This window comes from Mytilus californianus, unplaced genomic scaffold (genome assembly GCF_021869535.1).
Source record: "Mytilus californianus isolate M0D057914Y unplaced genomic scaffold, xbMytCali1.0.p SCAF_35, whole genome shotgun sequence".
NCBI lineage: Eukaryota > Metazoa > Mollusca > Bivalvia > Mytilida > Mytilidae > Mytilus > Mytilus californianus.
Genome location: NW_026262685.1, coordinates 2,178,348 through 2,322,526, shown reverse-complemented (window position 1 = coordinate 2,322,526; position 144,179 = coordinate 2,178,348). Strand labels below are relative to the sequence as shown.

The following is a 144,179-nucleotide window of genomic DNA, read 5'->3' as shown; positions in this document are numbered from 1 at the left end:
AATTCAATAATCTAGACTCATTTTTTGGATCAAAATTTTTTTATAATAAACAAGAAATAATTGTAACAGGATGCCGTTACGAAGTCTCTCAAACAAAGCCCCATAATTCGTCATTCCCATGGTCTCCTGACATTGGGCAAAGTCCAGTTCATATTGGTTTGGTCTAGTAAAGTGATATGCATATGTGACACCAAGGAGATTGACCCTGTATGTCATTCAAAAACTTATGGTTTAGGTGTGGGTATCTCGACCGTTTACAAGTTCTCAAACAGGAGGGGGTGGGGTGACCCCAGGGACTCCCCCTATATTTCATTTGATTTGTTATATTGTCCCATACATGAATACATATAGTTTAGGGGTGGGGATCTCGACCATTTCCAAGTTCTCAAACAGGAGGGGGTGGGGTGTCGCTAGGGACTCCCCCTATATTTCATTTGATTTGTTTTATTGTCCCATACATGAATGTATATGGTTTAGGGGTGGGGATCTCAACCATTTCCAAGTTCTCAAACAGGAGGGGTTGGGGTGACCCCAGGGACTCCCCATATATTTCATTTGATTTGTTATATTGTCCCATACATGAATATATATGGTTTAGGGGTGGGGATCTCGACCGTTTACAAGTTCTCAAACAGGAGGGGGTGGGGTGACCCCAGGGACTCACTCAATATTTCATTTTTGATTTGTTTTATTGTCCCATACTATAAGTTATATGGTTCGCTACTGACCCCCTACGGATCCATAGAGGGTTAGTAAAATCCATAGGGGGTAAGGCAGAAGGCCGAATCTCCTATGGATTTTATTCACCCTCTATGGTCCGTAGGGGGTCAGTAGTTAACCGTATAACGAATTTATCGCTCGCGAGACTTTTTTCCGCTGTGTTTTGTAGAGAAATAAACAATTAAACACAACAACAGTAATAGATGACGTCACTATTAACAGTAGACGTGACGTCATGAACCCCCTATGAAATTTACGAACCCCCTACGGATCCATAGGGGGTCACCACGTGACGGCGTTAACCCAATCACAACGTGATAATTTACCGGCGGTGCGATAAATGAATATATACACTACCAACAATTTGCCTAACGTTTACATGTACATTAAATGCCGCTATATAAACAGTACTTTTAGGAAACATAACTTATCAGTACATTAAATGCCGTTATATAAACAGTACTTTCAGGAAACATAAATAATCAGGACTTTATATGCCGCTATATAAACAGTACTTTTAGGAAACACCACTAATCAGTACATTAAATGCCGCTATATAAACAGTACTTTTAGGAAACATAACTAATCAGTACATTTCTTACCCATACATTTTCAGTACATTAATTTATATATCATTTTTAGTAATGTTGAGAAAAAGTTGTTTACAGTACTGAAAATTTCAGTCATTTTTCAGTACTGAAAATTTCAGTAATTTTTCAGTACTGAAGAAATCTGTCATTTTTCAGTACTGAAAATTTCAGTCTTTTTTCAGTACTGTAAATTTCAGTCATTTTTCAGTACTGAAAATTTCAGTCATTTTTCAGTACAGAAAATTTCAGTCGTCTGTCAGTACAGAAAATTTCAGTCATTTTTCAGTACTGTAAATTTCAGTCATTTTTCAGTACTGAAAATTTCAGTCATTTTACTGTTCTGAACATTCAGTCATTTTTAAGTACTGAAAGTTGTAGTCATATTCAAGACCTAATTAAAAAAATCTCGGTTATGCTATCACAAATATCATAAGCCCCAAGGGTGAGTAGGGAATAGAAATATGGTCACTTGGTCTTCTTCCGACCGGTAGTAAAACGCTTGCCAAAGTTGGGCGTCCGTTTGGCTGTGCGGGATGTATCAAGTTTGCAGCTACGTCCTGTCCGAATGGTGAGGTAAATCCGATGCCTCGTGTAAAGAGAGTGCCAAGCTCTTTGCACGTTTAGGACCCTTGCAACAACTCTTCGAGGGGTCCGTAGGTAGCCTGTTGCAAGGCAAAATTTCTGTCCCTATCCAATATACTATCATTTTCCAGTGACAGTCGAAATTCTCCCGACCATCATCCCGGTGGGACTCTATAATTACAAGACCTACCTGTTGTATTTATTGTTAACTTGTTCTCATCCTGAACATGCATGAAATATTTGCCACTGGACGTTTAGCAACCAACAATCAATCAATCATCAACAAATATCATAAGTTGGTTTGGGATAAATACAAGTATTTTATTTTAAAACTCCATCGCTATATGTATTCTTTCATTTCAACCCATTAATGCATTGAAGATGTTTTTTTTATGAACTATATGGCCACATTCTTTATGTGCCTGTTTCAAGCCATGACTTCTCATTTTTGATTGTCGTTGTTTGTTGTGTGTCATAAATGATGTTATTCAATGTTTTTGACGTAGATCAGTTCGGGTTTTTTTTTATTCTTACGATTAATTTCGCTAGTTATTAAGTAGACTTTTACAGCTTTCCGTGCACTATGATATTTTCATTGTTGATTTGTGTGAAAGACGGAAAAGGAGCTGTCATAAAGACAGTCAAATTCAATCACATAAGCAACAAATACAAAACCATCAGACAGAGGTCACCAATACAGTTCTTCAATGTTTAGCAGTCTACACCATACATGAAGCTCTGAATGGCTCCGACAAAAAAAAAGATGTTATCTAGCTGTACAGCACAATGTCAGAATATCGTTTATTCAACTAAATGTATAACTACACAAAGACATATCTATGACATGACTTTGTCCGACTTGGGACAGAGGTGCATATAAATGTGGCGGGTTAACCCGATTTTGTCGACGTCTGACGTTGGACATTATGGTTATATATAGTATTCTTGATCTGTTGTTGATAGTTGGCAAGCATACCATATCTCCTTGTTTTTATAATACAAATAAACATGTAGGTTATATAAACTGTCGTCCATATTAAAACTGTTGCTCTTTAAGCAACAATGCATGGTCATAGCTATTTTTGACTAGGTACTTTCTTGGAGCACTTACATTGCAATGAAGTCTTTAATAAAGTTCACGTTTCTCCTATAGATAGAAAACATTCTTCTGATACCATGACAGTTTGTTATCAGTAATAATTTCAAAGTAATTTAAAAGAATATGCACACATTTCAAGATCTTTTTTTATAACATAAACCTTGGACAAAGTCAAGAGCCTGTAGTCTAGTGGTTGTGGTTTCTTCATTTCGGTCATATTTGTTGTTTGTAAATTGTTTTGTTATAAATTAGGCAGTTAGTTTTCTCATATGAATTGTTTCATATTCATATTTTACATGTTTAAACGTTTTATAGCGACTTTACGGTATGGGTTTTCACTCACTTAATCAAGGCCGTACAGTCGACTATAATTGCTTATATCTACTTAATTGAACTTTGGTGAATAGTTATCTCATTGGCAATTATAACCACATTTCCTTATATATTTTTTTATTGTAATAGACCTATTTGGCATGTTTGGGAGTTTCAACGTCTGCAAAAATAATGCTTTAGATTAGTTTGTATTTCAGATAGCTCGCTATCGGTTTAAACCAGAAACCAGCAATACCAACATTGATATTTTCTATTCAACGGCAAGAAATTAGAACCTTAACTTTGCTTCTTTTTGTTCTTTGTGTGGTTTTAATATTGCATAAGAATTTCGACAGCAGTAGATTTTGAATGAAAAGCTGGACTAATGTTTAGGGTAGTAAGGCAGAATCCAATTAAACTACATAATGTAAATATAAAAGGAAATATTAGTTAAATCCCCATGAAACAGTAACCCTTCTACCAAAGATATTTCAGTCTATTACTATATGAAGTCTAATTCGGTTTTCTTCATCTTTAACGTCACAACAGTTGAACGGCAAACGCTTTAATGGCGTCTAAGTTCAAGACATTGGTCACGTGATAAAAGGTCAGAGTTTACCGTTTTCTTGTGAACGTGTACACCTCTTGGTTTTTTACCTCGTATCGTCTAATTGTAACTCGTACATAAATAAAACTTGTAGGGTCCAAATCTTGAGTGAATAAGCTTCATTATTATGTATACTTATTTATGAAAGGTGTTATAAAAGTATTCTAAAACAACGATGGAAGTTGAAATTTTTTTTGGAAAATTTGCGTAGGTCTACGGAAAATCCCAAATCATTTCTTAAATGGGTTTGGTAACGTATGGAGGGGTATAAAATATGAAGTAAAATCATTTTCTGCATCTTATATATTAATTATAGATCATAAATTCCCCGGATAGGCAATTGTGTCAGCTTATTCGTGGCGAAGCGGAGATCAACGGGAGATAACTCCGTACACGCGTCGTAGGAAACTGCAAGTTCACAACAGTAAATTCGAGTAAAATTAATGATTGTAGTTATATTTCGACACTTTCTTGAATAACCATTCAATATTTTATGTTCCTCTACTCTTGTAACATTAAAATAGTCATGGAATGTTTGAATATGGCATTTTTTCAAGTACCCTAAAACAGGTTTTTGAAAACTTCCAAAGAAGAAAATTATAGATAACTGACTTTTCTCTGAAACTTGGACTTATTTGTATATTCTCAAACACCCTTTTGGTAGATGGAATGATACAAGTCTTTGTTTTACTTTCTTTGTATCAATATTCTAAGAAAGGATATGAAAATAAACTCAGTGTTTGTACATGTTGGTTGTTTAGAACAGTTTGTTTAATATATTAAAATTTCACTCTAAAATTAGACTTGAATTTTTATATTAAATAAGTATCTAACATAGAAAGTTGTTAATCTGGTGCACTGAAAATGTTCCATCAGAAATGAGATTTAACAAAGTTATTTAGACTGAAGAACTTGTCACTTTTTATGCTGATCATATGGAGAAAAAAGAGTGATATTATAAATTCTAACACAGCATCAATTGTGAAACAATAGTTCTTTCCTACAGACATTTTATTTTTCAAGATGTGAGGCTTGCCGATCAATTTACATATTTAAGATTTCACTGTTAAGAGTGGAAAAATAACTTATTGACAGAGATTCTGTATGGGAATGTTTCTCTTGATATTTTTAAATACATTTATGTTACCAACTACATTGTATCTTTGTTTTTCTACTATGATCTGCAAAGAGATGGGTTCTTTATGTGTGACCTCAATGATTGTCAAGCATGATTATTGGTAGCCTTTATTCCTGATGTAACAATGGAAAATTCTGAGAAAAGCAAGAACTTTTAAGCAGATCCAGGTCTTTTATAAAGAGAGGGTGGATTATTCCTAATTTCCATATACAGAAAAAACATATTTCATTTCATGCCAAATAATTACATACAAGAGGGGTTTATCAGCCATTTGTCAGCAGAACTTGTGTTACAATATAATTTAACTTTGCATTACATTAAATTACAATATGGAAAAAAAGAAAATGTAGACAATACATGCCCCCTTCCTCTTTGAAAATTTGCTTGATCCACCCCGAGATAAGAAACTATATAAGATGTACAAGTTCCGTTGCTCGCTCTTAATCAAGAGAAAAAATCTGAACATCCAAAAAGCCAGAAAGGGATTTAAAACATTATAATCAACACAAAGAAAACTGAAAAAAAAGCTGTATTGCAATCTGATATCATGCAGTTCTCATAATTCCTATTGCATGTATTACTTCAAGTTTTGATTTTTTTCCCTTATATTTGAATTCATAAGTCCTACAAACAACTGTTGAGTCTTTTAATTAAATTATTGATTGAATAATGAATGATTAGCTAAGCTGGTCTGTAAATAAAGTCTGAAAATGCTTTGTTTGAATAAAAGAGTGTTATTATGTCATAAAATATACTGAATCAACTTCAAATTTAATCCAAATTCACATTTAACTGCTCTAAAATGCATAGTCAATTGAACTACAAAACAAAAACCTGAGACTACTATAACAATTAACATAGAGATTGGTCACTTCCCATGTTATAGTAGTCTCAGACAAAAACAAAGCTGACTTAAATACATGTACAGTATGTTCAGAAATTTTTTGAAGAATGGACAACAATGAGATATTTATTTTTCTGATATCAGAAAAAATCTCATAGTATCAAATCAGAATGAGAGTTCTTTTTATTGAGATAGCCATTTTAATCGCATTATTTACTTTAATAAAAACCTCATGATAATATCTGAATTTACAGTCATGACTTGTCAACCTCTACACTTAAAAATTTAAGGTTCCTAGGCCTAAATGTGGTTGAAATACAGACAATTTTGGTAACTTTTACAAAAAATCTCTTTTTTATGACATACCTTACAATTTCAGAATAAGCTGCATTAAGTTATATATGTATCACATATAAGAATGCTAGTTTGTATTTTAATATCATGATTATCATGATTATTGCAATAAGTTGTTATTATTCAATTAATTAAAAAAATCATCAATTATTTTTGAATTGATAGATCTGGAACTAGTACATACATTTGTTTTTTTAAACATCTATATACTATTCATTAGGGAACTTATTCAAATATATTTTGTACAAGACAGTCATGGCAGTTCACAATTACAGTGGTCATTATAAACATAATGACACAATTTATACAACCAAATCTTATTGTTGATATATGTTAACTGAAATCATTGCAGAATTTTTCTTTCAAATGATTTAATGTTTGTTAGTCACTTACTTTAAATACTTAACCTGTACTAAAATAAAGAGATGTGGTACAAATGTATGATTGCCAATGAGATAACAGTATAGAAACTATCCACCAGAGTCCAAATGTCTGTTAGCAGTTAAATTATAAGTCACTTTACAGACATCAACAATGAATACATTTCATTGTTATCAGGCAGATGAGGAAAAAGAGTAATGATAGCTTTTAGCTTACTACATGTACAAGAGAATATAAGAAATATAATAATATAAATAAGGAAATAATAGAGACAAAAAAGACAGGACTTAGCCACTGGACTATATGTAAAGTGTTCCCTTACTAATCCTTAAAGGAGCTGCTGTATACTTAGAAAAAAGGTTGTTGAGGACTTGGCCACATCAATCAGCATTTTTAGACACTACATTATGGTCGATTGCAATCTGCCCTATTTGCTCCAACCTCTAATGAGTATTAAAATTAATACCTAGGGTGGGAATTAAACCCATGTATGTTCATTTACTCTTTTGTTCTCTATGTACATACATGTACATATATATGAAATATATCAAATGCAAAAAAATGCTGGAATGTAAATATGGTAATTTACATCATGTACATTATTACAGCCTCTTTTTTTAAGGACCTAGTAAAGGAGGTCCATGGACCTAGCTAGACCTATTTCTTAGGCAAGGTGTATTATATAACTCTTGAAAGTAGTTAAATGCAATTGTAAAATTAATTTTATCTGCTGTTAAACAATAATAACACGATAATGGTTATTTCTAAGTATTTAGGAACAACAGCGTGCAATTTAGGTAAACAAACATCAATAATCTACCACGTGTTTGTCTGCTGTGCTTGAATATTCAAAACGACCCATCGGGTTTATTTACACGAATTTTTGCTAAAGCAGACAGTTAAACATGTCTGTTTACCTAGTAAGTTCTATGAAAAATGCATTTGCTGTTATGACTTGTGTATGCATGGAAATATAATGAACATTACATTGATTATTTACCGTAAATATTGAATACACATCATTCCTGAGCTATACACACAAAACACATGGCACTGTTGTAACGATGGCTGGTAACGTATAGCCACTTTATAACAGTAAATCCCATTGGATAAGCTACCCTACACAGTACATAATATGCAAATTAATGATTGGATACGAATTTGTGTCAGCTCTCAAATCGATGGAAAAATGTAAACATTGGAATCCGCCATTTTGACATAGGAAACAAACTAATTTTGAATCTTGGATTAAAGGACATTGCGCACATTGCCAGCGTATCATGCATAACCAGTCATGTGCAAATATATCTTTTAATTAGTTTTATACACTTACTTTTCTATGTTTTAGTTAATTTAATGTTTTAATTTACTACAGAACGGAACATCGTTCTCAAAGACGCCGTAGAAAAAATTATAGGTGGCGCTGTCTGTGGGCGTAAACATTTTACATACGGGTACTTTTTTTGTCGACAAATTGACCTCTATCTGTCAGATTCAGGCGTTTGCCGTTCAACTGCAACTAAAAGAGTGTTCAATTGCAAAAAACGGCAACTTTTTTGTCCTTGACCTAAAGCACTTAAATCCAAAGCGGTTGGTGTAAAAGAATTATTTAAAATACAGACAAATTTTCAACCTATGAAATTAAGGTGAATCGAGCTATCACATGCATTTTTTTTTAATGTGAAATGAACACGAATCGAGCCTTCGCATGAATTTAACAGTAACTGAACATATTTTAGATAATATTAATGCTTATCTAGCATACCTTCTATCTTTTATAATACATAAAATTAGAAAATAGATATCTCTTCTTTTTGGTAGTGAGCATGTGTTCATACTACCATTCTATATTTCTATCTTGTTGTTCATATTTCTTGGTCCTCAACAATAAAAGTCAGTCCTGTAAACTCTAACCAATAATGTCTAAAATATAACATATAAGATGCAACAAGAATGCTCAAGCTGAAATGTCTCGCCTGCTCTTCTATTCATGAATTATTTTATGCTGATAGTCCTAAGGATAAAGTTTTAGTACAAGTGTCACATAAACCTCACATTGTCAAAGATCCATGAAAATGAAATCAAGGTGAGATAAACAAATTTAAGCCAGAAAGACATGTATAGCTGACAATCATTACACACACCTAATATAGTTTTGCTATTGCTTATCTTATACAAGAAACAGACAAAACCATGAAAATTAAATATTGACCAATGAACCATGAAAAAATAAGATCAAGGTGACTCGTCAGATGAACCCTGCCAGACAGACATGCACACCTTAAAATCATTTCATACACTAGATATAGTTGATCTATTGCTTATAGTAATAGACAAAAAACAAAATTTTAACATTGAACTGTGCAAATTAGACAAATAATAGTACACAAGACACAACATAGAAAACTAATGACTAAGCAACACGAACCCCACCAAAAACTGGGTTTGATCTCAGGTGCTCCGGAAGGGTAGGCAGATCCTGCTCCACATGTAGCACCCATCGTGTTGCTCATGTTATTACAAACCCGGTAAATAGTCTAATTCTGTAGGTCACATAATAGGTAAGTGAGAAATTCACATAACAAAAATAGAAACTTTTTTTCGAGCAGTCACTTGACCATGAAAATGAGGTCAAGGCCAACAGATATATGACAGACTTTCGTAATATAAGCCATCTGTACACAAGGTATGAAGCCTCCAGTTCAAGTCAATTACCATCTAAAATATAAAGCACAATACAAATAGTTTACGCCGAAGGATTGTTATCTGTATGTTTCGCATGTCGCAGGAGCGACAATAAAGCAAGAAGACAAGCAAATGCGTCACAGGTGTAGAATTTCATGTACATCGATGATTCGCATCCTGGATTATAGTTGTATTATTGTTGATCAATTTTGAAACAAATTACCTATGGAAAAAAGAGTCTTACTTGCAAAAGACAGAAATGAAAGATGTTAATCCTTTTATGAAAAATTTGTTAATCTACTAATTAACTTAATATTCTAAAAATAGTTTTATTCAAATGCCTGTAGACAGTACCAAGGTAGGAACCTTCCCATTGGTTGTCTCGTGTCAAAAATACATAATAAAAAAATATATGTTTTTTGGAAAATTCTTTGTTGATTTAGTTTTTATTTATTTTATTCACAATGGAGAGCATGCTACATGTATGAAGTATACGAACTGCATGTTTCCCTTTTGATATTTGTTTGGTGTTTTTATCGATGGGTTGCTGTCGGATTCATAGGCGTTTGTTTTGTTTTTTTGGAAGGGGGGGGGGACAGGGACCCAGCCCCCTTTATGGAGCTACATAAATGGTTAATGCATAAACTTTCTACATGTCCCACAACATGGAATGGACTCAAAGTTTGTAAAAATTCTTGTTATTTTAATGTTTTGTACTTATTTCATTTAAAACTAAATTTTCTAATTTGAGACTTTATCTGTAATGTTCATACAATAATTTTAATTTGAATTGTATAATATTCTGAAAGAGCTTGTGGTTGAGAGAAATATACACTCATGACAAGTTATTACAGGTTCTTTTGATCTCTTAAATACACCACTGTATGTCTCTTACATTGAAGCATTCATTTGTATGTTATATCCTTGTAAGATGTTGATTCAATGATAAAATCCTGTTATGCATAAACCGCATTAGACTCTTGGAATTCTTCATACTGTTGCTGCCATCTAAAAATAAAATTCAGGGTACTATTTTTGTAAAATAATCATCAAATACTACCTTACCAATCAGGGTTCTCACTAAGGAATTTTTAAAGATGAGTACACAGATTTCGCATTTTTGAGATGTGCAAGGGTGAGATTAAGAAATTTTATTGACTTATAATTTATCATTGCAGAAGTTTATACCAATTACACACTTAAATTAGATCTATGAATATTTTTTGTTATTGGTATAACATTGATTTTATTATCAATACATTAAAACCATAGTTAAAGGGGCACTAGCTGTCAAATTCATGTTCACCGATTTGACTCAAATTCTCATATTTGATTTATAACAATGTAAAACATTTATCCATATTATAAAAAGTTTAAAATAAACAATATACCGGGCATGGGCTCGATAATATGTAGCTTCGTTTCGTGTGTATTTTAGTCTAATTAACTGTCGAGTTGACCTCCGAACACCTCCGATTGCCATATAAGCGATATAAACATAAATATAGATATAAATAGATATCAGACTCGTGCATTTGGATTTTTCTAGGTCTGTTTAATTTCATATTATAGATAAAAAATATAAGTTAATCATCGTTTTTACCTGTATAAGAATGATTTTTTTTGTGGATCGAATCAGTCAATCAAATGATTTACCCTTGTTTTACTTTCAATGTTGACATTCTTTTCATTTAAATAATTGAACACGCACAAAGCATGCGGTGTCCATCTCTAGCTAAGGGGTTAAATTGAAGTATACACATATATATCAATTTGTTTAGGGGCCAGCTGAAGGACGCCTCCGGGTGCGGGAGTTTCTCGCTGCATTGAAGACCCATTGGTGGCCGTCGGCTGTTGTCTGCTCTATGGTCGGGTTGTTGTCTCTTTGACACATTCCCCATTTCCATTCTCAATTTTACATATATATTTTTTTTAAATTCTGTACTTTAATACTGATAAATATACTCACTTTTTAAGTCAACATCCCACTTTTACACTAACAGCAGCAATTGCAGGTGAGATACAGTGTTCTGTGGATCCCCTTACAAATTTTTCAATCTAGATATCCCAATGATGATTTATTGTTCCCAAGTTTGGTAAAATAATTTGGCTCATTAGTATACCAGAGGAGAACAGTTTTACAATTTTGGATAAGTTAACGGACAATGATAACGGACAAAAACTTATGAATATCTCTTTTAGCCCTTTGGGCCAAGTGGGCTAAAAATATGACAAACATTTCTTTTAAATGGTTTTTTATAAATGTAATACCTTCTTGTATGACAAAGGAATTGTGTCACTAAGGTGGAAATTTGGTCCCAAATTAAGTGCAAGTTTTGAAGTTACCATCTTTGACCTTAAATTTGACCTAACATTGTAACTTACATACATGTGCTCTTTTGGTCGTGTTGTTGTCTCTTTGACATATTCGTCCATTTTCATTCTCAATTTTATGTACATGCAGGTTTAAAGACTGGTGTTCAGGATAAAAGTCAGTTCACATTTGTTGAGTTACAATACCAACAATAACAAAGCATGAAGAAATTGGTATATTTTGTAAAATTTCTTTTATTTCCTTGTTTTGCATCAACTTTGATATGTATGTAAACGTATTTTGAACATTTAATCTGGATTGAAAATTAAAAGTAAAACAACTTTAATTTTATATTTGGTGGAATTCTGTAAAAAGTATAAGTAAAGAATTAGCTTCTCTTATTTGCTGTTATTTGGCTGCAGTCAATGTTATAAAGAAAGTTCTGGATCACGAAAGGAATTCTGCAAAAAGATAGCATTTTTTTCGTTCTTGTGAAATATGTGCATGTATTATCATGTAATTATGACATCATATCATTATATATGAGCTGCATAGGATTAGAAATCGACCTAATGCAAATGCGTGTTTACATGCATGGATATAAGAAGTTATCCCCGGCTTAGTATATTTCTAGGATTCTGATTGGTTAACGCACGTCGTTACAAAGCCCATAGCCCCTGGGTGTTGCTAACCAATATCCCCGGACGTTGCTACCCATTACATCGAGGAATTTCACGCGCGTTTTCCTTAGTTCCATGGTTGTTCCTTATGAAATATCGAATTCTGTAGATTTTCCATGATGTCTGTATAATTAAATATTTAATCCACTAATGATTTTATCTTATTATATCGATTATTTGCACTCATTTTAGTAAATGCATCACTATGCAGCCACATTGTCAATGAATGGTACTACTGACCTAGCTATGCAAATGACCCACGTTGACGTCACACCGTTTATGATGTAACTCTCACAACATTGCGCGCCAAATTCGACCCATTTCAGTTTCTCTGTCTCTAGTTTAAAAACGTCTTATATTTGTCTACCTGTAGGGTTCTACCAAAGGTAGTACCCTACACCCCGTTAAAAATATGTCAAATTCCCAAATTTCAATAAAAGATATTTAAAAAATGAAAAAAACGTTGCTTTCACGTTTAACTTTGTGGTCGAATTTCTCTAAAAATCGCCAGATTTAGACTAAGACCGGGGATAAATTCGTTATCTACGTTCATATCCGTAGCTATGGATATTTTAACACCCTTCAGTACCCTGTACACCCTTCGGCTGCGCCTCAGGGTGTACTTGGATACTTCAGGGTATTGAAATATCCATATCTACGGATATGAACGTAGATAACTTATAATGTGGTATGAGTTCAAATGAGACAACTCTCCATCCGAGTCACAATTTGTAAAAGTAAACCATTATAGGTCAAAGTACATGTGTACATGTATTAGATTTTTGATTGATTTTGGAACCTTTAAATAGGAAATAAAAGATGAATTTTAGTCTGTTTTGTATCAACTCAATATTTAAACAGTTACAGACTTTGCAAAAAAGATTTTTTCAACCCAAAATAGGTTAACAGATGTCAGTGACGAATCCAGAAATTTTCATAAGGGGGGGGGGGGGGGCATTGACAGCCCTAAGAGGGGGCCCATTCCAGTCAAGCTTCAGTGGTTCCCTAAATAATCAACCAAATTTTTCCCAATATTACCTTCATATTAGAAAAAATTTTGAACGTCACACAAAAAAGCAATGTGTGCATGATTGAAGTCTATAAGTAAAATGTAACAAAATCTCAAATAGCGATAAGGGGACGACCATTGATCAAATATTTTGGCACCTATTTAGTTGGAAATAGATAAATATAGATTCTTACATTGATACCAGTGGATTATCGGATTTATCCAATCGAGATAGTTAAATTATCAATTTTAAAGTCCGAGCCTCGGCGAGGACTTTAAAATTTATAATTTAACTATCGAGATTGGATAAATCCGATAATCCACGAGTAACTATGTAAGAATCTGTTTCTCTAATGATTAAAAAATAAATTTTCCTTTTTTGCTAAACTAAAATCCCCTTCGAGTGCCTTCCACTTTCCATAAACTTGTCAATTTCATTAACACCTGTTAGTATATTTTGATTCATCCAGTGAGCTGAGAAAGGTTATGACCCTTAAACTCATCCAGTCATCTTCTGAGATCACTGGCAACCACACGTTGATATACAATGGGTTCGGAAAGGGATAAATTTCCATAGAATTAGAGAAACTTGACTTATCACACTTGAAAATATATATTACATGAATTCTGACCATAAATAATGAAACGTTCAATCTTTTTTCACTCGCTCTGCATGCCAAATGTACAAAGCATGGACATGTATACAATTACATAAATATTGTCTGTTGCAGTTGACCGTAAATAAAAGGGCTTAAAATCAAAAGTCAGATTTTCTTTGCCTATGTTTCTTCATAGCATTTTTCTTTTTACAGCTCTTAACATAACAATTTACATGTTAATTTGGGGGAGACGCATGTAGCCTATGGTGATAGAAAAGAGTTAAAGAATAAAAAAAAAACACAAAAAAAAACTGAGATTTTTTAAAATTAATTTTTCACGTTTGTAAATGCTACATATTTGTAATGTTTATTGTATATTTGTGTTATTTTGTAGCAGTCCAATTGTTTGGATTTTATACTTTTATATATCTTATATCGTATGTAAGACACAGGAACCAACCTCTCTACCTTTTTATGCTATTTTATTTTCATGTATTTATAAATTCACCCATCTGAAATTGTTTTTGTATGAATGAATTACAACGATTATAAATGACATACTTGAACAATCAGGGTTTTTTTTTCTGTGATATAACAACATAAGCATTGTGACATAAGAATTATATGGGGAAGTGTACAAATTCCAAAGTTGTTCATATCTTGGCCTGGTTGGTTCGCAGTGGAATCTCAACCTAAAAAGTTGGGTACAGAGTTGAGACGTCCGGTTGGAGTTTGAATAACACCTCCCGTTCATATATTCTAATGCAATTCTTGTGTATCAATGGCTCTGATACACCTTATCGCTATTTGTCCGCCATTACTGGACATCACACAAGTTCCCGTAAAATTTTGACGTCATAATAGAAAATATCTGACGCCACAATGGAAAAGTGATTGTTGTATGACGTCAAAAGTTCGAGCGGGACTGATTCTCGGGTCAAGCGGGATTAGCGATAAGGTGTATTGGATGACGACAAGCGTAAAATTCTCTATCTCCCTGTCTGTAACTAAGAAAGCCGACATTTTGAATTCCGGAATATATTGACATGTAATTTCTCCAATAATAAGCAAATAAACTCACATTTGGACCTACAAATCTTCTTTTCATCCAATTTCATTACATTTTGAAGCGGACAAGAAGCCAGAAAACGCCCGGTGTTTACGTTTGATGCCGAAAGCACACCTATGACGTCACCTAAGTTTAGGCGCAAAAGAAGATAACATCATTTCGCGGAATTTTCGTTTAATGAAAATTTTACACTGAAATAATGACTAAAATTGAATAATTTGTTTATTTTGCATTAGAATAGAGATAACTGTATTGTATTTGACGCTTTGCGGACGTCCATCGGTAGTTTTACTGTCGCAAATACCCGTTTACATGTCTCCGCTACGCGTCGCCAGGTAAACTAAATTTGCGACAGTAAAACTACCGATGGACGTCCGCAAAGCGTCAAATACAGTTATCTCTAAATTGATTAATGTGAAAGTCCCTACCCATTTACATATATATTGAATAAGAAAATCAAAACCCATTTATACACATGTATATTTCCAAGCTACCTGTTTAAATTAGGTAATCAAATAAGTTTATTTTCCTTTTTTTTAATTAACTTCAATAAAGTCTATTTCGACCCTCTGCTAAATGACATTGATGCTCCCTACACCCTTTTCCGTGGACTAATAAGAGTTGAAAGAAATGATTTTGCCCAACATGCCCAGAGCATGAGGAAAATTAATTCTCTGCAACTCAAAATGCAGGAACTAAATTGTGTACAAAGTAAAAATGTAACTTTGCTGCAGTAAAATATAAGCATGCGTAGCAACAGATCAAAATGAATATATCTATTCGTAAAAAATTCCCCCACCCCCCAAAAAAAACATCAAATAGTTGTCCCCTTAAAACTAAACAACCCTGACCATGGCAACCATAAAGAACCCTTGTAGTAAAGTTACAGAATACATGACAATTGACCCGGAGACAAGTCGGACCGAGTCCAATCGGAAAGTCTAAAAAACAACTCGGACCGTCAATAAGACAACTCGGACCACCAATAAGTAAACTCGGACCATCTATAAAGACAACTCAAAGATTTATTATTCAAAGAGGATTTGAACTATATAAATTATTAAATGATAAATTTTAGATGGCAACATCATTTCCGCATAATATTGAATTCGCAAAACATAATAAAAATAAATATTGTATTACGTGGATACAATTTTTTATTAATTTTTTATTAATTTATTATTGATGCATAAAATAAGTCTAGGGGTTAAATTAGCTTTATCTTATGCCCCCGCCATAGCAGAGGGGGCATTAAGTTTTACCATTGTCCGTCCGTACGTCGTTCCGTACGTCCCAAAGTTGGTTTCCATTCTCTAACTTAAGTTTGCCTCAACCAAATGTTATGAAACGAATACACAATGCTAATTACCACAAAACACAGATCAAGTTTGAATTATGGTGGCGTCACTTTAACTGTTCTAGAGTTATGCCCCTTCACAATTGGAAGAATTGCTGAATTTTTCGTTTTCCTTCTCTTACTTTAGATTGCCTCAACCAAATGTTATGAAACTTACACACAATGCTTTATATCACAAAAACACAGATCAAGTTAGAATTTTGGTGGCGTCACTTTAACCGTTCTAGAGTTATGCTCCTTTACAATTGGAAAAATGGCTAAATTTTTCGATTCCATTTGCCTCAATCAAATGTTATGAAACTTATACACAATGCTTATTAACACAAAACACAGATCAAGATCGAATTTTGGTGGGGTCACCTTAACCGTTCAAGAGTAATGCCCCAAATTTTTTTTTAAAAAGCTGATTTTTTTCGTTTCTGTTCTCTAAGTTTAGTTTGCCTCGACCAAATGTTATGAAACTTATACACAATGCTAAATACAACAAAATACAGATCAAGTTTGAATTTTAGTGGCGTCATTCTACCCATTTTAGAGTTATGCTCCTTTACAAATGAAAAATATGAGAATTTTTTGTTTCCATTCTTTAACTTAAGTTTAAATTGCCTAAACCAAATGGTATGTAACTTATACACAATACTTATTACGACAAAACTCGGATCAAGTACAAACTTAGGTAGTATCACTTTAATTGTTCCTCAGTAATGTCCTTTTATAACTTTATATGATATGCAAGCGGGGGCATCATCAGTGTCGCATGGACACATTACCTATTTATCTAAATTTTTTTCAAGTAACAGATAGAATTTATAGAACAGACAAGGGGTAGTGGCAAATATTTCATGTATATTTTGAACACAGAGAAGATTGCCCCGGCACCCTTTGCCAAAAAAAAAACCCTTCTTTTTCTTCTATGTGCCCGCCTTCAGACTCCATGTTTTGAATTGTAGTTTCACTTTCCATATTCGGTATTTATTCTTATGTAAGCTCCACGTTGCAAAAATCATCACGTGATTCCGGAATTTATTATCTTGGAGTTAGGCTATTTCTTTCTTTTCGGGCGGGGACTCCAAGCAGACAACATGCATGTGTATAACGGCACTGTAGAATTTCTCGATAAATAAAGAAAGTTGCCGGTCCGCCACATGAAAAGATCGGTTAGAAAGCAAGGTTTTAATTTTAATTCGAGGGTTGAAAAAAGAGGGGATGTTTGCATACTTTCAACGGAGGCAATTTCATGACAAAATTGAACTATACTGGCTGCTAAAAGCGAATAATTATTTAACTATTTCACTTTCATTAATGATTGAACAAAAAAAAAATCATATTCTAGATTTTTTATATACCTTGTAGCTAGTGCCCTTTAATTAATCTGTTAATTAAAGTATTCATTTTGTCATAATAATTAAATTGAACAACAATCAGTAATGTAACAAAACAAAAAAAAAAGAGAATCTATCGAAACATTGCAAAAAATATTTTCTCATACAGCTTTCAAACAACAGAAATAACAAGCATCTGTGAGTATTGCATGGCAATATATAGTCCCCTACCGGTTAACAACTTGATCTTTAAACTACATTGAATATAACAAATATCAAGTCAATATCTTCAAGCATAACGAAAAAGGTGAGGAAATTATTTAAGTGAATTTTCTGTCCAAGGGCCATAACTCTGCACAAAATCATCCGACCGGAACAAAATTCAAACTTGATCTGTAACTTGTCATGATAAAACAATACACCAAATGTGAAATTAATATCTTGAAGCATGAAGAAAAAAAGAGTTGAACGCTGATGTGCTGGACTGACAGACAGACAGACAGACAGACAGACAGATCGGCGGAGTGCAAACCTAAAGTCCCAAAAATACTTTGGAACACTAGTATTCAACTGTTGATATAGACGTCTCTTCATGTACGGACCTAGGGCGTGTTTTATTGGTCTCTTCTGTATATCTCCAGAATGTCTTCTAGTGAATAGTTCAAAATAATGAATCAGGACCTATTCAGGAGATATTCTGATGAAGAAGTTACAAAACAACAATACAATTTGCCGTCGAATATAGCACATTTTTTTTTATGTTAGATTACATAAACGAAGTTTGCGATAATTTATTAGAAAATTTAGTTACGCCAGTTCATTTGGTAGACAAGACTTTAATAGTGTTCTCTGTTTTGGCATTGATGTAATTATATAAGTGTAAAGACAAAATCAAAGTACTGAAGTACTGAACATCGGATGACCACAAGTTCTTGAGGATGGTCAAAAGCACTTGTCTCAGAAAAAAACAACATATCTCTTTACCTGAAACTGAGGTTAATGTACAGAGATATATTTTTTTCTGAGACAAGTTCGTGCGTGGATGATGAATAAATGACAGGAAATTCAACTTCACCATAATAACTATTATATTGTAGTGATACAAATCAGTATACATGGTGGACACTTTTCTGTAAAAATTCGATTTTTCTAAGATTGGATACGAGTAGGCATTCATATTTTCCCGCAAAAACAATTACAGAGTTACCGGTCCTCGCAAAAAGTTCTCTGAGATATTCTTCCGCATGCTTTAACACAATTTTTCGGTACGTCTGCATTGATATTATCAATGATTTTTTACTTATATATATATATCGAACTACAAAACATTTTCATATTATTAATTTATGTTGTAAACAAAAATATTTTTATCAGTATTCATTGAAGAGATGTATTTATATCAAACGATAAGGAATGTTATTTTGCATTCGTTTATGTGCGCATATTTATCATGTTTATAGATCGGTTACAAACCCAAAACTAATTTACATAATGGAAATCTGGGCGATAGCAATACATCTGAATGACCCCAAGGTCATCGCGATGTAAAAATGGTTGGAAGAAATCGCTGTGTACGTGATATTGTTTCTTAATGTTTTTCTATGGAACGCCATGACTGTCTTCTGATGTTGATTGTTAACTATGTTCGGTGATTTATGCATTACGTTCAGTAGTATTTATATTTTGTTCAGTAGTTTTCATATTATGTTCAGTAGTTTTGACATTATGTTCAGTAGTTTTGACATTATGTTCAGTAGTTTTGACATTATGTTCGGTGCTTTGGTTATTATGTTCAGTAGTTTCATTATTATATGCAGTGGTATTTAAATTATGTTCGGTACGTCTGACGTTATATTCAGTGCATTTTTCATTATGTTCAGTACTTTCGACATTATGTTCAGTAGATTCAATATTATTTGCAGTACATTATGTATTACCTTCAGTGGTCCCGGTTTCTTTATATTCGGTAGATTATTCATTATGTTCAGTAAAAGCATCAGTATTATACTTGGTTCAGTAGTTGTATCATTATGATGATGCAGTAAAAATTGGGAAATCAATAACGGAAATTTTCAGAAAAAAACGAACGCGGATATTTTCGAGTTGACACGTTGGCAATTTTCACAAGGAAAAAAAATACTCCTGACTTAATTTGTAAGATGTCATGATTGATTGATTGTTTGTTGTTTTCTGAGCGTATAGTGGCAAATATTTCACGCATATCTATGACGGAAAGAAGAATTTTCAAACAAGAAATAAGAAGTTGCATGCGTTGTCGATGATACACCATGACCTTAGAGAGACGACAAAAAGACAAACAGCAAAAAATAAAATATAAAAACATATTCTATAGCTTTTGTATTCCTAGTAGGTAACCCTTTTTGTTGGTTGGTTGTAGCATATTAATCTCATGCACCGACTTTTAAGAGACCACGAAAAATCTCCTTGCAGATACTCCTGTAGTATTCAGCATCCTAACCCGCTAATAGGCGCTTAAATATCAGATATTTATTTGAAATAACCCAAGATAAATGAGGTTGTGGATGAGGTTTACAGAATAGAGAAAGTTGATTCATAAATATGACCATATCAATGATAATTCATGGTAACACGGATTAGCCTCGTACCTGTATCTGGATATTGTCAATATATTCCTCTTCATTCTGGCTATCTTTGGTGGATCAAGAGACTAAATCCAGAAATTTGTTTTAAACGCTCTGTTCAAGAACAGATATTAAGTTATTGTTTTGGGTAGTTTCTAGTCTCTTAATAAACAAAAGGGGTCATGTTTTATGCATTACTTTAAAATAATAAGAACCATAACTGTACAGAAATGGTGAAAATTTGCACATAATTAAAGTTTTACACTTTGTATTTTGATATTCATTACCTGTCTAATAGACAGTCTATTGTAATCATATTTACACCTAGACCTAGTTAGTTTTTGTGTATACAGCTTGAATTTGGAAGATTAAAAATCTTAATAAATGATTTTAAAATGACAATCATACTGATACTCAATGTTCATTTTTTGTAGCACTTTGTACAATTTTTCATTCTATAACCTTGCATACCAGCATGAATTTCAATGTAGCTCTTTGAATGTATGAAATTTATGACTAGTTGTTTTCTAGTTTTTCTGCTATTGTAGAGCTTTTTGCTGTCATTTTTGTCTGAACTCTATCACGAACTGTTTTATCTTTGTTGTAATAATTTTTGACACAATGCAGGAGAAGAATGTAAGATTATCTTTGTCTGCAATAGTGGACGAAATAGTACGTCAAGATTTGTTAACTCGTGCAAGATCGTGATTTTCGAGGAAAATATCGAATGTACACAATTTGCATGGTAACATCAATTAACCAGTTCTGATTACGACCAGTTCAACATTTCATTCCATATCAATAATAAATTCGGTATGCAGAAAAAGTTTAGTTATTCTGTCAATCATTTAATTCTGTAATCACTTTTTTATTTACCTTTTTCCAAAGTTTTAAAATGTTTTTTTAAAGCACCCCTTTATTCTCTTTTCTTTATTTTTTGCCCACGTACCTTCTCTTTTTATGGGGTAGGGGCATTATTCTGTATTCTGTAAACCTCATCCACAACCTCATATATCTTGGGTTATTTCAAATAAATATCTGATATTTAAGCGCCTCTTAGCGGGGTAGGATGCAGAATACAATAAGAATATCCAGAAGGAGATTTTTGGTGGTCTCTTAAAAGTCGGTAAGTCGGTGCATGAGATTAATATGCTACAATCCAACCAACAAAAAGTGTTACCTTCTAGGAATACAAAAGCTGTAGAATATGTTTTTATATAATTTTATTTTTGCTGTTTGTCTTTTTGTCGTCTCTCTATAGTCATGGTGTATCAACGACAATGCATGCAACTTCTTATTTTTTGTTTAAAAACGCTTCTCTCCGTCATAAATATGCGTGAAATATTTGCCACTATACGTTCAGAAAACAACAATCAATTAATCATGCCATCTTACAAATTAAGTCAGGAGTAATTTTTTCCTTGTGAAGATTGCCAACGTGGAAACGTAAAACAAACCAATTTAAAACTGCTTCCATTTCTTCCATTTTCATTCCATTCCGTAATAGTGTCCATGAAGAAAACGTCCGTCAAATATGTCCGCGTTCGTTTTTTTCTTGACCATTTCCGTTATTGATTTCCCAATTTTTACTGCATCATCATAATATCATAATGATACAACTACTGAACATATAGTTCATTGAACCAAGTATAATACTGATGCTTTTACTGAACATAATGAATAATCTACCGAATATAAAAAACCGGGACCACTGAAGGTAATACATAATGTACTGCAAATAATATTGAATCTACTGAACATAATGTCGATGGTACTGAACATAATGAAAAATGCACTGAATATAACGTCAGACGTACCGAACATAATTTAAATACCACTGCATATAATAATGAAACTACTGAATATAATAACCAAAGCACCGAACATAATGTCAAAACTATACTGAACATAATGTCAAAACTACTGAACAGAATATGAAAACTACTGAACCTTATATAAATACTACTGAACATAATGCATAAAGCACCGAACATATTAAACAATCAACACCAGAAGACAGTCATGGCGTTCCATATTTTTCTAACTTAATTAAGATAAACAAATACGGCTTAAAGCTCAGACTATTTATCTTTTTGAAATAATCTGAAACTATACAAAAAATTGTCAATATTTTACTGGTATATATATGACCGAAAAGGACATCTTTCCTTTAGAAATTGTATATAAAAGATATTGCAGAGTTCTCAAAATCGTTATTCCCTGTTGGTCCTTGAAGAAAAATCTACTGGTCAAAACCTTCGGACCACCACTTTTCCAGAACCTTGATCGTACAAATGTATATGTTTTCAAGGTACAAGTATACAAGGTAATGGCGTTTTCCAGACTGTTTATGACTAAATCCGTTTGTTGTGTATGTAATGATTGACAGAGGCGGATTTTGGGGGCGGGGTGCCCAATCCCCTTTTGTGGGAAAAATTTGGTTGATTATATAGGGAATTACTGAAGCATGATTAGAGCGAGTTTCCTCTTGCCCCACCCCTCTTATGAACATTTCTTGATCCGCCACTGATTGATACTTTAGTCTGGAAGATCATGATTTATATGTTGGTTTTAATTGGCTTCTAACAAGTTTTCAGTTACTACAAATACTCTTATTTCGGTGTTTCACGTTTATCATCTTTAGTTAATGTTAATTAGTTGTTGATGTGTCTCGTACCGATCTTTTGGGTTAATCCAATTGCAACTGACTTTTACACGTTGTTTTTATGTTGTACTATTACACCACTGTCTACGTTTAGGGATGGGTTGAGCGCTCACAGACATGTTGAATCCTGCCACATTATCATGAGCCTGTAGTTTAGTGGTTATCCCCCCCCACCCCCCACCCCCCCCCCCCCCCCCCCCATTTCTCAGCCTCATACAAACATTTTATATTTTTCTGACATTGACCTAATATTGTATGTGTAGAAGAACTTAAACTCAGCTTAATTTAAAGATGACAAAAAGTTTAAGTACTGAAAAATGACTGAAATTTTCAGTACTGAAAAATGACTAAAATATTCAGTACTGTGAAATGACTGAAATTTACAGTACTGTAAAATGACTGAAATTTTCAGTACTGAAAAATGACTAAAATTTTCAGTAATGAAAAATGAATGAAATTTTCAGTACTGAAAAGTGACTGAACTTTTCAGTACTGAAAAGTGACTGAAATTTTCAGTACTGAAAAATGACCGAAATTTTCAGTACTGAAAACAATTTTTTCTCAACATTACTAAAAATGATATATAAATAAATGTACTGATTAATGATGTTTCCTAAAAGTACTTTTTATATAGCGACATTTAATGTAATGATTAGCGATGTTTCCTAAAAGTACTGTAAATATAGCGGCATTTAATGTACTGATTATTTATGTTTCCTGAAAGTACTGTTTATATAACGGCATTTAATGTACTGAATAGTTATGATTCCTAAAAGTACTATTTATATAGCGGCATTTAATGTACATGTAAACGTTAGGCAAATTGTTGGTAGTGTATGGTTTAGGGGTGGGGATCTTGACCATTTCCAAGTTCTCAAACAGGAGTGGGTGGGACGACACTGGGGACTCCCCCAAATTATTTTCATTTGATTTCTTTAATTGTCCCATTCAAGTATATATATTGTTTAGGGTTGGGGATCGCGACGGTTTACAAGATAAAAGTACATTTTCAAATTAAAGGGGGTTGGGATGACCCCCCGGGACTCACCCTATATTTTGGTTGATTTTTTGTATTGTCCTGTTCTCATTACTGAAGACTGCATGTGTCTATCACCTACTGTTTTTGAGAAATAGTCATTTGAAAATTTAATAAAATGCTCCGCAGGGCGCAGCTTGATACGACCGCAGAGGTCGAACCCTGAACAGTTGGGGCAAGTATGGACACAACATTCAAGCTGATACAGCTTTGCATTTGGATTGTGATTAAATATTTGACACAGCATAGGTTTCTGACACAGAATGAATGTGGTCTAAGAACTTAAAAATTTTAAATTGGACATTCACCTATTATGGTCTAATATCCAAAATCTAAATACATTGTTAGATTCAGCATATCAAAGAACCCCAAGAATTCAATTTTTGATGAAATCAAACAAACTTTAATTTTGGACCCTTTTGACCTCAATGTGGACAAAGTTGATAACGGGGCCCAAAAATCAAAAATCTAAATACATGGTTAGATTCAGCATATCAAAGAACCCCATATATTCAATTTTTGTTGAAATCAAACAAAGTTTAATTTTGGACCCCGATTTGGACCAACTTGAAAACTGGGCCCATAATCAAAATTCTAAATACATGTTTAGATTCAGCATATCAAAGAACCCTAAGAATTCAATTTTTGTTAAAATCAAACTAAGTTTTATTTTGGACCCTTTGGACCTTAATGTAGACCAATTTGAAAACGGAACCAAAAATTAAGAATCTAAATACACGGTTAGATTCGGCATATCAAAGAACCCAAATAATTCAATTTTTGATGAAATCAAACAAAGTTTAATTTTGGACCCTTTGGACCTCAATGTGGACCAATTTATAAACGGGGCCTAAAATCCAAAAACTAAATACACGGTTAGATTCAGCATATTAAAGAACCCCAAGAATTCAAGAATAAAACCCCATTGAAATTGGTCAAGAAATAAGCAATTTATACGAAGTATCTTCTTTTGCACAATACTGTGCAATTAAATATTTCTTGCTATTGCGCAATACTGTACAATTGACAATTTCTTGCTATTGCGCAATATTGTGCTATTGGATATTTCTTGCTATTGCGCAATACTGTGCAATTGAAGATTTCTTGCTATTGCGCAATACTGTGCAATTGAAGATTTCTTGCTATTGTGCAATACTGTGCAATTGAAAATTTCTTGCTATTGCACAATACTTATTATATAATAATTTACACATCCTGTTTGGTGTGTATCTCCTACCATATCATTATTATTTGCTTTTAAATATAAATCAGAAATAACCAACTTAAAATGGAAAATTTTAAAAGAAAAAAAAAAGGAAAAAAAAAAATCCCCCCCCCCCCCCAAATTTTTTTATGATTCATCACCCCCAAACTTAATCCTCACCTTCCCTTTGTGGTATGGTACCTTGCAGTACAAATTCAGAGAGATCCATACACTTGAACACAAGTTATTGTCTGGAAACTAGAAAAATGTGTTTTTTGGCCCCTTTTTGGCCCCAAATTCCTAAACGTTTAGGGCAATTACCCCCAAAGTCAATTCCAGCTATCTCTTTGTGATATGGAACCTTGTAGTACAATTTCAGAAAGATCCATACACTTACACACAAGTTATTGTCCTGAAACTAGAAATGCTTGTTTTTTGCCCCTTTTTGGCCCCTAATTCCTAAAATATTGAGGCTATTACCCCCATCATCAATCCAAGCCTTTCCTTTCTGGTATGGTACCTTGCAGTACAATTTCAGAGAGATCCATACACTTGAACACAAGTTATTGTCTGGAAACTAGAAAAATGCTTATTTTTGGCCCCCAATTCCTAAACGTTTCGGCAATTACCCCCAAACTCAATTCCAGCTTTCCCTTTGTGATATGGAACCTTGTAGTACAATTTCAGAAAGATCCATACACTTAAACACAAGTTATTGTCATGAAACTAGAAAAATGCTTGTTTTTTGACCCTTTTTTGGCCCCTAATTCCTAAAATTTTGAGGCAATTACCCCCAAAATCAATCCCAGCATTCCTTTTGTGATATGGAACCTTGTGGTACAATGTCAGAGAGATCCATACACTAACACACAAGTTATGTCTGGAAGTTACAAAAATGCTTATTTTTGGCCCCTTTTTGGCCCCTAATTCCTTTACTGTTGGTACCATAACCCCCAAAATCAATCCCAACCTTCCTTTTGTGGTATTGAACCTTGTGGTAAAATTTCATAGAGATCCATTCACTTAAACTAAAGTTAGAGTGCGAAAACCAATGTGTCTTCGGACGACGCCGGACGACGCCAGACGACGACGACGACGACGACGACGCCAACGTCATACCAATATACGACCACAAAAAATTTTTTGCGGTCGTATAAAAAAATAAAATCCCATAGGGTTCTATAGTAAACCCCCCTTCTTCGGGCCCCTCCAAATACCCCTAAATAGACCCCAATGCACAAACAAAAGATAAATGGCTCCGCTAGACATGTTAGTCTAATATTTTAGGAAACCCTAAGTAAATCTGACAAACGGTAAAAGTTGTCTTCTTAGACGGTTTTGAGTGGATTCGGTCCGACTTGTCTCGGGGACGAGTTGTCCACATTACTTAAAACTTCCCATCAACGTCGATTTCCACATCTGTTTTCATGACCTCGTTTCATTCATAAAATAACAACAACCTTATTTGGCAAGATAAGTTAGAAATTACCACCCACTTATATAACTTTATTTCCTCTATCATAGAGATTTGTTGTACATGAACAATATTCCTGCGCATTTTGCCATTTGGGAAATATAAACGACTTGTAATTACCGATTTTCGGCGATGAAATATTTCATACAATTGTTCTTTGACATCGTAGCCAAAAGCACAGGAGATAATAAACTACGTACGGATTTCTATTGAGCACTACTTCCTATGTGCAACTTCAAAAGTTTTGGGTAGTTCGACGATCATTTAAGGTTTTTCTGGTCATATTTTTTGTATTCCAGAAATAAAAGTATTAAAAAAATGTCCAATTAGTTATAAATAACATAATAGCCAGCTAGATAATAACAATGGCACGTATTTCAGCATTTATTGGGTAGAACACAAATCTAGGGTGCTCGCATAAGGCAGCTTAACTGCCTAAAAAACAAGTATGAAAGACCGCAACCAACAGCTGAAATACAGGCTTCTGGCTTAGGACAGACATATTCATATATTTTTCAAAACATCTAAATATAGTCTTATAGAAAATGAATGTGCACTTGTTTAAATTTAAATATTGTATGTTTGTAAATATTGCCATGTTTGTCTCGGTAACAATTCAATATTTGGATTTACACCAATAAAATGATTTGATTTGATTTGATTATTTGTGAGCGCTTAACCCTCACTTTACAAGGCAGAATTGTGTAACAATTTAAGAACAAACTGTAAAAATCAGTTTGAATTAAATTATTTCACTCATTAGATCGACACGAATCATAAATATGTTCTTTTTTGTTTGTCATAAATACACTACATATAGAAAAACTCAACCCAACAACCTAAATGGTCTTTCCGAAAACTATGATTTTATATACTAAACTGTTAACCTGAAAAGACTTTTAAATAAACCAAATCCTCTTATTTTCAAACATTTATATGATTTTATTCTCAGGTCAAACAAATGTCTTATAGTTACAGTAAGTGTAATTGATAGTGACACGGACCATCGTCGGCATTTTCACCATAATCTAAGTTAGCATCACAAAAAAATCTGAAATCTCAATCTTTGCTTCTTTCTTTTCCGTTCTTCACCCTATTTTCATGTCGTATTATATCCAATAAATGAGGTTGTTTTACATGCATTCTTATTGTAATATTATACATAATTATACATAATTATATTGTATTATGGAGAAGACTTCATAAATATGATTTACTCGTCTCATCCACTTAACAAAGATTTTTTCATAAATGAAATATGTTTAAACGAAACAGTGAAGCATGAACTGGTTACCATTTCAGAGCATCTGAGATTGTTTCCTGTTTTTTGTAAGTTTTATGTTTTCCAGTCATTTGCTTTCTATGTGGAGTTTGGTGCCTTTTTTGTCTTTTTGCCGTTTTTCATTTTCCCCCATGGCGTTGTCCATTTCAGGTTCCCTTTAACTTATGAGTGTCTTGTCCCTTTGATATCTTCCGCCTCTTTCTAAAATCTCACTTACAGTAAGGTGATATCAAACGGACGTTGATAATTTGGTACCTATTTGTTTAAACCGATCGATAATTTTTCACATATTTAATGTTGATGATATATAAAAAAAAAAAAAAAAAGTAATAAGGTTAATTTCTATAGATACAGCCTAGTTTCCACCAAAACGTTGTATCTATGAAAAACTTCAGTCAATGTTTCAGATAATTTGTTGCAACAAAGTTTTAATTATTTTGTTCTCCTTTAAATAATCAAAATTATTTTTTAAAAATACTGCATCAATGTACTTTACGGAACTTACTTTAATAAAGTCAAATGTTCACAGCAATAACCGTCCTTTCCTAATTTTAGATATTTCAGATTCACACTTTGAACTCTCCACACACACAAATCGACGTAATGAACGTTTTTCTTTACCTGTTGTTAATTTTATCATTTTAACGGCGATTATGTGAAACCTTCACTTAATTATTTCATAGATACAAATATTTGGTTTGGAAGTTTGGCTGTACGTGTAGAAAACTTAAAGTCAGATCTTATCATATAGTAGTTGTCGTTTGTTGCTGTATATGATATTTGATTTCATTTATCGATTTGTACATAAATCCGGCCGTAGGTTTTCTCGCTTGCATTGTTTTTGTCTTTTCAGGGCATTACATATGTGAGGTAAAAAACGTCCAATTTCAAAAGCTTTATTCATAAACGAATAGTAATAGTCAGAAAGCTTAAGCTCTATTGCGTTTAATGTCATCATAAAATTTGCAAATTTGGAAACCAAAATTGGTTAAACATTTGAGTTTTCATTCATAAACTTTCAGATTGAGTGAAAATAGGGCCACATTATATAATCAAAGCACCAAAGGCGCTATAGGCAGTTAATTAAAAAAATTAAAGGTAAACTTGGCAGAAGTTAAGATGAATATAGCGGAAGAATGGATGAAAATATTTTTCTCTAATTCTTCGTCAATTTATCCCTTTCTGCACCCATTGTATACAAAAAATTTAATCAACGTGTGGTTCGTTTGATCTCAGTTCTTCATTGGTTAAAATCCGATTATGACGTCGAATTTACTTGCTTTCCTCTGAATTTCCTATTGTGACGGCATGAAAAAAGGCGACCATGTCTGATGACGTCACATAGAAAGAACACATCTTTTTACAGATCATTCGAAAAAACGGAATAAGTTTGCCTGAATATTGTTTGAAAATCATTAGAGAAACAGATTCCACCACCAAATCTCGTGTAATACGATATTTATCCACTCTCGACAGTTAAATTTTAAATATTTAAAACGCTCGGCGAGCCTCGCGTTTTAAATTTGAAAATTTAACTGTCATTGACTGTCTCGAGTGGATAAATATCGTATCACACTCGATGCAGTGGTAGAATCTATATATCTCAGCTATTTCTCAAGTATCAAATAATGTTTGTACCGTAATGTTTCTGCTATCCAATCCTACCACTTTCAAAAGTTATTTCCAATTTATTTTTTAAAGATTCAATGTCTGAGATTATGCACATACACTGTCCCATGTTAGGGGAGAGTTTTGTGCCAGCTAACATGTTTAACCCGCCACATTCTGTATGTACCTGTCCATAGTGAGGACCCAGTAATTTGGTGATTGTTGATTGTTGCTGTATATCATATTTATTTTTCATAATTGTTTTGTACATAAATCAGGCTGCTTTAGTTTTATTGTTTTACATTTGTCATTTCGTGGTCGTTTATATCTTACTATAGGTTTTGCTAATTGTTGCAGGCTGCATGGAGGAATATTCTTTTCAGAATAATAATTTCAATTATGGTGTCCAACAGTGGTGTATGGTTTAATTCCACTATGTTCTAGAGTTTGAATATGCCATATTAGCGCTTTTGGTTGGATCAGCTGGTGCCACTATGCACAATTATCAAATCATACCTGAAACTATCTGAAATGGTGTAATTTTCTTGTATACTAGTATTACAAGAAATGCTGATGTTGTTATAATGGCCTAGCAATGATGCAACATATATTTTTGAAGGCTGTACGGTTGCCTGTAATTGCTTACATCCACTTCATTTGAATTTTGGTGGATAGTTGTCTCATTGGCAATCATACCACATCTCCTTATTTTTATAATAATTACACATGTCTAATCTATAATAAGCTATTAACACAACGTAATGTTTTGCCTATTTGTTATTTTGATAATGCAAATGTTACACTTAAAATAGTAATACTTTAACATGTAAGTGATATTCAAAGTCAATGAACCATGACTGAAGGTACAAGGCTAAACAATCTCTATGATGGAAATGAAAGGTGCCAATGCTTGTTCAACTGCAAACCAAATACCATTGACTTTTCATAAGTCGTTCCCTTTAAACAAACCTTAACACAAATTCAATTTCTAAGTCAATGAACCATAATGAGGGGGTGGGGTTATATAATATCCATTGAAATGAAACTTTTGAATACCAATACGTTCGCATAACAAATAGCTTTGACTTAAGATTACTGGTAATTTTAAACTGACATAATCATAATAATCACAAACTCATTCATGTAAACTAAGTAAAAGTTTCAAAGTCAATAGATCATGCATATGACTGAGGGGTGAGGACCAAATATCCTCTATGGAAATGAGACGTACTAATGCTTCTACACCTACATGCCAATTATCATTGACCTACCACTATTGGTTTCCCTAATACTAACCTAATCGAAAACTAATAAATGAAATTTCAAAGTAACATAAGTTTTCAAGTAAAAAGAGCATGATTGAGGGGGCGGGGCCAAATAATCTCAATGGAAATTAGAAATGAAAAAGTTTATACAACTGCACACCAAATATCATTAACCTACCACTAGTGGTTCCCCCTAAACTGACCTAATCACAAACATATACATGTAAACTATGCAAAGTGTCAAAGTCAATAGACCATGACTAAGGGAGTGGGGCCAAATATTCTCTATGGTAATGAGATGTGCCTATGCTAACACAACTACTTACAAAATGTCATTGACCTACCAGAAACCAGACCTTATCACAAAATCACAAACTAATACATTGTTGATTCCGCCAAAAACAGCATGCCTATATATATATATATGTCTCACTTTTTGACTCTGTCAAGGCAAGACAAAAATTGCAACAAAATTAATACAAATATTTTGTCCATCTTTTTTTAATATTCTTCATTTCTTAGATATATCAATGCTGCGTTCACACATAATTCGAATTCGATTCACATTATTAACTGATTTGAATTAGTTTAATACGCATTCGAAACGTTTAATGTCCAAAAGTAAATTCTACTTGGAATTGCAATACACGTCAAAATCGCTTTACTGTGAATGCAGGGGTTAAAATTAACATTTGGTACTGGACAGTCCAGGACCTTTGACACTCCAAACTGAAAGGTCCACAACCTAAATTCCAGGTCCTGCTTTTACTTGAAATAGTTCATAACTCAGTAAGATACTTTAATGTGCTTTTGGTGTTAAGTTAGCTTGTTTCATTGTCAGTGTCACTGTCGTTTAACTTGTTTAATAATAAATGTAATTGTCTTGTATATTAATTTATGAATTCAAATAATCTTTTTTTTTGTATTAGGAAGGCTGAGGGAGGCTGAGGGTATCACTGTGGGTGGATGTGTTGTCTCAACAATTGATTATTTATTACTAATTATACCATTATATTAAACAGTTCAAATTCAAAACTGTTTAAGTGTATCATATCTAGTTGCACTATATATTATATTAGCTAGTTCCTCTGTGAAAATAAAGTAAGAAACTTCCAGATTTTTATAGGCCCTTCAAAATTGAGAAGAAATTACCTCATGGAATTGTAGTAATATGTTTAAACAATAAAAACATCTACATGTAATATCAATATTTATTAATGATAAGGAAAATGCTGTCACATTTTATTGGTTTTTGACATGAAAATTTGTGAACTAAAAGTAATTTTGAGTTTCTGTATAAAATATTTCCTGCTTTTTCTTTCTTTTCAATATATCTTTGGTTTTCAATTCTAGAGTTTATATTTCATCATGATAGATGTATTTTATCTCATGCCTGGAATTATTATATATTGTATTTGATCGGCAAACCCGGATTTTCCCTTATCCTCCCCCGGAATTAGATCCGGTATTATAATTGTCTTCATTTCCGGTTTATGGCATCCATTGTTTTTCGATGTTGTTTTTGTCAGTCAGATACGATTTACTCGGATTTACACATAACATGTTGGCGATTTTCGGTATAAAGCTAGCGGTTGAACAAAATGATTATTATCAGAAATCACCAAATTTAAAACGTCCTTGATTTACGTATTGTCGACGAAGTTAAAATTACCGCCAACTGAGACTTCAACTCCGTGTCATATTAGTCACAGCCGTTATACAATATTCCTGCGCTTTGTGCCATTTGGCAACTGTAAACGACTTGTAATTAGAGATTTTCGGCGATGAAATAATTCATGCAATTGTTCTTTGACATCTTGGCCAAAAGCACAGGGGATAATAAACTACATAAGGATTTCTATTGAGCACTACTTCCTATGTGCAACTTCAAAACTTTTGGGTGGTTCGACGATCATTTAAGGTTTTTCTGGTCATATTTTTTGTATTCCAGAATTAAAAGTATGAAAAAAGTGTTCAATTAGTTATAAATAACATAATAGCCAGCCAGATAATAACAATGGCACATATTTCAGCATTTATTGGGTAGAACACAAATCTAGGGTGCTCGCATAAAGCAGCTTAACTGCTTAAAAATGTCAATAATTGACACCTGAATTTATTTGAGTGTTTTCAAAAAGATATCGCTCTAATTCATTAATTGCATTTACCAAATAGTAATATTGTCTAGTAAATTCGTAGATTATTTTCATGAAACAGAATTATTGTAAGACATCTTCATAGCTCTTTACACAAATGGTAAATATAAACATCAGAATGCCTGCTCTCCTATGTTTTAGTTGATTATTTATATACTTTCATGTATTTATGATGGAAGATGAGTTTATCCCACCAAGCAGCTTGAGGTTTGATTTTTTCTGATTCAGCCTGAATATAAGTTAATTCATCTTTCGCCTGTTTGTAAAATTTTCCGCAAAGTTGTTTGCACTCTACTTCTGAAAGTGATGATTGGAATTCAACCACTCCCACCTTGTCTTCTACTCGATTTCTGATCTTTTCGTCCGTTATCTGTAAAAAGGTCAAATTACATTTATGGACACTTTACAATAAAATTTAATTACTCTACAAGTTTGTCATTAGAAGAGTCGTTTTTCAACGAAGTTTTCATTGTCTTTATTATATAAAGTACACGTATAAACACTGTTTGTTGGAAAATTTTGATGCTGACACTTACCGATGAAATGTATATATACCGAATGTATTCCGTGCCGTTGAGCAGACTGGATTTACATCAACATTTTTTTAAATTCTAGAGATGATGCCTCGTGTGATCGTTAAACAATATAGGGTTACAACTTCATTAAGCATTGCTTTTAAAATACGTGACAATATATGCATTGCCAACATTATTGCCGAAAAAGATATGATTGACTTGTATAATTTTAAGTAAATTTTAAATGTAGCATCAAACTTCATGAAAAATGGTAGTCTAAAGGTTTTGACCATCACAATTTTGCAAAGGACCGAATTAATTTTGGTATTTTGCATAGTAATAATTAGGCCGTTAGTTTTCTGGTTTGAATTTTTATACATTTGACATATAGGGGTCTTTTATAGCTGACTATGCGGTATTGGCTTTGCTCATTGTTGAAGGCCGTACGGTGTCATTTGGTCTCTTGTTGAGAGTTGTCTCATTGGCAATCATACCACATCTTCTTTTTTATAAGAACCAGCAGGATTTCTTCAAAAATCGCCAGCGAAAGAAGATTTCGAGAAAACAAAATCAACAAATTTGAAAATTTGACATTTCTGTATTTTACTAATAATAAGCATGCCTGAATTTATTATCGATATATACCTCTTCGACTGCGTCGAGAATCTTCTGTTGACGTTTATACAAGGAAGTCATATCCAGTGGTCTCAACATTATGGCCTTCATCTTTCCTACCATTTCTTTCTCCGTGTTGCAATAGCGACACACAGTTAGAATAGCATCCTGAAATTCTGTTTTAAACTCTAGATACTTTACATATTTAAGTCTTGCAATATCCGCCTTGTAAAATGACTCATTTCTGCACGTTTCAATTTTATCAACAGCTTGTTGAACATAAGATTGCAATTGGAGACTTGCCAATAGAAGTTTCAGTAGCACAAAGTCAAGTTGACCAATTGTTAAGTCGTGATTGACAGGACTACAACACAACTGTGAAAAGTTTCCATGTCGATGTTCGTTTAGTTTTGTGCCTTTGCTATTAAGTATAATTTCCAAATGCTCCACAGATAGCGGAAAGCCTTTCAATTTTTCTGGTATGTAAAATTGGCAACGACAGCAAGATGTATAGACACAGTGATAAAAATTATGTCGGTTCTCTGCCAGAAAGTCTACAAATTTGACACCGTTTTTGGACAGTTCATGTTTCAACAACATCGCTAATGCTTCTTTACCGAGATCAAGCACAGCTGTAGAGTGGCGATAAAAGTTTTCCCTTTCCTTCTGAATGATTGGACAAAACCTTTCTGTTAAATGAACAAATATACTTTTACTACATAAATTTTATATTGATAGCTGTCTAAATATATTGCTACAACAATAAAGTTTTTTAAGGAAAGAGTATACACAATTTTAATGTAGAGCTATTTGAACCTTCAACATTATCATATATTAAGATGATTGGGAAATTCTTTAAAGTGGTTCCTTTTACAACAAAACATGCTTGTTATATTCCAACTAACAACACGACGACTGTTAGCACGGATTAAGTGGTTAGTATTTCCCTATATATTTCTTACTTTACCACGTCAATCTATCAAAACGATACTGCAGGACACAAGTATTTAGAAACCTAGAATACTAAATCATTATCTGTAAGAAAATGATATGCATGGTCAATGAGCTGGCGGAGTGTGGTTTACTATAGGAATTACGGTTTCAAACTTTGATAACAATCAAAGACAGACACAGTAATACACATGTGTTCATGTAAAGAAATATATTGATTGATTAAAAAGAAAATAGTAAAAAAAAACCGAAATATTTACATATCGACATTGACATGCGACTGAAGGGTAAGTGAGGCTCTATGTGTACCTATGACTTCGAATATAAAAACTATATTTCTCTTCCAAATTGTAGTCACAAAAAGCATTTCATACATTTAAATGATTCCTATAAGGATTTGTATATTGCACATTTTGATTTAAAGTTATCTTAGGTAGACATCACTGGTAAATTATTAAGTCAGGGATTTCGTTACCATAAATTACATAAAACTTTTGCTAAGTTCTTTCATAGATACAAAGATTTGATTAGTAAATTTGGCTGTACCTGTAGAAAACTGATTAAAAACGGTATTTCACATCCTAAATTTTACGGTAATTTTGTACTTAAAGCGCGGAAATCACTATTTGATCCGTGTAAACTCATCGAACCTTTAAACAAACTTATTAGTAAAGGTTATCTTACCAATGTTGTAATTAGATCTTTGAATATAGTTTACATTGGCACTAATATCGATTTTGTCATCAGCAAATTAAAACATAACTAAATTAGTATTCTATTCAAACGGGATGTATAAAGACACACCCACGTTCATTTTGATCTATAAAGAGGTTAAACTCCTAACTATCCTACTGTCTGTCGATACATTTATTTTTGGCATTGCACTAGTCATGTCTTCTTTGACTGTCCATGACGTTTAAATACTAAATCCCTGGGATTTGTTTTAGTTGATTAGAGTCTCTGATGCATGATTTTTTATTATTAACTGTTTTGGCTTTTAACTAGCTGTCAGTAACTGCGAGTACTCTCCGATCGTACTTTCTTGTTTATTTGACCTGTTGATACTAATTGTAATGCTTTTTTGTTATTTAATCTTATTCAGGGTTATATCTGGTCTATATACCAGCTTTGATAAGTGTTTGGTATTACTATAAATTTTCACTTCGTACCATGAACATCAAAATTATTTATTTTGTAAAAATATTTCCTTTCTCTATTGGAACTGTACACGTATACCTAACAACAAAATTATTTTCATTTAACTGTGTTTAAAGTTATTGCAAATGGCTGATATTTTTGTTCGAGCATATTGTTTTTCTTTAATTGTTTAACATTTCATACCGATATAACATGTTACTTTTATTATTATTCTTCCCTTAGTTTATTTATTTTGTATTTGCATTGTATCATAGGTCAAACTTATTTGTTCAGTGTTTGTTCACTGGCGTTAATATGTCCTTTGATTGAGTTAAGCTATTTCAGTTGATATTTTATAGTGTGTCTTTCTATGTTGTGATGTTACACTATTGTTTCAGAAAAAGGGTGAAGGTTTGGTACCACTAAAACGTTTAAACCCGCTGCATTTGTTAGCACCTGTCCTAAGTCAGGAATCTGATTTCAGTAGTTGTCGTTTGTTGGTGTGGTTCATAAGTGTTTCTCGTTTCTCGTTTTTTATATAGATTAGACCGTTGATTTTCCCGTTTGAATGGTTTTACACTAGTTATTTTTGGGCTCTTTATAGCTTACTGTTCGGTGTGAGCCAAGGCTCCGCGTTGAAGACCGTACTGTGACCTATAATGGTTTACTTTTATAAATTTTGACTTGGATGAAGAGTTGTCTCATTAGCACTCATACCACATCTTCTTATATCTATATAAGATATACTTAATATATGTGTTATATTCTGTTATCTAACATATATTCTGTTATCTAACAAGACCTTCTGAAATTTTTATATCCTTGTTCATTGTGTCCATTAGGAACTGTTTATACTCTTGTTGAACCAATATTTTGTCATAGTTTTTTAAGTTGGCTTTATCTCTTTCCAAAAGTTCATTCGCATAGAATTCCTTATATTTCAGGCATTTGGAACAAGTCTCTTCTCCTACTTCCTTTTTTTCCATAGCACAGTCATCTATTTCTAAATAAAAAAGAACTAGAAAGGTCATTAAAGTAAAAAAAAAGTCTTAAAACATTATTCATTTTTTCATAATTTGACCATGAATTACTGTTCAATAATTATAGTCTATAGTTGAGATCGTTGTTTTCTGTATAATTTGTGGTTTGTGTTTTATTTCATACCGAAGAGACAAGTCGGAACCTTTCAAACTAGCTCTTCTATAAAAGCATGCAAAGCAAACCTTTGATCAACTTGCTTGCTATGTTTGCTTAGATGTTTGAAAACAATAGGTAGACGGAGTTTCAGTTTGTTTTTATATATACTGGGATTTGATTGGACATTAAAAATTGACATGAAATGAAGCTAATGTTTATTATCCAATCAAATTCCAGTATATAGTAAACAGACTGAAACAGACTAACTACCTGTTGTGTACAAACATCCAAACAAACATAGCAAGCAAGTTGATCAAAGGTTTGCTTTGCATGCTATTATAGAAGCGCTGTAACAGTTTGTTCTATTGGTTTGTTGGCGTTGTGACACCACTGTCCCGGGTAAGAGTGTGCTCGCAAACATGTTTAACCTCGCAACATTTTTGATGTAGATGTGCCATTCCCAGGTCAGGACCCTGTAATTTAGTGGATGTTTCTATCATATTTATCTCGTTGACTAATTTATTTAGCTTAAAATAAGTCTTTATTGTTTTCTTTTAGATTGAGTCTTAATTAATGTTTGTCATATCAGGACCGTACTTAACAATATTTGTGTGCTCATTGTTGAAGGTCGTATGGTAACCATGAGTTAATTACCTCTCTTCTTTTTATCTTAAAATAACATTGACAAACCAAAAACCCTCAACTACATGTTCTACTGAACATACATTATATAGTTGATTTTTTTTCTTCTTTCACATATTCATTGAGTGGATTTAAACGATTTCTTTCTCTTAATATTAAAATATAGTTAGATTTCATAAAAACACAAACATAATTCGTATGTCTGATGTTTATGAATATATGCCGTACTTTAAGATTGAAATTTTATCCATGATGTCTTTCGATCATGGATAAAATTTCAATCTAAAAGTACGGCATATTACGGAAGCGTATCTTTGCGTTATACCGCAAACATTTGCGATATAACGCAAACCTTTGCGTAATAACGCAAAAATTTGTTTTATCTTATTTCTTATTTAATATTCAAAGGAAGCAGCAGTTATTAATTGAGGAGGCTGTATATATTAAAATGTATCCCCTTTGTACTCATTGCAAAGTAAAATGCTTGAATTTTTAGAACAAATCAATTTTAATAATGAGCAGGATAATAGATATAATAAGAAGATGTCGTATGAATGCCAATGAGAAAACTCTCCATCAAAGTCACAATTTGAAAAGTAAACCATTATAGGTCAAAGTACGGTCTTCAACACGGAACATTGGCTCACATCAAACAGCAAGCTATAAAGGGTCCAAAAAATGAGAAAATTGAAGTTATACCGAAGAAAATAAAAAATCAATCCTGCTAATATAGCTATAGCCGAATGTAAATAGACTTCCAAAGCTCTCGTTTGATGATTGTGTAAGGTTGGTTAGATTCAAACAAGCTACCTGTTTGCAATAAATGTATAAAATGAAGATGTTTTATCGATAAAATTATGATCTCTTCATTCAAATTGTTACCTAAGCATCTTAAAGTTACCACACTAGATTGAAATGAATCTTTCTTGACTTTTTATCAAAGAATCTTTATTATATTCTGAGATTTTAAAAAACGATTTCTTACATCAAAAGGGGCCTCGGTGGCCGAGTGGTCTAAGTAGTTACTACTGTAATCACTTGCCAGTCAACACTGAGGTTGTGAGTTCGAACCCCGCTTGTGCGGATGCACTCGACTTCAATCTTAATTGACTAGGATTGTCAGTTTTCTTATCGAAGGTCGGTGGTTTTCTCCGGGCACTCCGGCTTCCTCCATAAAAACTGGCCGCCACGAAATAGCCCAAAAGCGGTGCTTAAAAGTGGCGTTAAAACACCAAAAATCAAAATCAATCAATCAATCTTACATAAAAAAAAATGTTCTTAATAATTCATTTTACAGCAGAGAGATCATTCTGTCTATTTGACATGACAATTTCACATTATTTAAGCTCTTATCTACTTAATCAAAATGGAAAAAAAATTGGCCTTTAAATCAAAATATGCCTATAACATAAAATGTTATCTATATTCTTATTAAGTTATATACTTTTCTGATCCCTTATTCCTATGCATATTTATTATAATGATTTGGCCTTGTATTTATGGTTCTTTTCTTAACTAAATCACAACCGAAATTTAATGACAGACGGACATATATACTAAACTTAACGAATATTGAAATCAAAATGTTTGCGTTATAACGCAAAGGTTTGCGTTCTTTCGCAAAAGTATGCTTTATATCGCAAAGGTTTGCGCTATCACGAAAAGGTTTGCGTTATTTCGCAAATGTTTGCATTATAACGCAAAGATAGGAAGAAAAATACAAAAACAAGTTGTGTGACTCTTATACGCTTTCGTAGCATATATTTGTATCAACAAGTTAAATTAATTTGTACTATCTGTAGGTGAACTGCGTGCATTGACTTTTTTTGTGAATTGATTTTTTTTATTCAATATTTTTGTAATGTACACAAATAAGTTTGATTGTTACTTTTTGATTGCTTGTTTTTCTTCGACCTTTGTATTGCAAGCTTCGTAATTTATTGCATTTCTATTATATATATATATATATCTAGATATTGTTGTATTCTGTGTGCTCTTTAATTCAACATTTATACTTCTATTGATCAAGATTAAAAGAGGTAATGTGTCAAAATATTGCTTAAGGTTTTGGTTTATTTGCTTGTTTATCTTGATACATTGAAAGGATTTTGAGTAATTTTGCGTTTTTAATGGCAGATTTTGTATGGCCTCTACACCTGTCTATTGTTGATGACCGTGCATTGACAACTTTTTGTTGTTTTGAATTGTTGTGCTGTTGTCATATTGTCATATTGTCGTACATCCCAAATTAGTTGTATTCATTTGTCAATATATCTTAAACAAATTGTGGACTGCTGTTCTGTGACGGTGTATAATGTTGGCATTTGTAAGTGTTTACGAGGTTTGTGACGAAGATTATAAAAACTCTAAACGTTTCGAAGTCAAATACAAAAATGCTTGAATCTCTAAAACATATACGAACTAAATAAAATGCTCCGCAGGGCGCAGCTTGATACGACCGCAGAGGTCGAACCCTGAACAGTTGGGGCAAGTATGGACACAACATTCAAGCTTGATACAGCTTTGCATTTGGATTGTGATTAAATATTTGACACAGCATAAATTTCTGACACAGAATGAATGTGGTCTAAGAACTTAAAAATTTTAAATTGGACATTCACCTATTATGGTCCAATATCCAAAATCTAAATACATGGTTAGATTCAGCATATCAAAGAACCCCATATATTTAATTTTTGTTGAAATCAAACAAAGTTTAATTTTGGACCCAGATTTGGACCAACTTGAAAACTGGGCCCATAATAAAAAATCTAAATACATGTTTAGATTCAGCATATCAAAGAACCCTAAGAATTCAATTTTTGATGAAATCAAACAAAGTTTAATTTTGGACCCTTCGGACCTCAATGTGGACCAATTTAAAATACTGTGCAATTGAAGATTTCTTGCTATTGTGCAATACTGTGCAATTGAAAATTTTTTGCTATTGCACAATACTTATTATATAATAATTTACACATCCTGTTTGGTGTGTATCTCCTACCATATCATTATTATTTGCTTTTAAATATAAATCAGAAATAACCAACTTAAAATGGAAAAATTTTAAAGAAAAAAAAAGGAAAAAAAGAAAAAAAAATGAAAAAAAAAAAAATCCGCCCCCCCCCCCCCCCAAATTTTTTGAACCCCCTTATGATTCATCACCCCCAAACTCAATCCCAGCCTTCCCTTTGTGATATGGAACCTTGCAGTACAATTTCAGAGAGATCCATACATTTGAACACAAGTTATTGTCTGGAAACTAGAAAAATGTGTTTTTTGGCCCCTTTTTGGCCCCAAATTCCTAAAATATTGAGGCAATTACCCCCATCATCAATCCCAGCCTTCCCTTTGTGGTATGGTACCTTGCAGTACAATTTCAGAGAGATCCATACACTTACACACAAGTTATTGTCCTGAAACTAGAAAAATGCTTGTTTTTTGCCCCTTTTTGGCCCCTAATTCCTTAAATATTGAGGCAATTACCCCCATCATCAATGCCAGCTTTCCCTTTGTGGTATGGTACCTTGCAGTACAATTTCAGAGAGATCCATACACTTGAACACAAGTTATTGTCTGGAAACTAGAAAAATGCTTATTTTTGGCCCCCAATTCCTAAACGTTTCGGCAATTACCCCCAAACTCAATTCCAGCTTTCCCTTTGTGATATGGAACCTTGTAGTACAATTTCAGAAAGATCCATACACTTACACACAAGTTATTGTCATGAAACTAGAAAAATGCTTGTTTTTTGCCCCTTTTTTGGCCCCTAATTCCTAAAATTTTGAGGCAATTACCCCCAAAATCAATCCTAGCATTCCTTTTGTGATATGGAACCTTGTGGTACAATGTCAGAGAGATCCATACACTAACACACAAGTTATGTCTGGAAGTTACAAAAATGCTTATTTTTGGCCCCTTTTCGGCCCCTAATTCCTTTACTGTTGGTACCATAACCCCCAAAATCAATCCCAACCTTCCTTTTGTGGTATTGAACCTTGTGGTAAAATTTCATAGAGATCCATGCACTTAAACTAAAGTTAGAGTGCGAAAACCAATGTGTCTTCGGACGACGCCGGACGACGCCGGACGACGCCAGACGACGACGACGACGACGACGACGACGACGACGACGACGCCATACCAATATACGACCACAAAAATTTTTTTGCGGTCGTATAAAAATCACATAAAAACCCTTTGTTATGAACTTATTGCCGCCATCTTGATATCTTATTTTTTTTAATGAACAAAAGCAATGATATAGATTATTACTGACAGTTTACAATTGAAAGTATCATTCAAAAATAATGTTAGTACCAAAGTCGTTGTCACAATGAGAATTCACTCGGTGTTAATGAATCACTAACGGTTCTATTGTCAAGAGAATGAATACAGTTATCATAAACTAATTATTCTGGTATATGCAGTTTTTAAAAGCCATTAGTCATACCGTTTTCTACAATTATTTGAAAAGTTCCCTTAAACAACAAGCCTTCAGATTTGCTAAATTCCATTTCTGTATCTGAAAAAAAAATTCAAATTGAGTTGTGCTTCAATAGAATGGCATGTGATTCATTAATAATTTGCAAATTTCTAGATATAGTTGAACATATATCATTGTGTGTTTTGTTGTAAAGAATAAATATCGAACTTAGTAACTTAGTATTGGTCTGAATTACGTGGGATATTACCGGTAGGTATGAAAGTTACACAAGCCACTGTACTTTGTGCATTGATCTAAACATTAAGATGGTAAGGTTCATACAAATGCAGCGGGTTCAAACGTTTTAATAGGTACCAACTTTCACCCTTACCTGAAACAATAGTGTAACATCACAACATAGAAAGACTTTGATTCCCATGTGTAATAGTAAATCTCTAAATTACAGCGTATCGTAATTGAGTATTATTGAGAAGGTTTACCTTCTTCATATTCTTCGTCATCAGTTTTCGCTGGGAGCGGTGCAAGTAAATCATTAGCCAGAGAATCAATGGCGTTCATGTATAAAACATCCACCAAAGTCACTACGGCTTCATGTCCTGCTTTTAATATTTCAATGAGAACTGCAGCTGTTGCTTGTTCCCTGTTGTCTTCAAATTGCTCTTCTAATATATCAAACGTAGCGTTATCAAATACTTTCCTCTCAACGAATGTCTCCCTCATGTCATCGATATCTAAGTTATTTACAAGTTTTTCAAACTTGTGAATGATATTTCTCCGCAAATTGGTATAATCTGAAAAATATAACATTTGAAATAAAAACTGTTCCTTTTATTTTAATGTCATGTCTCTACAGTAACTTTTGGTATCTGTTATTTAATTTTGGACTAAAACTGCTTATACACAATTGACATTAAAACATAGCAACACTCAGAATACAAGTCATTATATTTAGTATTTTAAAAGTAGATGTTGTAATTGTATAATTACACGGTGATTGTGAATTTGAAACGAAGAAAGACGAAACTAAATTGTAGATGTTTTCCATATCAAAACGAAAATGAATACCTGCAGAACACACTTTCTGATACGTTTGAAGTCTGTTAAGAACATATGTCATTTCTTTTTCTTGCAGAATATTACAAAATGCCTCTTGAAGCCCTTCTTTCTCAACAACATCAAGAAAAATTTCCGACTGCTTTGTGATTTCAGTTGCTTTATAAATTCCAGCCTTTTCAAATTTCGCAATAGTCTCTGTGTTGGTACTGCCAAAAGCTTGCAATAATGCAATAACATTTATCTGGTCGATCAAAAAGGATCTGTTAACAGATATCAGGTTTGATGGTGAACGTTTTTCATTTTCAGTCAAACATTCAGATTCATCTATAAATGTACAATAAAAAAAAAAAAATAAACGGTACATAGATCTAACCAAAAACGTATTGTTATTAGCTTAATATCAAATCTAAAATAAATGAAGCTAGAAAATTATTGTGAGTCAAATTACTTTAATTTGATATCGTTTTTAACATTTCCTAAAAATAATTGTTTAGTTAATATTTCATTATCCATCTAAGCATAATTATTCTTTTTGTTACTGTCATTATAAAAAACCGAATTGGTTTAATCTAAGTATGATTTATAATGTATAAATGCAATAAGAGTTCTCTCTATATAACTAATTGATTTCAATACGTACTCAAACCTTGAGAGACTACTCCTTCGTAAGGTTCTATTGTAACTTCCAGCTTATACTCTCCTTTAGACAATGATGTTTTTATTGATTTGTCATTAAACAGTTTGTCTATTAACCCACAAAAACTATCATCAATAAGACTACCCTGGAGTCTTTTTGCAAGGTCTTTTTCTAACGATTTTAAAAATATGATAACAGATCCTTTTTCTGCTCCAGCAGGATAACTACCAAGAACCCTCATCAAGTCTGGCGTTAAGTTGTCAACATTTTGTACAACTGCATCATTGAAAGTAGGCTGTTTGTGTTGGTTGTCATTAGTTAGGTTCAGTTTTACCTGAAAATCAGCTGATGCTGTAAACAGAAATATATCAAAGGTTGCATAATATTGTTCTGTAAAAAAAAATATATAAACTTGGTGTTTTTGAAGCACAGGACTATTCAAAATAGAACGACCAACGACTGACAAAATCAGAGGTAATTCATCTTAAATGTGTTCCAGGTGTATTGCCATTAGATAGTACTTCAAAAACGGTATAATTACTTTATTAAAACAGTACTTTTACCCTCAAAAGACAAATCAACGTAAAATATGTTATATAAGGACTAGCAATACTATAGTTGACAATTTGCCATCGTAAAATTAATGCAGTTGTACAGGCGAGGAGGCGGATCCTGTAGTCATCTGCGACCGTGTTATCTAGCAATTGAATTAAAATAATGTTGAAAAAAATCGATAGCTTATATTATTTCAAAGAATAGAGTATAAATTTATCTAATCATGATCTAATTTATCGTTAAATACTAGGGATGTCAACTCGGTGAAGATTTACTAATCGATTACTCGTTGGGTTTACCGAGCGGTACTCGAGTACTCGCTCGGTAAAACATTTACAAAATGGAAACACAAAATTATACCCTTTTATGTACATGTATTGGAGGTCGTTGTCTTATGGTCGTAAAACCCTCAACATTATTACCTAGGAGTAGATTATATAGTCCAAGGAATTTTTTACCATATTTAATAGCTCATGTACTACATGTACTAGTTATGTAAACTGGTTATAATCTAATCAAGTAATTAATTAATATCTATAGAAAAATTAATACTCAAACAACAGTATTTGGGAACCGTAGAAAAACACATTAAATGATCAACATAGGGGTGATGATTAGAACTTACGGATATCATTTATTATTTTCTGAGGGTCGACACAGGGTGCAACGAATTTGTTCTTATTTAAAAATATCATCTTGTCAACTTTTTCTGGGTCATAGCGATTTCTAAAATGTGTTAGGTAATTAACAGTACTGGAATGAAATATATGCTCTGACGGTACAGAGGTCGGGGAGTGACTAAGATTAGCTAAAAGTGCAAGCCTTGGAAAAATGTTCTTGCTCATATATCTTACATGTACATCTGTTTGGAGGAATTTTAAATGATAGTTTAAACGCAAACATTCGAATCGTACCGTATTTTAATTTTTTTAAATATTTTTTTTGTTTATAAACGTAAGAAAGCAACAGCATTCTAACAAGAAACCGATTAGTCGAGTATCATTTTGGTAATCGATACTCGGTACTACCGAGCGATACTCGAGTACTCGAGTACTCGTTGACATCCCTATTAAATACTGATCTATTTTCCCCTCCTGCTCATTGGTACGTCATGCATCTGAAAACATGACAAATATTAAAATGATTAAGTCCCTGACACCAGAGGCTCTGAACAGCCTGCGTCGTTCATCTGTCTATTCAACATTGACCACTTTTTGGTAAAACATAATCAAAGGGTTATACCTCTATAACAAATTGGCAATTTCAGTCATGTTTACATATTTGTAGGCCTTGCCCTGCTGATCATTTTTTCCTTTTTAAAGTTTCTATCTACATTTGTATCTATTATAGTTTTCGAGATAATTGGCACAAACAAAAAGAAAATGGTAAAAAAAATCTTCAGATGGTCACAACTCTAATAATGAGTCAACTGAAGATTTCAGCAATGATGTCTCGTTTGTAGATCTTGTCTTGCTGATAATGATTGTTGTTTACAATTTCTATATATCCTATATATCTATTACGATTTTCAAGAAAATAAGCATAAAATAAAGTGATAAAACATGGACAAAATTTCATTGAAAAGCAATAACTTCAATAAGGATTGAACTGACCATTTCAGTCATGTTGACTTAATTGTAGATCTTGATTTGCTAATCACTTTTTTAAATTAAAGTTTCTTTCTTGAAAAACTTTTGTTTTCAAAATAATCAGCAAAAATTAAAAAAAATAATAGTAACATTTGACATCGACTGGCAATAACTTGTCGTTTGATAGTTCTTGACCTAATTTAACAGCTGATAGATCTTAACAATCTAAATATTTCCGCCCCTGTCGTATTGTAAAATTTAGTATGGAAATAGGGAATGTGTCAAAGCAACAACCCAACCAAAGAGTAAAAAAACATCCGAAGGTCACCAATGGGCCTTCAACACAGCAATAAAATACCGCACTCATTGCAAGCTTCAGCTGGCCAATACATATAGATGAACTAGAATTACAAAAACAACAGACAAGACTAACAAAGCCCAGAGGCTCCCAACTTGGGACAGGTGCAAAAATGCGGCGGGTTAAACCTGTTTCGTCTCTATTCAAAGCGGTTTTCAAGATATAGATCAAACTTGGACAACAATGTCATTAAAGGGTAATAACTTCTATAAGGATTGGACTGACCATTTCAGTCATGTTGACTTAATTGTAGATCTTGTTTTGCTTATCACTTTTTTAATTACAGATTCTTTCTTGAAGAACAATTGTTTAACAAAATAATCAGCAAAAAATAAAAAATAAAAACAATACTTCAATTTGACATTTATTGGCAATAAATCCTAAGAAGTCGTTTGACAGTTTTGACGTAAATTGACAGCTCATAGATCTTAACAATCTAAATATTTCCGCCCCTTGTTGTATTGTAAAATTGAGTATGGAAATGGGGAACGTGTCAAAGCAACAACCCGACCAAAAAGCAAAAAAACATCCGAAGGCCACAAATGGGTCTTCAACACAGCAAGAAAATCCCTAACCAGGAGGCGGGCTTCAGCTTGCCCCTTAACAAAATGTGTATCGGTTCAGTGAAAATGGAAGTCACATTAAACTCCAAAACATATATAGATAAACTAAAATTACAAAAAAACAACAGACAAGACTAACAAAGCCCCCAGGCTCCTGACTTAGTACAGGCGCAAAAATGCGGGGTGAAATATGTTTTTCTCTATACAAAGCTGTTTGCAAGAGATAGATGAAATTTGTGTTTGACGTCTTTAATCTATTTATAGCCATATCAGCAATTTTTATTTGCAGTCTGGGTCATCGGACACAATTTTAAATCTTCATACCCTAATAATTTTTGTGGCCAACTTTGGTTAAATGTGGTCTATAAATTTCAGTGGATAAGATTTTGGTAAGATATTTATAAAAAATCCCCCCAAAATGGTAAAAATTCGTCACTGCAGGGCAATAACTTCAATAATGAGTCCTCTGCCGATTTCTGCTTTTTCAATGATTTTCTGATAATTTTTTCTAATAAAGTTTCTCTCTATCTATTATAGTTTTTCAATTTTAAGGCAAAATTCCTAGAAGACGTCATCTGACAGTTTTGATGTAAATGAACATCAGACAGATTATTCTGCACATTATGACCGGTCTGATTTTCTCTATTCATAGTGAGTTTGAAAATAATACACAAAACTTGCATTGTAGCCATTTCGGCCATATTGGTTGACATCGGACAAATTTTAAACTTGATACCCAAAGAATGATCGTGATTGATTAGATTTGGCCCAGTAGTTTCAGATTTTTATAACAGTTAACGACGACGACGGACTACGATGGACGATGACACCCAGTGATGAGGAATGATCACTAAGCCTTCTTGCCAGGTGAGCTAAAACAGATATTAACGAGATAAAATAATGCACTCCATGTCGAACGAAACACATACCCATTCGTAATTTAAATAATAGGAAAAAAGGATGTTAGTAAGACAATAAAAAGAAAAACATTTCAAGAACTCATCAAATATATAATGTTGATAATGATTGTTGTTTACAATTTCTATATATCCTATATATCTATTACGATTTTCAAGAAAATAAGCATAAAATAAAGTGATAAAACATGGACAAAAATTTCATTGAAAAGCAATAACTTCAATAAGGATTGAACTGACCATTTCAGTCATGTTGACTTAATTGTAGATCTTGATTTGCTAATCACTTTTTTAAATTAAAGTTTCTTTCTTGAAAAACTTTTGTTTTCAAAATAATCAGCAAAAATTAAAAAAAATAATAGTAACATTTGACATCGACTGGCAATAACTTGTCGTTTGATAGTTCTTGACCTAATTTAACAGCTGATAGATCTTAACAATCTAAATATTTCCGCCCCTGTCGTATTGTAAAATTGAGTATGGAAATAGGGAATGTGTCAAAGCAACAACCCAACCAAAGAGCAAAACAACATCCGAAGGCCACCAATGGGTCTTCAATTTAGCAATAAAATACCGCACTCATTGCAAGCTTCAGCTGGCCAATACATACAGATGAACTAAAATTACAAAAACAACAGACAAGACTAACAAAGCCCAGAGGCTCCCAACTTGGGACAGGCGCAAAAATGTGGCGGGTTAAACCTGTTTCGTCTCTATTCAAAGCGGTTTTCAAGATATAGATCAAACTTGGACAACAATGTCATTAAAGGGTAATAACTTCTATAAGGATTGGACTGACCATTTCAGTCATGTTGACTTAATTGTAGATCTTGTTTTGCTTATCACTTTTTTAATTACAGATTCTTTCTTGAAGAACAATTGTTTAACAAAATAATCAGCAAAAAATAAAAAATAAAAACAATACTTCAATTTGACATTTATTGGCAATAACTCCTAAGAAGTCGTTTGACAGTTTTGACGTAAATTGACAGCTCATAGATCTTAACAATCTAAATATTTCCGCCCCTTGTTGTATTGTAAAATTGAGTATGGAAATGGGGAACGTGGCAAAGCAACAACCCGACCAAAGAGCAAAAAAACATCCGAAGGCCACAAATGGGTCTTCAACACAGCAAGAAAATCCCTAACCAGGAGGCGGGTTTCAGCTTGCCCCTTAACAAAATGTGTATCGGTTCAGTGAAAATGGAAGTCACACTAAACTCCAAAACATATATAGATAAACTAAAATTACAAAAAAACAACAGACAAGACTAACAAAGCCCCCAGGCTCCTGACTTAGGACAGGCGCAAAAATGCGGGGTGAAATATATTTTTCTCTATACAAAGCTGTTTGCAAGATATAGATGAAACTTGTGTTTGACGTCTTTAATCTATTTATAGCCATATCAGCAATTTTTATTTGCAGTCTGGGTCATCGGACACAATTTTAAATCTTCATACCCTAATCATTTGTGTGGCCAACTTTGGTTAAATGTGGTCTATAAATTTCAGCGGATAAGATTTTGGTAAGATATTATAAACAAGAGTGCACACGCTGAAATGTCTCGCCTTCTTTACTAATCATTGATATTATGTTGATAGTCCTAAATATAAAGCTTTATTACAACTGTCACATAAACTTCACATTAACCAAGTAAACTAAACATTGACCAATGAACCATGAAAATGAGGTCAAGGTCAGATGAACCATGCTAGGCAGGCATGTACAGCTAACAATTCTTCCATACAACAAATATAGTTGACCTATTGCTTATAGTTTAAGAAAAACAGACGAAAACACAAAAACTTAACACTGAGCAATGAACCTTGAAAATGAGGTCAAGGTCAAATAAAACCTGCGTGACTGACATATAGATCATAAAATATTTCCATACACCAAATATAGTTGAACTATTGCATATAGTATTAGAAAAAAAGACCAAAACTCAAAAACTTAACTTTTGACTACTGAACCATGAAAATGAGGTCAAGGTAAGATGACACCTGCCAGCTAGACATGTACACCTTAAAATCATTCCATACACCAAATATAGCTGACCTATTGCATGCAGTATTAGAAAAAAAGACCAAAACTCAAAAACTTAACTTTGACCACTGAACCATGAAAATGAGGTCAAGGTCAGATGACACCTGCCAGCTAGACATGTACACCTTACAATCATTCCATACACCTAATATAGTAGACCTATTGCATACAGTATAAGAAAAACAGACCAAAACACAAAAACTTAACTATAACCACTGAACCATGAAAATGAGGTCAAGGTCAGATGACACCTGCCAGTTGGACATGTACACCTTACAGTCCTTCCATACACCGAATATACTAGACCTATTGCTTATAGTATCTGAGATATGGACTTGACCACGAAAACTTAACCTTGTTCACTGATCCATGAAATGAGGTCGAGGTCAAGTGAAAACTGTCTGACGGGCATGAGGACCTTGCAAGGTACGCACATACCAAATATAGTTATCTTATTACTTATAATAAGAGAGAATTTAACATTACAAAAAATCTGAACTTTTTTTTCAAGTAGTCACTGAACCATGAAAATGAGGTCAAGGACATTGGACATGTGACTGACGGAAACTTCGTAACATGAGGCATCCATATACAAAGTATGAAGCATCCATGTCTTCCATCTTCTAAAATATAAAGCTTTTAAGAAGTTAGCTAACGCCGCCGCCGCCGCCGCCGGATCGCTATCCCTATGTCGAGCTTTCTGCGACAAAAGTCGCAGGCTCGACAAAAATCCCCCCAAAAATGGTAAAAATTCGTCACTGCAGGGCAATAACTTCAATAATGAGTCCTCTGCCGATTTCTGCTTTTTCAATGATTCTCTGATAATTTTTTCTAATAAAGTTTCTCTCTATCTATTATAGTTTTTCAATTTTAAGGCAAAATTCCTAGAAGACGTCATCTGACAGTTTTGATGTAAATGAACATCAGACAGATTATTCTGCACATTATGACCGGTCTGATTTTCTCTATTCATAGTGAGTTTGAAAATAATACACAAAACTTGCATTGTAGCCATTTTGGCCATATTGGTTGACATCGGACAAATTTTAAACTTGATACCCAAAGAATGATCGTGATTGATTAGATTTGGCCCAGTAGTTTCAGATTTTTATAACAGTTAACGACGACGACGGACTACGATGGACGACGGACACCCAGTGATGAGGAATGATCGCTAAGCCTTCTTGCCAGGTGAGCTAAAACAGATATTAACGAGATAAAATAATGCACTCCATGTCGAACGAAACACATACCCATTCGTAATTCAAATAATAAGAAAAAAGGATGTAAGTAAGACAATAAAAAGAAAAACATTTCAAGAACTCATCAAATATATAATGCTTATAATGTTGAATGCCAGACGCGCGTTTCGTCTACATCAAACTTATGAGTGATGCTCGAATAAAAGTTGAATGCCAAATAAAAAACGTTAAAGAGTAACTCATCACTGCCAAGCTGTTGACTACAGTCATTCTGTTCAGTTGAACTTGATAAAAGTGCGATGAAATATATTATGTTCATTTAAAAGAGAGGCTACAAATACCAAAAAGACATCTAAACGAAAAAATCGTCAAAAACAAACAGATAATGAGATAATGCCATAACGAAAACGAAAATATACGAAAGTCAAATACACGTACACAGAAAAACCAAACACTGAGCTAAACGAACCACACGAAGCACCGAGGGTGATATAAAGGTGCTCCACAATGGTAAGCAGATAATGATCCACATGTGTCACCTGCGTGTAGCTCATGTGAGTACAAACTCGTTGATAAGTCTAATTCGGTAGGTCACATTTGCGGAGAAGAGGATAGAATTGTGGTTTCAAGAACTGAAACATATCCGTCGTCATCTGTGAAACAGATATTCTATAATGATAAGAAATCTCTTGATGGCGTCCATAAAATGTTCGAAGTCATTACTGTATCTTCACCACTTGAAACTCTGGGTTCAAAAGATTCTTTGTAAACAACTACCCTCGAGCACTCTCAAGGAAATCATTTTAGGAAACGCGAGTGTTAACTTTGAGATATATACTGTATAATGCAGGTGCTGATAGAATGTTGCTAAATAGAAATGGAAGTTTCACAATTTTGGACGCTGACATAATCTCTTTTGTCGTACAGTTTTGTTCTCAACCGTCCCTCATTTTCAATTTCTAGATGTAAGTCTAGCTATGATGCAGACTTCACTGAATCTGTGGTATCCTTAATTTCAAGTTTAATAAGATGCGTGGAACATAGTCAGCAGACTTTGAATTATGCATTGAGAGTACATCATTTGTATAGCGGAACGCGAAGTTACAGGATGATAACAGCTTCTTTTCATTCTTCCGAAGAAGCTCACAAATGAAAAATTCAAAGTACCACTTAACAGAAAGTAGGTTAATGGCAAATCTTATACTTGTTACACGTTGCAACTTCTTACTGTTCAGATGTTAGCTCAATATGATGACATTATATTTAGAAGTACTTGAGATAAGTGTGACGAAAAATTAAATGTTCATTCAAGATATTTGAAATATCAAAGTATCTACAACAGAAGGTAGATGTCATGAACGATCAAAAATGTGCTCAAAGAGTGGAACTCATAACTGTCGAGTACTTCTGGTTTGTAGTATATGAGAAAAACTCTTGCAAGAGGAATTATAACTGGTTAGTGTAAATGCTTTTACTTACAATCTAGTGTTGGATTAAAGCTGCACTCTTGCATTTCTATTGAGCTTTTTGTACTTGGTAAGTCTGAAATTTGAAAATTGATAACATAAAAGTTTAAAGCTACTTAATATTTTTGCGACACACATACATCACATAAAAAACAGAGAAACCCAAACGACAAAAACGAAATTATCATGCGATTGTTTTGTATACATTTGCATAATCGATCAAGTTTTCATTTCGTAATATGCAATTAAATTACATAGTTTATTTTAAAAATATAGTTCAGAGTTGCAATATTTTTCCTATCTAAAACCAACCGTTATATGAAATATTTGTTAATACCAACCAATAAACAAAGTTGCTCTGTAAATGAATATATATGTGGACATATGCCTACTTTCTGTTCAGTGGTACTTTAATTTGTTTCAAAATATTTCGTTTGATATAAGGGTTCGTTGGAACAAACATTTGAAAAAAAAAGAGATAATTTCAGCTTTCCAATTGTGCACTATAACATTCCAGGAGCGCCTGCATATATAGTATATATCTTATTTAAGGGATTATATTCCCTATCCTGATTTCCTTGAAAAAGGATTGCTGCGTACAAAGAAGCTATTAAACCAAGAGTTTTAAAAGAGGGACGAAAGATACCAGAGGGACAGTCAAACTCATAGATCGAAAACAAACTGACAACGCCATGGCCAAAAATAAAAAGACAAACAGACAAATAATAGTACAGATGACACAACATAGAAAACTAAAGACTAAGCAACACGAACCCCACCACAAAACACTGGGGGTGATCTCAGGTGCACCCGTCGTGTTGCTTATGTTATTACAAATCCGGTAAATAGTCTAATTCGGTAAGTCACATTCGTAAAAAGGGAAGGGTATTGTAGTAACGACATAAGGAACATATCCGATATCATCTGTGAAACGGTTATTCCATAACGATCAACCAACTCGTGATGGCGTCCGTAAAATTTACGAAGGGATGATTTCAACTTCACCATTTGGAACTCTTGGCTTAATAGCTTCCTTGTGAGCAGCAATCCTCTATCAAGGAAATCATGATAGGAAACACAAGCCTTGGAATATCGTATCAATTGGGAGATATAATACTCCATATGCAGGCGCTGCTGGAATGTTGCTACATAGAAATGGAAAGTTCACAATTGGGAAGCTGAAATCATCTCTGTTGTCGTAAAGTTTTGTTTTCAACCGACCCTAATTGTCAATTTCTAGATGTAAGTCAAGATATGAGGCAGACTTAACTGTATCTGTAGTATCCTTTATCTCTAGTTCGATGGGATAGATTCGTTCAACATAGTCACCAAATGTTGTATTATTTAGTGAGAGAACATCATCTATATAGCGGAACGTAGAGTTAAAGGATATTGCTAACTTCTTATCCTTCTTCCTAAGAAGTTCCTGTATGAAGTCAGCCTCATAATAATAAAGAAACAAGTCGGCAAGAAGAGGGGCACAATTGGTTCCCATCGGAATTCCGACAGTCTGTTGAAAAACACGTCCTCCAAACGTAACAAATATGTTCTCAATCAAGAAATCAAGCATCTTGATAATGTCAGTTTCTGAGAATTTTTTGTTTGAATGAGAGTGATTCTTTACAAAATAGGATTTATCCCTCCCCAAGACAAGATACTTGTATCTACGTTCGCCATTCTTGTTAATGAAACAAAGTAATACCAACTCTTTCAATTTGTCTTTTGGTTTGGAATGGGGAATACTTGTGTAAAGTGTAGAAAAGTCAAATGTTTTAATACTATTGCAAGATGAGAGAGTCTTAGATTGTATGTACTCTAAAAGATCTTTGGGAATTGTTTAGTATCCACATGTGATTCATGCCATCTCTAGAATAGGCAGTTTTACAATAACTTTGGAGCCCGGCTTTGATAAAATAGATGTTAATATTTTAGAAAGAGGTTTCGTGGAGCACTTGGAAGACCCAGCAATAAACCGTTGTTTGTAAGGACACTTATGTAGTTTAGGTATCCAATACAGTGATGGAAGATCCAGTTCTTCATCTTTGGTTGAAATTCCAAAGGAACATAGAACAGACCTATGATTATCCAGGATTTCCTCTTTGGTAAGTGTCGTGAGGGTATATGTTGAGTTTCCAAGTGAATTGTCAATACCTAATTCATTTATCAAGCAGTTTATGTAATGATATTTACACACAAAAACGATGTTGTTTGGGGCTTTATCTGCGGGGACAACAACATATTTGTCATGGAGGTAGGACAAGTGTTTTGCATCATTTGGGTCTTTAAAAATTGATGTAGCGTGGGTATTGATATGCCCATTTAGTTTCTTAATTCGGATTTGTATCAACAACCTCACAGCCTTAATCCATTCGGAAAGAGTATCTACGTCTTCTTTCTCGCGTTTAGCCCATTGCCTGGCATAATTCTCGACTGAATCCATCAGTATTTTGAAGTTGTATTTCCAATTTATGGATTTAGGCTCACAATATTTCGGACATTTGGATAACAAATTTCGCAGGGAAGTGTTATTGACAATGTTGAGGTCTCCAGTAATAACGTGGCCAGCCGGATTATATGTGAATTGGGACGCAGGTGCAATCAGGAGGTTTAGACTTGAAGTCGTCAATGTTGAGATCCTGCAAAACGTGTTTGTATTTGAAAATTATAGTTGCAATTGGTTTGGTATAGGTATAAGAAATTATTGGTACAGACTGATCTTTAAAATCAGAAGGTATTTTCGACTGAACTAATTGATGATGAAGGATATTGCCTAAGTTGACGCCATTGAGACCTTTGTTGGCAAAGAAAAGTTTAAGAAAAGATGTTTTTCTCTTTTTCATCTTTTCCAATGCAAACTGGTTTGAAAAGTCTGTGACTTGCAATATCCGAAATGATAGCTGTAAGTTTGTATTGGTTTGAATGAGGGTTTGTAACAGTGGTTTCCAAGCATAAATTGAACAGATAATGAAGTTTTGAAAGGGGTAATGAATACATTTTCGTGCGAATGTGATGAATACCTAACGGCTTTTGTATAAATGGCAGCAAGTCATTAATAGAGACATCATGCAAAGTAGGTGATGTATAATGACGATGACCATGACTGCGTCTACGTCGAGGAGTAGAGTTGAAAATATTCATCACATTCACCGAGCTACAGGAAGGACTAGATAGAATAACTATACCATCAATTTTGTCATTGCAACCATGTGGTGTCGCAGTTCCCAATTGTCGAATCCAGTGAGTGGTGAAGTTGAAATCATTCCATTGTAATTGTTCGGTCATCACGAGTTTGGTTAGGGAATATCCGTTTCATAGATGATACAACGTCTATATTTTAATTGTCGTAACGACAATCCCGTCCCCTTTCCCCCGAATGTAGCCTATCGAATAATACCTATTGATGGGTTTGTACTTACTTGCATGAGCAACACGACGGGTGCCACAGTCTCTGCTTACCCTACCATAGGAAATACGATTACCCCCTTTTTAGGTTGGGTTTGTGTTGCTCAGTCTTTAGTTTTCTATCTTGTGGTTTTGTTTTTTGTTCGGTTGTTTGTTCGTTGGGCTTTTTCGTTTTTAACCATGTCTTTGTCAGTTTATTTTGGTCTTTGAATGTCGATTTGGTATCTTTCACTTCACTTTTAAGATAACATATATATCTGACCAAGATTTTACCTGATGGTTTGCTTGTTCTATATAACATATCCACTAGAGTCTCGATACTACTTTGCTTTTGTGTTTCGTTGAAATGTTGTAAACTATATACCAAACAATCTAATGAACGTGCCTCAACTTTTTTCAAAATCATTTCTATTAATTGGTGATCTCTTATATCTTTTGATATTATTTCATGTTCATCAATAGTTATGATTGAGTGAACTAGAAAATCGTCCTTTATGTTGATTGCAACTTTTCCTTTTATAATTCGTCCTAACTTTTGCCTGATTAAGTTGTCTGATGAAACATATTCTAAAAAACAATAGAAAAATGTCAACCAAAGTTGAATTTGCAATGTTCATATCACATGGTCATTTAAACCTTTCTGTGAAAGAGACAAAAATATAGATGACTAATGACCATAACCGTACATGTACAAAAATGAAGCTTATGCTTTAACAAGGTATTTAAATGATACCTAAAATCTTCTGAAATTATTACAAAGCTGTTACATCAAGTCCATAACAAAACGAAATTGGTATATTCACTCGTGTATGAATAATCAAAGTCTATTTTAGATTTTACTCAACGAAAAAAAGGTAACGAAATCTGTTTGTCATAAATCACTTAAATGATGATTCGAGTACAACTTAGATTGCTTGGCAAATTTTAAGTTCAGATACTTCTGCAAATATGCAATTAATTTAGTTCAGAAGGCTATAGAAGATACAAAATAATTTAAAAAGGCCTCTTATACAGCTACAAAATGTAGCATTCTATGATATACAATTATTTGAAAGCTTTTCGGTTATATATCTCGAATTTAAATACATACGAGGTATCTTGATATTGTCATATGGCACTCTGCTGTCATTGTTTGCATCCCATTCAATATTGGCACCAGGACTGACTTCATTTACAGCACTTCTAAATATATCAAACTTGTTCTGTGTGCGTATGTTTCGGTAACTAGCGGTTAAAACTTTGTCTTGTGCTAATGACCTATTCATCTTATCAAGATCTTCAAAGTTTTCTCGACTGAGTAGATTTCTTTCGTCAAGTTTTGCTAGTAAAGCAGCTGGGAAAACATATTTCTTCAAAACTTTCCAGTTTCTAATGATTTTACGTCTGCATGTACGACATTCTTCTTTCTTTTGCATAATGTCTAGAAAACGAACAAAACAGATGAACAATAAATGTGGATAGTGTCCACATGTGGACACAGATGATGCCCCCGCTTGCATATCATATAGTTATAAAGGGACATAACTGAAGAACGGTAAAAGTGACGCTACCCAAATTTAAACTTGATCTGAGTTTTGTGGTAATAAGCATTGTGTGTAAGTCTCATAACATTTGGTTGAGGCTAACTTAAATAGAGAACAGAAACTAAAAATTCAGCAATTTTTCTATTTGTAAACATGCATAACTCTAGAACGGTTGTGTATAAGTTTTATAACATTTAGTTGAGACAAACTAAAAAATTCAGCAATTTTTATGTTTATAAAGGGACATAACTCAAGAATGGTAAAAGTGTTGCCACTTAATTTCGTACTTAATCTGTATTATGTAGTAATAAGCATTGTGTATAAGTTTCATAACATTTGGTTGAGGCAAACTCAAGTTAGAGAACGGAAACAAAAAAATTGTACTTGATCTTTACTGAGTTTTGTGGTAATGAATATTGTGTATAGGTTTCATAATGTTTGGCTGGGGATAACTTCGGTTACAGAATGGAAACTAAATATTTTGCAATCTTTCGATTTATAAAGGGGCATAACTCAATAATGGTTAAAGTGACACTACCCAAATTCAACTTGATCTGTGTTTTATCAGTGGAAGTCAAAATTAAACATTGCATTGTATAAAGCATTGTTTGTAGTTGATTCAACTATAATCATTGTCAAAGGAAGATAACTCCAATTTTAAAATATATTATAAACTTGATATTTAGAAGAAAATAAATATTTTGCAATTTTTCTATTCATAAAGAGACATAACTCTAGAACAGTTAAAGTGATGCCACCAAAATTCAAACTTGATCTGTGTTTTGTGGTAATAAGCATTGTGTATCAGTTTCATAACATTTGGTTGAGGCAATCTTAAGTTAGAGAACGGAAACTAAACATTTTGCAATATTTCCTTTTATAAAGGGGCATAACTCTAGATCGGTTAAAGTGACACCACCAAAATTCAAACTTGATCTGTGTTTTGTGGTAATAAGCATTGTGTATAAGTTTCATAACATTTGGTTGAGGCAAACATAAGTTAGAGAATGGAAACTAAAAATTTTGCAATATTTTCTTTTATACAGGAGCATAACTCTAGATCGGTTAAAATGACGCCACCAAAATTCAAACTTGATCTGTGTTTTGTGGTAATGAGCATTGTGTATAAGTTTCATAACATTTGGTTGAGGCAAACTTAAGTTAGAGAACGGAAACTAAAAAATTTGCAATATTTCCTTTTATAAAGGGGCATAACTCTAGATCGGTTATAGTGACGCCACCAAAATTCAAACCTGATCTATGTTTTGTGGTAATAAGCATTGTGTATAAGTTTCATAACATTTGGTTGAGGCAAACTCAAGTTAGAGAACGGAAACCAATTTCGGGACGTACGGACGGACGTACGTACGTACGTACGTACAGACGGACAAGGGTAAAACTTAATGCCCCCTCCGCTACGGCGGGGGCATAAAAAAAAAACGATATAATCATAACTAGACTATAAAGAAAAATGACGCCGCCAACCATATACATTCTATATCATGAGAGAACTTTGAAAATTATATTGAAGGATTTTCGTCTGTTGAGATTTAACATATTAAATACAAATGAGTATTGTCCAAAACATTCATTCGTTTTATTTCATTTTTTATAATAATTAACATTTGCAACATATGACAATATCAAATAAAACATTCTCCTTTGAATTCAAATGTCAATTATATTAGTAATTGCGACGCTGCGTGATAAGCATATGAGCAATTCTCGCTTCACTAGAAATTTTTAAATGATTCATCAGAATTTCATCGAATGAGGCAATTCAATGAATCCAGTTCAAACTATCAGTTTACCTGCACAACACACATGTTTCCATTTAACAAGATTGCATTAACGTTAACTGTAAAAAAATTGTATATGTTTAGAAAAAAATACAAATAACCTCTGCTGGTGGATTGTTGGTCCCGAGGGTATCACTACTCAAGTAGCCAGTATTTAGGAACTTGCATGAAATTTGTGTGTATTGTGTTTTTAAAATTTGCTGTTACAAAATTTTGGAAGGAATATATATCTCTCATTTCAAAGCTTTCATTTTTTACCCAGGTTTGGCTATAATTTAGATTCTGATATGACGTGCTTCTTTCGCTTTGTATATAAACCCATCCTCAAAATCAATAAAATTTGTTTGCACATGCGTATATTGACTACTGCAGAAAAATGAATCTTATCAAATTGGCATGCATTTAATATATTTCATTAACTTAAAACACTTTCAAACTCTTAAATGATGCACATATTGTTACTAATACATATAGTATGACTACAATATGTTACAATTCGCAATTGACATATTTGACCTAGAAACGACAACGTTCATACTGGCTGTTCAAAACCCCTTCCTCTGTTTACAAACAAAAAAAGGGAGGTTCATGGAAGAGCCTACACAAACGCTCTACAATTATACACATCGGACATAGAAATTACCTTAATTGTTCTTATCAGAATCGAAATAATTGATGCAAGCTATCAGACCTGGGGTCAATTACATGCCGAAGCAATTAATTACATTTCAATTACATTGATTGATAAATGTAATTAATTACATCACAATTACATTGATTTACAAATGTAATTAATTACATTACAATTACATTGCCAATGTAATTAATTACATTTCAATTACTTTTATCCAAAGACACATCATGTAGGAGCTATATCATTTAGAATGAAATCATAAATATGAAAACAGGCTAGAATAGAATGTATATGTTGTGTACAAGTTATCATTTTGTACAAATTATAAAAAAATTGTACAAATTATAATTTGTATTTTGACTTTGTACAAATTGTAATTTGTACAAAAAGTGCCTGTACACATTATAATTTGTACAAAATAAGGCTTAATTTCACTTATAACTTGTACAATATTTTACCTAGAATAAGTTTCAAATCAAATGATAAAAAATAATTTTAATTTTAATTACGAATGAATATGAAACACACTGATAACTCTATTTACATAATATACAATAATATACAATGCTCTTATTTGTTGGAGCAGGTGAGCGAACCATGACACCTCGAATAACACAATACATTCTGCTTTTTGTATTTACACTTCGAATTGTTACAACCACCTTTACATTTGCAAGAGAGATAACCCTGCCCACCAGTTTTTGAATTTTTTTTTCACAGCTTCCCTCAGTGAAAGTTGTAAATCAGGAATTTGTGTTACGGACAAAGAAGAGTCACTAATCGATTCTAGTTGGTTTCTGCTTAAGACTCCTGATGAATTACCAGCTATTGTCCCTACACGATAGCCAAAATTTCCTACTTCCACAACAACACCTTGTATATTCAGCGGATTTGTTGGTGCTCGAGCATACTGGAATTGGGATGATAACATTAATTGTCTCCAACAGATAACTCGCTCAGTTTCTGTTTTGTATTTCTTGTAAGGACATGCACTTGTATTTGTTGGCCAGACAATGCTCGTTTTCTTGCACGAATGATTGGGGTTTCAACTTCCTCTGATACAACTTCAATGATTGTACTAGTTGAATCAGTTTCACAATCAGTCACATAATCGCAAGGTTTTCTATCTGATTCTACCGATTCAGCATCTATGTTTTCATCCGTGCCATCAATCTCAATTTCACTGTTCTCCTCTGAAACCTCTTTGAACACTTTCTCCAAATCTTCCTCAGTTTCAAGATTTGGCAAAAGTTCCTTGGGCAAAGAAGATGAAGATAAACCTATCTTTGGGTCAGAAGCAAACAGAGCATGATAAGACGATTGATCAATTATCCTGTGATATGATCTATTTTTCTGAAATTGCACGAAGCGCAAACCTTCAGACCACTGTTGTGTGTTATTGTCATTCATCCATGATATGAGCATTTCTTTAATGTCTGCGTTTGCTCTTTCTACAGACCCTTGACTTTGCGGATGCTTGGTCGCCCATGAACTATTACTAATTCTAACCATAATGATTTCAGTTCAGTGACTATATGTGCAGTGAACTCTCTCCCATTATCGCTTTGGAGGATATGGGGTGCACCAAGGAGGAGAAAAATGTCAAGTAAATGATAAGCAACTTCAGCAGCTCTCTTAGATTTTAGAGCTCTAAGAACGCAAAATTTGGTCAGATGATCTTGATAGTGCATTATCCACTTAAATTCATGGTCAGGGACAGATTGAAGGTCTACAAGGTCAACCTGCCCTCTACAGTTGAAGTCAGCAGAAATTATAGGTTGAACAACAAGTTTTGATATTTCAGTACGTTTTCGTTTCAAGATACACTGTTCACAGTTGGTTGTAAATATGCGTATTGCTTCCCGGCTAATGTTAGCAAAATGTTTTTTTAGTTCTTTGTTAGTTTTATGGAGACCTCCATGCCAAACACCAATATGTGCTGTTTTTACAATATCATACATTTCCTCAATGGATAAGTAGTAAAGTATGGTGTCATCTGAAAGTTAAAATTAAACCATTTTGAGTATGACACAAAGCTAAACCGGTATTGTGTTATAAAAATAATTATGTTATGAGCCCTAATAGCGAAATGCCTGTTCAAATATTATAAATATAAGAAGATCCATGAAATAGTGAATCTCATATGGTCGTCTGTATTGTGACCTTAAGGTTCCAACCATACGTCCCCATTCAAAAGCATTGATCGTCAAAAAAAGGGGGTTTTCCAATTCCCGTAACCCCCTCCCTGGATCCGCCACTGCATACTATCTATATGTTTCAAATTTATTATAGCTTTAGTTTTACTGTGAAATTGAAAAATGTTTTCAAGACATTTAAAGCTTCCACTGCAATTTAATTATTGCCTGCTTTTGGTCAATTTATTTAGTCATCTTACCATGTAAAGAAGTACATGTATAGTAAAACACCGCTTTATACCAATAAATATACTTACACCAGCAGCTACCATCTTTTCATTCTGGAGTCGAGGGCCTTTTGAAATCACATAATTTACATTGATACTAGTGAGTAGATTTACAAAACTTCGTTAATGAGCTGCGTTTTACAAACACCTGTGATACAAGTAGTCAGCCAAAATAAACTATCTATAGACCAATTAAAAGATTACTCGAGTTGTAAATATGTGCTAAATACTATGAAATTAAGAGCTCGGGGCAAGCCCCTCGCTCATAGTATATACCTTTCCATAGACTAACCTAGACATATAAATATGATGGTTTATAAAAGCATTGCCTTTGGCATTTTAATCAAGGGACAAATTTGTACTTAATAATAAGTTAAGTGAAAGGAATAACCTGAGGCTAAGATAATTGTTAATTGTATTTAAAAATTGTTTTTTAATGAATTTGTTTTGTTTTCAATTTGTAGATTTTTTATGTAATCATGTGAAAAATTAATGAATTTATGGCAAATAAAAATTATAGAAAATGCTATAATGATTAATAAAATAATTTTAGAAATATTACATTTTTTTTTTCATTATGATAAATGTTTAAAAGGTTTTAAGAAAAATGTAAGTCTCAAGTGCATACTTAAAGAAGGAAAATATATTTACAAGTTCCATCAGAAAAGCCAAATTTATAAAAAAAATCCATGGATTTATTTAAATGTAATTCAAAGTAATTTAAAAGTAATTCATAATTACCTGTCAAAAACGCAATGTAATTGATTACGTTCAATTATATGTAATTGAAAATATGCTCAATTACACATTACATTGAATTACTTTCAAAATTGTAATTAATTACAGCTAATTACAATTACATATTTAATTACCCCAGGTCTGCAAGCTATACATTATTGTAGGTTTAACATGGGTAGGCATTATGTTCGTGGATTTTAGCACTCGCTAGCGCTCGGGCAAAAATAATCACGATTATCCTGGTATAAACCACCCATCAATGTAGACATAAAACCAATACTTGTACCTAATATCCAAGTATAATGAATACTTGTACAAAATATCCAAGTATATATAAAAACACTCTGAATATACACGACATAAAAGTCTATAATAAATACCAAAGACTTTGTAAAGTGGATAGTCGCTAGACAACGCCGATGCTCTATATTTAATAAGAAATAAACATAACTCATACAAATATCTTCACAAATAATTATAAGTATTGTTTAATCGTCAATTTATGATTTCAACTTTTCTAAATATAAAAAGCATTGTTCCAAAGGGGAATTAAAAAAAAACACACACTTCTATCGAAAGTTACAGATAAAAACGTAAATTTACAAATGAAAATAGTTCCTGTTTGTAATTTTAAAAAACCTCAATATCTATTTTAGAGATTAAAGTTGAGTAAGAATTTAAAATATTGATCCCACATCTTAAATAAAATGCTCCGCAGGGCGCAGCTTGATACGACCGCAGAGGTCGAACCCTGAACAGTTGGGGGAAGTATGGACACAACATTCAAGCTTGATACAGCTTTGGATTTGGATTGTGATTAAATATTTGACACAGCATAGGTTTCTAACACAGATTGAATGTGGTCTAAGAACTTAAAAATTTTAAATTGGACATTCACCTATTATGGTCCAATATCCAAAATCTAAATACATGGTTAGATTCAGCATATCAAAAAACCCCAAGAATTCAATTTTTGATGAAATCAAACAAAGTTTAATTTCGGACCCTTTTGACCTCAATGTGGACAAAGTTGATAACGGGGCCCAAAAATCAAAAATCTAAATACATGGTTAGATTCAGCATATCAAAGAACCCCATATATTCAATTTTTGTTGAAATCAAACAAAGTTTAATTTTGGACCCCGATTTGGACCAACTTGAAAACTGGGCCCATAATCAAAAATCTAAATACATGTTTAGATTCAGCATATCAAAGAACCCGAAGAATTCAATTTTTGTTAAAATCAAACTAAGTTTAATTTTGGACCCTTTGGACCTTAATGTAGACCAATTTGAAAACGGAACCAAAAATTAAGAATCTAAATACACGGTTAGATTCGGCATATCAAAGAACCCCAATAATTCAATTTTTGATGAAATCAAACAAAGTTTAATTTTGGACCCTTTTGACCTCAATGTGGACAAAGTTGATAACGGGGCCCAAAAATCAAAAATCTAAATACATGGTTAGATTCAGCATATCAAAGAACCCCATATATTCAATTTTTGTTGAAATCAAACAAAGTTTAATTTTGGACCCTGATTTGGACCAACTTGAAAACTGGGCCCATAATCAAAAATCTAAATACATGTTTAGATTCAGCATATCAAAGAACCCTAAGAATTCAATTTTTGTTAAAATCAAACTAAGTTTAATTTTGGACCCTTTGGACCTTAATGTAGACCAATTTGAAAACGGAACCAAAATTTAAGAATCTAAATACACAGTTAGATTCGGCATATCAAAGAACCCCAATAATTCAATTTTTGATGAAATCAAACAAAGTTTAATTTTGGACCCTTTGGACCTCAATGTGGACCAATTTAAAAACGGGGCCCAAAATCCAAAAACTAAATACACGGTTATATTCAGCATATTAAAGAACCCCATGAAATCAAGAATAAAACCCCATTGAAATTGGTCAAGAAATAAGCAATTTATAGGAAGTATCTTCTTTTGCACAATCCTGTGCTATTAAATATTTCTTGCTATTGCGCAATACTGTACAATTGACAATTTCTTGCTATTGCGCAATATTGTGCTATTGGATATTTCTTGCTATTGCGCAATACTGTGCAATTGAAGATTTCTTGCTATTGCGCAATACTGTGCAATTGAAGATTTCTTGCTATTGTGCAATACTGTGCAATTGAAAATTTCTTGCTATTGCACAATACTTATTATATAATAATTTACACATCCTGTTTGGTGTGTATCTCCTACCATATCATTATTATTTGATTTTAAATATAAATCAGAAATAACCAACTTAAAATGGAAAATTTTAAAAGAAACAAAAAAGGGAAAAAAAGAAAAAAAAGGAAAAAAAAATAAATCCCCCCCCAAAATTTTTTGAACCCCCATTTTGATTCATCACCCCCAAACTCAATCCCAGCCTTCCCTTTGTGGTATGGTACCTTGCAGTACAATTTCAGAGAGATCCATACACTTGAACACAAGTTATTGTCTGGAAACTAGAAAAAAATGTGTTTTTTTGGCCCCTTTTTGGCCCCAAATTCCTAAACGTTTAGGGCAATTACCCCCAAACTCAAACCCAGCTTTCCCTTTGTGATATGGAACCTTGTAGTACAATTTCAGAAAGATCCATACACTTACACACAAGTTATTGTCATGAAACTAGAAAAATGCTTGTTTTTTGCCCCTTTTTTGGCCCCTAATTCCTAAAATTTGGAGGCAATTACCCCCAAAATCAATCCCAGCATTCCCTTTGTGATATGGAACCTTGTGGTACAATGTCAGAGAGATCCATACACTAACACACAAGTTATGTCTGGAAGTTACAAAAATGCTTATTTTTGGCCCCTTTTTGGCCCCTAATTCCTTTACTGTTATTACCATAACCCCCAAAATCAATCCCAACCTTCCTTTTGTGGTATTGAACCTTGTGGTAAAATTTCATAAAGATCCATTCACTTAAACTAAAGTTAGAGTGCGAAAACCAATGTGTCTTCGGACGACGACGGACGACGCCGGACGACGACGACGACGACGACGACGACGACGCCGGACGACGACGACGCCAACGTCATACCAATATACGACCACAAAAATTTTTTTGCGGTCGTATAAAAAATGACTGGTGATGCTTTACAAACGTGATAATTTCTGAGACATGGTACATTCTGTATAGGTAGTGATTTTCTTTGACATTTTCGGGTATTACAGCAGAGTTAGATGTATATTACCTGTTTATGGTAAGGTACTCTCCAATGAAGTCTCACGTATATACTGGTTTATATTTATATTTGTGTTCAGTATCTATTCATGATAATAAGGTTTTATACTATTCACCATTCTGCATGTTCTGTATTCCAAATTCACATTTAATTTTCAGACCGAATGTCAATAAGGATATGTAATTGTTGAAGGAAACATATTGACTAACAAATTGATTTGAATTTTCGGTGTTTTTTACTATGTATTAAATCATTGAAATTTAGAAAATTCAATACGGCTTGTCCACTAAGAACTAGCCGATATAAGGGAGTATTCTATGAATTTCATGGATGCAATAAATTGGTTTTTTTCCAGTTAAGTGATATAAGTTGAGAAAAAAATCTAGTCAGAATTCCCCTCACCTAAACCCCCCTTAAATCATAAATGGTCATGCTTTAAAATCAAGAGAGTTTCTTTGACATGGTACATTCTGTATAGGTAGCGATTTACCTTGACATTTCCAGTTGTTACAGAGCTATATGCATGTTACCCATAGATGATAAAATGCCGCCCCATGAAGTCTTACGTATAGAGGTTCACGTTAATATGGGTGCTCAACACTTCTTTTTTTAATCAAGTTATTTTTCTCTCCTGTAAACAGCCAAACTCTTATTATAACACTTGACTATTGGTGTTCCCAAGATTATTTCTTCGTTTTAAAACTAATTAAATAGAAAAGTCATTTTAGTTTTAATAACTTCTTCTTTAGATTTATAAAATTTAACATTATTTATTATTCTTATAACATCGGATTTATCCATCCTACATGTATATGAAATACATGTTCAAAATCATTATTTGGTAAACAACGGACCTAACCCTAAATATAATTTAATATTCCACGGCGATCTATTGGTATTTGCCACCTCCTTTAATATGTATTTTAACTTTGTGTGATGACATTTTAGAAAATAATAATTTAGATAGATATGTTTCTAGTTTTGAACACATTGAAAACCCCATAATTCCGAAACGTCATTCACTAGATAGTACAACCAATGCTTACGGTCGAAAGCTACTACAGTTGTGTTTCAATACAGGCCTAACGGCGGCGAACGGCAGATTAGGAAAAGATCGGAACGGGAAATTTACATTTTGCACATCGAAAGGTAGAAGTGTAAATGACTATTTACTTTTATCACCAGACGATTACAAACTATCATCGGATTTTGATGTTTTAGAATTCAACGAATATTCCGACCATGCACCTTTATTTTTTGAACTCGTTTTAGCAGATGCAAGCCCAAAAAACTTATACCCTAAGACTCAAAATATTTTGAAATGGGACGATAGAAAAACAAACGATTTTGTAGAGAGTATACAACAACAAACAGAAAATTTAACATCATTAGTAAGCAACATTTCGAACGCGGATGATATGAATAGTGCAGTTAGTGATATGTCAAAAATTTTGTAAAACAATGCTTTTAAAGTTTTTGGTCGTTCGATTCTTATACGAGATAAAATAAATACAGATAGACCGGACAATGAATGGTTTGATGTAAAGTGTGCATCTGCCCGTGATCAGTTCCATCGAGCTCGCAACTTCTTCTTTAGACATCCCACAGAGACAAATAGACAATTGTATGTAACTGAAAGGAACAGTTATAACAAGGTAAAACGTAAGGCAAAGTTCAATTACAAGCGGCGAAAAAGCGAAATTTTGTGTAACGTGGCGAAAACAGAGCCTAGAAAATTCTCGGTTCGTAATACTAAAAGAAACACTGGTTGTAAAATAGACAATGAATCAATGTTAAAACACTTTGAATCTATTCTTGGAGACAACCCACCGGAGTTATGTGACGAAGTTTTAAACCTTGTGAGCAATTCTGTTTTTGAAATATTGAATGTAAATGATCTAGACATTGAAATATCTGAGGAGGAAATTAAAGCCGCAATACATAAAATGAAGTCAGGAAAGAGTGCTGGAAATGATGGTATAATTAGTGAAATGATATCTTGTTGTCCGTCTTATATGCACCAATTTTGAAAACTTTAACTTTATTTTTTCATCTGGAATATATCCTGATCACTGGACAGAGTGTTTAGTCATAGCGGTTCCTTAAACTGGTGATTTATCAGATCCAAACAACTATAGACCAATAGTTTTAGTTAGTGTTTTATCCAAACTATTCACTACTATTTTAACAAACCGTTTATTGTCGTGGTTAGAGGAAGAAGACTTATCAGCAATCAATTTGGATTCAGACCCGGACGATCTACTATAGATGCAATATTTGTGTTACATGGAATTATTACTAACACTCTTCAACAAAAGCAAAAACTGTACTGTTCATTCGTAGATTTTCGCAAAGCGTTTGACAAGCTTGATCGAAGAATACTTATGTATAAGCTCCTTAAAAGTGGAGTTAGCTCCAAATTTGTAACAATTGTGAAATCTGTCTATTCTTCTGTTAAAATGCGTGTTAGATCTGGTGGTATTTTATCCGAATCGTTTGATAATTTAATGGGGGTAAAACAAGGGGAACCCTTGTCGCCTCTTTTGTTTTTAATCTTCATCAATGACTTAATTGAGGACATACATATTGATATGCGGAATGATGCCGTTACTGTGAATAATATTCTTATATATCTTATTCTTTTTGCGGATGACACTGTGTTGTTTGGGAAATCACCAGAATTATTGCAAGAACTTTTAGATAAATTATTGAAATATTGTAATAAGTGGAACATTGAAGTTAATACTGACAAGACGAAAATAATTGTATTTAGAAATGGATGGCAACCAGTAAGTGTTCGATTTTTCTACGACAATAAAGAGCTACAAATAGTAAATTCTTATATATATCTTGGTATGTTGCTTTATTTTAATGGAAAATTTGTACAGACCCAGAAACGTGTGTCTCAACAGGGTTCACGAGCTTTATCGTCATTGTTAAACTCAGTCAAAGATTTGTACTTGTCAAAGAAGAAACAACTTGATTTTTATGACAGTATGGTGGCATCTGTTCTTAATTATGCTTCGGAAATATGGGGTTTCAATCGAGGTAAAGATGTTGAGATTATTCACAATCGTTTCTGTCGATACATTTTAAAAGTTGGAAAAACTGTGCCCAATTGTTTCTTATATGGAGAATTGGGCCATTTTCCTATGTTTGTTGTGAGAAAATTTAGAATTTTTAAATACTGGTTAAATATTTTAACTAACAAAACACCAATTGTTTATGATGTTTATAAATTGTTACTTGAAGATGCCAATGATGGCAAAAAAACTGGGCTTCTAATGTACGTGACTTATTATTTGATAGTGGTCTAAATTATACATGGTATCAACAATCAGAAATACATAATATTGAATATATTGATGTCATTAAGAATAGAATTAAAGATCAGTATATACAAAGCTGGTTAGCATCTGTAGAAAGGAGCGAAAAACTTAGTATCTATAAGAATATAAAGTTAGAATTTAGGTTTGAACACTATTTAGATTACTGTTATAATTCACACTTTTTAACTAAATTACGTAGTGGTACACTAAAGCTGAACATTGAAACAGGAAGATATACTGACATGGCTAGAGAATTACGTGTATGTAAATGTTGTAATATGCAGTGCCTTGAAAACGAATATCACTTTTTTTTAGTATGCCCTGCCTATAGATCAATTAGGCCTAAATATTTGCCAAAATTCTATTGTTCTTGGCCAACCATTACTAAATTACAGTATCTATTTAAATTAACGTATGTTTTACATATTAAGAAATTGTGTAATTACATAAAATCTGCGTGGTCAATCAGAGAACATATTGTTACTTAATGTTATTTGTTTTTCTTATACTGCTTTTTATGTATTGGTCTCTGCTGTTTATCATTTGTCATGTTGTAAATATGTTTTCGTTGCTATAGCATATATATGTCAGGATGCCATGCTAATTTTCTTACTGTCGAATGGTAATTAGTTATCAAAATTAATCATCGGCGCGCTTATAATTATGTTAAAATATGATTAAAGAATAAGGACCTGTTTATCTAAACTCTCCTAAGATCGGTCCTAAGAATTTCTAAGGGCAGATTTTATGATAAAGTTAGGCCCGACTTAAGAGATGTCTCAGCATGCACATCGAAGCTATCTTAGGATTATCTTAGCTAAGATGTCATAACCTAAGACTTTGAACTATTGTACTTTCAAGGGGCACTAGCTACGAGATATATACAAAATCTAAAACGTGATTTTTTTTTTGTTCAATCATTAATGAAAATGAAATAGTGAAATAAAAAATCGCTTTTAGCAGCCAGTCTGCTTCAATTTTGTCAAAATAGTAAGCTAAGAAACATTGATGATAAATTTTTCACTTGCAAGTGAATAATTCGACCCCATTGAATCCGTATTCATGCAAACTTCAATTTAACCCCTTAGCTAGAAATGGATAAAGCATGAAACGTGCGTGTTAAGTTATTTAAAGGAAAATAATGTAAATATTGAAAGTGAAACAAAGGTAAATCATTTGATTGACTGATTCGATCCACAAAAAATCATTCGTATACAGGTAAAAACGATGATTAACATATTTTTTTAATTTTTAAAATGAAATTAAACAGACATAGAAAAATCCAATTGCACGATTTCGATATCTATTTATATCTAAATTTATGTTTATATCGCTTATATGGTCATCGGAGGTCGTCAGAGGTCAACTCGATAGTCAATTCGATGGCGTCTAGACTAAAATACACACGAAACGAAGCTACATATAATTGAGCCCATGTCCTGGAAATTGTTTATTATAGACTTTTTATAATTTGGATAAATGTTTTTACATTGTTATAAATCAAATATGAGAATTTGAGTCAAATCGGTGAACACAAATTTGACAGCTAGTGCCCCTTTTATTACAGACATGCAACACCAGGCCCAGTTTCACAAAACTGTCTACGGACATATCTTCGTCACAGCTATATGTATATATAGAGACCACTGTGGATAGTAAACTTGGAATTGATAGTTAAAAGCAAATACAAGTTATTTGTAGTATATTTATGTTCTTATAATACAGAAAAACGCAAAAATAATTGAAATTAATAGAAAACAAGAATTAAACGGATTTTGGAAAAAAGGGGGAGGGCCAAAAAAATTGTCCTGTACCCAAGTCAAGTACATATGGTTTTAGCTAGGAGTTTGAGGGCTTAAGTCTCTTTACCCGAGATGGAAATCAACATTATTTGGGGCAACAGTAGAGGACAAAGGACGTATATTACTAGCTATACATATGCCCAAGTCCTTCAAGTATCTTTGAGGGCCTTATGAATGCTACAAATGTAGGCAGTTGTTGCATGATGTGAATCAGATGCTTAAATATGAAGATAAGAACAAGGGTCCGGAAATCTAGTTCACATTTTCACTTCACATTAGTTATTTTCAGGGGACATTCCTGATCAACAAAAGTTAAACCAGGAATCACAGCATAAAGGAACGACTATTTAACTTCAAAAGGAACGGGATGGTGTTGCGTTTTCTTCCTAAAAATATATTCTGATCCCCAATTTAATGCAAAACAATATTGTGGCCAGGAGGTGAAAAAAAAATATTCTGAATCCAGATTTTCACCATAACTTATAGTGATAACTTTGGAAAAATAATTTGATCGATAGCATTAAAAAACTCAAAAAATCTTAATCAGACAAAAAAATCATGATCCCCTCCCTACCTTTGAAGTTAAAAAGTTGCTCTCTTGAAGAAATTGTAACAACTATATCACGATTCAATCGATATTTGGATTAATTTTTTTAAACTTGGAACGATTCAGTAAAATAACAGTATATTTAAATTCATCAAGAATAGATTACGTTTACTTTCGATTTTTAAACGAAATGAAATCAGGAAGTGACAAGAGGATAACATATTTAGAAAGAATCCAAATTCAAATACAGATTGGTGTTTAACAAAAAGGCGGGAAATTATCAATTTTTAAATTAAGTTTCTCAGTAAGAAATATATTTGTGTCTCTCGTTTATTTCTATACTAAACGATTTCGTATTTTACGGTTAAATGTCTATTAATTTTTTAAGAATACGTTCCAACATGCGTAGAACATGATAAAGAAAGCACCTGTTTGACTCGTGAATTTTTTTTTAAATGCTTCAAAGTTTCATCTTTGTGATCGAAACTGTCGAAAGATTCTGATGAAAATTTATATAAAATGTTACGCAAATACAAGGGACCAGATTATATTATATAATTGGCACAAAGGACATGAAATATAGAAGTAGACTATTTTAAAATAAATAATTCAACATTTTATAATTACATCTTTAAAAACTACGATTTTATTTAATGTTTTGTCGACACGTTCAATATTGATTGCCAACTGTGTAATCGATTGACATTCATGATCATTCAACCAGGAACGGTTTATTAGACATTTTCGAAAACTGTTTAAAACTTTTATATTTACATTGATGATGACATTTACAGATTATTATATAGGGGCAATCTCAAAGTGGACAATGTTGATGAATTGAAAAGCGAATACCGCATACATACGATTTATTTCAAATAATATCAACAAAACAAGTCTCGACACCTGCATACAAAAGCAGCACACATATTTCAATTTGATAGAGTTTCCTGGTTGAATGTTTGCAAACTCTATCAATAACTCTATAATTCTTCATTTTTTTTTTCTCAACAGTAACTCTGTATTTTTTTATGAAATTATTAATTTGTCGACACCTCTCTTTAAATTTTCCAGTTTTCACAGTATTAGTTGTTGTTTATAAGGTGCCACAAAAGAATATTTATTAGAAAATATTTTATCATAAACTATCCTTTCAAGAGAGTCAGGCTCAGTATTTCTACCAGTTGACCATATCATTGCAATGTCCTGAAAATTAAAGCTTCTTTGGACCAACTAGTGACCTGCAAACTTCCGTTGAATTTTAGTCAATAGCATCCACTGCCATTAGCAGTTTTTTTCACACTTGTGCTCTTAACTTATTTAGAGATGGTCACTGTACCAGATTATGAAAATGTTGATAGAAACACGGATATTCGCTCATTAATTTCATTCCGTTTACGTAAAAAAATGCGTTAATCATATGAAATCACGGATATGATCTTAGCCAAAGCATGAACAACATTATTTCTAGGATAAGTTTGTGTGGCCTATCAGTGATACGCATGAACGTATCATTTCTAATTTATTTCAATATGTCTAAAAAGGTTTTGGCTGTGTCTCCGGTTGTTTGATGTATCTGTGACGGGAAAACATTTGAGAACATCGTTCCCCTCACAAGTAGCTACAGCATCGTCTACAATTCTATATCTAAAGTTCAAGTAATGGTTCAGGTGGAAAATCCCTTGTTGGAACTGTTATCCGGAGATGAAAAAAATTTATGACGAACAAAGACGTCCTGTATTGTAACAAGAGGGCGGGTAACTATCTAACGAGCAAAGCCCGAACCAAGTGCTCAAACGACAAAAAAGCTGGTCCAAAAAAGCATATCATTGATGCAGCTTGTTAAAAGGAAACTGCTAATATATGAGAATTAAATTCATGGCTAAGAAAATTTCTAAAATATCAAAGACTTGAGAGTCAGCTTTCTTCAGATTCAAACGATTAAAACAGATTATGACTTATAGTGCAATAATTTTCCGTGTTTTCCCAGTTAAATAAATCCCGAAACTACTTTTTTTTTCACTCCTCTTACGTCATACAACAATATGTATTGCAATAAGTTGTTGATGACGCCGCATCAAAACAAATTGTGAATGCGTAGAAAAAGATATTGATCCTTAAACTTTCTACTTTAATTCGAATTAAAAAAAAAAAAAAAACGTTTCAATGCAATAAAAAGAATAAGAAATCAAAGAATTCAAATATCGAAAAATATTCAACTTGTGACCGAACAACACTGATAATTAACGCACGCGCATTCGTAAATTTATGAGTTGCTTTGTCACTAGTTTTATCTATATTTGAATTCTTCAATTAGTTATTCTATAATTAAATACGGCTAAGAAGTAGCTGATTTCAATCGGAATAAAAATCTTTTATCTTATTATATTCGCTTGTTAAGCATGACATAGTGTATTTTGAGATGACCCACAGGTAAGTTTACCTGTAATTATCATCGTCAACTTAAAAGTTATTGTGAACTATAGTTTCCGAAAATGTCTATTACGCACGTGTCTACATACAGTTTGAGCATGTATATGTTATTTCAGCATGTTGTAGTTGGGTTTTTTTCACGTGTTTTGTATTTGGTTTATAAAATAAAATTAGGAATAAGGTCAGACGAAAATAAAAACAAAATACTCTATTTATCATAAAAAGCTTCACAAAGTCCACAAAAGGTTTGACAAACTTTTGACTTTATACTTTTCTTAATAATGTAAATTTAAACTGCGAATTAAAAAAAAATAAATCCATTTATCGGTAAAATACGGACAAACGAAATTGTAAAAATATCCATGATCTTTAAAATTTATAAATATATTCGTACGATCCCCTATAACAGCAGTATTTGTACTTTAAACTAGTTTGATGTCGCGCAAACCCTCCCCTAACCTTGGATAGTGGTGTAACATTACAACCTAAGAAAAAACTATAAAAATCAGTGGAAAATGGCTCCACTCATCATGCATGCCTATTTGCAAAGATACAAAAAGTTTTAACACTATGAACATTATAATATAAAACTGTCTTAGAAAATGATAATTACGTTGAGTAAACTTGAGCGGTCATACTTAGCCCTATTTAGACTAGAAGGTATTCAAACGTAACTCTACATAAAAGATTATGATATTTTGTAACAGTTGGAAGAAAGAAAGAAAACAGAACTGAGCTCCATTTCATCTTTGTCTGGCCTCTATATATTGACTGTCGAATTAACAAATTAGCAAAATATATAGTTCGTGCATGTCATATATGCCGTTCAAGTTTATATGACCGCTCAAGTCAGTTACCATAACATTTAAAATATTTCCACATTCAATCTAAATATTTGAGAATTTATTTTAATTTTGAATCGAATTAGATATGTTATATATGTGGAGCGGGATCTGCTTACCCTTCCGGAGCACCTTAGAGCACACCTTGTTTTTCGTGGTTTCGTGTTGCTTAGTCTTTATTTTTCTATGTTGTGCTTTGTGTACTATTGTTTTTCTGTTTGTCTTTTTCTTTTTAAGCCATTGCGTTGTCTGAGTATACTATTCTCAGATAAGATTCATTGAACACGATGATTTCGAATTTGTACTTTATCGTGTGTCACGTGGGTCCGTGTATATTTGCGTCCATTTGTTTTTCGTTTTGAAATATCAAAAACAAAAAACGAAAAACGCAAGTCTTTTCGTTTTTCGTTTTTATTTCTCAAAAACCAAAACGGAAAACGAAAGTGTTTTCATTTTTCGTTTTTGATTTCTCAAAACCAAAATGAAAATCAAAAGTGTTTTTGTTTTTCGTTTATGATTTCACTAAACAAGAAAAACATCTACATTTGGATTCAATATCTGTATTTTGTTCAATCTAATTCTCGTTTTTTTTATTTTTTTCATATTTTTGTTTATTCATTTTGACGATTACTACTTAAACGTTGCCAAAATCTTTTAAAAATTTTCCGGTTTGGATTATTTGCAGAGGCGTTTATAGTTTTGTAATCTGTTTAAGAATTACCATTATATTGTTAGAACCATAGAGAACATACATTGGGTTGCGAAACGTGTACTAAGAATTTAGTTAAAGATTGATATACTTTTTAACTAGAGGCTCTAAAGAGCCTATGTCGCTCACCTAGGTCTATGTGCATATTCAACAAAGGACACTCTCCAACATAGAAGACGAGAATAAAATTCATGACAAAAATCTCTGTTTTGTTGGTCTTGTATTGCTGATCATTTAGTCTGCTTAGTTTCTCTCTATCTTCTTTAGTTTTTGCTCAAAACACAAAAGAGGATATGAAAGTGACTTATTAGTAAATCTTGTCTTATCGGTCATTTTTGTGATTTAAAGTGTCTATTTATCTACTATAAGTTGTATCATGTAAATCAAAACCCCCAAAAATGATTAAAAATCGTCATTAAAGGGCAATAATTCAAAGGAGACGTCGGACGATTTCCTCAATAGTGTTTTAATTGTAGATATTGTCTTGCTGATCATTTTTGCTTATTTAAGTTTCTATCTATCTATTATAATTTTTAAGATATGCATTTGTAAGGCAAAAACGCAAAAAAATGGTAAAAATCATCATCCAAGGGCAATAACTCTAATAAGGAGTCGGCTGACGATTTCAACAATTGAACTTATTTGTTGAACTTGTCTTGCTGATCGTTTTTGCATTTTAATGTTTCTCTGTATCTATTATAGTTTTCAAAATAAAAGGCTAAAATGGAAAAAAAATAGTAAAATTTGTCATTTAAGGGCAATAACTCCTATAAGAAGTCGTCTGACAATTTTGACATGTATGGACAACAGAGCTCAACATTCTGATCATATTTGCTCATGTCAGATTTTCTCTATTCATTCGAAATAATAGACAAATTTTGCATTTTTACCCTACGTTCTATTTTAGTCTTCGGACACATTTTTCAAACTAGATACCCCAAAAATGATTGTGACCAAGTTATTTCAATTTTGACCAAGTAGTTTTAGAGGGTACGATTTGTGTAAAGGTTAACGGACAACAACGGACGACGGACGAAAAACGACGACGACAACGACGACGACGGACGCCAAATGATGAGAAAAGCTCACTTGGCCCATTGGACCAGTTGAGCTAAAAATGGCCATGGTGTGAATAAAATACAGGGGGAAATTGGCCATTAGTCTCCCTTTTGTAAAATTATTTACAATTATTTAATGCGTTCTTTTTGTACAGTAGATACGTGTGAAGAACATAGCGACAGCAAATATATACGGAAGCGTGTATGATCCTCGTCTTAGCTTAATATGTATCTCGGACCAGTTTAAAAATCAGTGCAGATTAACTAAGATTGAGTTGATGAGAGTAAATGCGATTATATAAGTTAATTTAAAATGGAGGAAAAGAACGACAATAAAAATAGTAAAACTGTTGTTTTTAACTAGTTTTGCTAACGGTAAGAACTTGAATTGTGTTTTTTGTTGTACATGTTCTGATTTTGTGTAATAGATGGATACCCTATATCCTTTCTTTCTATCGTAATGGTATAAAGTCCTTGTGAGAAAAACGTCGTTAACAATGAACGTAACGTTAAATAATGCATATGCTTTATTGGAGTTCATTTCTGTACTAGATTTAAGGTTTAAGTGTGCTATTATCATAACAGATGAAATATTAATTAACGTAAAATTAATCATATTCAGCTACATGACGGTTGATATTCTGCACGTATTAGCTTTTTTCAAGCACTTTTTTTTCAGTGTTCTTTTCACAAATGAATTGTGTATTACATGTTCCCTTGGTGCCGCCTGGAGTCAAATTACAATGTTTAGTAACCCCTATTCATCAGGTTCGAGGTATTTTAATCAAATTATAAATACTAGTATGTATACAATGTGCTTCTAACTACCAGTTTGCCATGCACCACTGTCCCTTGGTGGCTTTTGCAGTTAAATTACATATCCAATGAATTGTAAATGTAAACAAAATGCTCAGCGGGGCGCAGAATGATACGACCACAGACGTCGAACCATGAACCGCTGGGACAAGTATGGACACTAAATTCAAGCTTGATACAGCTCTGAATTTGAATTTTGATTAAATATTTGACACAGCATAGGTTTCTGACACAGAATAAATGTGGTCAAATGCCTGAAAATTTTAAAAATTGGACTTTTATAAAATAAGGAGATGAGGTTTAATTGCCAATGAGACAACTATCCACCAAGGTTCAAATAAAGTTGATGTAAGCAATAAAAGGTAACAGTAAGGCCTTCAACAATGAAAAAACACTATGCACAATAGTAGGCTATAAAAGGTTCCAACATGAGAAATATGAAACAATTCGGTTGAGCAAACTAACGGCCTAATTTTTTAACAAAACAATTAACGAAAAACAAATATGACAGACAAGAACCAATGAAAACCACTGTACTGCAGGCTCCTTACTTGAGACAGGCACATACAGAATGTGGTCCAATATCCAAAATCTAAATACATTTGTACAAGGTTAGATTCAGTACCAAGAATTTAATCTACTAGTATTTATCAATGGACAATAACAGCTAAGTTTGTCAAGGGGTTAGGTTCATAAAAAAATTATATATATATATATATATTTCTCTAATTCTTCGTCAATTTATCACTTTCTGCACCCATTGAATAAAAAAATTTAATCAACGTGTGGTTCGTTTGATCTCAGTTCTTCATTGGTTAAAATCCGATTATGACGTTGAATTCTCTTGCTTTCCTCTGAATTTCCTATTGTGACGGCATGAAAAAAGGCGACCATGCCTGATGACGTCACATAGAAAGAACACATCTTTTTGCAGATCATTCGAAAAGAAGGAATAAGTTTGCCTGCATATTGTTTGAAAATCATGAGAGAAACAGATTCCACCACCAAATCTCGTGTAATACGATATTTATCCACTCTCGACAGTTAAATTTTAAATATTTAAAACGCTCGGCGAGCCTCGCGTTTTAAATTTGAAAATTTAACTGTCTCGAGTGGATAAATATCGTATCACACTCGATGCAGTGGTAGAATCTATATATATATATAGATATTCAGACGTTTTATATATATGTATATATATATACAACTCGTCTAAACATCAGCCCAACAATGTTAGATCTGTAAATTTGCTTTCGCAAATTTTTTGTTCTTCCCTCGCCGGTATTCGAACTCATGCTACTAAGATATCGTGACACCAAATCGCCTGCACTGTATCCGACGCGCTAGACCACACGACCACCTAGGCTTCACAAAAATAAAGCTTTCAGTGGCCGGGTGTTACCTTTCCTCGTCTGTTTTAATCTAGCGTCGTAATACAGTACATGATATATAAGGCATGAAGATGAAATTGTTACAGATCAGCTGAAATATCTATTGAAAAGGATCCTACAAATTATGCAAGATACAGTCACAGAAATAATTATATTTATCCTGCAATCAGCCAACTATTGTACAAATAACAGGTACATAAATAAATTTTTGCTTTATTGTACTTGTACAAATAAAGTCTCCTTTTACCCCTCTTCCATGTTGAGCAAGCGGTAATGTGGATATTTCTTTTTGCGTACCAGTTCATTTTGGGGTCCTCTTCGCGGTCCGCGTTTAAACTATGTCGATTTCTTTGAAAAATTAGAGACAATGATTTAGATTTTAACAACTAAAGTTTCAAGTGTTGGGTGTAAATTTTCGGATAAAAACAATATATGTGCATTGTCGGAAAATATAAAATTTATTTGTACTCGCTGCGAAACAGGAGAAAAGCTCGGCGAGCCTCGCCTTTCGTCCTGTTTCTAAAGCTCATACAAATAAATTTTATATTTTCCGACAATGTACATATATTGTATATCTATAAGTACGTCTGAACCAGTGTTAACTGGTTCAGACGTACTTATATATATATATATATATATATATAGCATTCTGAAAATTAATTTATTAAATAAAAACAAACCTACCAACAAGTTCTTAAAAATATTTACAAAAGAAATGAAAAAAAAATAAAAAAATCACAAAATATCATTCATCATTAATACAAAATCTTTTCGAAAAATTCCATACAACTTACCTTTAATTATTTTTTAAAAAGATTTATTCTTTTGAAAATTTCAAACTATATTTATACATAATTTCTTCTATAAAATTAAAATTCAATGAGGTATCTATTTTTAACTGTGAATTTACTTAAACTTCCTATCAATTGTGCATTACAACTCTGAATTTTGATAGTGATTAAATACTTGACATATCATAGGTTTCTATCACAGAATAAATGTGGTATAAGAACTTAAATCAAAGTACTGAAGTAATGAACATCGGATGACCGCAATTTCTGGTGGATGGTCGCAAGCACTTGTCTCAGAAAAAAAATCACATCACTATACTTGAAAGTAAGATTACGGTACATAAATATATTTTTTTTCTGAGACAAGTTCGTGTATGGATGATGAATAAATGACAGGAAATTCAAGCTCACCATAATAACTGTTACATGGTAGTGGTATAATCATTTGTTATCTGTATACTCTCGACTGGTTTGGTATTATATATTATATCAATATTTGTTTAACAGTTATGTTTAATTTTCATCCATTTGTATATCATTCTATTCTACTATTCTAAATTAATGATAGTGCAGTGCAAGTGCATGGTTGACACTCTTCTGTAATAATTCGTTTTTCTAATAAGTTTGATTTGAGTAGGCATTCATATTTTCCCGCGATTGTTGCAAACGTTCTTTAGATATACTTCCGCATGCGTTAAGATAATTTTTCGGTATTCTTGATTTGTTATTGATATATATATATTTCTCACGAAAAAAACATTTTCATTTCATTTATCTCTGTTCTTAAAATTATTTTCATGAATATTTATTGATGAAATTCATATATATCAAGCGATAAGGAGTGTTATTTTGCACTCGATGATATCCGCGTAATTATACGAAATACGTTCGGTTATCAGTCAAAAACGCAGGTCACGTGGTAGAAATGTCTGTGTCAACATAACACCAGAATGCCCTCACGGTCATCCGCTATAAAAAATGAAATTGGATATTTACCTATCATGATCCAATATCCAACACACAGATACATGCGTAGAATAAGTAATTAATTGATTTCAATTTTTTTTTAAATCAAACTAAAATTTGATTATGAACGCTTTGGACCTTAATGTGGACAAATTTGAATACCGGGCCCAAAAACAAAAATCTAAAAACACGGTTAGATTCACCAAAGCAAAGAACCACAATAGTCTATTTTATTTGTTAAAATCAAGCAAAGTTTAATTTTGGACCCTTTGGACCTTCATGTGGAACAAATTGAAAACGGACCCCAAAATAAGAATCTATTAATACACGGTTAGATTCTGCATATAAAAAACCCCAAGAATTCAAGACTATGAATTAAACCCCCATTGAACTGGTCAAGAAATGAGCAACGTATGCAAAGTATAAGAAAAGTAATTGTTTTTTAGCCATTTTTCCTAAAACGATTCATTTTAGACTCATACTGCAGTTATTGTCCGGAAACCAGAAAATCATAGTTTTTTTACCGATGTTTTGTTCCGTAATTCTTGAACGTTTTGGACCATAACCCCCAAAATCAGTCACAACATTCCTTATGAAGTATGGAACCTTGTGGTACAAATTCATTGAGATCCATACACTTAAAATTAAGTTATTGTCCTAAAACAAGAAAAATGCTTTTTTTTTGAGTCTTTAATTCCTACAAAGTTGGGACAGTAACCCTCAAATCCATTCCAACCTTCCTTATGTAGTATGAAACTTTGTGGTACAATTTCATAAAGATCCATACACTTACATGTATACTCAAGTAATTGTTTGGAAACCAAATGTCTTCGGACGACGACGACAAACGTTATACCATTAAACGACCACAAAATCACTCTTTTATGCAAGTTTGTGCATGAGATGGTAATGAACGATGACTTTTTAACGTTAATGTCTAGTGGCAAATTAAATGCATATTCAGGACGAGAACATGTTATTGTAATATGAATTATTAACCCTGCTTTGGATTAGACTGACAAATTGAGCAGGACGTGCTACTCCGCGATGTAATAGTTCGCAGGAAGACATTTTATCCTACGCGGATTCAATATTTTGACTCCGAGCCGACCAGTCTCTGCTTTTACATATTAATGCCACGTGCTTCTAGAGAAGCATCAAAAAACAATTTTGAAAACTTTGGTTTGACCAAACCGAAATTCCCATAACCTCCGCAATATCATGCACATCTTCACATTACAGGTTGCAACACTATGCAATGTCATTGGGTTCCAAAAAATGTTTAGAAAACTATGTCAATGTGCTTTCCCATAGGGTTTTATGCAGAACAATTATCGGAAATCTATGGTGATTTGCAAAATAATTGTCAAAATCAAACTCTTTACTGAACAAAGTGACTGTATTCAAGTTGTAGTTATTGCATGAATACTGTCTTAATTTTAATATTTGTTTTGTTTTTTACCTTCTTAAGTTCTCGATCATTTATACCGAAGTAAATATTAACCAATGTTTACGTGGTTTCATGTGAAAGACAACTCTGTTCTTATGAACTGATTTTTACCACCCAGGTATGAGTTGGGGAGTATCACTCGAATATATTGGCCTATTTGAAGTCAGGAGCCTTTAATTCTGTTGTTGTCGTCGGTAGCTGTATGCAGATTTGTTTTTTCTTCTTCAATTATTGTTCATCATAAAGGGGCCACCATTAACAAAATTATATTATTCTGCACGGGGGAGTAGTGGGGGATAGACAGGTTTGGAAAATGAAAAGTCTGACCTGGTGTAAATGAAAAAAAATAAAATGCTTCGCAGAGCGCAGCCTGATACGACCGCAGAGGTCGAACCTTGACCAGTTGGGGCAAGTTTGGACACAATATTCAAGCTTGATACTGTCTGAATTTGGATTGTGATCAAATTTTTGACATAATATAGGTTTCTGACACAAAATAAATGTGGTCAAAGAGCTTAAAAATTTGAAATGGGACATTCATTTTACCTAGAATGGTCTGATATCCAAAATCTAACAACATGGTTAGATTCAGCATATAAAAAAACACCAAAAAATTTAATTTAAGTTGAAATCAATCAAAAGTTTAATTTTGGACCCTTCAAACCTTAATATGGACTAATTTGAAAACAGGGCCCAAAATAAAAAATCTAAATACACAATAAGATTCAGCATATCATACAGCTGCAATCATTCAGTTTTTGATGAAATCAAACAAAGTTTAATTTTGGACCCTTTTGACCTCAATGTAGACCAATTTAAAAATGGGGCCCAATATCCAAAAAAGTAATACAAGGTAAGAACCCCCAAAAATTAAAGACTTTAAATGAATCCCATTGAAATTGGTTAAAAGATTTGTATTTATTTTCAATTGAAGATTTCTTGCTATTGCACAATACTGTGCAATTGAAGATTTCTTGCTATTGCGCAATACTGTGTAATTGAAGATTTCTTGCCATTGCGCAATACTGTGCTATTGTGCAATACTGTGCTATTGCGCAATACTGTGTTGTTGCGCAATACTGTGCAATTAAAGATTTCTTGCTTTTGCGCAATACTATGCAATTGAAGATTTCTTGCTATTGCCCAATACTGTGAAATTGCGCAATACTGTGCAATTGGAGATTTCTTGTTATTGCGCAATACTGTGCAATTGAAGATTACAAAAACTTTGAAGAAAAAAATATGAACCCCAAAAAATTGGGGAAAAAAAATCCCCCCCCCCCCCTTTTCGCACCCCCCGCAAGTTTACACACAAGTTATTGTCTGGAAACTAGAAAAAATGCAATGAAGTTTATTAAACTAAAGTTATTGGCAAATTTCCAATGAAATTTATTAAAAATAAAGTTTTTGGCAAATTTCCAATGAAGTTCATTAAACTAAAGTTATTGGCAAATTTCCAATGGAATTTATTAATAATAAAGTTTTTGGCAAATTTCCAATATACATAATTTAAAAGCAGTTTAGGTGAGATAAACAAAAAAGCTCCATCAGCAACATTTTAAATTGGCAAATTTCCAATGAAGTTCATTAAACTAAAGTACTTGGCAAATTTCCAATGGAATTTATTAATAATAAAGTTTTTGGCAAATTTCCAATGGAATTTATTAATAATAAAGTTTTTGGCAAATTTCCAATATACATAATTTATGTTTTGTACTTAAGTAATTGTCCATTAACCTGGAAACCCTTTTCCCCCCTTTTTTGCACCTTATTCCTTAACGGTTTGAGCCATAACTCCCAAAGACAATTCTTACCATCCCTTTGTGGTATTCCAATATCCAAAATCTAAATCCATGGTTAGATTCAGCATATCAAAGAACCCCAAGAATTCAATTTTTGATGAAATCAAATAAAGTTCAATTTTGGACCCTTTAAACCTCAATGTGAACCAATTTGATAACCGGGCCCAAATATCAAAAATCTAAATATATGGTTAGATTCAGCATATCGAAGAACCCCTTATATTCAATTTTTGTTGAAATCAAACAAAGTTTAATTTTGGACCCCGATTTGGACCAACTTGAATACTGGGCCCATAATAAAAAAAACTAAGTACATGTTTAGATTCAGCATATCAAAGAACCCCAAGAATTCAATTTTTGTTAAAATCAAACTAAGTTTAATTTTGGACCCTTTGGACCTTAATGTAGACTAATTTGAAAACAGGACCAAAAATTAAGAATCTAAATACACGGTTAGATTAGGCAATTACCCCCAAAATCAATCCCAGCCTTCCCTTTGTGGTATGGTACCTTGCAGTACAATTTCAGAGAGATCCATACACTTGAACACAAGTTATTGTCTGGAAACTAGAAAAATGCTTATTTTTGGACCCTTTTTAGCCCCTTATTCCTAAACGTTTTGGGCAATTACACCCAAACTCAATTCCAGCTTTCCCTTTGTGATATGGAACCTTGTAGTACAATTTCAGAAAGATCCATACACTTACACACAAGTTATTGTCATGAAACTGGAAAAATGCTTGTTTTTTGCCCCTTTTTTGGCCCCTAATTCCTAATATTTTGAGGCAATTACCCCCAAAATCAATCCCAGCATTCCCTGTGTGATATGGATACTTGTGGTACAATTTCACAGAGATCCATACACTTGAACACAAGTTATTGTCTGGAAACTAGAAAAATGATTAATTTTGGACCCTTTTTGGCCCCTTATTCCTAAACGTTTTGAGCTATTACCCCCAAACTCAATTCCAGCTTTCCCTTTGTGATATGGAACCTTGTAGTACAATTTCAGAAAGATCCATACACTTACACACAAGTTATTGTCATGAAACTGGAAAAATGCTTGTTTTTTGCCCCTTTTTTGGCCCCTAATTCCTAATATTTTTAGGCAATTACCCCCAAAATCAATCCCAGCATTCCCTGTGTGATATGGAACCTTGTGGTACAATGTCAGAGAGATTCATACACTAACACACAAGTTATGTCTGGAAGTTACAAAAATGCTTATTTTTGGCCCCTTTTTGGCCCCTAATTCCTTAACTGTTGGTACCATAACCCCCAAAATCAATCCCAACCTTCCTTTTGTGGTATTGAACCTTATGGTAAAATTTCATAGAGATTCATTCACTTAAACTAAAGTTAGAGTGCGAAAACCAATGTGTCTTTGGACGACGCCGGACGACGCCAGACGACGACGACGACGACGACGACGACGCCAACGTCATACCAATATACGACCGCAAAAATTTTTTGCGGTCGTATAAAAACAGGCACAAGAAAATGAAAAAAGAGTGACGCTACAGTACCAACAGGTTAAATGTACTGTTGTTTTTTTCCCGCCTAACCCTCCTGATAAAGATAAAACCAGAAAAGTGCTTTGGACGCATAAAATTAATAAAAATTTTCCATTTTGTCACCAAGAGCAAAAGAAGTTAAGTAACCATATGCTGGCAAATTATTGAAGCTCACGTCTTAATTGATAGTCATGAAAATAAAGAGAAAACGTTTGATTACAAATAACAATCTACTGGAGACAGAAAACGTTGGTATAGGTAACTAGTATAATGGTCTGTATTGGGGTCCTTCATTTCTATATTCTTTAATGTTTAGGCCATTTTTCTCTAATCATTATACTTTTTGCCAATAATTCTCTATAATCTAACACCGCATTATTCTCTTTTCTTTATTTTTTGGTCCATTTTCTCTATTCTTTATATTTTTTGCCCATTATTCTCTATTCCGTAACCAACCCGTGCACACCCTCTAGTATGGGTCACCATATAGCCTTCACAAAGGAGTAAAATTCATTGAACGCTAATCCCAATTTGAATTGTGAACTTTCGGTATTTGTTTTTCAATCAAACGTTCTTAATAAAAAAAAATCATCGTCGTGAATGATCGTGTAATTGTACTAATACTGACAGAGGGACCTAAGTCATCAGTTCTAAACATCTTAGATTACTAACCTTTCAAAACTTAAAAGTAAAGAGCATGCATCCTTATTGTTCAGATTGATAAAGTCTTTACCATCGTTGACATTATTTCGATGTAAATACTATTGATCTGATAACCGCTGTGCATACTTTAACACATAATCAGATAAGTAGTAACCTCCCTTGTTAATGTGATGTTGTAATCAATCGTTTTATTTTTACCATCTTTATATTATATTTCATTGTTTTATTTAAATTTGTGATTCATTTGATATTTAATTATAATAATTTGATATTTTATTATTAGATAAAAACAAGGAAATTTGAAAGTCTTTGATTCATTAATCACCTTAGTTCAAATCATGAATCAGGCGGTCTATTCTGTTTACATTAAGTAGTAGATATACCATTCACGTCTCAGTCATTACAACTGAACGCACGTGTTGGGTCAGCTCTCCTTTACCCGCTATCTTCGATGAGGGTTTACTGTTAGATGGATCAACGCCTTACTACTTTCGATGACAGAAACCAATCCAACGCTGTACAGACTACGTTAGGCTATAATCCGCGTAGGGCTAATTCCCGCGTCAACATACACTCCAAAACCCATTATGGATGGGGGAGTGGTATGCCGAGTGACGTCCGAGGGCTGTATCCTAGGTGTTAGATGATGGACCACCTTTTCACTGTCTCACGACTTTGGTCCTGATAATGCTTCCTGTCATCGTTAATACTACGTCCGAGACTCATCTACCAGTACACCATCATCGAGGTTAGCGGGCTGCCAAGCTGACCAATCTGGCCCTGAAAGCAGCCGTTGTGAAGACATCACATCAAAATAGTCAACAAAAGAAAAACCAAAACAACTCACAAAACCAAGATGGCGGCCTACCAAAATGGCGTCCTCCACCTGTTCCTGACCGATGGCACAAAACTATTTAAACGCTCACCAAACGCCTTCGGGCACCGAGCCGACCGTGCGAGGGATGTATATCCAGTCAAGGTCGTAAAACACTTCCAGTAGTGGATACACCGTGGTATCAATGGCATGAAAAAGGAAAGGAAACATTGTACAACGTAAAACGAGAATTAAATAGTGCAAAATACATAAATTGAATCCAAATGTAGATGATTTTCTTGTTTAGTGAAATCATAAACGAAAAACGAAAACATTTTTGATTTTCATTTTGGTATTTGAAAAATCAAAAACAAAAAATGAAAACACTTTCGTTTTTCGTTTTGGTTTTTGAAAAATCAATAAAATGCTTCGCTGGGCGCAGCTTGATACGACCGCAGAGGTCGAACCCTGAACAGTTGGGGCAAGTATGGACACAACATTCAAGCTTGATGCAGCTCTGAATTTGGATTGTGATTAAATATTTGACACAGCATAGGTTTCTGACACAGAAAGAATGTGGTCTAAGAACTTCAATTTTTTTAATTTACCTATTATGGTCCAATGTCCAAAATCAAAATACATGTTTAGATTCAGCATATCAAAGTACCCCAAGAATTCAATTTTTGTTGAAATCAAACTAAGTTTAATTTTGGACCCCAACTTGGACAAACTTGAAAACTGGTCCCATAATCAAAAATCTAAACACATCTTTAGATTCAGCATATCAAAGTACCCCAATAATTCAATTTTTGATGAAATCAAACAAAGTTTAATTTTGGACCCTTTTGACCTCAATATGAACCAATTTGATAGCGGGCCCACAAATAAAAAATCTAAATACATGGTAAGATTCAGCATATCAAAGAACCCCATTTATTCAATTTTTGTTGAAATCAAACAAAGTTTAATTTTGGACCCCAATTTGGACCAACTTGAAAACTGGGCCAAAAATCTAAAATCTAAATACATGTTTAGATTCAGCATATCAAAGAACCCCAAGAATTCAATTTTTGTTAAAATCAAACTAAGTTTAATTTTGGACCCTTTTGACCTCAATGTGGACAAAGTTGATAACGGGGCCCAAAAATCAAAAATCTAAATACATGGTTAGATTCAGCATATCAATGAACCCCATATATTCAATTTTTGTTGAAATCAAACAAAGTTTAATTTTGGACCCCAATTTGGACCAACTTGAAAACTGGGCCACAAATAAAAAATCTAAATACATGGTTAGATTCAGCATATCAAAGAACCCCATATATTCAATTTTTGTTGAAATCAAACAAAGTTTAATTTTGGACCCCAATTTGGACCAATTTGAAAACTGGGCCACAAATAAAAAATCTAAATACATGGTTAGATTCAGCATATCAATTAACCCCATATATTCAATTTTTGTTGAAATCAAACAAAGTTTAATTTTGGACCCCGATTTGGACCAACTTGAAAACTGGGCCTATTATCAAAAATCTAAACACATGTTTAGATTCAGCATATCAAAGAACCCCAAGAATTCAATTTTTGTTAAAATCAAACTAAGTTTAATTTTGGACCCTTTTGACCTCAATGTGGACAAAGTTGATAACGGGGCCCAAAAATCAAAAATCTAAATACATGGTTAGATTCAGCATATCAAAGAACCCCATATATTCAATTTTTGTTGAAATCAAACAAAGTTTAATTTTGGACCCTTTTGACCTCAATATGAACCAATTTGATAGCGGGGTCCACAAATAAAAAATCTAAATACATGGTTAGATTCAGCATATCAAAGAACCCCATATATTCAATTTTTGTTGAAATCAAACAAAGTTTAATTTTGGACCCCAACTTGGACTAAATTGAAAACTGGGCCCATTATCAAAAATCTAAACACATGTTTAGATTCAGCATATCAAAGAACCCCAAGAATTCAATTTTTGTTAAAATCAAACTTAGTTTAATTTTGGACCCTTTTGACCTCAATGTGGACAAAGTTGATAACGGGGCCCAAAAATCAAAAATCTAAATACATGGTTAGATTCAGCATATCAAAGAACCCCATATATTCAATTTTTGTTGAAATCAAACAAAGTTTAATTTTGGACCCTTTTGACCTCAATATGAACCAATTTGATAGCAGGGTCCACAAATAAAAAATCTAAATACATGGTTAGATTCAGCATATCAAAGAACCCCATATATTCAATTTTTGTTGAAATCAAACAAAGTTTAATTTTGGACCCCAATTTGGACCAACTTGAAAACTGGGCCACAAATAAAAAATCTAAATACATGGTTAGATTCAGCATATCAAAGAACCCCATATATTCAATTTTTGTTGAAATCAAACAAAGTTTAATTTTGGACCCCAATTTGGACCAACTTGAAAACTGGGCCACAAATAAAAAATCTAAATACATGGTTAGATTCAGCATATCAAAGAACCCCATATATTCAATTTTTGTTGAAATCAAACAAAGTTTAATTTTGGACCCCAATTTGGACCAACTTGAAAACTGGGCCAAAAATCAAAAATCTAAATACATGTTTAGATTCAGCATATCAAAGAACCCCATATATTCAATTTTTGTTAAAATCAAACAAAGTTTAATTTTGGACCCTTTGGACCTTAATGTAGACCAATTTGAAAACTGGACCCAAAATTAAAAATCTAAATACACGGTTAGATTCGGCATAACAAATAAATAAATGTGGTCAAAGATTTTACAAATATAATGCGCCATACTGTCCAATTAAAGATTACGTCTTGAAATTTCAATATTTGAAATTTGAAAAAAAAAAATAATATTTGAAGAATAATTCTTTTTAATTTCTGAAATCTGAAATGAGAAAAAATTGACCCCCCACAATTTCTTTGACCCCCCCCCTTTTTTTTTCCCCAAAAAATTCTTTCCCTCAAGATATGGTCATAATCTCAATTCAAATTTCCAATGGAGTTTGCAACCATAATTACCCATTTAAATTTACCATAGTGCTAACTTAATCTATTTTATAATAGAATTTAAAATATAGTGTCAAATCTTTCATATGGATTTTGTTGTAAAAAAAAAGATGCAACATTTGCAGATATTTTTACTGGTCTTCCTTTATAAATATGCATTTCTTTAAACAAAATTTAAAAGCAGTGTAAGGGAAGTAACCAAAACGTTGGATTACCTCCCTTACACTGTTTTAAATTATCTTAATTGTTCATTAACCATTACTTTATACATAATTTAAAAGCAGTGTAAGGGAGATAATTTCAATGATGTATTTGATTTATCTCCCTTACACTGCTTTAAATTATGTTTTGTACTAAAGTATTTGTCCATTAACCAGGACAACCTTGTTTTTCCCCCTTTTTTGCCCCTAATTCTTAAACGGTTTGAGCCATAACCCCCCAAAGCAAATCCTAACCATCCCTTTGTGATATGGAAACTTGTAGTATAATTTCAGAGAGATCCATACACCTTTCCACAGTTACTGTCTGGAAACTAGAAAATGCTTATTTTTGGCCCCTTTTTGGCCCCTAATTCCTTAACTGTTGGTACCATAACCCCCAAAATCAATCCCCACCTTCCTTTTGTGGTATTGAACCTTATGGTAAAATTTCATAGAGATCCATTCACTTAAACTAAAGTTAGAGTGCGAAAACTAATGCGTATTCGGACGACGACGCAGGACGACGACAACGCCGGACGACGACGACGACGACGACGACGACGACGCCAACGTCATACCAATATACGACCACAAAAATTTTTTTGCGGTCGTATAAAAACGAAAAACGAAAACACTTTTGTTTTTCATTTTGGTTTTTGAGAAATCAAATATGAATAAAATGCTCCGCAGGGCGCAGCTTGATACGACCGCAGAGGTCGAACCCTGAACAGTTGGGGCAAGTATGGACACAACATTCAAGCTTGATACAGCTTTGCATTTGGATTGTGATTAAATATTTGACACAGCATAGGTTTCTGACACAGAATGAATGTGGTCTAAGAACTTAAAAATTTTAAATTGGACATTCACCTATTATGGTCCAATATCCAAAATCTAAATACATGGTTAGATTCAGCATATCAAAGAACCCCAAGAATTCAATTTTTGATGAAATCAAACAAATTTAATTTTGGACCCTTTTGACCTCAATGTGGACAAAGTTGAAAACGCGGCCCAAAAATCAAAAATCTAAATACATGGTTAGATTCAGCATATCAAAGAACCCCATATATTCAATTTTTGTTGAAATCAAACAAAGTTTAATTTTGGACCCCGATTTGGACCAACTTGAAAACTGGGCCCATAATCAAAAATCTAAATACATGTTTAGATTCAGCATATCAAAGAACCCTAAGAATTCAATTTTTGTTAAAATCAAACTAAGTTTAATTTTGGACCCTTTGGACCTTAATGTAGACCAATTTGAAAACGGAACCAAAAATTAAGAATCTAAATACATGGTTAGATTCGGCATATCAAAGAACCCCAAAAATTCAATTTTTGATGAAATCAAACAAAGTTTAATTTTGGACCCTTTGGACCTCAATTTGGACCAATTAAAAAAATGGGGCCCAAAATCCAAAAACTAAATACACGGTTAGATTCAGCATATTAAAGAAACCCAAGAATTCAAGAATAAAACCCCATTGAAATTGGTCAAGAAATAAGCAATTTATACGAAGTATCTTCTTTTGCACAATACTGTGCAATTAAATATTTCTTGCTATTGCGCAATACTGTACAATTGACAATTTCTTGCTATTGCGCAATATTGTGCTATTGGATATTTCTTGCTATTGCGCAATACTGTGCAATTGAAGATTTCTTGCTATTGCGCAATACTGTGCAATTGAAGATTTCTTGCTATTGTGCAATACTGCGCAATTGAAAATTTCTTGCTATTGCACAATACTTATTATATAATAATTTACACATCCTGTTTGGTGTGTATCTCCTACCATATCATTATTATTTGCTTTTAAATATAAATCAGAAATAACCAACTTAAAATGGAAAATTTTAAAAGAAAAAAAAAATGAAAAAAAAAAAAATCCCCCCCCCACAAATATTTTGAACCCCCTTATGATTCATCACCCCCAAACTCAATCCCAGCCTTCCCTTTGTGGAATGGTACCTTGCAGTACAATTTCAGAGAGATCCATACACTTGAACACAAGTTATTGTCTGGAAACTAGAAAAATGTGTTTTTTGGCCCCTTTTTGGCCCCAAATTCCTAAACGTTTAGGGCAATTACCCCCAAACTCAAACCCAGCTTTCCCTTTGTGATATGGAACCTTGTAGTACAATTTCAGAAAGATCCATACACTTACACACAAGTTATTGTCCTGAAACTAGAAAAATGCTTGTTTTTTGCCCCTTTTTGGCCCCTAATTCCTAAAATATTGAGGCAATTACCCCCATCATCAATCCCAGCCTTCCCTTTGTGGTATGGTACCTCGCAGTACAATTTCAGAGAGATCCATACACTTGAACACAAGTTATTGTCTGGAAACTAGAAAAATGCTTATTTTTGGCCCCTTTTTGGCCCCCAATTCCTAAATGTTTCGGCAATTACCCCCCAAACTCAATTCCAGCTTTCCCTTTGTGATATGGAACCTTGTAGTACAATTTCAGAAAGATCCATACACTTACACACAAGTTATTGTTATGAAACTAGAAAAATGCTTGTTTTTTGCCCCTTTTTTGGCCCCTAATTCCTAAAATTTTGAGGCAATTACCCCCAAAATCAATCCCAGCATTCCTTTTGTGATATGGAACCTTGTGGTACAATGTCAGAGAGATCCATACACTAACACACAAGTTATGTCTGGAAGTTACAAAAATGCTTATTTTTGGCCCCTTTTTGGCCCCTAATTCCTTTACTGTTGGTACCATAACCCCCAAAAACAATCCCAACCTTCCTTTTGTGGTATTGAACCTTGTGGTAAAATTTCATAGAGATCCATTCACTTAAACTAAAGTTAGAGTGCGAAAACCAATGTGTCTTCGGACGACGCCGGACGACGCCAGACGACGACGACGACGACGACGACGACGACGCCGGACGACGACGACGCCAACGTCATACCAATATACGACCACAAAAATTTTTTTGCGGTCGTATAAAAATGAAAAGACTCGTTTTTCGTTTTTTGTTTTTGATATTTCAAAACGAAAAACGATTGGACGCAAATATACACGGACCCACGTGCCGGTTGGCACGCGCTGATTAGAAAGTCATTTAACTTCAAAATCAAAATATCTATTGACACTAAATTTCCTATTTATTGTTTATATGCCTATATCTTCTTTTATCCATGTTATTTGTGCTCCTAAAACACCGTTCAAGTGACCTTAGTGCAAAAACTTTGTTCTCAATGCACTAAGAAAGACTTAGTCCTTTGCGGCATTTCTACACACTGCTATGCGGAGTTGTTCATTTTTTTTTAAAGATATTTAGTCAAACAAAATAATTTTTGGTAAAAATAAGTTCCCGTAAAAAATTACGGTTTTGTAATCATTTCACTTGTCACATCTTAACTGACACTCTGTTATTTACAACAAAAGATTATAAAGATCACCTGTTGTTAGTGTAGAGGTAAATTTAAGCTAATGCCACATACAAGATGTTTTTTCTAACGGTTCATTAAAAAAGAGGGTTGTATGGGGTTAACAGAATAGAGAAAATTAAGTAAAAAGTGCCGAATAAAGGCAAATAAATAATGAATACAGAAAACTCGAAAAAAAAGTAGCGAATAGAGAATGATGAAGTGCTAATATATAAAGAATAAAGAAAAAGATTGAAAAATAATAGAATAGAGTGTTGAAGGACCCTCCATACAGACCCTCAAAAAATTGACACAAATTTCTTACATCTATTTAATTTTTCACACCTAACAGTTCCTGGGTATATACACAAGGTGGTAACCGTACACCTACAATGCTTAAGTAGGCTTGGAAATTGTAATCTGGCAATTGAGATTAATTATAGACAGAAACATATATGTATATATTTGTTATATATATAAGATGTTAAAAAAATATTTAAACCTTTTTCACGGACTTTTTCCCAACGTGTACAACTGGATGATATTTTCTAACATATTTGTGACTTTTATCCTACTAATTTCAAATATGTGTGGCTTTTCCCGCATCATACATGTAAATCATGTATAGACAATTTTTTTCCGTTTAAAAGAAATATGTCTACTCTGATGAACGTTTTTGCATTTAAAACTCGCATTATATATGGTTGGGAAATATCGGGTTGTTGAAATGTATTATTTCTATAGAATTTGTAAAGATAAAAGAAAAACAATTAGAAAATGCACCCTTAATACTGACTTCGATATATATCTTGACTTGTCAAGAAATCCCCTTTCAAGATATCTAAGTTGTTTCGGAATTGTTTCATGTTGATAAATTTACTTTATGTGTTGTTCATATTTACGATTATGAAGACAAAAATATAAAAAAAAAAACCTTTCCATGCATTTTTATACGTACAGTTTCTTTTATGATCTTGGCCTGTTATATAATATATCTTGCATGAAGACATACTTCTCGTATTAGGTCCGAGTACACAGTTATTTCGTAGTGCATTTCTTTTAGACAATAAATGAAAATTAAAAAAATCCCACCTGCGCTTTCTCAATAATATTTTTACAGTGTGTTGTACTACTTTTGGGACAAATTATATCAAAATTATAGAAAACTTCATCGGCTCTAACTCAAAATATGGACAATTTTATGTTAAGGGGGTCTTCAAATCTTTTGACAGCTTCCGAAGTGCTAATTTTTAACATTTTTCAGCTAGACCAAATCACTACTTTACTTTAAAATTCATGACCCAAATTTTTTTACAGTGTTATTTCACCCCCCTAATTGCTATTTGAGTCATAAAACATGGAGAAATAAATTTGGAAGGGGTATAAAATAAATTAGCAAGTAACACACTGTCCACACTAGGGACTATATTCGTGGACAACGAAAATCAAAGGACGATAACTGTGTACTCGGACCTAATAGGGTAGAAAAAATTGACCAATCTTAATGAAACTTGGTATGACCAAAGCTTAATAAATTATAAGACTGCTTACAAAGTTTCATGGCAATAGGATATATATTATAGACAATATGACTAATTCTATATTCAACTTTGCATGTTAAATTTAGACGTTAAAATTGAAAAATTTCAACTATCAACATTTGAGGCTTAAAAAATTAAAATATTGCAAAAAAATACTTTTGAAATGCCTTAATATATAATATATTATGTATTAAAAGCAATAGAGTACTCATTTGATTTATCAGACTTATCATAATTATTAAAAAGTCAAATTTATATGAGCCTGTGCCTAAAAATGGAGGTTTTCCAATGAAGGGGGGGCCTTACAGGAAGATGTAATATTTTCCAGCAATTTTAAATTTGTAAAGCTTTTTGGTTATAAATAATCCTTACATATGTATTTAATGTACTTTAAATGGAAAGAAAACTTACAAATAACAGATCATATTAGTTTAAAAGGGTCTTAGGCTAAGTAAGACTGAAAATAATTTAGGGTCAATTTAGGCCGTAGCACATATTTACATTTAAAAATGCATATTGAAGCTATAGGAAATAAAAATTTGTGTCTTTTCTATCATTTCTATACTCAGGTGACATGATACAATAAATCTGAGCACAAAAAGACTCTTGCATCCAACTTTTTTTGCAGACAGTATGGTCTGATACAAAGATTTTTCACTTTTTAGTGAAAAACATGCATGCAATTTTAGTCTCAACAGGCTTATATTTGAACCACTTGCTATCCTACAGAAGAAAAGAAAGATATTATGTGACATGAAACAGGTACAAAAGACATTGTTAAGTGCTTTTTGTACAAATTTAGTGAGGTCTTTATTATGGACTTCAACTTTTATGTTCCAAGCTCCTCACATTTAACTTGATCCAAACAGGGCGTTAGACGAGGGTCATATATACAACACATTTTGCACATATTGTATGAGATGATCTTCTTTTCTGTAGATTCAGAGTTCACAAATGAGTAATACAACTGGATTGAAGCATAGAAACACAAATATTGACACATAAAAACCTGTCAGATAGAAAGTCAGAATGCCACTTATGCATCAAAATTGAAAAAGCTATAAAATGCTTATTTTGACCATAAAATGCACAAGTTGGTCATTTTTGCAGAAATTCTATGAAATAAAAGTTTAAATACTTTAGTTTTATGCTATTTGACAAATTGACACCATCAAATCATTCGGGGAAGTTGCCAAAGTACAGATTCTATATTTCCTGATTTCACCTCTTAGGTCCAAGTACACAGTTATTTCGTAGTGCATTTCTTTTAGACAATAAATGAAAATTAAAAAAATCCCACCTGCGCTTTCTCAATAATATTTTTACAGTGTGTTGTACTACTTTTGGGACAAATTATATCAAAATTATAGAAAACTTCATCGGCTCTAACTCAAAATATGGACAATTTTATGTTAAGGGGGTCTTCAAATCTTTTGACAGCTTCCGAAGTGCTAATTTTTTACATTTTTCAGCTGGACCAAATCACTACTTTACTTTAAAATTCATGACCCAAATTTTTTTACAGTGTCATTTCACCCCCCTAATTGCTATTTGAGTCATAAAACATGGAGAAATAAATTTGGAAGGGGTATAAAATAAATTAGCAAGTAACACACTGTCCACACTAGGGACTATATTCGTGGACAACGAAAATCAAAGGACGATAACTGTGTACTCGGACCTAATAGGGTAGAAAAAATTGACCAATCTTAATGAAACTTGGTATGACCAAAGCTTAATAAATTATAAGACTGCTTACAAAGTTTCATGGCAATAGGATATATATTATAGACAATATGACTAATTCTATATTCAACTTTGCATGTTAAATTTAGACGTTAAAATTGAAAAATTTCAACTATCAACATTTGAGGCTTAAAAAATTAAAATATTGCAAAAAAATACTTTTGAAATGCCTTAATATATAATATATTATGTATTAAAAGCAATAGAGTACTCATTTGATTTATCAGACTTATCATAATTATTAAAAAGTCAAATTTATATGAGCCTGTGCCTAAAAATGGAGGTTTTCCAATGAAGGGGGGGCCTTACAGGAAGATGTAATATTTTCCAGCAATTTTAAATTTGTAAAGCTTTTTGGTTATAAATAATCCTTACATATGTATTTAATGTACTTTAAATGGAAAGAAAACTTACAAATAACAGATCATATTAGTTTAAAAGGGTCTTAGGCTAAGTAAGACTGAAAATAATTTAGGGTCAATTTAGGCCGTAGCACATATTTACATTTAAAAATGCATATTGAAGCTATAGGAAATAAAAATTTGTGTCTTTTCTATCATTTCTATACTCAGGTGACATGATACAATAAATCTGAGCACAAAAAGACTCTTGCATCCAACTTTTTTTGCAGACAGTATGGTCTGGTACAAAGATTTTTCACTTTTTAGTGAAAAACATGCATGCAATTTTAGTCTCAACAGGCTTATATTTGAACCACTTGCTATCCTACAGAAGAAAAGAAAGATATTATGTGACATGAAACAGGTACAAAAGACATTGTTAAGTGTTTTTTGTACAAATTTAGTGAGGTCTTTATTATGGACTTCAACTTTTATGTTCCAAGCTCCTCACATTTAACTTGATCCAAACAGGGCGTTAGACGAGGGTCATATATACAACACATTTTGCACATATTGTATGAGATGATCTTCTTTTCTGTAGATTCAGAGTTCACAAATGAGTAATACAACTGGATTGAAGCATAGAAACACAAATATTGACACATAAAAACCTGTCAGATAGAAAGTCAGAATGCCACTTATGCATCAAAATTGAAAAAGCTATAAAATGCTTATTTTGACCATAAAATGCACAAGTTGGTCATTTTTGCAGAAATTCTATGAAATAAAAGTTTAAATACTTTAGTTTTATGCTATTTGACAAATTGACACCATCAAATCATTCGGGGAAGTTGCCAAAGTACAGATTCTATATTTCCTGATTTCACCTCTTAGGTCCGAGTACACAGTTATTTCGTAGTGCATTTCTTTTAGACAATAAATGAAAATTAAAAAAATCCCACCTGCGCTTTCTCAATAATATTTTTACAGTGTGTTGTACTACTTTTGGGACAAATTATATCAAAATTATAGAAAACTTCATCGGCTCTAACTCAAAATATGGACAATTTTATGTTAAGGGGGTCTTCAAATCTTTTGACAGCTTCCGAAGTGCTAATTTTTTACATTTTTCAGCTGGACCAAATCACTACTTTACTTTAAAATTCATGACCCAAATTTTTTTACAGTGTCATTTCACCCCCCTAATTGCTATTTGAGTCATAAAACATGGAGAAATAAATTTGGAAGGGGTATAAAATAAATTAGCAAGTAACACACTGTCCACACTAGGGACTATATTCGTGGACAACGAAAATCAAAGGACGATAACTGTGTACTCGGACCATTACACCGCACGCACGGAGTGTGATACAAAAATGTTTTACGAAACAAAATTTGATTATTAGAAAAATACCCAAATATGATGAATGACAGAAACTGAGAGGAAAACGGAGATAAATTCTTTTCAGAATTTATTTAAATTCCTTCAAGACTTGTCATACTGGGCCCGTATGTATAAAGCTACTTAAGTTAACTTTAAATGTTTGTTCCGAACGGGCGGATTTTTGTACGTATCATACGATAAATTAGTACTACAATTGGAAATCTTAACTTTAAGTGATTTTATGCATATCAGCTCTGGGCAAGGACAGTTTTGATAAGAAATAAAATTTTACTATATGAGATTTGACCATATGAAAATCGTATTTTGATAAGTACAGCAACAAATACATGTACAGATAAGAACGGGTCGTCGATACAAAACCAAATCTTGCTTCATGAAAATTATGAGAAATTACTTCTTCAAATTTTATTTCCCTTTTCAAACTCGTTTGAGGAATTTATTACTGGACAAGAACGAGTAATTTTAAATTGGGGAATACATCTTACTTAATGAAATTTGAAATTAGATCGTACGTTTTTTTTTTTCACAAATAGGCTATCGCTAAAAAGATAAAAGCTTTAAAAAATAATTATTTCAGAATTCCACTCGTACAAAAAATGTTTTACTGGACAAGAATGAGTTTTAATGGCGCCACATTTTTTTTAATGCTTATGTAAGCTATCTATTAATAAAGTTCAACTCTATCAGGAGTTTTAAGAAATTTAGACGGAAAAAATGTCTAACATGCGAAGCCTAATTTGATTCTTTTTGTAGATTTAGAACTTTGAACACAAACATTTCTATTGAAACTGGTAGATGGCAAAATAATCAGAGAACATTTTATTTATACCGGTGATATTGTCGACGAGTTTCATTATGTTTTAGAATGTTCGGCAATAGGCAAAAGTAGACAAACGCTGTTAAAACGGGGTTTTGATCTTCAAGGACGCCACATTTTATATTTTTTATAACCTTTTTACATGTTTGAAATAAATTGAATGGAAAATTTTCCGACTTTGTGAAGATTTCTCAATTGGCTTCAATTATTACAAACACAACGAAAAGTGAATTTAACAACTTTTGCAAAAACAATATATGTTTATTACTTTTCAAAGGAACCCTTTTTAATGATTTACCAAGTTTACTTGTATGTGTTTATTACCATCACTAATCACAGTGACACTCCTAATTATTAAAGACCAAACGACCTAATCAACACGATAATTGGTATTAAATATGATCATCGGTCGTGCATGACATATCCCAAATAACGGCGCCTGCCGATAAAAACTTAAATAACTTCTTAATTATTGAATTGATTTTATCAAAACGAAAAATATAAGATCAAAAATTAAATTACCTATCGAATGCACATCCTTTCTTACTTACACATCTATTACATGTCCTGGGTGTATTTTTTTATGTCCTAAGTGCACTCAGGAGGTCCTGAGCGGTGTTAAAAATTGAAAACAACACGTTTAATAATTTCATGCGTCCGAAGCGCTTTTCTGGATTTACCTTCATCAGGAATCTCAACGCCAAACATTTGAAATCCGAGGGATGTACCGCTAATTAACCCAACGTTTACCGCTAACATGTTTAACCCCGCCACATTCTATATGTATGTGCCTGTCCCAAGTCAGGAGCCTGTAATTCATTGGTTGTCGTTTGTTGATGTGTTACATATTTGTTTTTCGTTCATTTTTTGTACATAAATTAGGCCGTTAGTTTTCTCGTTTGATTTGTTTTACATTGTCAATCATACCACATCTTCTTTTTTTTTTATTTAGCAAAATTTAATCGTGCATGTCTAATAACACATGTTAGAAGCAGGGGTCCGAAATAGGATCGGGAAAAAACAGGCAAGTGAAATATCATAGTTTCAAACATTTAAAGTGCCTTTGTTTGATTATCTCCGTTTTTATCGATAATCTGACGGTATTAGAGTACAAATCCCGACTTTGCCTACATCAGCTTCATCTGAACTTTGGTGGATATTAATAGTGTTATAGTTGTCTCATTGTCAATCGAACCGCATCTCCTTATTTTTATTCAGTCCAAAACTGGAAAATTTTAATTGCGATAGGCATTTATTTAAAAAAACAACAATAAAGCACTTAAAGAGACCGTTATAGCCTGTAAACTCATTTGCTTTCTTTTTTTTTTGGGGGGGGGGGGGGGGGGGCATTCATATACCGTTGAAAAAAGGGGTAGTTTGGGTGGTAATAGCTTTCCTTAAGGTTTTAATCATGGTTCAACTTTATTCTAGTGACTTTTATCCTTGCCAAAAAAATCTTATCCAAAGGGACGTAACTTTTCAGCAAAGTTTACTGTCGAGCGGGAAAAGTCAAGAGATGACAATATTTCTATACTCAAGTCAACCCTTTGGTTTCGAATGAAAAGTGGATAATGGTAAATATTGATGAGACAACAACCCAACGACACAGACAATCCATTCATTTTTTAATCTCTATCAGTAGAAATCAAAACAGGTACATGAAATAAAAATCAGTACAAGAAATTTCACTATATATTAACGGTAGAGTAGATGATAAACGTGGATCTTTGTTTTTAATCATTAATGCCACTTGCTTAGCGGAGGAACAGCAAGTACACATTTTTGACGTCTTTGGATTGACTAGGCCGGGGTTCGAACCCACGACCTCCAGCACTAGAGGCAAAAACACTACCACGAGAAATCCGAAGCTGTCAGAAAAATAGAATATCATACCAAAAAACTAAAGTGCAAAAAATAATCTAATCTCAAAGAACTCTCCGTTTTACTTAAGCCAGCAAAAAGTATTTAACCAATTGAAATCAGTGAAAACTTTACTTGAATATCGATGGTCGATTTCAGAGTAGATTTCATGCACGAACGCTTTCTGCACATTAGGTATTCTTGCAGCAATTATTTGAGGGATCCGTGTGTGGCCAGCTGTTGCAGGGCTAAATTTTTGTTTTTTTTTCAATATACCCTCATTTTTCAGTGGCATTCCAAGTTTCATGTCCATCCTCACAGTCGACCTTACATTTTTGCTATGAAGGGCCTACCTATTGTACTTATAATTAATGCGTTCTCGTTATGAACATACATGAAATATTTGCCACAGTACGTAAACCAAACAACATTTATCAAACAACTTCATAAATAATTCCTTGCAAACAGTATACGAAGGCAAGATATTGCACAATGTAATAAAGTAATATTTCCGTGTATATGTTTCGATAATTATGTTATTTCATTTTCAGTTATCTATTTGAAAACCACTACATGGATGAACAGTAATATCTATTTCTTTTTTTAGATTTTTATATTTTTTCTTTCGTTCTTAGATCTACTGTTCACGGTCTATTAATAAGATTATGTCAATTTATTATGAAACTAAGACATGTAAGAATAGATTTTCAAGGGGTGATTTCTTAGTTGAGACGTGTGAAGGACATGACGGAAGACTAAAATAAAAGTGTTTATTTTTATGTAATACATTGTATTTCAATTAAAGAACGATTGTCAATCTTGCCAAAATATCTCATATGTACCAGTTTTGAGCAAACAGCTCAAACCTTAATAACTTGATTCTAAATATATTACATTTTATAGGCCTTTTCAATACGATTTTATTCATTAAAGTTAACAGGCACGGTTTTGAACTAAGACAAACAAACAAAACAATATTTATAACTCAATCGTACTGGACAGAGAACATTTATTATTTTTTGCATTTGCATGTCACGTAGTGCAGGCAAAGAACATAATCAAACCAAAATGAACATTTATCTGAATATTCTCAAGGACCCTATGCATCTAGGTCTATTTTATTAGAAGTTGTGTTACAATCTGTTTAAATTTTTAATTGTTGGAAGAGATGTACTTAACTGTTTTCGTATGGTCTGGTCTTTATAAGATTTCAAGGTCGCCAATAACATGCATGAAATATTTGCCACTAAACATTCAGCAAATATCAATGAAAAAAAAATCCATGCATGAAACGGAAATTACCGAAAACAGTCATTGGATATATTGCATTAACGACAACTTTATATGATATTGAAATGTCATTCATTTTGTTTAGTACGATTCACCAATTAGAATGAAAAAATAATGATTAAAAAAGGTAAACCATTTCGGAATCGCTGTGATATGTGACTGCAATCCAACAATACAAGCTAAACAGTTTTTATGGTCTTAATATCTTTCCTATTGATTTGTGATACTCCTTAGTCTGGACCAATCAAATTATTTGCATTGACAATCATAACAGTATTATATTGTAAACGTTTGTTAAATACCAACACAACTATCTAAGATGACAAAACGCATCCAATTTTTATCCTATGGGAGAAAAAAATAATCCTATAGGACAAAGTTTATCCTAAAGGAGAACAAAGTATCCTACAGAACAAAATTTATCCTAAGAGAGAGAAAAAAAATCCGGTAGGAGAACAATTATCCTATGGGAGAGAAAACATCCCACAGGACAAAATAAATCCCTGAGGAGAAAAAATAATCCGAAGGGACATTTGTTTTCTGAGAAAAAGTCGTTCATGATAATCCTATAGGATAAGTAAAATCCTATCGGATTTAACATCTTTTTTTGAAAATCCTACAGGATTTTAAATCCCGTAGGATATTAATTTTATCCCATAGGAGATAAATTTTCCTATAGGATAAATAAATCCGATAGGATCTAAATATCCAATAGGATATTAAAAATATCCTATGGGATTATAACTTTATCCTATAGGATTTCATAAAATCCTGTGGGATTTTTAAAAATCCTGTGGGAGGAAATAATATCCTACAGGATTTTGTCACTGTTTTCACTCTAGTTGCCGAACCAGGGGAGCCACACCAATTTTTTTTTTGTATTGTTTTACCTATCCCTAGAGGTACATTATTGCCAAATAAGTTGATTCTACCGTTAAAAAAAGTGTGGTTCCAATTTGCACTCATGAGAAGTGCAAATTAATCCAAGAACATTTTAATATGTAATTCAAACATCAGTATCAAACAAAAAACTTCAAATATAAAGATGAATAAACTTTAACCAGAAATAAAATTTACCAAGAAAATTCGACTGTTCAGATTGACGGTGTCGTGCTGAATGATTACATAGTCAATAAAATACCGCGAAAAATAATTTGAAGTGGGAAAACCTAACGCCCTCTATGCTACATATGATGAAAACACCCAGGAGAAATTAATTTCATTTTAATGCACTGCCCGTATTAACGAATGAAATTACAAATATAATGCCTATCCATGTTAAAACTACAATAAAGTATAGCTTGCATCAATTATTTTTATGCCCCCGCCGTAGCGGAGGGGGCATTAAGTTTTACCCTTGTCCGTCTGTACATACGTACGTACGTCCGTCCCGAAATTGGTTTCCGTTCTCTAACTTGAGTTTGCCTCAACCAAATGTTATGAAACTTATACACAATGCTTATTACCACAAAACACAGATCAAGTTTGAATTTTGGTGGAGTCACTTTAACCGATCTAGAGTTATGTCCTTTATAAAAGGAAATATTGCAAAATTTTTAGTTTCCGTTCTCTAACTTAAGGTTGCCTCAACCAAATGTTATGAAACTTATACACAATGCTTATTACCACAAAACACAGATCAAGTTTGAATTTTGGTGGCATCACTTAAACCGATCTAGAGTTATGCCCCTTTATAAAAGGAAATATTGCAAAATTTTTATTTTCTTCTCAATATCAAGTTTATAATATATTTTTAAAATTGGAGTTATCTTCCTTTGACCATGATTATAGTTGAATCAACTACAATCAATGCTTTATACAATGCAATATTTAATTTTGACTTCCACTGATAAAACACAGATCAAGTTGAATTTGGGTAGTGTCACTTTAACCATTATTGAGTTATGCCCCTTTATAAATCGAAAGATTGCAAATTTTTAGTTTCCATTCTGTAACTGAAGTTTTCCCCAACCAAACATTATGAAACCTATACACAATATTCATTACCACAAAACTCAGTAAAGATCAAGTACAATTTTTTTGTTTCCGTTCTCTAACTTGAGTTTGCCTCAACCAATTGTTATTAAACTTATACACAATGCTTATTACTACATAATACAGATTAAGTACGAAATTAGGTGGCAACACTTTTATCATTCTAGAGTTATGTCCTTTTATAAACATAAAAATTGCTGAATTTTTTAGTTTGTCTCAACCAAATGTTGTAAAACTTATACACACTCACGTTAGAGTTATGCGTGTTTACAAATAGAAAAATTGCTGAATTTTTAGTTTCTGTTCTCTACTTAAGTTAGCCTCAACCAAATGTTATGAGACTTACACACAATGCTTATTACCACAAAACTCAGATCAAGTTCAAATTTGGGTAGCGTCACTTTTTCCGTTCTTCAGTTATGTCCCTTTATAACTATATGATATGCAAGCGGGGGCATCATCTGTGTCCACATGTGGACACTATCCACATTTATTTAATTATATTTTGGTTTATACGCTATCATCTTTTTTATAAGTTATGATTTTATACATATTTCTGCTTCAATAGCCATTATTTTTGTCGAAATGAGCATCTGATGCAGAAAAAGTTGCGTGCAGTTATGTTATCAAAATCTTAATTTATTAACCCTTTTCCTGTTTTTGCCTTTAAAAGATATACACATATGCCCTGTGGATTCTCTGGTTCAAATGAGACCTACAATATATACATTTATTATATACGGATGAAAGTTTTGTGAGCGATTTATTCTCAAGACATTCCAGTATAAAATATAGGTATATATGACAATACTATTAGACTTTCGCATGCCTACAAAAATATAAAAAAGAGGCAAAAATTTCAAAAGGGATATTCAAACTCATTAGTCGAAAAAGGAATGGCAATGCGAATGGCAAAACAAAACCAAAAGAAAAGACCAAAACACCTCATACAAACTAGTTATTCGTTACCATAGCTTACTTAAAGATTTTGTTTGCAAGTTTGGCTGTTGTTGTAAAAAAAAACTTATTTCAAACGGAAAAGCACTTGCTAATTTTTTTTTATATATATTTTATTTTATTTCAAAATGCAGGATTTTACATCACCCTTTCAGTTCCCTTTGCAACCTAATTATTATATCACAGAAATCAACCTGAGTTGAATACAATTCAGTTGCCAAATAACCTGATACTTATATCGATTACGTTATTCATGAAATACAAAAGGAACCTTTAAATCAATACCTTTTCGTTCTCCTCTGTGTGTCTCGTGATTCCTAATATTGTTTAAAGTAGGTGCCAATGGTCTCACACACGTACTGGGATACTGTGATGTCGAAGGCTGATACTCATTTCCATTCGTTCTTGAAGAATGCGGTGAACGAAAACCGGAACTGCCTTGCACCCTTTCATCATGCGTTGTACTTTCTAGTGACCCCTTATGAATCTTCACAGGAACTATTCATAAAATGTTAACATTTATAATTAAAAAGGTCATACAACTTTCTCGCGAAATGCTCTATTGAAATTAACATTATTAAAGATTATTTTCAAATCATTTTCAATGCGGTTTTACTTTTCAGCCAACGTTTGACTTTCGTTCTCTATATACATATTTGGATGTGACGTCTTAAGGCAATTAGATGAAATATTTTTTTAATTCTTAAAAACTGAATATGATATTTCCATATCATTGACTGACTGGCTGACGTACCTTCATTATTGTCATCTTCATCATATTCTCCAGTATCGGTCATTTTCTACAACTAAGATGGCATAGATTTAATGTAAGATTTAATTAGCATACATGTATTATTTCAGGCAAGATTAATACAATAAACTAGCTGGATACGAGAATGAATGTGTCAAAACTGTTCAAGTTTCCTTCGTGATAAAAATTTAACGACATGTAGCTTCAATGAAATGAAACAATTATTCACGAAAGACCAATTGTCATTCAAATGCAAAACACTTATTGTCCAATACAGGATATCATCTCTGATAGGATATAAAATTGACACACGTGAGAATCCAAGCATATATATTAATGACAAACACAAAAATCATTTGGGGAGTTACTTGGAATATTAAAGTTACATACGCAGAAAGGCACAATCGTTGTTTAGAAAATAAAAGCAGACATTGGTATGATTATCAATTTCGTAATTCATTTATAAATAGTAGACAAATAGAATATGGTTTTACATGATCATACATTTAGTAGATATAGGAAGATGTGGTATGAGTGCCAATGAGACAACTCTCCATCCAAGTTACAATTTATAAAAGTAAACCATTATACATAGGAAAAATTGCAACATATGTTTTCATATGTTTAACATATGTTTTTCATATGTTTGAAAACATATGTAAACATATGTTTAGGCCCGACATGAAAACATATGTTTTCGAACATATGAAAAACATATGGAAAACATATGAAAAACATATGTTTTTCATACATGTAAACATATGGAAAACATATGTTTTTCATATGTTTTTTACAAACATATGTTTTTCATATGTTTTCATACCCGGCCTAAACATATGTTTTCATATGTTTGTCCTAAACATATGTTTTCATATGTTTGGCCCAAACATATGTTTTCATATGTTTTTATATTGGTCCTAAATATATATTTTTATATGTTTTTTTTAAATTGTTCAAATGCATTTATTTTCTCATGTATATGTATTTTTTTTGGGGATAGGTTTTTAAGGGTAATGTTTTGATGTTTTTCTTCTTTATCTTTTTTTTTCTGTCAGGAACTCATTTTGAGTGTAAATACTTCAATGTGATGAGTTGCTGTTTTAAAAAGTAAATAAACCAAAATACCTAACTCCACAGAAAATACATTGCAAAATCAAAAGCTCAAACAAATAAAAAACAACTGTATACAGGCATTCCTTTATGCAGAAAAATAATAATCACAGTCAGTGCTCCATAATTTAAATATCAAGTAGAACCTATTTTTTATTAAGTTGTTGTCTCTTCTATTTTCATATTTTTGTCTCTTTGACATACCCCATTTTTATTGTCTATATTCTACTTTCATATTTTTCCTTCTTTGACATACCACATTTTTATTGTCTATATTCTATTTTCATATGTTTGTCACTTCGACATATACCATTTCTATTGTCTATATTCTATTTTCATATGTTTGTCTCTTTGACATACATGTACCCCTTTGCTATTGTTTATATTCTATTTTCATATGTTTGTCTCTTTGACATATCCCATTTCTATTGTCTAGATTCTATTTTCAAATGTTAAGTAATTACTACATGTATTAGTATTGAGGGTAACATAATGATGTATGTGATATTTCTATATCATCATACCCAGATATATAATTGTCTACACTGCTTGCTATTTCTGGTAACATGTAACATGTATGATTAAGAAAAACAACTAGATTGACTTTTGATTTTGAGTTCAGTATAATTAATATTAATATAAAATCAATGTTCTTTCTTTGTTTCTTTACTTCTCAGTTCCTGCAAGTGAAGAAAAGAGTAATTGCATTAGATAATGATATTAATTTGCACTTGAGAATAAAGAATAAAAATCTGAATACAGAAATGTTTAGAATTTAAATTTTGTATGATAAATTCATTTATAGGTATTTGTTGTTTCTTTTTTTGCAGTTGATGCAATTTCTGTATACAACTTTATTTAAGGAATGACTGTAATAACACGCATTTTAAAGTGTGCACCACATTTTTTATGTTATTTTGAATAGACAGAAAAAATTGCTTTAAGTTATGTTTAGTTCTCTCACTTTTATGCTACTTCTGATATTCTAGGTTGCATTAAAAAGACAATAAGTATCAATATAACATATGTTGTAGCATATTCTACTATTTTCATTGGATATTACGATCACATGTTTCAAAGGTTATTTTACGTATCCGAAGCCTTGTATCTTTTTTTACGTATATTGACGCTATGTTTCTATTTAGGAGATAACTATGTTGTATTTTAAGCTCTGACAGCATCAATTGGTGATTTGATGGTTGCAAAATTACGCTATCTGGCGATGCAATGATGCTGTTAGAGTTTAAAATACAATATTGTTATCTTCATTCTAATGAAACTGCCAGAAGCATGTTTTTTTTCTCTTTTCAGGACTTTTATGATATGTTTGTGAATGACTTGGTTCAGTTTATTTAAGAAATGACTGTAATATTTTTTCTGTCTATGAAGAAATAACATCAAAAATGTGGTGCACACTGAATAACCCGCGTAGCAGATTATTTTAAAGTGTGCACCACATTTTTTATGTTATTTCGAATAGACAGAAAAAATATTACAGTCATTTCTTATAATTTAATTCTTAATTCCATTTTAAACCGGAGTAAATCATGAAAAAACGTTGATGACGTCAAGGTCACATGACAAAATTATGTCTATGAGATGATAAACAAAACAACGTCAGCCAATCGGAAGACGCGTTACATCCAAAATTAAATTATACACCAATAAATTCCTTTAAAAAGGCGTTTAAGTCTTATAATTTTTTAAAATTGGAGATAAAGAATTAATTTTTCCACACTGAGTCTCGTAACCTCTATCATACGTAAATAGTACATTGTGTCACTGAATTGGCCTTGCACATGAATATATTTGTTCAACAGGTTAACGCAGGAAATTTTCTATCTGATAAGAAATGAAATACAAAACTTTTTATCATTAAACAAATAAATATTTTGTGTTTATTATTTAATTTGATGATAAATGCGAAGTGAAAATAAATATTTTAAACGTTGAGCCGGGATGTGTTATTATCCGCCACCATCTTGTTTACATTGGTTACAAAAAGAAGTTCGGTCAATGTTGCCTACCAAAAAACAACAACGTCAAAAACAACTACCGGAAGTCATCTTGACAAATCATATCAACGTATTCCCCAATATGCAAATCATATAAGAATTATAAATTAAGGACTTTCACTCGGTCAATATAATCTGAACAGGTCCATATATAACGTATTGACCTCGTCAAAAGTCCATAATTGATAACTGTCCCATAGTATCGCTTTCTGCAACACTTAAGTCACAGGCAAGAAAAAACATCACAAATTGAGATATGGCAATCCTTTAAAAAAAAAACTTGCTATTTTAATTGATAAATTGACCCAAAAAAATATATCTGTTTTAAGGAGGCTTGAGGTTACAAAAATTTAAACATTTGTTTTTTTCATTACAAATTTTATTTATTACACAATTAGTTGTTACTTTATGATATGGTACTAAAATCAACCAAAACATTCAATTCGTTGACCTATATTTTTTATTACTTTTTTCAAATAATCTGTTTCTAAACTAAACAATTGTAAAATTTATGCAATTTCTGTAATTTAGTTCTTTTTTTATTTCGATATTAGCTATTTTTCTCCTAATAACAAAAATGCAGGTTTCTTTTGAAGGCAGATTGTCAGCTTAAATTATTTTACTTATCCATTAAGTATATGATAAAGTTCATTTTTTTAAAATATAGCAAAAATCCTATACATTTATATAAAAAAAAAATGGGTTTTAAACACGCAAGCCCCTTAAAAACTTGTTTTTGCATTTGTTTTCTTTTGTATTTGATTAATTTACATATTATATATCAAGGCTTTTTTCATAAAAATAAAATAAATTTCATCTATATCTAGCAACCTACAAAGTTGTTAGTTAAAAAGTAACAACCCAATATTATTAGATTGAGAATTATCTTATCAATTAGTATACCTAATCTCTGCAACCTTCTCCTACTGTCAATCTCTTGCAATTTATCCATCCTTTTGGCATCATTTTTTATGTCCTTCATTGTTTTGTCATGATATTCCTTAAGGGTCTGCCAAAAGTTACAGTAGAATTCTAATGAGTCACTCCCATCAAGATTCAGTTTCTTGGTGTGCAGGAATGACCTCTAAAACAGTGAGGAAAAATAAAATAATAAAAAAGACACTCTGTTAGGTAATAAGACAAACATTCACCAACTAAAGGCCCAGACTACCATAATGTGATAGTAAAAATAAGCCCTATTGGCATTTTCATGAAAGGTTTTAGGACCTATCCAAAATTAAAGTTGCATTTGCCAAGTTGACCATGTGAAGCCATTTCTCCCATTCCATAACAAACTAGATAATTCATATTAAATTATAAACATTAGATGAGTAGAATCAGAATTTTATGGAAATGTTTGATTTGAGCCCCTCCCCAACCCCACCCCCCCCCCCCCCCCCCCCACCCCCCTCATTTTCATGAAAAAAGGTTTTAGGACTTAACCAAATTTAAGTTGCATTGGCCAATTTGACCTTGCTCAGCCATTTCTCCTGTTCCATAATAATCTAGATAATTTTGTTTTTAGCCCCCTCCCCCCTCACTTCTTCTCTGAACTGGTCACAAACCCTCAAATTCAAATTAATCCATTTTCCTATTAAATGTATATTTAATGCAATATAATCAAATACAGTGCAAAATAGGTTTTAAATATAACTTTCAGTTTAAATTCCTATGATTATCTGAGATATCACATGCTACATGGATGAATGGATGAATAGTTGTTTATAACGTCAAATGATAAGTTAGATATATATTCAGTGGGAATATAATATTGAGAAATGAAGATTGAACCTGCTATTTATAAGAGCTGCACCAAAGCAGGATTTTTAAAGTGCTAGCTCATAAGGTAACAGATGGCAGAAAGACGTGTCATCTTACACAGACACATTTTTCTCTCTCAGTGCCCACCAGTGAGTCCTATTCTTACTGACTATGCGGTATGGCTCTCATTTCTGAAGGCCGTACGGTGACCTGTAGTTGTTAATTTCTGTGTCATTAGGTCTCTTGTGGAGAGTTGTCTCATTGCAATCATACCACATCTTCTTTTTTATATTTACTGTTTCTAACGCTAGTTGGAACCCCCAGGTTACATGATGCTTGTAGAGCCTGGTTAATAGTTCATGCGATAATGCATTAATATTTTCCAGCTATTTCAAAATCATTACATGAAAATCACTGATTTCCAACACCGTTCACCTTGCCTATATGTTACATAGCAGTGTTGTCTATAGCAAATGTATATAATAAACACTACAGGCCAGCTAGCATTAGGCAGGAGGGTGACTGAGAACTAAAGGGTGCATACAAAAGAAACAACATGTGTAAAGTGCATGATGTTATATTATCGATAACTAAAATGAAAACTTTTTTTTATATTCTTACAAAACTGTTCTACATTGTAACTTACTAGTATGATACATAACTGCATCCTATCTCTGGAATCAGACTGCTGCCCGGCAGATAAATACACTGCCAGGTAGTCCTCTGCAAATTTATCAATTGCAGAAGATTGCACATCTTTGCCAGCTTTAATGTCTGCTATTAACTAAAACAAAAACAGCATATTTTAATCCATTATATGAACAATAATTTAGCTGAAGTTATAATTAATTAGGTACAGCATTATCATAGGCAGATCCTGGGCCCCCCTTTTGTGTGAAAAACAAGATAGGTTTCTGCAAACTTATATGAGGGGAAATAATTACCTTATTGAGTGATTAATCACCCCACTTGTAATATTTAAGCAAAACCTTAAATTATCTTCCTTTTCACAAACCCTGAAATAATTATGCTTCATTGACATTTTCATTATCATATGCAGAACCTTCCTACACACCTTCTTATGCGTGTGTACTTCTGTAGTACAATAATTTCGAATTAACTTAACATGGTTACCGTATCTAAATATATAGGGTGCTAACATTTAACCACCATTCTACCTCTGATGTCTAAGGTCCGGCCCTTTCGGACCAAAACCGGTCAGGCTATAAACATCACCAGGTGCTGTTAATTATGTGTATTGGCATATACTATATTTTTATGCTTTCACAATTATACCTGTTGATACACATAATTAATATCATCCAGACTTCTACTAACGAAAGCTCCATTTGGAGCTAATGCGTTTAGAGACCTCTTATGTCAGTACACCTTCCCTATATTGTCTTACTTAAATTGTACTTTAACAATGTAATACTCTGTAGAGTTTTATGTTTGACATCGTGAGTATACATATAACGTCACATTGTTTAGTTGCTAAAGACAACGCAACAGTTTCGAGGACTTTTTCATTTATGTCATTTTATGCAAAAAATATTTGTTAAATGGTATTTATTTTAATATCCTGCATTAGAATGGAGATAACTGTGTTGTATTTTACAGTGGCAGATCCAGAACTTTTTGTAAGGGGGGGGGGGGCACTGACTGACTTAAAAAGTAAAAAATCATTATAGTTTGTGATGTTGCGGCAAACTTTCAGCAGAGCTGGTTATTCATTTTAGAGTGGATCATTATTATATATTTGACACTGTTTGTTAAGCATCGTACAATTTATAGCATTTTTTTTAAATATAAAACAATTAATTTATCAATATAATTTGTTGGTGATATCCCTTAATTATTTAATATATATATAAGAAAAACAATGTCCCTCAAATTCATTTGGACTCTAGGTTATTTTCTAATTTATAACTCAAAATTTCCTTTTTTTTTATTCAATTGAGCATTGAAGGGATGTAACTCATGCTAATGCATAATAAATAAATTTGTGTTAATTTTTCTGTTGCAGTAACTTTAAAGATACAGGTTCATTATTAAATTAAAGGTTATCGTTATTATTTTGGGTCGCCCCAAAAAAAAAAGAAATATAAAATCTGCTTAAATTTTAATAAATGACCTTAATGAGCTATTGAAGTCTTATATGAAAATAAAAATGGGTGTTCTTAAGATATGGACAAAACATTTTACCCTTTTTTTCGTCTTAAGCCTTAAATAGTAAAAGATACTTCAGGTGAAAGTTATAATAGAATGTGCTAGTAAAATAGAAGTAATACTCCCTTGAAAGAACATTTTAATGCATTCCATTAATCTTTTTCCAACCACTAGTGGAAATACCTTTATAGTGAATTTCATGAATACATATTAAAAACATTATATCAAACATTTGTGATATTTTGACCCATAAATCATCCATTCATGATGGTCAAATTTTGACCCATAAATCATCCATTCATGATGGTCAAATTTTGACCCATAAATCATCCATTCATGATGGTCAAGTTGATAGCATGATAGCTATATATGATAATAATTTAGTGTAAATGTAGTCTGAAAATTTACAACTTTTAATCAATGTATTTGTTAAAAAAATTGAAACCTATCAATTTCAGGTATATATAATTATATCTGTGTTTTGATTTAAATTACTATTGTAATCATTAGCCAGTCACCTGAGGTTGTGATTTCAATATTCCAGCCCGTTCAGGAGAGCACTTGACTTACATGTAAATTGTATATATATGTATAAATAATTGAATTTTATATATATATATGTGAAGAAAATTAGAGAGGAATAAAAAGAAAAGAAATTATATCAATATTCTACAGCTATAAAGATTAACCTTGAACGCTAGATCTGTTTGGGCATTTAGCCAAGGATTCCTTGTGAATTTTTCCTTCAAGAAGGCGTTGAGTCTCTTCTAAAATAACGAGAAAAAAAATGAATGGTAATTTTTTTCAAAGACAGCATATATACATGTATTTAATAAGCTGAACGATAACAATAATGTATAATAAGTATGACATGTGTCAGTGTGTAGGCTACATGAATGATATAAATTTATAACTGGTTATGCATTCTTCTCTTTTATTTAATTCTTATAATTTCAAGTGTTCAAAGAAATAGAAAAATCTCAAACTTCATTTAAATACATACATTTCCTAGTAATTTGTATTTAAATTGATGGGAAGTTAAAGATTACCAATAATTTACATTGAAGGAACAATCATCCATGGAAAATGCCTTGCTGGTGTTTGCATTGGACTTAAAATGTTCCACATCAGCTTGTATAACCTTTACTATTTTCTCTAAACTTGTTAACTTGGCCACTGTATCAAAGACAAACAGATTTTGAAGATGAATATATTATTAATTTAAACAGATGTACTGCGACTTTCCGAATTTACTCATAAATGAAACTCAACCAACCCCCATTTTTGACAAGCAATTATAGAAGATTCAGATGTTGACACGGTGATTCTACTGGGTCTGAATGCAATTTCCCACTTCATGGCATATATATGACTCCCTGAAACTTGCTGGGATTCAAACTTAGGTTACGGAGAGATAAAATTATTGAAGTAATCATATATATATATAGAATAATACATGGCAAAATCCGTATCGCATGCTGTATCACCACGAGAAGCCAATATCAGTCCCGAGGGCTGATATTGGTCGAGTGGTGATACAGCATGCGATACGGATTTTGTCATGTATTATTCTGTTTATCATATATTTAAATAGAATCAGATTAATGTGATATACGTTTTTTTTTAAATCGTCCGAAAATATAACAAACAAAAGAACATAAGGACTTTTTCGAGCTGATTTAGATTTTGTCGAGCCTGCGACTTTTGTCGCAGAAAGCTCGACATAGGGATAGTGATCCGGCGGCGTTAGCTAACTTTTTAAAAGCTTTATATTTTAGAAGCTAGAAGACCTGGATGCTTCATACTTTGTATATAGATGCCTCATGTTACGAAGTTTCCGTCAGTCACATGTCCAATGTCCTTGACCTCATTTTCATGGTTCAGTGACTACTTGAAAAAAAAGTTCAGATTTTTTGTTACATTTAATTCTCTCTTATTATAAGTAATAGGATAACTAAATTTGGTATGTGCGTACCTTACAAGGTCCTCATCCCCGTCAGACAGTTTTCACTTGACTTCGACCTCATTTCATGGGTCAGTGAACAAGGTTAAGTTTTGGAGGTCAAGTCCATATCTCAGATACTATAAGCAATAGGTCTTGTATATTCTGTGTATGGAAGGACTATAAGGTGTACATGTCCAACTGGCAGGTGTCATCTGACCTTGACCCCATTTTCATGGTTCAGTGGTTATAGTTAAGCTTTTGTGTTTTGGTCTGTTTTTCTTATACTGTATGCAATAGGTCTACTATATTTGGTTTATGGAATGATAGTAAGGTGTACATGTCTAGCTAGCAGGTTTCATCTGACCTTGACCTCATTTTCATGGTTCAGTGGTCAAAGTTAAGTTTTTGAGTTTTGGTCTTTTTTTCTAATACTATACATGCTATATGCAATAGGTCAACTATATTTGGTATATGGAAATATTTTATGATCTATATGTCGGTCGCACAGGTTTTATTTGACCGTGACCTCATTTTCACGGTTCATTGCTCAGTGTTTTTGTGTTGTGGTCTTTTTTTCTTAAACTATAAGCAATAGGTCAACTATATTTGTTGTATGGAAGAATTGTTAGCTGTACATGTCTGCCTGGCATGGTTCATCTGACCTTGACCTCATTTTCATGGTTCATTGGTCAATGTTTAGTTTTTTGGTTAATGTTAAGTTTATGTGACAGTTGTAATAAAGCTTTATATTTAGGACTATCAACATAATATCAATGATTAATAAAGAAGGCGAGACATTTCAGCGTGTGCACTCTTGTTTTTATAGGCTTCCTTATTTGCTTAATATCCACATCGTAATGTCCCATACGACCTTATTACATGCTCAATATAGAGGTATGAAACTGGCAAATAATATACTTTAAGACCATGTATTTAAAAGCATTCACTAACAATAGTGTCAACTGTTCCCTCCTGTAGAATACAACCCACCTTCTCAATATTTGTTGTTAAGTTTAATCATTATACTACAATCTGATCCATGAACTCATTTGTATACATAAATATGGACAACAATGTTACCAAGTATCATCTATTCAGAGATTATTAACAAGACAAACAGGGGATTCCTATATACGCAGTCAGTGGACAAAAGTGAGTTCCCACTAGAAAACTTATTGTATCTATTTTATAAAAATTGCTTTTAAAGTTACTGGGTAATATTTTTTTGAAAAATATCGATTTTAGTTGAAATGATAGGACATTTCTTGAGTGGGAACTCACTTTTTTTCCTATGCCAGGAAATACAGCAACTGGACGTCATAGGTCAAACGTTGACGTCATTTGATTTATGACGTCACGCCAGGTATGTGATACAGATTTGGCTATGCGATACGGGGTATGTGATACAGGTTTAGCTATGCGATATGGGGTATGCGATACAGGGTAGGTGATACAGACTGGAAAAAAGAACCTTTGTTAGATATACAAAATTGCTGTATTTTGTACTAAATATATGATAAATATATATAAAGAGTCTAAATTGAAAACAACGTTCAAACCTATGATTGTGTTGGATAAAAACCGCAATTTTTATACGAACGCAAAAATTTTTGCGGTCGTATATTGGTATGACGTTGAAATCTAAAAACTATATTGAAAAATGTTCTTTAACTTAAACAGAAAAAAAAAAAATTAAAATGTATGTGTAATTAAGGTATCAGACAAGGTATATACTGTGACATTCCCAGCTTGGGGCTTACATGTATATTCCTTTCGCCATTGGCTTAGGGGATATAATATTAAATATATATATGTATAAGTACTCACATATAACAGATGAAATGTGGTTTTCAGGTGCTGGTCTTGATGGGTCCTGTTCAACTTGTTGACCTAAGAATAGGTCATCTTGTGAGTTCACTGTATCATTTTGAGAATCCTATAATACCACAAATTGAAGCTAAAATATTACATATAATTGCATATAAAAAAGCATAAATTGGAAACTATCGGATATATAACAGATAATAAGGTTAATAGTTTGAATTAATTGTATTTTGTATTTGAAAAGCCCTGTCTTTTTTTCACAGCCAAAAGTCTCCCTATATATTGAGTAAACATTCCAAAAATACTTTACTTTTCCAACACACCACAAGAAACCCAACCAACAAGGGTAAAGGTTACATTTTCACTGGAAAAGGTATACATTTTTAAGATCTATATTATATGAAAAGGCAAGGATTTGTATATAAATCACTATTTAATGTGACTATACAAATCCTTGGAAAAGGGTATCATTAAAATCAAATTATGACAAATATTTTTCATTCAAGTGTTGTATTGTTGAATATTTGAATTGGTCCCAAGATAAGATGCTTTTAAAAATAAAACTATCTAGCACTGAAAAATCTTACATCAAACGCGCTCATCTTCTTTTAATCTGCTTGTTGCGTTCCGTCTGAAGTGCTTTGATCGTCTGCAACTGACAGATGTGACGTCACATAACTCGGATTCCTCGCATTCCTCCATTCGGGTATCTCGGACGTTTTTAATCGGTTGCTAGTAAAGATGACGATTTTCTCATGTACCACCTGCAACTTTTTGACAGAACAAAAAAACAAATGGGATCGCCACTGTGCAACAACTAGACATCAAACTTTTACATTTTTATGCTCCCAACTCCCTTGTGATTTCGCGGACGTAGAAAGTGATTATAACGTGGAAGAAGCAGAAGATGAACACCATCGGCATCAGATTGAAGTTGAACCACCACTGGCACAAGACACACCAATGGAAACAGATAGTGACGGTTATCTGGAACTTAATGACGGTTATCTGGAACTTGGTGATGTTGATCAAGAGCATGGTAAGTTTTAAAAGCATTGTCATCTGCAAAATCAATTCCGGTCACATTCCAGAAATGTACATTTAACATGAAATGTAAACAAACCGTGTCGGTTAAAAGCTCAGTAGAGCTTATGTTGTCTCAGACTCTCTGTTTGTTTACTTTGCCGACTCTAAATAGAGGTTATTTGTTATTACGAATATACAAGGTGATGTTGATCAAGAGCATGACAAGTTTTAAAAGCATTGTCAACAAAATTTGCAAAAAAATCAATATCCGGTCACATTCCACAAATGTACTTTTAACATGAAATGTAAACAAACCATATTTATTCACGAATATTAAAGGAGATGAAAAGGTACATTTACAAGATGTGAAAAATAAAACATTTCAATAGCAATGACTTGGAAAATGGTATTAGTTGCATTTCTGCTAAGCACACATCATTAATATAAATGAGTAGGAACAAAGAATTGTCAGTCTGGATTTCCTGATTTTTATTATTACGGATTACTTATAGACACATTTATTGTAAATCGTGATATTTAATTCTGGATAAGTATAACAATGCAATGACTTTTAAAAGTTTAAACTGTTTCATTAGCAGATTTTTCCCAAAGGATTCAATCTGAAGTAGAAAATGAAACAGCAGACAGTACCACATACATGTACAACCAAGAACCAGAACATGAAAATTGGCATCCATTCAGCTCAAAGGCAGAATGTCTTTTGTACATACTGATGAATTCTTCTACCCATCATGTTGTAAGTATGGAGTCCAGTGCTCCATCATGTATATATGTAGCCTAAAATATATGTATTTTAAACTCTGAAAAAAATGTGTATTTTGATAGTTCTGTTTACATTAAATGCTTGCTTATACCAGGAACATATATATTGACGGGACTTGACACTACCTAATTGTAGCCTATTTTATCGTCGGGTTTTAGGTACATGTAATAAAGATACGATACAGAAACGGACATGTGTTAAATACATACTCACTATTATCCTAATAATTTCTGATAATATCAATAAAATGTCATTCAAACTAGTTTTACAGTGATGCCAGTGTATCAAACTTGTATTCTGTCACTTTAAAATTGTTATAATTGCATTCATTTTATCACAGAATGGTACAGAATGCAAACAAGGTAATAAAAAAATGGCGCCGATTGCCTTCCTAAATTCAAAAACATTATAAACATTATAAAACACTTCACATCAAATAAATCACACTTCTTTTGGTCATTTTATATGACAAAATGTATCTACTTTATGACAAAACTTGTATTTATTTACGATTAGAATTATGTGGTTAATTTATAGCATTTTCAAATATGGCTTTTTAAACTATATGTAATAAAATTATGAAAAGAAAAGTAGTGGTTAGCGGGGATATTTTTTTAGTGGCAGTACATGGATAAAACCAGAGGATTCTGAATATCTGACAAAAATTCAAAAACATGAGGATCTTAACATCCTTAACAGCAATAGCTGTTTTATCGCTAAGTTTTACCAAATTTTCCTTTGCACTAATTACTGACTGATAATTTTCATTTTCAGCACAGTGGAAATATATAAAAAGCTAGAGTTTTTTTTACTGCAATGAAATGTAGTGACATACTATGGTTTGGTGGTATAACTGTCTGATAAATTAAATTAATTTATCAGACAGTTATACCACCAAACCATAGTAAAAGGGCAATCACTTCCACAAAGAGTCATAGTCCTAGCTAAACTATATCGTCAAAATTTGACTTGTTAGTAGATCTTGACTTGGTGTTTACAGTTTTTTTCTATCTATAACAATATTCCAGATAATGACAAAAAATAGCAAAATTTCCTTACAACGGGTTGTCTGAATCGTCTGAAAAGGAGGGTCAAAGATATACCAGTGGGACAGTCAAAATCATAGATCCAAAATAAAATAAAATGACATCGCCATTGCTAATAAAATGCTCCGCTGGGCGCAGCTTGATATGATCGCAGAGGTCGAACCCTGAACAGTTGGGGCAAGTATGGACACAACATTCAAGCTTGATACAGCACTGAATTTGGATTGTGATTAAATATTTGACACAGCACAGGTTTCTGACACAGAATGAATGTGGTCTAAGAACTTAAGAATTTTTAATTTACCTTTTCAAACCATATCATTATTATTTGTTTTTATATATAAATCAGAAATAACCAATTTAAAATAGAAAATTTTAAAGAAAAAAAATTCCCCCCAATTTTTTGATCCCCAATATGATTCATCACCCCCAAACTCAATCCCAGCCTTCCCTTTGTGGCATGGTACCTTGCAGTACAATTTCAGAGAGATCCATACACTTGAACACAAGTTATTGTCTGGAAACTAGAATAAACTGCTTCGCTGAGCACAGCTGGATACGCCCGCAGAGGTCCAACCCTGAACAGTTGGGGCAAAAATGGACACAATATTCAAGCTTGATACAGGTCTGAATTTGGATTGTAATTAAATATTTGACATATTATAGGTTTCTGAATAAATGTAGTCAAAAATTAAAGATTTCTTGCTGTTGTGCAATACACTGTGCTGTTGCGCAATACTTAGTAAATCTGTTGTCAGACTATAAACAAATAAAGTTCAATTAATTCTCAATGTCATATTAGAAATTTATGAAAATGTAAAGGGAGCTTACATCAATAGATATAAACAATTCACCAAAGTTTCATGAGAATTGCTGACAGCATTTTTGAGTTATTGTCCGAAAACTGGAAAATCCCCCCTTTTTTAATGAATAAAACCCCATAGCTCAGAAATGTAAGATGTAAAATTTAAAAAATTCTAAAGGGAGCTTACATCAATAGATATAAACAATTCACCAAAGTTTCATAAGAACTGTTGAAAGCATTTTTGAGTTTTTGTCTGAAAACTGGAAAATCCCCCTTTTTTTATGAATAAAACCCTGTAACTGGGAAACGTAAAATCTAAAATTTATAAAAATCAAAAGGGAGCTCATGTCAATAGATATAAACAATTCACCACAATTTCATGCAAGTTGGTGAAAGCATTCTTGAGTTATTGTCCGAAAACTGGAAAATCCCCCTTTTTTTAATGAATAAAACCCCATAACTCGGAAACGTAAAATCTAAAATTTATAAAAAACGAAAGGGAGCTCACGTCAATAGATATAAACAATTCACCAAAGTTTTACGCAAATTGGTTAAAGAGTTTTTTGAGTAAATGTCCGACACGTTGACGACGGACGGACAGACGGACGGACGGACAGACGGAGGACGAACAGACAGACAGCGGTATACCATAATACGTCCCGTAAACGGGCGTATAAAAATGCTTATTTTTGGCCCCTTATTGGCCCCTTATTCCTAAACATTTTGGGCAATTACCCCCAAACTCAATTCCAGCTTTCCCTTTGTGATATAGAACCTTGTAGTACAATTTCAGAAAGATCCATACACTTACACACAAGTTATTGTCATGAAACTAGAAAAATGCTTGTTTTTTGTCCCTTTTTTGGCCCCTAATTCCTAGTATTTTGAAGCAATTACCCCCAAAATCAATCCCAGCATTCCCTGTGTGATATGGAACCTTGTGGTACAATGTCAGAGAGATCCATACACTAACACACAAGTTATGTCTGGAAGTTACAAAAATGCTTATTTTTGGCCCCTTTTTGGCCCCTAATTCCTTAACTGTTGGTACCATAACCCCCAAAATCAATCCCAACCTTCCTTTTGTGGTATTGAACCTTTTGGTAAAATTTCATAGAGATCCATTGAATGGATTCCATTCACTTAAACTAAAGTTAGAGTGCGAAAACCAATGTGTCTTCGGACGCCGACGATGACGACTACAACGACGACGCCAACGTCATACCAATATACGACCGCAAAAATTTTTTGCGGTCGTATAAAAATGAAAAAGACACAAATAGAAAATAGATCTTAACCTGATGATCAATTTTACCATATGTTCAATTTACTCTTAATGCTTTAGTTTCAGAGATATAAGCCAAAAACTGCATTTTTTATTTTTAGCCATAGTGGCTATGTTGGTTGGTAGGTGTGGTTGATGGATTCATTTTTTAAACTAGATGCCTTAACTTTAAATTTAACCAAGTAATTTCAGTGGAGAAGTATTTATGAAATTTTATGACAACAGAGGCTGATTGACGACAGAAGCCAAGTGATGAGAAAAGGTCACTTGACCCCAGGTCATGAGCTGAAATACAGGACAACATATTTCATCATAGCCCCCTAATATATTCTTTTAAGATCTTTACTTGCATACAATGTAATTTCAGTCTATTAAACATTAATTCAATATTTCATATTTTATATTTCAGGAATGTTTTGCCCAGTTTAAGGAAGGATTTATTGTTAGGGATAACAATTCAATCCCTAAGAACATTGCACTTCTGGATGTTCTAAACTTTCTAGATGACAAGGAGGCAGGCTGCCCAAAACTCAAATTAACTGGAAATATGTTAATGATTCCAACTGAAGCAGTGGTGAAAAGGGCCAGAATGTATCATGATTGCAGGGGAGGAGCCTGTAGAACTGTTCAACGATTACAGACAGAAAGAATTGAGCAGGAACATGTTGTAAAAGAAAAGTTGTATATAAAACATAATTCACAATATAAAGTATATATTTTGAATATTTATGCTCTTTAAGGTAGTTCAGGAGTTTAGACAGAATTTTCTTATACTTTGCCAAAATAAAGATTTTACTATGCTTTTTTTTTAAAAATGATATAAAGTATGGGTCACCGCACTTTTTTTCAAGGTACGAGTAGTTCAAAATTGCCAAAATCTGCTTAGATTGTTCATGAAAAAACACATTTTTGTGCATTAAAAGAAATCTATGAGACAGAATTTTGAAATAAAATATGAGAAGATAGGTATTATTATATATTTTAAGAAAATAAAAAGAAAAAATGGTTTCACCGAAATTGTTTTCTTGCTACAAGTAAAAAATTAAAATTTCCCTATATGTCCAGTATAAATTATGTACTAAAAGAGCTATCTCCCCTTAAATGGCTTATTTGAAAAATTAATTCTCAAAGCACAAATATTTGGTATTTGTTAAAACATTTTCGATAATGCAATTAATAACTAATTTTTTTTTATAGATATAAACAGTGTGACCAATAAATTACAAATCTGTCTCCAAATTTGCAGATTTGGGTAAAGAACTAGACCGATTATTTACTGTGATTTTACAATTCAAGATGGCGGTATACCCCTGAATTCCCTTAACATGTATATGCTATCAATTTTTGAAAGAATCAGGAAGTTGGTGAAGCAACACCATATGCATTTGCCACAATGAATATTTGAGCCATAATTGTTTGATAGAATGATTGTAAGGTGTGAATGTCTGTCTGGCAATTTTGTGTAAGTTGACCTGTACCTAATTTTCATGGTTCATTGGCATAAGTTAATTTTTTATGAGGTTTTCTCCAGATATACTTTTAGAAATAGGTGTATGGTGTATATGATGATTGTCTGAATTCATGTTTCTAAATGTTAATTTAACTTGCCAGAATATTCATCATGTTGAATGTGGGCAGTATATGGAAGAAGAAGGTAATGCTTGTGGTATACTCTCATTTTTTCATACTTCCAACATAAATTCAAAAATGAACACTTGAATGTTGAAAGATCTTCTTCAGATATTAAACTAATTGGATTGATTGACTTTGTAAAAATTAAATATTATGGGATCACATCCTGAGATTTTTTTTAACTATAATTATTTCTTACAAATTTTTAAAATTAAATATACATTAAACTGACTGTTATATCAAACTTTTATTATTTGCTTATTATTCAATACATGAATGCTAAGAAATGTTCATTAGGGGTTGTATGATATTAAAGTCATTTAAACACATCAATTTTGGCATGAAATCATGAACTTTCACATTCAAAAGAAGTTTGAGTGTTTCATGTTTTGTAATAAATATAAAATTACTATATTGTATTTCAATGTGATTTGATGATAGATATAAACTTAATTTACTGTCAGTTTATGTGGTTGTAATGTTCATTCTATCATATTTTTTATGATAAATAAAAAAATTATGCCTTCACAAATGACATACATACTAACTTAGGAATTCCGTATTTAAAATTTCATTTTGGCTTTATCAAAAACATGCATCCAATTTTAGCAGAACATGATTTGCAGAACAGGATGCAACCCTCTGGCGCACCTTGAAAAGTCGTAAGGTTGTAAGTCCCTGGCGTAGATGGAATATGCTCGTAAACTTGACCTGCTGCAAATCATAGTATGGGTATAATGGGAGATTTTATTTTAAAAATATGCTGGTTGATAAGTAAGTATGTATGTTGTTTGGGTGTTTGGTGAATTATATCCTTAGTATATTCAGTTGTTTTCTTGAATTTTTCTCTTTAAACACAAACACTGTTTAAAGGATTAAATAAATAGTGTGCTTCACATTTTTTCCTTTTTCAGTTACTAAATTAAGTAAATATAGTTAATAGATATAGGAAGATGTGGTATGAGCGTAGTCTATTTGCCAATTCCGGTAATTGACCCTGTAATTAGAGATCCCTTTTATAGTTGTCTCCCTTATGAGGGACATTAATTTTTATTTACAATGGAGAGCTAGCAGAAAAAGCAAATTTACCTGTGCGTAATGTGAGTAATCTTTAAGGTTTTCAAATATTTTAATTACATTAATTTGTTGTTAAGCTAAATACTTTTGACATCAGAAATTATTTTTCATGAAAAATTAGTTAAACCGCCGATATATCACTTTCAATTAATCATGCTTTGCATTGGCAACACCCAATTTTGTCCGGTATAGAACCAGACTACAATTGACAAAGGGAAGTGATTTGTTTAAAAAGTGTGTAATAACAGAATCAAATCGGTAATTGGCAAATGGGCTATTGGTTTTACTAAAGGCTGAAAATTGATATCTAATACTATGCAGTTTAACAAGAAATTCCAACAAGAGTGCACACGCTGAAATGTCTCGCCTTCTTTACTAATCATTGATATTATGTTGATAGTCCTAAATATAAAGCTTTACTACAACTATCACATACACTTAACATGATCCAAGAAAATGAGGTCAAGGTCATATAAACCAAACAAGAAATACATGTACACCTTACAATCATTCAATACACTAAATATAGTTGACCTATTGTTTATAGTTTCTAAGATACAGACTTAACCAAGAAAACTAAACATTGACCAATGAACCAAGAAAATGAGGTCAAGGTCAGATGAACAATGCCAGGCAGACATGTACTACAGCTTGCAATCCTTCCATACAACAAATATAGTTGACCTATTGCTTATAGTATTAGAAAAACAGACCAAAACACAAAAACTTAACACTGAGCAATGAACCGTGAAAATGAGGTCAAGATCAAATAAAACCTGCAAGACTGATTGGTACATCATAAAATATTTCCATACACCAAATATAGATGACCTATTGCATATAGTATTAGAAAAAAAGACCAAAACTCAAAAACTTAACTTTGACCACTGAACCATGAAAATGAGGTCAAGGTCAGAAGACACCTACCAGCTAGACATGTACACCTTACAATCATTCCATACACCAAATATAGTAGACCTATGGCATACAGTATAAGAAAAACAGACTAAAACACAAAAACTTAACTATAACCACTGAACCATGAAAATGAGGTCAAGGTCAGATGACACCTGCCAGTTGGACATGTACACCTTACAGTCCTTCCATACACCGAATATACTAGACCTATTGCTTATAGTATCTGAGATATGGACTTGACCACCAAAACTTAACCTTGTTCATTGATCCATGAAATGAGGTCGAGGTCAAGTGAAAACTGTGTGACGGGCATGAGGACCTTGCAAGGTACGCACATACCAAATATAGTTGAACTATTGCATATAGAATTAGAAAAATAGACCAAAACTCAAAAACTTAACTTTGACCACTGAACCATGAAAATGAGGTCAAGGTCAGAGGACACCTGCCCGCTAGACATGTACACCTTACAATCATTCCATACACCAAATATAGTAGACCTATGGCATACTGTATAAGAAAAACAGACTAAAACACAAAAACTTAACTATAACCACTGAACCATGAAAATGAGGTCAAGGTCAGATGACACCTGCCAGTTGGACATGTACACCTTACAGTCCTTCCATACACCGAATATACTAGACCTATTGCTTATAGTATCTGAGATATGGACTTGACCACCAAAACTTAACCTTGTTCACTGATCCATGAAATGAGGTCGAGGTCAAGTGAAAACTGTCTGACGGGCATGAGGACCTTGCAAGGTACGCACATACCAAATATAGTTATCCTATTACTTATAATAAGAGAGAATCTAACATTACAAAAAATCTTAACTTTTTTTTCAAGTAGTCACTGAACCATGAAAATGAGGTCAAGGACATTGGACATGTGACTGACGGAAACTTCGAAACATGAGGCATCCATAAACAAAGTATGAAGCATCCAGACCTTCCAACTTCTAAAATATAAAGCTTTTAAGAAGTTAGCTAACGACGCCGCCGCCGGATCACTATCACTAATATACTACCAAATATATTGGATGACAACTTCTAAAAGGCATTTTTAGACACTGTGTTGTGACTGTGAACAGTATTATTCACTATTTATACTATTGTTGCACACTGCTTGAATGGTCCTTTAAAATAAATACCTGTATGGACAAGGGCATAGCTTTCAATTTGGCAATGAAGGTCAGGGTCTCAGGAAAAAAAGCCATTATGAAAACAAAAAAACACCAGAGGTTTTACACCAATTCCACAGTCCACACAAGAGCCTGAATCGTTCACCTGTAATTTTTTGCTTAAATCTTTCATCAATGATTATTTTTGCTTTTCAATATATATTAATGCATGGCTTAAAACTTCTATTGAAATGTTCTTTGTATCTGTCATATTTTCTTCAAAATCAAAGAAATGCATTTTACCCTTTGTTTCATTTTATCCATAGTGGCTATGTTTCTTGACTAAATAATTATAAAATGCAAATTTATACTAGATACTCTGAAACTCATTCAGCCCAAGTTTGGCTGAAATTGATTCAGCAGTTTCAAAGGAGAAGATTTTTAAAATCAGCAAACTAAATGAACAAATTGTGAAAAATTGATTTTAAAGGGCAAAAACTCCTTAAGGGGACAATTCATTGACAATTTTGGTCATCAAATTTATTTGTAGATCTTACTTTGCTGAAAATTTACAGTTTATCTTTATCATTAATAATATTCAAGATAATAACCACAATCTGCAAAATTTCCTTAAAATTACCAATTAAGTGGCAGCAATCAAACAATGGGTTGTTAGATTCATCTGAAAATTTCAGGGTTGACAGAGCTTGGCCTAATAAACATTTTTACCTCTCTCATCAGATTAGCTCTAAATGCTTTGGTTTTTAAGATATAAGCCAAAAACTGCATTTTACCCCTACGTTCTATTTTTAGCCATGGCGGCCATGTTTTTTGACGAAACAGTCAATAAAAAACAAACTTTATTTGAGATACCCTAAACATCATTCAGCTTAAGTTTGGTTGGAATTGGTTCAGTAGTTTCAGAGGAGAAGATGTTTGAAATAGTTTACACCAGACGGACGCCAAGTGATGGCAAAAGCTCACAGTTCCTTCGGAACTGTGAGCTAGAAAGAATGATTGTGCAAGTGGAGCACCTGTGTACTATGATCACATTCTTGTTTCTTAATGAATCAAGATCATAAGATTCTGTGTTTAAATATTATAAATGATCATGTCTATCGCAACTACTTATCCTTAAGCAATTACAGACCACTAACAGGTCTTATAGATGAAAAGCTTTTTCTGTTTGCATACCAACTTTAATGCAACTAAAGTAACGGTCAACAAGCAAACTAATCAAATTATAATTGCAATGGATTTTAAAATTATGATTTGTAAACAAAACAAGATATTTAACAAAAAGGAGGTTAGCAATACATTGTATTGTTATGAATCTGCAAGAGATTCTGTACCAACGAATATATAAAAAGCTCTATGTAACGTTTAGAAATAAATCATTTAGATGAAATAATGAAATATTAGGTGCAAATAACGTGTAAATAAGGTTATAAGATATACAAGCTGGATTTGAACATACCATCGGATAGTAACGCCTTTTATATGCTATTGAAAGCAAAAAAAAGTGGTAATGATACAGGATTTTTATAGCTGAAATGATATTTAAAACCACTTTCTTCCCCCAAAAAAACTAAAACCTCTGGAGCAATGCCACATTCTACCCCAAACTCCTTACATCTCATCAAGGACAATTACACTTATGGTAAGAGTAGTACTGCTCCCTTACAATTGACAAAATAATTTAGTGGTGCCCAAAATATTTCTAAAAGTGCACCTTCCTGTTTGAGATATACGTTATATATATAATAATTATAAAATGTAATTGATATATGACAAATTTTGACATTTTCTAATAACATTTTTTTAAATGTCTATTAAAACATATAAAAACATATGAAAATCATATGTTTTTCATATGTTTATAAACATATGTTTACATATGTCATAAAACATATGGAAACATGTGTTTGCTTACATATGTTTTCATATGTTTCGAAACATATGTTTGTAAACATATGTTTATCATATGTTTGTCCTAAACATATGAAAAACATATGATTTTCATATGTTTTTCATATGTTTTGAAAACATATGAAAATAAACTGCTTCGCTGAGCGCAGCTAGATACGCCCGCAGAGGTCCAACCCTGAACAGTTGGGACAAAAATGGACACAATATTCAAGCTTGATTCAGGTTCGAATTTGGATTGTAATTAAATATTTGACATATTATAGGTTTCTGAATAAATGTAGTCAAAGATCTTGAAATTGGTTATATGAATTGAATTTATATTCAATTAAAGATTTCTTGCTGTTGTGCAATACTTAGTAAATCTTTTGTCAGACTATAAACAAATAAAGTTCAATTAATTCTCAATGTCATATTAGAAATTTATGAAAATAAAAAAGGAGCTTACATCAATAGATATAAACAATTCACTAAAGTTTCATGAGAATTGGTGACAACATTTTTGAGTTATTGTCCGAAAACTGGAAAATCACCCCTTTTTTTAATGAATAAAACCCCATAACTCAGAAATGTAAAATGTAAAATTTATAAAATTCTAAAGGGAGCTTACATCAATACATACAAACAATTCACCAAAGTTTCATTAGAATTGCTGAAAGCATTTTTGAGTTTTTGTCCGAAAACTGGAAAATCCCCCCTTTTTTCATGAATAAAACCCTGCAACTCGGAAACGTAAAATCTAAAATTTATAAAAATTGAAAGGTAGCTCATGTCAATAGATATAAACAATTCATCACAATTTCTTGCAAGTTGGTGAAAGCATTCTTGAATTATTGTCCAAAAACTGGAAAATCCCCCTTTTTTTAATGAATAAAACCCCATAACTCGGAAACGTAAAATCTAAATTTATAAAAAACGAAAGGGAGCTCACATCAATAGATATAAACAATTCACCAAAGTTTTATGCAAATTGGTTAAAGCATTTTTGAGTTAATGTCCGACATGTTGACGACGGACAGACGGATGGACAGACGGACGGACGGACAGAAGGACAACGGTATACCATAATAAGTCCCGTAAACGGACGTATAAACATATGTTGCAATTTTTCCTGTGTAGGTCAAGGTACGGCCTTCAACACGGAGCATTGGCTCACACCGAACAGCAAACTATAAAGGGCCCAAAAAAATTACTAGTGTAAAACCATTCAAACGGAAAAACCAACTTTCTAATCTATATAAAAAAGAGAAACGAGAAACACGTATGAACTACATAAACAGACGACAACTGCTGTAATCAAATTCCTGACTTAGGACAGGTGCAAACATTTGCAGCGGGATTAAACGTTTTAATGATACCAAACCTTCTCCCTTTTCTGAAACAGTAGTATAACATCACAACATAGAAAAACACACTATAAAATATCAATTGGAAGGCTTAACTCAATCAAAAAATTTGTACACTTTGAAGTTGAAACTTGGAATATTTTGAATAACAAGAGTGCACACGCTGAAATGTCTCGCCTTCTTTACTAATCATTGATATTATGTTGATAGTCCTAAATATAAAGCTTTATTACAACTGTCACATAAACTTAACATTAACCAAGTAAACTAAACATTGACCAATGAACCATGAAAATGAGGTCAAGGTCAGATGAACCATGCTAGGCAGGCATGTACAGCTAACAATTCTTCCATACAACAAATATAGTTGACCTATTGCTTATAGTTTAAGAAAAACAGACGAAAACACAAAAACTTAACACTGAGCAATGAACCTTGAAAATGAGGTCAAGGTCAAATAAAACTTGCGTAACTGACATATAGATCATAAAATATTTCCATACACCAAATATAGTTGAACTATTGCATATAGTATTAGAAAAAAAGACCAAAACTCAAAAACTTAACTTTGACCACTGAACCATGAAAATGAGGTCAAGGTAAGATGACACCTGCCAGCTAGACATGTACACCTTACAATCATTCCATACACCAAATATAGCTGACCTATTGCATGCAGTATTAGAAAGAAAGACCAAAACTCAAAAACTTAACTTTGACCACTGAACCATGAAAATGAGGTCAAGGTCAGATGACACCTGCCAGCTAGACATGTACACCTTACAATCATTCCATACACCAAATATAGTAGACCTATTGCATACAGTATAAGAAAAACAGACCAAAACACAAAAACTTAACTATAACCACTGAACCATGAAAATGAGGTCAAGGTCAGATGACACCTGCCAGTTGGACATGTACACCTTACAGTCCTTCCATACACCGAATATACTAGACCTATTGCTTATAGTATCTGAGATATGGACTTGACCACGAAAACTTAACCTTGTTCACTGATCCATGAAATGAGGTCGAGGTCAAGTGAAAACTGTCTGACGGGCATGAGGACCTTGCAAGGTACGCACATACCAAATATAGTTATCCTATTACTTATAATAAGAGAGAATTTAACATTACAAAAAATCTGAACTTTTTTTTCAAGTAGTCACTGAACCATGAAAATGAGGTCAAGGACATTGGACATGTGACTGACGGAAACTTCGTAACATGAGGCATCCATATACAAAGTATGAAGCATCCAGGTCTTCCATCTCCTAAAATATAAAGCTTTTAAGAAGTTAGCTAACGCCGCCGCCGGATCGCTATCCCTATGTCGAGCTTTCTGCGACAAAAGTCGCAGGCTCGACAAAAACTGATCAAAAATATTTGGTGCGATAACTGATGAAGATATTTATTACATAGATGCAAAGATCTATCTAATTTTAGACTATCATCAATTCCATGGTTTTTTGAAAAAAACTCAGAAGTTAGAAAAATGTGTAAACCTAATATGAAGGAAGAAATGTTAAAAACTAGACTATTTGACTAATTGGATACTCAATTTGAGGGAAAAAAACTATTTTTATTTGCTAATCAAAAGTGATATAACAACTATTAGTGACATATACAACTTTGAAACTTTCTAATACTGTAATTTAATAGTCAACATGATAATAAAATTGAAAATCCTAATATTTAAAGAAATGCGTTACCTAAAAATACCTAGTAAGCATGTAATTTTGTTAATAACAATAGGCAAATTAGATCAGAAAACATTTTCTGGTGTTAAAGTAAAACCAATCATGTAAACCTAAACATATTCAACAAGGTATTGTATTGAAACACAACACCTGAGGCACAAATAAAATTGGAAACTGAGTTTGCTATAAGCATTGAATAGCACTGGGATCAATAAAAAAGTCAATGCATGCCAAAAATCAAATGTGTGATCTCTATTAGAAATGTATTGTGGCGGATCCAGAGGACTTAGAGGCCGCATCCTTTCATCGCCACAAAAATTCAAAGTATGATATTTTTCGCAATCAATATAAATTTTTATTATAAAATCGTTTCAAAAATTCAAAGATCTTCAATTATTGGGATGTTGATAAAATTTATTTTGTACACAATACTTTATGTAAAATGAATTGTTTTGTTTAACATAAATTGATCAATTTTATTAATATTGCTATTGCTTTACCTTTCGAAGCAACCTCAGGGTCTCTGGTGGGTTTCGTGTTCCTCAGTCTTTAGTTTTCCATGTGTTTTTTTGCTTGCCATTGGGACTATATGTTTAGAATTTCCTCTGAGTTCGGTATTTTTATTATTTTATTATTTTTCTTTTGTTTGTTTCCGTTTTTAAGTGGCCATGTCATTGTCAATTTGTCTCAAAAAATTGAAAACAACACGTTTAATAATTGTCTGGTTTTACCTTCATCAGGAACGCTCAAAGCCAAACATTTGAAATCCGAGGGATGTATAAGTACCGAAACATATTAGTTTGAATATCCCTTTGATATCTTCAGCTCTTCGTTAACTGTTAAGGATTATACGTTATCTTTATTAAGATTATTACTGATAAGTAAATGGTTGGTATGTGGATAATAAGAGATCAACCTACCTTTGCAATTAAGGAATATCAGAGCTTAGTAACTTATTATTTTTCCTAAAAAAAAAGTCAGAACTGTTAAATGTAATATTTAACCGAGCATCTAACACTTTACCGGTTTTATCGTTAGATCTTTGAAAGAGATAAACCACACCTTTTACTTTTATTTTATTTTAACATGTGTATTGTACTTAACTTCCTGTTTGAGTATTTCACAAATATGAAAGTATTAAAGTACGAAAAGAGCTATAAAATACGTACTTTATGTTCAAATATATTGACATTTTGTCAGCTGTCAGGGAAATTCGTCATTGTAACATATGTAAGTCTTATAATTTTCGGAACATGATCCCAATAATATATATTTTATCATGTTTATTTTTTAGACTGAACTTTGGGAAACATATATTAACGACACAGTAATTCAAATACCTTCTTTTAGAATCTTTTTATCTTTTCTTTTTAAAAAAACATCCCGATCGTAAGGGTACAGAAAGTGAAAGCATCTGACATAACCTTTCAGGTTACAATATACTAAATAAAGTTACATCGGCACAGCCATTCGTGAATGGAACATTCATAGAGATGAAAATAGCTGTCTATCTGTGATTGGTTGTTATATCATTTATATATTTTTCTCCTGGAAAGCATTATGAATAAAGTTTCATGTAAGAACAAATTTGTCCTCAAATGTATATGATCAAGAGCCGGAAATGTTTTTTTTTTATTTTGATCAAAATTGGGGAAAATTTTCTGCGAAATCATAAGGTATAGTAAAAACCCCAAAAAATCACCAAGAAAAGCCAAGGTAACATATATATTTACGTGCTGTAAAATCACAAATAGTGTAATATTTACATTGTTGATATTTATCAGTTCAAGTTTGTTTACGTTAATCAGCTGTCGGTACTATAAACTGTATGCATCACCGGATGCAGTGACATGAGTTATGACTTTGTCTTAGATTCCCACGATCTGTATTTCTACTTAATGATCTTGAATGCTTGTTATAAAATCATGTGTATTGCTGTTGATGCTAGTTAGTTTATATTAAACCATGTAACCATAAAGTTGTATGTTTATTCCAAGGTGCCTTGAGCGCGTACACTACAATTTGGCGACGAGAAAATGTATTTTTGTAAATGGATTTAGAATCCGGGAATTATTGTTTAGATATCTTATTCGGTGAACGTGAATACGAAGTTATTATGGCAAAATTACTGGATTTACCAACTGTGCAATCTTTTGATTGTAACGGAGAACAATCTTCACTTTCACAAAGATGGACAAAATGGAAGAAAAGTTTTCAGTATTATATGACAGCATCTGGCGTATCCGAGGGAGGACAGAAAAGAGCATTACTATTACATTTAATTGGACAAGACGCACAAGATATTTTTGAGACATTTACCGATACAGGAGATTCGTTTGAAGATGCCGTGGTTAAATTCGACCAATATTTTCTTCCGAAGAAAAATCAGCCGGTAGAACGACACGTGTTTCGTAAATGTAAACAGAACGAGAATGAATCAATTGATAGTTACGTTACAAGGCTTAAAAACTTAGCAAAAACTTGTGACTTTGGAACAATGCTTAACGATGCCATTCGAGACCAGGTTATTGACATGTGCTATTCAACAAAATTAAGACGCCGACTTTTGCGTGAAAAAGATTTGACACTAGAAAAAGTCCAAGACATAGCGAGAGCAAGTGAAGCAGCAGATCAGCATTCCGCACAATTTGAGGAAGTTCACATAAACAGAGTTCAAGTTAAACGCGACTTTAATGCAGCGAGACATCAGAGACATGACTATCACTCTAAAAGAAAAGATATCGAGTGTCATCGATGTGGCCGTACGGGGCATATAGCTAGAGAATGTACAGTTGCCATGGATAAGACTTGTCACAAATGTGGCAAGATGGGACACTTTGCAAAGAAATGCAAGAGCAAGAAGTCAACAAAGGATCAAGGAAAGTTTTACAAGAAGGAAAAAGTTAGATATATGGAAGAAGAAAGTTCCGACGATTCCGAAGAATATGTATTCGCGATTGATCGATCCTCCGAAAAAAGGATTACTTTGAAAATAGGAGATGTTGTTATTCCATTTTTAGTTGATTCCGGAGCTACGTGTAATATTATCAATAGTGAAATTATGAGCAAATTAAAGAAATGTGGTGTCAATAAAATTCCAATTGAGAAGCAGTTATATGCATACGGAGCTATTAATCCGTTAATGATCAATAGCAAGATTAGATCTGATATAACATGTGAGGAATCAAGAAAGTGTGTTAAAGCCGATTTCATGGTAATTGATGGTAATCATACACCTCTGCTGGGTCGTAGTACAGCAAGTGAATTAGGCATTTTATTGATCGGTCCATCTGTCAATATGATCAATACACAAGGTGATATAAGGTCACAATATTCTGATTTATTTTGTGGATTAGGTAAATTGAAGGATTACCAATTGAAAATTTATATAGATAAAAATGTTAAACCAATTGCACAACCAACTAGAAGATTACCGTTTAATATTCGAAAATCTGTGGAAGAAAAATTATGTGAGTTAGAAGAAATGGATGTAATTGAGCGTGTTGAAGGTCCAACAGAATGGGTGTCACCATTAGTAGTAGTTCCGAAACGTAACTCGGAAATTAGAATTTGTGTTGATATGAGGCGAGCTAATGAAGCCGTAAAACGTTCGAGACACCCAATTCCTACAGTGGATGAAATTTTACAAGAGCTAAATGGGGCTAAGGTATATTCTAAAATTGATTTAAGGATGGGTTTTCATCAAGTAGAACTGGAACCTGAATCCAGAAATATAACAACATTCACTACCCATGTTGGATTATTTCGTTATAAGCGATTAATGTTTGGAATATCGTGTGCACCAGAAATGTACCAACAATGCATTAAAATGGCTTTAGAAGGATGTGCCGGACAACGAAACATATCAGATGATATAATTGTATACGGATGCACACAACAGGAACATGACGAGCGTTTGAATAAAGTTTTGGACCGAATGCGCGAAAAGGGACTAAGACTGAATAAGGACAAATGTAGGTTCAATATGGACAAAATGACGTTTATGGGACATGTACTTTCAGCAAAAGGGATCAGTCCCGAAAAGTCAAAAGTCGAAGCCGTAACAAGTGCAAGAAATCCGAAAACCGCCTCGGAGGTGAGAAGTTTCCTCGGACTTGTAAATTATTGTGGTCGCTATATACCAGACTTTTCAACAGTTTCAGCACCTCTCCGAGAGCTAACGAGAGCAAAAACTAAATGGATATGGTCAAGCAGACACCAAGACGCGTTTGATGAACTGAAAATGTTGTTAGCAAGTGCAAAAACGCTAGCATATTATAATAGTAACGCAGAAACACACATGATAGTAGATGCGAGCCCTGTAGGACTTGGAGCTATTCTAAGCCAGAAACAAAGCGATGGGAACTTTAGACCGGTTACATTTGCTAGTAGGACATTGACCGATGTCGAACAACGATATTCTCAAACCGAGCGCGAAGCCCTTGCTGCCGTATGGGGATGTGAACGTTTCCATTTGTACTTATATGGAAAGGAATTTATTTTAGTGACCGACCATAAACCGTTAGAGGTTATCTATTCCCCGAAATCTAAACCACCAGCTCGTATTGAAAGATGGGCGATGCGTTTACAACCTTATACGTTTAAGGTAAAGTACAAACCAGGACCGCAAAATGCAGCAGACTGCCTTTCGAGATTGTCGCAAGTTCAAGATGAGACTACAGGTAGAAACATTGCAGAGGAGTATGCTTATTTCGTAGCACAAAATGCAGTTCCGAACGCGATGACGTTTAGAATGATTAAAGATTCAGCACATTTGGATAAAGACATGAAACAGATTTTGAATGGAAAAATTTCAAAGTCAAACAATCTCTTCCGTTTCCGAGAAGAATTATCAGTTGTTGATGGTGTACTATTAAAGGGAACACGAATCGTTATACCTGATAGGCTAAGAAAACAGACATTACAGTTAGCACATGAGGGTCATCAAGGTATTGTTAAAACAAAACTGAGGCTACGTGAAAAAGTATGGTGGCCTGGAATCGACCAAGACGCCGAAAATCTTGTTAAATCATGCAGAGCGTGCCAAGTCGTAGGACCCGTGCCGAAACAAGAACCTATAAAGAGAACACAGCTGCCAGACGGACCGTGGCAAGACTTGTGTGCCGATCTTATGGGACCGTTTCCAACAGGTGAATATGTGTTTGTCGTAGTGGATTATTACTCCAGGTGGCAAGAGGTAGCGATACTTAAATCAGTTACAACCGATAAAATTATCCGTTCGCTTGATATGATGTTTTCTCATCACGGAATTCCAATATCTTTAAAAACGGACAATGGACCCCAATTCACATCAAAGGAATTTTATAATTATTTGAGCGAAAACGGTGTCAAACATAACAGAAGCACACCATATTGGCCTCAAGCCAATGGTGAAGTTGAACGACAGAACAGAACTTTACTTAAAGCATTTAGAACAGCTAATGCCGAAAATCGAGATTGGAGGAAAGAAATTCCGAAATTTCTGCTAGCCTACCGCAGTACTCCGCATAGTACTACTGGGAAAAGTCCCGCAGAACTCTTATTCAATAGGAAAATTCGTACAAAACTACCCGAGATTGATGCGGAGAATGGAAAAGACGACGCAGATACGCGAAGAAAAGACTTTGAAATGAAAGAAAAGGGAAAAATATATGCCGACCAGAAAAGAAAAACGCGAGAATCAGACATTGACGTAGGAGATATAGTGTTACAGAAACAGACAAAAACCAACAAACTGTCAACATCATTCGAACACGATCCGTATTATGTTATCAAGAGAGAAGGATCTCGACTTACCTTAAAGAACAATGAAGGGAACATTTCCCAAAGGAACAGTTCATTTGTTAAAAAGTTTAATGGACAAATAAACGAAGAGAAAACTTTAGAGTACGAAAACATTGACACTAATATTGAAGACACAAATGAAAATGAACATACAGATACAGAAGTTAACCTTCGTGAGGATTCATTGATACCGTCAAGACCAAAACGTAACCAAAAGTTACCAGAGCGTTTTAAAGATTTTGTGATGAACTAAAACTGTAAATGTTCGCTTAGACTGTATATATTTAGTATAATCATGTAGGGTTTCATTAGATTAATTTCACACATTTTACAGACAATTTCTTTAGATCAAATAAGTTCTTAATTTCGCTAAGTGTTTATTTTGGAATTAATCTTTCAATAATATAATTATCAATCCAAGGAAAAGAGGAATGTAGTATTTACATTGTTGATATTTATCAGTTCAAGTTTGTTTACGTTAATCAGCTGTCGGTACTATAAACTGTATGCATCACCGGATGCAGTGACATGAGTTATGACTTTGTCTTAGATTCCCACGATCTGTATTTCTACTTAATGATCTTGAATGCTTGTTATAAAATCATGTGTATTGCTGTTGATGCTAGTTAGTTTATATTAAACCATGTAACCATAAAGTTGTATGTTTATTCCAAGGTGCCTTGAGCGCGTACACTACAAATAGATATCGAGTTCAAATTAAACAACAGCAGTTTTTCCATAAATAGTTTAATAAAACGCCATTAAAGGAGATAATTGCTAAAAATAGCATTGTCGGCAATGGGCCAACATTTAGTACTTTATATTCTTCATCTATATTTGTTTATGTATTTTTCAGATTAAAATGAAACGAAACGAATATTGTTACGTTGTTTTTCAACCCAGTCACTTTACTATCATAGACAGGTGTATATAAATTTAAATGTATGGTAGAACCGACTAACAGAATAATCTTACAATGTCATAATTGTGAATATAAAAAAAGGCTGATAGAATTCTACCTAAGGTAATGAAGAACTTAAAATGAATTCAGAAATAATAATGCGCCCAGGAAAAAAGGAAGTAACAAATTAAATACCAAACTACTATTTAAATCTAAAAAAAAGGGAAGTGAATAAAACCTGAAAAGACAATATCAACAAATGGAACTGATGGAACACAACTGTCATATTTATGACTTGGTGCAGGCATTTTTCTGTTTTAAACCTGGTTTTATCATCTCATTAATTACCTTGCTACGGAACATTTATTCCTGAATACATGAAATTGAGATTGGAAAAGGGGAATGTAACGTTAACTACGAGACAACAACCCGACCAAAGTGCAGAAAACAGCCCAAGGCCATCAATGGGTCTTCAACACAGCGAAAAAATCCCACTGGCACCCGGAGGTGGGCTTCAGCTGGCTCCTAAACAAATATATACTTAGTATACTAGTTCAGCGAAAATGGTAGTCACACTAAACTCCAATACATATAAATGAACACCAAATATTTGCACACCAATAATTAATGGATTGTTTACAGTTGCATTCATACATATCGCAGATGTTGACAGCTTGCTAGTTGAGCAATTTAGTTGTTTTCGTCTTCTTATTAATTTGATTTAAATCTAAATTCCACTCATTCATCATTCATTCATGACTACATTTTTTGCAACATGGTCTCAATATCTGTCATGTCTATAGGGCGACCTGATAAACAATCGAATGCATTTCTTTACATAGAGCAATATCTGGCTATTGGAAATGTACACATGATTTTATATTACCATTCATAGATGTTTAAAATACAAGGGTCATCAAGATGGTTACGCATTCCTTTTTCCTTATTGTTTTAATACTCATAATTCCTTATTCGCTACGTATTCGCTTTTAATATGTTGCCCATTTTTATGCTTTCCTTTCTTTTCTTTTCTTTCCTAGCTTTTCTTTTTTTTTTTTTTTGCTCTGGCGGAGAATGTAAATTGTTTTCCTGTTAGCGTATTTATCCGTTTCCGCGCTAAACTGATACCCTGTTACTTATTTGCTCCTTGTTTGTTCCTTATTCGTTTTTCTAAAAGACTGCTCATTTAAAATGTTTTTTTTCTTATGTTTTCTTGTCTTTGGTGTTAGTTATTGGTTCGAGGAGTTTTATTCGTGTTTTTTAATCACAATAACTTTTAAATGCCAATTCTGTTCTTTTGCACAAATACATTTTCGTGTCGGTTGTGCCTTTGCTAAAAGATTTCTTCCTTCGTATATCTATTTCATAATTGTGCGTCATTTGAATATTTTTGCTCTTAATGTTTAGCTACTACAAATTATTTACTACAAATTATATTTATAACATTTATTCTGGTGATTACGAAAAAATATGATACTTAAGATGCAGCCAAGTACGTGCCGTTCAAGAACTAATAGATGCAAGTCAGTTTATAATTTCTTCAAAGCAACGGAAAGACCAAACTTTCATATCGAAAAAGTTCCCTTTTTTTGCAGCAGTTTCCATCAACTCCCGTATTTGAAATATGTCATTCAGTACAAAAGAATTTTCATATATTAAGTAAGGGGTTAAGCTAGCTATAAAGCCAGGTTTAATCCACCATTTTCTACATAAGAAAATGCCTGTACCAATTCTGGAATATGACTGTTGTTATCCATTCGTTTGTTATGTTTGAGCTTTTTAATTTTGCATTTGATTAGGAACATTCCGTTTTGAATTTTCCTCGGAGTTTGGTATTTTTTGTTACTTTTCTAACCGTGTGTTTGTTATCAGGATATTCTTATTAAAAGATCCTATTAACCAATAGAAAAGACAAGGTCATGACAACTCTGAATCAATTTTTAATATGTTCCATATGCATATATATACAATAATGATCTCTTATCGTCTTTTGGTGGATACAACCGAATGCGAATGCTTCTCCTGGACTATTCTTGTCAAGAGCTTCAAAAAGGCGGGAAAATAAAGATATTAAATACCCAAGAAAAGTGTGGCAATATGTGATTTTCAGTATTTTTTTTTTACCCCTTTTTACTCAATAACCGTATGAGCTACGTCAAATCCGTTGACATTACCGAAAGGGATAACAAAATGAGTAACACAATGGAAAAAATCCCATCGAAATCGGATGAAAAATAATCTACAGTACTTCAGGAATCAACCCCTGACTGACTGAGCATGCGCGAAAGCGTATAAGACACGGATCGATAACGGTCTCCGAATTTGGATATTTTCTAAAAAATTGGCGTTTTCTGTGGAAAAAGATTGTTTCAATGACAAATTTAGGAAGTACAAACACTACATTTATACGTCATTTCACAAATATTTCCGACTTTGTACGGTTTCAGAGGAGTTGCGGCTGAATGAAATCAGTCTCTTCCTTTAGTAGTATAGATTTGTCAATACATATATAAGCCACGGGGTTCTTCCTATGCATTGGTTTAAAAATGCAATTTCACATTTACAATTTTACAAATGTATGTACCTACATGTATATATACACTTTACCAAATTTACATGGTTAAGCAGATACATGTCCATTCGCTGTAACTATTCATACTCGACTCTCCCGCATGTCATATATTTATATTCACTTCATGAAAGTTTTCGACACTTTCTAACACCCATCAAATATCATTTACCTCTAGTCCACAAAACTGCTTGTACATTAAACTAACAGTCATTCAGACTGTCTGTTATAGTTCATCAAACAATTAACCTTCAAGTATTCACAACGACGACCTTATCAATTTACCTACGTAAATCTGATTACAGATTAGGAAAATTTACGAAATTAAGGTTCCATGACACAATGAATGATAGACAAGTCATGCAACTTAACGTTTTATCCTAATATATATACATGTGTCCCCGACAACGATTACATACTATGAGCAAGTAGAAAGGATATGGTATATATCAATTCATGACACAATATCACAATATGCTTTTATTGCCGTTCTTTATCTCAAAGTCACACTGACACTTCAACATAGGGCAAACATCTAACTCATCACAAGTTCAGATGTCACGATACATGTGTATGTAATGGTTGGATTGATTGAAACTATTATTTTACTACTTACTAGCAGTTGGTTTTTTTTTTTTTTTTTTTTTTTTTTGATTATTACATAGTAATGTTTAGTATGTTAAATGATATCAGATATTGTGCACACAGTTACATTCGTTTTTTCTTTATTTCATATTTGGAATATGGAGGAGAAGCTCTTTGTCTGTTGTTCGTTCAACCAATTGGATAAGTGATAATTATAGCGTATTTATGTGAAGAACTGACATCATGATCAACTGAAGTTATTGAAGAGGCCTAAATACATACGATCGCGTGAAAAACTGCAATTTAGAACTTTTGCTGACAATTATCTTCATCACTGTTTATATTTACATTTGACATATTGTTAGCTTACTATTTCACCGACGCAATTTTTTCAAATACATTGTATCAACTACAAGAATAGTATTTATTGTCCGACCGAAGTCCATTTAGACTACATAGAGATATTTTGTCCAGTCACACAATTAGACAAAACGATTTTAGCGGACATTCCTTTCAATCAGGCGCGGCTAGCAGCATTATAATTTCATTGTTCAAGATTGATGGCATCGCTTGTCCGTATTAATTGCTATTTCAGATGTTTCGTTTCAGAAAGCGAAGTAACTATAAATTTAAAATCTACAAAGACAGATATTTTCCGACAAGGTATTTCATTGTTCAGGATTGATGACATCGCTTTTCCGTATAAATTGCTATTCCAGCTGCTAAGTGTAAGACGAAACCTATAAACGCAAAGCACAATGATTCGTTTTTCGTTGAAGAAATCGGAAACCCAGTTTCCCGGAACTATTTTATAAGCAAGCTTAAAACAATACTCATGGCATTAGGATATAGTGAAAAGGATTATAGCGGACATTCCTTTCGATCAGGTGCGGCCATTAGCGCTAGTTCTAAAGGTATTGAGGACAACAGACAACATGATACAATCACTGGGACGTTGGAAATCAGATTGTTTTAAACGCTACAGTAGAACATTTAAATCGGATATTAAATCCGCGATCGGTTAAAACTTTGTAACATGTCCTACATCCTAGCCTTGTGTCTTTTCTTTTGACGTTGATCTCAATATTGTGGTTAAGGATTTTTATATTGACATTAATTTTCTCTAGATCAACTTTAATTTTAACAAGACACAAGGCTTCATCAGGCACAACATCTTCAAATTTTGGGGTTACTCAATATGCAACTTGGGCAGGCAACATAACGTTACATATTTCGTTTTGGGCTATGATATTTTATTTTGGCCAAATATAATATCGTTCCCCAAATTTTTCTGAGTAGTTAGGGTGCCTACGTACCTTAACGAGGAATAGTCTCATCTTGATTGCTCAACAGCTCTATTTCACGTCGGTCTATGCCCACAAAGATTTACTCTTATGCGGTACCACGTGGAAAATCAAGTAAGGCTATACCGCTCGGGAACGGCTTGCTTAAGTACTCTGAGACAAGTAGACTGGTAGACGTACACACACGTGTATGCAAATACCCCTATGGTGACGCATTTCTGTCAAAGATATGTGGCTAGCTCAGGCACAGTATTTTAGCGGCAAATTATCCTTAATTATCTGAGAACACACTATCATTTTATGTACATACTGTGTGCTTTGTGTCAACTGCAGGTAGCATGTAATTTGTTTTGTTCTTGATTAACAATATGACAGAATGCGAATGCTTCTCCTGGACTATTCTTGTCAAGAGCTTCAAAAAGGCGCCTCTTTTTAAACTAGGACCTCTATCAAACGTAACCTATCCAGGTTTCCATTAACAAACTTATATTTCTATTCAGCAACATATAGTCTGTCCAAATATAAGGCATTTACATATATTTATGAATACGTTACGCAAGGGCATATTCGCAGAGACTGGAATAAGTATAGATTATAACATGCCCTTTTCCATATTGGCCCTGGTATCATCCCGAGACTCCCATATCGGCCTCGAGGCTTTAGCCGAGGGCCGATATGGGTCGAGGGATGATACCAGGGCCAATATGGAAAAGACATGTTATAATCTATTTATCACATATTTAAGTTCTGCAGAAAAGAGAAAAAAGTTCAATTATAACAATTTAATGAAATATAACAGGTAAAATCTTA

The 144,179-nt window shown here is 32.9% G+C and overlaps 2 protein-coding genes across 4 annotated transcripts; one reads left to right on the top strand and one right to left on the bottom strand.

Annotated features, from left to right (window-relative positions):
• Positions 1-31,282: 31,282 nt before the first annotated feature.
• Positions 31,283-133,709, bottom strand: LOC127736713 (uncharacterized). Of its 3 annotated transcripts, XM_052247299.1 has the most exons (14): positions 133,567-133,709; positions 133,147-133,191; positions 106,732-106,783; positions 106,263-106,475; positions 57,282-57,611; positions 56,465-56,758; positions 52,803-52,865; positions 44,096-44,443; positions 43,465-43,779; positions 42,879-43,190; positions 42,406-42,477; positions 36,976-37,176; positions 34,116-34,774; positions 31,283-33,325 (listed from the first exon to the last, which is right to left on the bottom strand). In XM_052247299.1, the coding sequence occupies exons 3-14, from the start codon at positions 106,772-106,774 to the stop codon at positions 33,101-33,103; spliced, it is 3,075 nt and encodes a 1,024-aa protein (XP_052103259.1). In that variant the 5' UTR covers positions 106,775-106,783; positions 133,147-133,191; positions 133,567-133,709; the 3' UTR covers positions 31,283-33,100. The 3 variants fall into 3 exon arrangements, with proteins under 3 accessions (XP_052103259.1, XP_052103258.1, XP_052103260.1); XM_052247298.1 differs by lacking the exon at positions 133,147-133,191 and having other exon boundaries at positions 133,567-133,703; XM_052247300.1 differs by lacking the exons at positions 42,406-42,477; positions 133,147-133,191 and having other exon boundaries at positions 133,567-133,703.
• Positions 118,038-119,380, top strand: LOC127736658 (uncharacterized). The gene is made up of 2 exons (XM_052247216.1): positions 118,038-118,591; positions 119,175-119,380. The coding sequence occupies exons 1-2, from the start codon at positions 118,294-118,296 to the stop codon at positions 119,378-119,380; spliced, it is 504 nt and encodes a 167-aa protein (XP_052103176.1). The 5' UTR covers positions 118,038-118,293.
• Positions 133,710-144,179: the final 10,470 nt, after the last annotated feature.

Bases quoted from the DNA above. Each gene is read 5' to 3' on its own strand.
- LOC127736713 (XM_052247299.1), bottom strand. From the start codon at position 106,774: ATGACCGATACTGGAGAATATGATGAAGATGACAATAATGAAG. The intron at 57,612-106,262 runs GTATTGATTTAA...TTCGTTTTCTAG, and splicing joins ACACAGAGGAGAACGAAAAG to ACATTATGCAAAAGAAAGAA. The intron at 56,759-57,281 runs GTATGTATTTAA...ATTGTTTTTTAG, and splicing joins TGACAATATCAAGATACCTC to AATATGTTTCATCAGACAAC.
- LOC127736658 (XM_052247216.1), top strand. From the start codon at position 118,294: ATGACGATTTTCTCATGTACCACCTGCAACTTTTTGACAGAACAAAAA. The intron at 118,592-119,174 runs GTAAGTTTTAAA...CTGTTTCATTAG, and splicing joins TGATGTTGATCAAGAGCATG to CAGATTTTTCCCAAAGGATT.